General features: G+C 36.5%; 2 protein-coding genes across 4 annotated transcripts; one reads left to right on the forward strand and one right to left on the reverse strand.

Moving 5' to 3' along the window:
* Positions 1 to 1,294: 1,294 nt before the first annotated feature.
* Positions 1,295 to 115,044, reverse strand: LOC119776387 (glutamate receptor ionotropic, delta-1-like; the record flags this gene model as incomplete). The annotated part of the gene is made up of 5 exons (XM_038274781.1): positions 114,764 to 115,044; positions 84,772 to 84,977; positions 37,441 to 37,494; positions 7,277 to 7,450; positions 1,295 to 1,456 (listed from the first exon to the last, which is right to left on the reverse strand). Coding segments are annotated over exons 1-5 (870 nt in total), but the record flags the coding sequence as incomplete, so codon positions are not given.
* On the forward strand, positions 18,434 to 25,432 carry LOC119776370 (apoptotic chromatin condensation inducer in the nucleus-like). 3 transcript variants are annotated; one of them, XM_038274757.1, is made up of 14 exons: positions 18,434 to 18,744; positions 20,500 to 20,642; positions 20,860 to 20,946; positions 21,056 to 21,151; positions 21,314 to 21,379; positions 22,500 to 22,647; positions 22,887 to 22,930; positions 23,087 to 23,140; positions 23,453 to 23,539; positions 23,724 to 23,759; positions 23,985 to 24,129; positions 24,298 to 24,369; positions 24,443 to 24,488; positions 25,255 to 25,432. In XM_038274757.1, exons 1-14 carry the CDS (start codon positions 18,531 to 18,533, stop codon positions 25,310 to 25,312), a joined length of 1,296 nt encoding a protein of 431 aa, XP_038130685.1. In that variant the 5' UTR covers positions 18,434 to 18,530; the 3' UTR covers positions 25,313 to 25,432. The 3 variants fall into 3 exon arrangements, with proteins under 3 accessions (XP_038130685.1, XP_038130690.1, XP_038130696.1); XM_038274762.1 differs by having other exon boundaries at positions 21,059 to 21,151; XM_038274768.1 differs by lacking the exon at positions 24,443 to 24,488 and having other exon boundaries at positions 18,441 to 18,744.
* Positions 115,045 to 144,179: the final 29,135 nt, after the last annotated feature.

The following is a 144,179-nucleotide window of genomic DNA, read 5'->3' on the forward strand; positions in this document are numbered from 1 at the left end:
ACCCTCTTCCTTATACACACTCAATACATTCTGGCATATTGCTCATAGCCATTTGTAATTTTATCACTGCAATGGCTCTGAGCATGCGGGCGGAGCCCGCCATTGGTGATTTCATCACTGCAATGGCTCTTAGAAGGCGGGCGAAGCCCGCCAATGGTGATTTCATCACTGCAATGGCTCTTAGCAGGCGGGCAGAGCCCGCCATTGGTGATTTTTTTCATCGCTGCAAGGGCTCCTAGCAGGCGGGCGGAGCCCGCCAACTGCGCTTTACCCACTGCGGTTCAATATGGACAAACCATATTACCCTTGTGCATCATATGCTGTGCACGTCTATTTCCCAGATTTCAGCACAAGTGGCACACAGCTCTCTTTGCCCATGACCTAGCCCTCTTTCCTTCCCTCAGCAGCCCTCAAAGGCGTAAGCAGTTGGTCTGGGGAGCCCCAACGTCACTTGCCAGGGCCGTACTGGCACAGTTACCCAGACGGGCAGTAGGTGGCCCCCCTCAAAATTTCTTTAGAAATTTTCTAGTTTTGTAATTAGTATTGTTGTTTCTGTGATACCAATTTAAGGTCATTTGATTGTACACTATACAGTAGCATATGTCACTATGTATTGTTTCTTAGTGTTGAGTCTATAAAATACCACAATCTGAGGAGAAATGTATACTTTTTCTTTTTCTCTGCTAACATTATTTCTACATACTGAATCAATCTTCAGTTACTTATTCCTTAAATAACCTTTCATACTTGACACTTTATCCACTTCCTCAATGACCTCTTGTTAATTTTTCTTGAATTAAAATATGTTGAAATGGTGCTACTCTTACCTGTGTATAACTTTTGGTAATTGACCCACCTCTGACTATGGCTCTTGATTCTTCACACATATTAAGGGGATTTGGTTACAGAGTTGTTCCTTTTACTCTGCTGATTTTGCAGGACAAAGTATTTGGAGGTAGATTAATTGCCAGCATAAAGGTAAAAAGATAGGAATGCTTATTATTTGTATGCAAATAACACAAAGCACCTAGAATTAAACCCTGGGGAACACCCTCTTCGTTTGTAGTTAGGGCTGAGGGAGAACCATCTACCTTAATTGGCTGGGTTCTACCAATGAGGTAATTTAAATTCAAGGCTTTAATGATATATTTACCAATATGAGAGGAGAGTCACACTGTTAGATAATATTTAAAATTAACGATATTGCATGAATAAAACTTAATTGGAATAAGTTATTCAGTTCTTACAATACTGCAGGCATTTAGTTTGGTAAGCAAAAATAGCAGACTTTAACCTTTTGAATGGTGTCTAGCATAGACCATCCTCCATTCCATGGCTTTGTAGACTTCCTCATGCAGTTGAGACTAGCCATACTGTGCCATTTTCTGTCCTCCAGTTTCCTATAGAAGGCGTTTGCCAGCATCAAAACACTGTCATACAGGTAGAGATTGGACACCTGTTGGAGAGAGAGAAGCATTCATTTAAAGGAAAGCAACTCCATAGCACACAAAAGATTCAACAAAGACACAAGATTGTATTTTTCTTTTCTGAGCGCCAGGAGACAACCCCTGTGAAGTTCACCCTTCTGAGTGTAGCAAAGTAAGGGAGAGCTCCTGTCCTTCAGTCGGGCTGCAAATTGCAAAGCAGAATTTAATATTTTTCAGGGATGAATAAAAACATGTCTTCTCACTTGAAAGTTTGTGAAGATTTTTCTTCTTTTCACAAAACCAAGCTTTTCTTATTCATGACAGTCCAATATTACTATTTTAAACGTAGTCCCAGGTCAGTCACTAAGGTTTATTTACTGGTCAGGCCCACAAGGTTGCAATGTCCTTGCCAGTAAAAAGTCTTGCATAATAAAATAACAATGTTGTACTGGTGTTGTCTGTGTGATATGGTTAAGTTTACTCATCTTATTGGATTTTTCTACTGCCATTTGTTCGGCATTGGCAGTGGATCCTTCTCTGAATCAGTCAAGGCGTGAATATTGATTTAGCACTGAAGGTATTCTAAATCAAGTCAAAGCCAAATGTTCCACAGAAAATCATCCTTGAGAGGTGTTTGTGCTACTACCCTGGCAGTCAGTTCATGACATTTCATGAGTTCTTTCTCAAAGCCAAGTGGCGACTGACCCATTGGGGGCTCTTTGGCACTGTCCTCTCTGAAAAGAGAGGAGGAAATTGTGGCTCACTGGCTGCGGAATAGCCAATGCACGTTTTTCCTGCATACTTTTTTATGTGATTTAACATGGATGCAGTAAAGAATTGACAGTTCATATGAAAAACTGTGCAAAGCTAGCTGTGGTTCCAAAGATTAGAAGCACAGCTGGATGATGGGTAGCATCCAGGCTATCAGGTAAGTTAGCACCTATGAAGAGTTTTGTCCAAATGTTCATTCTCTTTTGAAAAGACTGTGAAGCCTTTGATGTAATTATAAACCTAGGTAACCTTCAGATTAAACTTAAATCTTTCAATACAGAGAGTTGTAATTTGATACAATGTTAACATATATCTGTTAGCCTATTTTTAATGATAAGATTTAAAGTTAATATATTATTCCTGTATTATAAAAGAAACTGTTCCACTTCACTAGTTGAGGGTCAGGAGTAACGGGGGCCAGGTTTAGGAGCCATCCACAAAGAGACAGAGGGTATTGGTAGAAGATGGACAAAGTATCTGACTCTGGATATAAACACTTACAGCTGCCACCTAGTACAGTGATTCTCTACAACTTGTTTTAAAACATTCTAGAATATTTTCTAAACCCTGAGAGGTATTCTACATTTTACTTCAGGTTTCCACATTCATATATAATATTATTCCTATATTCCTATAAGTACGTTAGGCAACATCATTATTTGCCAAGCAAAATGGAGATTTTCCGTTAGCAGGCACTTGATCAGTGCAACTCTGCTGCAAGGAGACTTCTCACAACAAAACAAGAAGTTCCCAGATTCAACACTAAAGCCTATCCCTCACCAGACAAGGCCAAACTTAAAACAGAGCTGTCCTTGATCTACAGCAATGAAGAGCTGCAGTGGTGCATTCAATATCTTTCAGGTTTTGATGGAGAATAACCCTCAAGACAAAGAGACTGTAAGTCCTCCCAACATTTTCACTACTACACCAATAAGAAAGTGTCAGAGAGCTGCTTCTCAACTCTAAAAACATGGAACATACAGTACTTGATTTTAACGTCTGAGTCATAGAAACATTTGCACCTCTAAAAGACAGATGAGCAAAGTACTGTACAAATAAGAAATATCAACCCCCTCAACTGATTCATCATATTACACTCGCCTTGGAACACAAACATAAACATTTTTCTTTCATTCACTTGCACACTGTTGATTTTTTAGAGATTTGGTTGATAATACCATTCATATTGCTTATTGTATTTAATACCTGTTCTTTCTACCTGGAGCATCATGGTGCATTACACAATTGAAAAATTCTCAATCATCTGTTTTATTGCACATTTTAAGAAGAAGATAAAATAATTTCTCATCAAATGTACTTGTCGTCTCACTGTTGAATCCATTTCTTATTTTGGAATAACAAGAGAAATATATTTTCACATCAGTTCAGCCTAGAATATTTTGCACAAGCTGCATCGGTCCAAGCCACAGGAAATTCCCCAGATCAGCTTCCTTTGCCTTCAGGTCTGTGACTCAGGAGCTGATTCCAGGTGAAACTCAGTTCAGCACACCAAAGGTCACAGCGGCACTATTTGGCTCTAAATGGGGTTTGAACTGCCATATATTTAATTTGCTAAACTATTTAGACTAATGATTATATAGCCCATTCCTGATAGGTTTAACCTCGTTTATATGAATTATTGAAGATCTTGGATACACACATGAGTTTGCCATCTGTGTGGAAACTTACTGGAACATTAACATTTCACTACAGCCATAGGGAAACTACCATTTCTATAGTGATTGCTTGAGTCAAACAAAAATCAAAACAGTTAAGATGGAAAAACAGACCTTTAAGCACCTTATAGAGAACAGTTCAAGACCCATCTTCAGCACAATCTTGCAATTTCTTACAGGACTTTAATGGGATAAGTGTTTGGAACAAGACATTAACCAAATACTTTGCACATTTTGGGAACATCCTGGTTAAAATGGGATGACTGGTAATTATATAAACATAGGAATTTACTTTGCTGCATTAAACGTTGCTTTCCGATTTTTTATTCAACTTGGAGTGTACGGATTATGCTGAATACAACAAATCACTGGATACTAATTATACAAACTTTCAGTGGAAAGAAGAGTAAATTAATGTCTTTAGACTCATAAAACCTCACATTACAGAAGTGAGATGAGGTGGACTTCCTAGCCGAGCTTATGTCAGTACTTAGTTGGCGAATGAGTAAGAAATATTTAATTTAAAAGACAAAAATAAATCTTTTATGAGAGTTTCCTAACTTAATGTTAGTGGCTCTTTCAAGTTTCATGATATACTAATTTTGAGGTGTTTTGGATTTTAACTTTAGTGAAACATTAATTAAAACCTGCTTTCATAGTATAAGATAATAATTTACTTAGTTATGCCAGTAATTCCCAAGAAACATTGCTGCAGTCATTTGTATTCATAGGCATCCATGTCTCTCATAATTATCTTGCCAAGGGAGTTTAATATACATTCAGTTGCATACATAATCAGTTCATATTTGTAATTTTCCGACAGTCAGCAGATGCTCAGTCGCTGAATGCTTGTACTGTATTCAAATAGGAATCAAAGCCTAAAAATATGTACGTAATTAAACCTAAATCATTCAAGAAATAAACTCACTGCTCCTATTTATTGCTGTTTCTACTCACCGTGAAAAAGTTAACAAACCACTAGCATGCTTTGCAAACTTCTCTCTTGAATATAACAATAATAACAACAATATTCTATGTAGAAATTTGTAGGCTATGGTTTTGCTTTGGAAATAAATTGCTTTCAATTATAATAAAAATTGTCATATTATTTTTATGTAATTTAAGGATATTTCTAAATTGGTATTTTCATTTGTTAAAAATTTGACTTTTGCCAGTTTATATATGTTTTTATTTGTTGATGATTATTTTTCATGTTCATGTTTTGGGATAAGAAACTATAAGGTTTTTAGAAATTGCAGGAAGATTAGGCCATGGGGACAGATTAAACAATAGAATTAGTGACAGGGCTTTAGGGTGAAGGAATTTAGAGAATTTGCATGGCGGGCCTAACTGCTTAATTTTCTACCAAACTTGATCTCTTTAATTGAAATAAAAATGGTAATTTTGGGGTATTGAGCCAGAAGGTTTTAAAAACAAGCAGTTATTAAACTGAAATCAGTTATTTTCTGTCAGCTGACGTACTTTCCAATAGCATTTATATCTTAAACATTTGAAAAAAACTTTAAATAGGGCCAAGCCTCAGTGTTTTTAATGTATATGTATGTGATAAAGTTCATAATTCAGGTCGGGAATTAAATAATATATACTGATACATGAATTTTAAATAACTATACCAGAAAAATTGTGATCTACATCTCTACATAGCCCCCATCCCTATGAATTTCTGTAAAATTCAGTGCCATACGGGTAGTGTCTGGCACAGCAGTAGCGCAGGCGCCCCATAGATATAGCTTATGTTCCCTAACACAGCTTTAACATTGCTGACTTTTGACCAGGTTGCAATCTTTCCTCCCCTAATTTCCTCTCTGAATACTCTCAATAAAGGCAACTGACTCCCCCTCAACAACATTTGTGAAGAAAAAACCTGATGAAGTTAATGTATATTTCAATTAAATTCAAACTGAACAACTGAACCCAACTGATGGACTTGGATATAAGCAAAGTTAGGATAACCTAACCCAGGGGTCGGCAACCCGAACTGCTCAAAGAGCCATATTGGACCAAAAAAACACTTAACAAATCTGTCTGGAGCCGCAAAAATGTAAAAGTCTTATATAAGCACGGGCTCTAAGTGTATTTACCCACTATAAAAAAGGATTACATGGGCTTATATATATATTAAGCATTCATATCCTAGAGCAAATGTCACATAGTAGAGATGAGGGAGGAGCAGTGAATGCCCTCAGCGCGTGGAGTTCACTGTGCAAGTCTTCACCGCCCTTCACAACGCGGTTTAGGCTTAGTTGCATTGATGAAACAAGATAAAGAAATCTTTCTATGGTGGACGTGGTTCTGTTGCGAGGAGCTGATTGAGTCATAAGGAAACAAGCAGGAACTGACATCCATTAGAGCGTTATTTTTATATTGAGGATTTGGGTAAAAAATTTAAGAAAGTTCCCATATCTGCAGAAGAAAACTACTTGTTGGATCTGTGGACAGTTTTACATGTTTGCAACAAAACTAGCAGCAGTAGTGGAGTTTGGAGATGCTACCCAAATCTTAAATCTATCTTTGCGTTCCTCTATCCTGAAGTTCTGCAATCGCACATTTTCTCTTCCTCCTAACTTGGTGGTCGGCAGCAAATTTAGCATGCCTTCCCTGAAAATGCCTTTCCAAATTACTCTTTTTATTTTTGACAGCCTTTCATTACAAAGCAAAATTGCAGGCAATCCTTCCGTGTTAATTGATAAATAATTCAAATATTTGTTCCATTGTTATTTAGATAGCAAAAGGTTCCTTAAAGAACACCTTTTACGAAATGAAACAAGGTGAATCTAAAACTTTTCTACTTGAGGAGTTCTGGATAGAGCATACGTGTAGACACACAAAAAAGATTTTCTTTATGTTAAATGCAAAACGTTTATATATCTTTGTACAGTTTCAGTATAATTGACGATTATTTCAATAATCAATTAATCACAATTAATTGTTTAAACCCTAGCCACAACTGAAAGAAAAGACTGCAAAACACTCAACAATTAGGTAAAAGTTTACGTTCCAGCAGGACCCTATGCAAAAAGCTACTGTTACTAAATGAAATAGGACAAAGCATATATTTCTAAATGACCAAGTAATGGTCCATACTTAAATCTGTGGCATACCTAAGAAACTGAATAAGAAATCTGAATAAGATGAAAAAAATTAAGGTCAGAAGATCTGAAAAACTGACACATACTACAAAAAACCTAATTTGCTGTGAAAGGACAGACCCAGATAATCAAAAATACAAAGATCACAAGAACAACACAATGATCTTGTTATTGTGTTATATTTTTTCCAATCTATCAAATAAAAAAACTACATGTACCTGTTTAGTAGTCAGATGCCATAGTCATACGTTTCTAAATTGTACATATCATTTTTATTTCATCTTTAATTTACCTCCAGTGACTGCAGGTAGCCTTCTTGTGGGTCACACAGGAGGGATGAAATACGATGATTGTTCCTCATGCAGCGAACATTGGTGTCCCTCCACTGTGGAAAGACCTGACGAATGATAGTCATCCGCCCCAGCGAGCTGTGAATCAGCTCCATTATGTCTGCATCGCTCACCTCCTGAAAATGGACATGACAGAGATGTTTTATTTTCATTTGCTTTGACTTGAGACAGTAACAGTTTCAGCCAAAAACTATCAGACTGGGATTGTTAGACAGAGAGTGACCATGACCCTTTAGAAGATATTTAAGAACAATGCAGATAATGAAATGAAATAGCACCATCGGCTAACATATCAACTTCACTTTTTTTTTTTTTACATTAAAATATCTTTCATGTTTCTTCATTAAAATTTCTCTCACCAACTAATCTCTATTGAGTTATTTCTTTAATCTAAATTTGTTTAATGCTTTTCCAATAATAGTGACAACAGGTGACTTCCTGTTTCATTTCTTGGTGGTTTAGGGTTGTACTGAGGGTTACATCCATATTCATGAGACACAGCCTGCTGCCTTTGCTTGCTATTCTCCAGAGCAGTCAATGCTGAGGCAGACAGCAAGTCTCATGAGAAACAGGATTCATATACTACCTGGCAATGCTGAGAGGTTACTGTCAGGTCAAAACTCAAGCAGCTTATATTCCTGACCACACATACTTGAAAACATGCCCCCAGTCCTTGTTCGTAGTTGGGTGCTGATCCGTGGGATGACCTGAAGACGGCTGTGGAAAAGAGGCTGGCAACGTTTGGAAGGTACAGTGGAGAGATATTATTAAGTCTTTTTTTTAAATGTTGATTGACTCCTTCCCAAGAAGCTGATACTAAATTTGAATCAAAAGCTGGTTTCATATAGGAGGATATTATAGTAGTAAATTCTTATGCAATCAGACTTTTTTTCATTCATTTTTTTCCCTGTGAATTTATGTTTTTTTTTTGTTGATTTTTACAATGTAAATGTCACAGTAAACATGAAAATGTTTCAAGATTAGTTATCACGGCTTTAACTTTTTACTTGACAAAACCTCAAAACCTGATACTTTAAATTTGATACAGATTTAAATGTTTATTATCCAAATTTGAATTCCAGTCTTTTCTTTTTTTTCTTAAAACTTTGATTCACCTTCTATTCAGTGATTTTTCTCTGTTAGTTGAGAAGGGGCAAAAAAAGTTATGACTTCCTTAGTTTTTCTCATCATTGTCGTCATTGCACAGTATGAGATAAAGACTCCTCAGGAGGTTTTGTTCTCATCTATTTTTTTTCCACTGACTCTTCAAGTCCAGTCAGGTGGAAAGCATGAATATTCATGAGTTTCTGCGACACATTAATCAGACAAATTATGTCGCTTGGCTCACCGAGCTGAACCCCTATGTCCAAGTTAATAACCGATAGTGCCATCCAGTCCAGTGTTCTGTCATAATCCTTGGTGACATTTATATCAGAACTTGACCCAGTAATAAGACTGACCAACAGAATACAGGCCTGAAAACATGCAACATCCATCTTGCATGTAAGAAAAAAACACATTATAGACCTCCTTTGAAAAATGCTCCAGGTATGAGCACCGCTGTAGTACCAGTGTCTGTATTGTTCATTTTAAATTACTCAGTTATTTTAAGGATTCATACATGGTCTACAAGACATGGGGACCACTTTATAGATCATTAAACTTCATATTTTACAGTGCAAAGCTAAACAGCTAATGAGACAAATAACATTATTTTTGACACATGCAGATTAAACACAAGCTGCAGCTGAAAATTACAATTATCACCTAATTGCATCAGTTGAGCAGCTCAGATTGCTGAGAGCACCAATACAGAACAGTCATGTCTCAATGACAGCTGATTACAAAAATACATTAATCAAATCAAGTTTGGCTGACAGACAGGCTAAATTATCCTCCTTTTGCTGCTTATTTCATGCTGTTAATCTTTTATGAGCAATAAAGAAAAGAATACTGGTAATAATGGCAGTCTGTTAATTAAACGCTGTGGTATCTTTTTAAACTGCACACAGCTGAGCTGAGAGGCAGAGGGTTTAAAAAAACAAAATAAAAACACAACAACATTGTGTTTACCCACATGGAAAGAACCTATATGAGGATATATGCGCATATATGAAACCTATATGCGTCATATATGTGCATATATATTATCATGTATGCACATATATGCTGTATATATGCGCATATAGGTTTCATATATGCGCATATATACAGCATATATGTGCATACATGATAATATATATGCACATATATGCTGCATATAGGCTAGATTGAGGTGCATATATGTGCATATATTTGCATATATATGTACATATATGCTGCATATAGGCTAGATTGAGGTGCATATATGCAAATATGATTATATATATATGCATATATATGCTGCATATAGGCTAAATTGAGGGGCATATATCCACATATATGATAATATATATGCATTTATATGCTGGATATGCAAAATTGAGGTGCATATACAGGCCATAGGTCTCCGGTATTGCCTCTTTATATTCACATATAAGCCCTATACAGTATGTGTATGCAAGATGTTGACAGGATCTGGTCATTTTGTAGCTCATATCTCACTTTGGCAACTGTCATACATGATGACTAGCTAATTTACTATAATCAAGGCAAAAATTATGCAAGGACTTATGTATGTGCGAACACATGAAATTGGTATCTCTTGTAATTGGCATGTTATGGAATTTAACAATTGTGAGAAAAGTGAGAGGAAATGGAAAGCTATGATGTCTACATGTTTTCCTGAAACATTTACTAGGTCAATTCTTCTGTAAAGATAGTGGAAAAGAAGAGAATGTATAGCAAAACGGTTTGTCATTTTTTTATTTTGTAAATCAAGGGCCCGCCCCCCCCATTTCAAGTCACTTCCAGATTCACATTACAGCTCACACATATCCACAAATTCACCATTACATCCACCAAATGCAATGCAAAATGAAATGTTTTCTGTATTGTTTTGATGCATTTTATAGATGAATTTTGCAGAAAGGTCATTAGAGTCTAAATGTATGACAAAAAAAGAAAGTACATAGAACATACATTCAAGTAATCATCATCCCACATCTATCTGAGCATTTCACTGTGGTTAATGAATTTGAAGACAATGTCAACATTTCTGTTCACAGTTTTAATGAACAGACACTTTTCTTTTATCTGAGATGCTTGTACAGCAACTAAAGGCCCAATACTTTTTCTTACAAGGATGAAATAACAAGGATTCTTAAATTGACTGCAGATGTCTTGTTTCACTTTTTGGTAGTACTTCCCCACTGCATAACATGTCTCCCCCTGCCCCAGATCACAGACAATAAATGTCTTCACAGAGAAAATACTTTCCTCTTGATCAGAAAGAATTACAGTGTAATTCTCTTCAGGTGGCCATACAGACTGTCTGTGGGTGTGACTCTGAATAGGCACACCCAAAATCCTGTTGGTATTTTTTCTCTCTTTCTCTGAAGCAATTCTTTTGTTGATTTAGATGGACTGTGATTCTGAGAAATTAGGCAACATCTTCAGTTTCAGCTACATTTAGAATTTAACTGTCTATGAAAAACAGTGAGGCCATAAGTAACCAAATACAATACCTAACCAAATACAATAAACTCCATCCATGTTTAAATATAATTTATGAATTTTAATGAGAGAGGGTTATGCTGAACAGCTTTAGGAATTTTTGTTGAACTTTAAGTTGGTTTTCTCAGACCACAACATATTGTTCAAGAAAATAGAGGAGATGGTCGTCACATTAGAGTGCAAGCTTTTCAGAAAACTGTGCAGTCTGTTATCTTCGATGTTCGCTGATTGGTTGTCTCCATGACCAATGGTCTTTTCAGTTATAATTAAAATCCCACCCTGTAACCTCTAATTGTTTTATCCTTCTTCTGTTTGATATTTTTATACCAAAACTTTGCAGAAAAATCCTTTGCAACCTCTGTGTACTATAGTTTTTGTTAAATCATGCAAATCTCAGAAAAATCCTACAGCATCTCTTATCCGTTACTAGAAAATATGAACTTCAACCAGTTTCCAATCAGAAAGAATTACAGTGTATGAGTTTCTCCGAAAAGTCAGCGAGTAGTTTTGTGAATGAACTATTTCAGCATTAACAACTACTCTGCTAAAATACTTCACAGTGACTATATTTTCAAGGTTGCTGATGCTATTCAATGCCAGAAAATCATCATTTCTGATCATACAAATCTTAGGCCTACCCAGAGATGTAACACCATGAGAGCGACTTACTTCCCGCACCATTTTTTTCTCAACTGAAAAAGACTCTAAGAGAGCTAAGTAATCATCAGAAGCTGCCACCATGTTTTTTTGGGAAAATGATGGAAATGCAACCTGTAGCCAAACTGTTTTCATTATCTGCAGAGAAACTCCCTGGCTGCTCTTTATCATATCTAAAAGGATCCCATTGTATGACTCAAACACAAATGCAGACTGTGCCCAGAGGGGACCCCAGTTTCTCACAGTATTGGGCAGATGAAGGCACAAATGTACATTGAAAGTGACATTATTGATCCCATAAAGGGTCTCCATTTCCTGAACAAACTCTGTTAGCAACCCCTCAGATTCTGATAAGTGCAGTGTTGATATATTCTCACCAAGTAGAAGAGAAACCCCCTTTACCAACTTAAACCAGTGCTTCAGATATTTTTCAGGCAAGACCTCTTTCAATGTTGGTATGCTGTAATAAAACAACCACATGCTCCACTCGTGTGCCTTCCAGAACTTTTTCTCTTTCACTGAGCGGGGAACACGGGAAACATTACAGGGGGGTTTAATAGAAGTTAAAATGTCATCAATCTGTTCTGTTGAGCGTCCGATATACCATGGTGATTGGTGGTTTTCAGAATTAAACCACAGAGTGGTGATGCTTCTTGCTACACCCAGCAGCACACTGTGCATATAATCTGGAACACAGCCATCAATGATATTAAAATCAGGTAGGCAAGACAAAATGCTAGGCCCTTTCACTCCCTTAGTGGGGTTTCCAGCAATCGCTTCTTCCACCAGATCATCAGTCTGGGAGGGATTCCTCAAATCTGTTTTTTCATAGAGATATGCCCTTACACGTCCCCTGCGTTTTAACACACTTGTTCCTTTCTGCATACAAAAAGAACATCCAAACTCGCCATTAAACTGTTTAAAGTTCTGAATCAGTGGCCGAGCAACTGAATCTGCCACCATGGTAGTAACAACTACTTTACTTGTTACAACTTCCCCACTTTCCCTTTGCCATATAAGACCATCAGAGTACAACTCTATGCATTCATCGACAAATGGCTTCATGTACGTGTTCATATTTGGTTTGTTTTGACCAAACCACAGGCCACAAAGCATAACATATTTTGCACGTAGTTGTATTGGCAGTTCATTAATAGTACACAAAATTGGCCACAAACTTTTTGTGTTTGATTTGTGCACTGGCACTCCGTCACAGTTGAATGTCAGAGATATGTTGTCTGGGGATGCAAGGTGTGATTGTTTTTTGTATAAATATCCATCGTATATATCTTTGATGGAAGCATCCTTCTTCTCAAAACGGTGTTCCAGGTGTTTCCCTAATTGGTGGTCCTCAAGCAGTTTTTTAATTTGGTATTTTAGTGGCAAGTACAAAAAACACTGGTCTTTTTGTGCATGCACTTTTGGTGTGTCCTGGTCACAGACAGGGCACGTGACATTAAAGGGACCTTCCTGCATGCTTACATTGCAAATCTTGCATACATAATGTACTTCTAATATGTCTTTCACTGAATCAAATGCTTTATAGAAAAGGTACTTTGAGCCACTAACCACTTCCCCACCAGGACCAGCACTAAAGTTGATAAGATGCATGATGTCCTCCAAGGCTCTATTTGTTAATCCGTGTTTGAGTTTTAAAGCAAGCAGCAGGAGTTCCACCTGTTCTTTTGTTGGTTCCTGGTCTAAAGTTTGACTTGTGGGGTCTTCTAGATGTTCCTCTACTGGCTCTCCGGGTAAAGAGCTAGGTCCAGGTATGGGTTGGTTCATCTGTGAATTTAAAACATTGGATTAGCAATACCAAATTTGCACGGACTCATAAAAACATACCATTTCATGTGGTTGGTAACCACCTGCATTTGAAGTTTTGTATATGGCCAATTGAGAGTGATAATGCAGAACAAAGACAAAAACATGGGTATCGCTGCAATAGGGAAAGGACAAAGTAATATGGTATTTTCAATAGGGATGCACGATATTGGATTTTGGCCGATAGTCGATATGTTCAAACTCTTTTTGGCCGATGTCGATATTTACACCTCTTTTTATTTCATTCAAGAGGAAGCCCAGTCTCTCATTTTCTGCTTGTATACTATTACTCATTTGTTGTAGATACATATTAAACAAGCATTCGATTCTAAAAAAATAAATCAATTATTTCACAAATGTAAATATAGCCATTCACCTCTGCAAAATAAGTAAATTATTTATCAGTGTTACATTTAATTTTTATGTAAAACATTTACAACTAAGTTCTACTGTATATATATTTTTTGAGCTGCAAACTGTAACAACAGTGAGTTGTATAATGTAGTCCAGACTGCAGTCCTTAGGATGTGCTTAAAGCATAGACAGGCTGAAAAACCCCAGCTGGTTTGTTTTGTTATATAATGGTAAAGTAGGTGGCGGTAATTAAACATTTTTAATGCAACAAACTCACAAAGAAGAAGAAGAGGAAGAAGAAAAAGAAGTGCCGTGCACGGCCAGCTGCGGTGTGAAAGCCGCTTAGATTTAGCCATGTTACGGGCATTTTCGCGTAAAACGACAAGCACTCGCTCCCATTATTTTCCATCTTCCAAAAAAACTGTGAAACACGGATACAAATGCAGTTGCTGTGTGAGAGCTGTAGCATTCGTGAGAGCAGCTTTTTTAAGAGGGAGGTCTTGACAGGCAAAACAAGACATGACTAATATGAATCTAATATGACTAGCGTCGGAGAGGAGCTTCTCAATGTGATTGGCAACAACACTGGAGTTCAGAAAAGTAGCGCCGAATAGGTAACATTATATCAGTAACATACCATAGCTATAGATACATCATTAGCCTGTGGAAGCTAACGCCTTCCACCTCGCTAAACGGCTAGTTGCCAATAGCAATTCATTCAATGATTTTGTCATTAAGCTCTTTAATTTGTAATACATTTCGGTCATCATGTGCGTACAGTCAACACGTGACCTTATCGGCCAGACTTATCGGGAGAAATGTTCATATCTGCCGATGCCGATGATGGTCATTTTAAGCTTTTATCGGCCGAAACCGATGTCGTTCCAATAATGTCGTGCATCCCTAATTTTCAATTTGTACTCCACTTTAAGCGAGGTGGAAGTTTGTGTTGTGGAATTATCTTATGATGATTTACAGTAACTAGTGTGCATACACAAAAACAAAAACAAACAAAAAAAATACCTAATTTGAATATTTTTGCTATTTTTTGTAACTTACTATGTCATCAGAAGCTGTAGACACCAGGTCATCCTGACTGTCCTCTCGGGTGAGATTCCTAAAATAAAAATACATAAAAATGAAATATGTAAAGTTATGGCTACATGTGTTAGGGGTTGGGGGGAAAAAAGATTATTAGATGCATCGCAATTCGGACATGCAAGATTCTGAATCGATTAAACATCAAGCATCGATTATATAATTTTCTTTCTAACGTAATGCTGACAGAACGCAAAAGACGGAACTCGTAAGTGCGCGACTGCAGAACCCGGACGGTCTGCATGCACACACTCACCACACGAGAGATGGCTCAGCAGGAAGTTCGACCTGCTCCCTCGGGATTAAAAGCAACTGTATGGAAGCACTTTGGATTCTATGAAAACCAAGCGAAGCGTTAGTTGGACAAGAGCTATGCTGTACGCAAGTTGTGTCAAACTACCTCCCGGAAGAAGAAAAAAGCTGCCGGTTGTAACGTTAGCTGCGAACCAGACAACAATGAAGCAAGCGATGTCAAAGCTTCCACCCGGAGGAAGAAAAGGCTAAGAGAATTACACATTCGATTGCAATATTTAGTGCCAGGGATTTGCGTCCTTACTCGGTTGTTGAAAACCAGGGTTTTTATCTGAGCAATTCATATGTTATATATTCTAAAATCAGACGTTATAGACTCTTATTTATTATTGCATATGTGCAATTTATATTATTTATTTAATTTAAGTGCAATTAATAAGTTATTCAGAATGTCACATGCTTGTATGAAAGCAGTACAAAAGCTTTGTATGATTTTTGGCTCAACAAAATTTTATTTTTTATCTGATTTGACTTGCTAAAATGCTTCCAATTGTTGTATAAATAAATATTATTGGGAGTAAATTAATCGTGAATCATTACAAATATTTTGCTTTAAAAGTACAACGCAGTCGCTGATAAAATTCTGTATTGGAAAAAATGTATTCATCAAGATGCATTGATAATCGTCTTATAATCGAATCGCAGTCGTCAGAATCGTAAATGCCCAGAGATTCCCACCCCTAATGTGTGTGCGTGTTTTCTACTTACGGAGTTGTAGAAGAAGAGGCCACAGCTTCTTCATCATCACCAATATCTTCAGAAAAGTGCCTAACAAAAAAGTTGTGTTAATGTTAAAACACTTCATGCATCACTCAATATAATAGGATTCAAATGGCTGATTGATTAAAACTATAAATGTTTTACAATTAATTTGGAAATTATGCCACATACGTTTAAATAGTATAAGAAATGATCTGTAACTTTAGCTGGTAATTAGCTCTTTAACTTAGCAAGCTAGCTTCTAGCACGTTTTGTCAATACTTACTTTCGTTTACGTCTTCTCTCTGTTCTTTCTGGAACAGGTGCTTCGTCGTCAACGAGGTACCTTTTGTAACGTAATGGATCCATATGTACTACTTTTCTTTAAAGGCGTCTTATTTCCTTTACGTTATTTACCGTTATACTTGCAGGCATTTCTACGCTCTGCTGCTACCTTCTTCTTCTTCTTCTTCTTCTTCTTCTTCTTCTGTTGTTTTATGGCGGATTGGCAGGCCAACGTAAAAAGCGCATTTCCGCCACCTACTGATCTGGAGTGTGGAGTGCACAATTTTGGAAGACTGCGCTATACCCAAAAGAAAAAAAGAAAAAAAAAAAGAATCCTATTGTTCCTGTATCTTTTAGATATTTGAATAATATTTCATTAACTCTTGTTTGTCTTATCTCGTTTCCTAACAGTGCTTTTATTGAATTCCCATTAATCCCTATGAACTTCATTCTCTATGCAGTACACTCAAAAATAATATGTTGTACTGTTTCTGGATCTCCACATTTATCACAATTTCCTGTTTCATGTTTCCCTATTTTAAAAAGACTGTAGTTTAATGCTGTGTGACCTATTCTTAGCCTTGATAATTATATCTTTTTTCCTATTTCCATATCTTTTCCTCTCCTTTCCAACTTTTGAATCTGATATAAATGTCTTCATTTTGACTCATTATTCCATATCGTTTGCCATTTCTTTCGAGTTTCAATTGTTATCAATATTTTAATTTCTGATTTACTTAAAAATACATTCATTTCTATTTGCTGATGATTTAATGCTTTCTTTGCAAGCTTGTCCGCTTTCTCATTTCCATCTACACCCACATGTGCTGGCACCTAGAGAAAGTATACTAGTATTCTTAATTGCCGTATTCTAAATAGACTTTGCAATACTTCAAATATTAAATATTGCCTAGTTTCAGATTTTCCACTTAGAAGACTATTTAGCGTAGCCATTGAGTCTGTACATATTACAGTTCTTAGTGGTTGAACTTCTTCGATCCACTGTAGTGCTAATATGATAGCTAATACTTCAGTTGTAAATACTGACACATGATTAGATATTCTTTTTGCAATTTTTATTTTGAATGCCTGATTTTGTATAACTTCTATCTTATTAAGTAAGGTTTTATTCGCAGAGCTATAAACTATACTACCATAATCTATGTTTGACCTAATCACTGCATAATACATTCTCTTCAAAGACTGACAGCTTGCTCCCCAATCAGCTTGCTGCTACCTTCTTGTGCTGCTACCTTCTTCTGATGCTACCTTCTTCTTCTTCTTCTTCTTTACGTTTTATGGCAGTTTGCAACCATAACTTTTGAAGGTGCATACCTATACTATTATATATCCCTATATTTTTCAGGTACTGTACAACTGCTGTCTGCGTATCCTTAAGCCCAGGGCTGTCAAACTCATTTTAGCTCAGGGGCACTACATCTCGACACTGGCATGGCAACCCCCCGGGATCCCCCAGTCAGAGCTGGTTGGTGTGGCTTGGGAAAGGGAAGTTTAAGGTCCCCTGCTGGACCTGCTGCCCCCTGCGATTATGGATAAATGGATGAGAATGGATGGATGGATGGTTATATACAAAATGTTTGTTTTTAAAACATTTAATCAAATAATGTGATATCTTTCATTTTACAGGGGGAAAAAATCCAAACTATATTGATATTATGATCATTACTTCAACCCTGTTATCATTTTCAACCCTGTTATGCTGAGTTCAACCCTGTTATTTGATAGTTTTTAATTAATATTTTTGTTATAAAAAGACAAATTAGATCAATGTTTGTTTTGCTGTGTGTAGAATTTACAGGACAGTTGGAAAAAACATGAAAGCCTGATTAAATCCTAATGGATATTTTTAATTCATATTTTTTGAAAATATATGAAGACCAATGTTAGATACTGTTTTCATGACCTGATTTGGTATTCAAATGGTGGGTATTTAAAAATAAAATTCTACATGCAATAAATTATATCAAACAAGGGACATGTCATTAAAAACCTTCTACATGAATTTACTTGAAAATCTTTTAAATTCATATTCACACAGGGTCCAACTTGTCTGTGACGGGGTTGAACTCAAAAACAATTTTCACTAAGAAAAAACACAAAATAACGATTAGAATTTCATGCCTGAGGTGGGAAAACATATTTTCTAAAAGGTTTGACTAATCCACTATCACATGAAAAGATCAGAAATATAACTATTTGATAAAAAAAAAAAAAAAAAAAGAATGAGGCCCAAAGGGCCCAATTCAGAGAATCGCCCCTATAAAGATTGACCGCTACGGCTTCACGTAGTTTCATGACGTCATCATCCACTTCATCTGATTTTGCGCGGAAAGATAGCGGTTGGGCGCAATAATGGCGATATCAGCAGGGGACCTCCGTTATGTTCTACTAGAATGGACTGAGGGTGAGGACGGAGGGGCGCATAGTATTTTGCCCATCGACTGTGTCCGAAATTTTTCATTTAAAGAATTTCTTAAGAGGAAGGAAAAAACTGAGAAGCTGGTGGAATGGAGAAAAGGCAGCCAACCGTGGCCGGTGCACCGAGCCAGAATTATTGAAGTGGCAAGTAAGTTAAGCTAACTTCATCTGATGTTATGTAGTTAACGTTATATAACGATACAATATTAAATGGCTTTGCTCGCACTTGAAAAAGTGTAAAATGGATCTTGCTATGCCGGCTTGCAAGGCTCATGTGAGCTAACATTAACATTACTTAATTTGCTAATGTTAGCTTAGTCCAGTTGGGAGTTAAAGTACTTCTTGATTCTGAGATCATACAAGTTGCTATATATTAGAAAGTTCATATATCAATATGACCTGAGTAAAAAAAAAATAAAAAATTTCGATGACAAATTGGATTTTTTAGGCTTTTTAGCTCAAGCCTCCTTAAAAAATTTCGCCGCCGTGTCACGTGACCGATGACGTAGTTCGTTGACAAGCGTTGATCTGTTTACATGGCAACACGTTACTTCCTACTTGCAAAACTCCCTTTTCTTAAACAAAAATAGACGAATAAAACATGGTTAAAATTAGGGCTGCAACTAACGATTATTTTAAAAATCGATGAATCGGCCGATTATTTTTTCGATTAATCGATGAATCGGACAAAAAATATTTTTTATATTAACCTCTTTATTCCAAAATAAACATTTTAGACAGAACAAACAAGCACACAAGTACATGTTGCTCATTAACTGTACTGGTGCAATATGAAAAATAAATGTTTGTGTTAAAACTACGCAAACTTACATGAGAAATGTAGCTGTACATCCACAAAATATAGGCTACTTTGTTTCATAAAGCGCAAAAAGAGACATTTTTGTTTTTAAAAGCCCCTAAGGGGTTCAAACAATAGGCCCCCCCATTTCAACGAATGAGTTTTTTTTAGACTAGAAGAGTTCTGCCTTTTAAGACAGGAAAGTATAGCAGTTAAAGTTGCTACTTGAGAAAATACTGAACCATAGAGATGAAAATAGCCCTGTGGTTCAAATTATAAATTGTATTTGGAATAAAAATGAGAGAACTAGGGGTGCTAAAAAACACATCCTCCAAAGACAGATATTTACATGGGAATGTGGCAGATAATTAATTGACATATTACTGATCTTGCTGGATTTTATTCTGCTTTACTTCCATAAATTGCAGGATCTTCTTTATGTTTGCCAGAAGATTTAAACTTTAAAAGCCTTGCCCTCATAATTTGCAAGTTAATTTATTTATAAAGAAAATATAAACGCTGCTTAAGCTAATTCAAATGAAATTAAAAGTAAAATAAGTAGCCAACCTTATCACTGTCTGTAACCTACTAACAAGGTAAGGAAAGCATCAGATGAGCTACCTGAGAAACTGTCTGGCAGAACCACGATTATAAAGCCCGATTCCAGCCCATTTCGTTTAATCTTCTTAAATATGTTTTAGTATTATATAGTCGAATCGTAACAGAAGCTTGCGCTGTATTTCATGTTAAAATCATCACTTTGTGAATCCACATGTGAACTTGTCATTGTGTCCTCCATTGCACTCTATGTAGCTTAGCCGGAGCTAAGTCAACGAACTATGTCATCGTACCACGTGACCTAGATGTGGATTTTCCGCCTAGCGGTCGCCGCGGGGCACGTTTTAGTCCAAAAAAATATCTTCACCAGCGCAATCCCGATCTTAATGCCACATTTTCTGAAAAAAAGGTCACTAATGCATTTTTTTCCAAGTTGGTCGATTTTAGAAAAGTAGTCAAGAAGTACTTTTTAATGTTTGATTTGGTAACGTTAAACTGATTAGACACGTTTGCAGTTCATGAAAACGTTTCTATTCTTTGCACCAGAATTTGAAAAAACTCTCAAAATCAAACTGCGTGAGATCGAGATGGAGAAAGAAGACACACAAGGGCAAACAAAACGTCCTCACATCCCAAATTCTAAGTACAGTGACCAGCAGGGGCTAACTGAGAAGGCTTCAAAGAAAAAGGTAACATAAACTGACTTCACCAATTGGTGCTATGCTTAAAGTTATCTCCCCCTCTCTCTCTTGTTCCTTAATGTGTATGCATGTGTGTAGGTTTGTAATTGTCTTATCTATGATGATTTCATATGCTTTGTTGACAAGATGATCAAGTGCAAGGTCATGTAACATAAGTTAACATAAGAGTTGGGATAAAAGTCAGTCCGTCTCTCTGTCACTCAAGGTTGACAATCAAAAGGGAGGGGCTTCCAAATCAAAGCACCAGGAGGGTGAGAAGCAGGAGGGTCATGACATACTTTCAAAGAACAAGGTACACAACCAGTCTGCATCCTGTGTGTTTTGTTTCATTACAAAACAGCAGCTGTTATAAGGTATGAAAGCAGCACAATAGGGAAATTTTTCCCCTTTGTCCCGAGAAGCAGGAGAAGGTGGCGGAGGAGGAGGAGGAGGAGGAGGAGGAAGAGGAGGAGGGTGTGGAGGAGGAGCCGCTTGATTACAGCTCTTCAAAGAACAAGGTACACTAGCAGTCTGCAACCAGTGTGAGTTATTACATTGCAATACAGTAAAGATAAGTAAGACTTTTATAATAAAGTGCTTTACCAGTAGCTGTACCAGGTATGACATCAGCCCAGTAGGCAACTTTGTCCCCTCTCTCTCTCTTTCTCTTTGCCTACCAGCGGGCCAGCGAAGAGAAAGAGTGTATTTGGGACGAAGAGGACATAATACCACCCTCTAAGAAAAAGGTAGCCTAAATGATGACATCCATTGATAGGTGTATTACATACATACATTACATAAAATACAAGATGTGGAAATTTCAAATTGTGTTTTAAGTAAGGAATAAGCACAAGGAGGCCTGACAACCAGTTACATATAGCCGAGGGGAGAGGTTTATGCCCTAGACTCCTAGACATCCTCCCAGCCAATCAGAACAAACAAGGGCTGCACGATATTGGGAAAATAAATGCATTGCAATATTTTCTCCCCAATGATACATATTGCGATATTGTGAGCCATATCAATTCAGGCTAAAGTCAATAATTACCATTCTGTGATATTAATAATTTAATTAATAAGCAAGCTTCATTACAGTGCAAAAGTAAAACACTGTTGGCCATCATCATAATTGCCGTTTTAGGTGTTCATACATATTGTCAGCGTTTCCCAAAAACTCCAAGCAAAGTAACGTTACCTCTTTTTGGTGAACATCCTCCTTTTTGTAGCCGAAATGGTCCCAAACAATGTTCCTCTAAGCTGCGCGCCTGCGTGCACTGCTCGCACATTCTCAGTGCACAAGTATAACTATGTAGCACATAAAATGTCATTCACCATAGACGCATAAATTAATATTTAATTTAGACCTAGTCTAATCAAAGAAATGACACTAAAAATGTGCTTTTCAGAACCGTTTTTCAACGTAACAGTGAGTGACAGGTGTCCAGCCAATGATACGGTCTATTTATGCTACGTAACTAATCATAGCATTGATAGTACTTGTGTATGTGCCCTTCCCGTACGTGCCGAGCAGGTTAGCTACAGCTAACAACAACACAGCGGAGTTATCCGCCGTTATAGATGTTATAATAGATCATAGAGGTTATAGACACAACCCACACACAAAGCTAAAGTTAAAGATAACAAAGTGTGTGTGTGTGTGTGTGTGTGTGTGTGTGTGTGTGTGTGTGTGTGTGTGTGTGTGTGTGTGTGTGTGTGTGGCGACAGCGTGCACATGTTGCTCGCAGTGGTCCTCAGTTTGCTCTGGGGGCTTGTGAATATCGTTCAGCCCTAGAATCAACCATCCATTTTAGAAATGAAGTTATAGAACAATTAAATTTTGTTCTTTTCTCTGTCTCTTTTCCGTAGACAGCTGCTGAAGTTAGAAAACACCTGGACGAACAGATGTGGGAGAAAAGAAAATTCGACCAAATGCAAAGAAATTTGCAGGAGTTGAGGAATGAACTCCAAACTCTTAAAAAGGAAAATGAACGTCTGAAAGACATTATCATCAATCGTAAGTTTTTCTAATTTTATTATTATTAGCAGGGTTTTTTCAGGAGATGGATTTTTTCGTGGCAGAGAAGTATAAACTTAGAAATTTTATAGGCTGAAACACATGTTTTGAAAAATAAATGCTATGTTGTTAGCTGGTTGAGGTAGTGATCACAAGCAGTGATGGACGGGCCCTCGCACGTGCTGGGTGCTATTTTGATTTGAGGATTGTCATTTATTCTTGGTATAACTTCATTCTAGATATCCCTCAAATTCAGAGTGACCTCTCCATTATTGCTCAAAAGGTAATTTCTTCTGATTGTCATTGTTTTTTTAAAATTGTTTCTCAGGCAGAGCTGTAGAGAATTGTGATGTTGAGCTAATTTATAGTGTTAATTATTTCATGTATTTGCACTTTAATGTATTGAAGTGACTAACTTTATTTTTCTTTTATGGACAAGACTGGAAGGACTCCTGTGGAAGATCTTGATTCCTCCTTGACTTTTGTGCAACCGGTGGGTAACCCCCTCGCATTTTTATTTATTTATTTAGTGTACTGGTTACTTAAACAACTGTATGGATTTGATTATTTTTCGCTGATTACTTTTGCATGTAACTTTAATTTATTGACATGTTTAATGTTTTTCAAGCCCGTAAATAAGAATCTATTGGCTTCCTTGGATGAATAAAAATTGTTGTAGAGTTTTACTACCGTATTTTCCGGACTATAAGTCGCTCCGGGGTACAAGTCGCACCCCCGGCCATACTATGAAAAAAAACTGCAACTTATAGTCTGGAAAATACAGTATGTTTCTTTCTTCTCTAAGATTCCAGAAAGGAGATTGAGCACAGAGGAGACCGAGCCCTTTAAAAAGAGTCATATGGTGACTGAGCTCGTTGGAGAAACATCCCAGGTGTGTGTAACCCTTTTATACCTCAGATTTTTCTGTACTTATTTTACTTAAGGCTCCAACTGAGCTATAAGGATTTTTATGTTGGGATAGTTAGTGGTAATATATAATTTACTTGCCCCACATGCATAAAGTTGTTGAAGTTTTACAATTGTTGAATTTAACAATGTTTTTCTTCTCAAACAAGACTGCATCAAGAGCTGAGACCTCAGCAAAAACACAGGTGAATAACATATTATGTAGTAATACATATTATGTGCTTTGTAGTAGCCAATTAGTGTTATAAGTTTAGGGCAATGATTATTTTGATTCATATCTTTATCATTAATCTGCATTTATAAAACCTAATTACTATTGGGAAACTAAGCATAAGAATCAATATGAAACATCAAAAGGTTTCTAAAAGTTGCCAATAAATGAATATTGTGATTTGAAATTATTTTTTTAGATTGAAGTTATAAAGGGCTCTGGAGTGTTTTGCTGGGCAGAAGCATGGAAAGCAGCCCGCCTTGCCACCTCTGCTACTGCCATGGTGCGGAATCTGCTGCTGGGCACCTTTGACCTGGAGACTTTGCTGAAAAGCAACCTAAATGGTACAAAATAAAATGTTCCTAATCTCTTCTGTCTTGGAAAAAAAGTTAGTCATAGTCTGTGGAATAAATTATTACTGTTATGTTTAATACCTCAAGAAAACGTGATGTGTATATTAAAAAACAAAAACTCTTACTTTCCCCACCTTCATTTTGAAATATTATTTTAAGGTGGGAAGCCAACCAGAGGGGATGGGGAGCAGCTGGTCGCCCTTGACCAAATTAAAAAGGCAGCCATTAATGGTGAGTAAATGCATAATGCGTTGACAAGGGAAAACAAAACTTTAAAGACTTTATTTCACCACTTTAACCATAGCATACTTGTATCAATGTTTATTAGGCATCAACATAGACTGTATAAGGTAAGGCACCCATTATTTTTACTGTACCTGCTTAGCACCTATAATACTAATTCATCGTTTGCTCACTTCTTGATCCTACCTTTTGTCTTCTTAAGCCACATTTCTGGGGTATTGCACTGTAAGGTGTGTTGTCCTCTATTTTGTAGGACATATAGTGTTGCAAATAACTCCATTGCATGTTGTCGTCTGAAGGGTTAATAAAAAATCATATTCACCCCTCCTTCACCCTTAAACCATTCTGTCCTGTGTTTGTGCCTTAGTTTGTCTTTACCGGTAATGGATTTGCTTGATTTTAATGCGTGCCTTATTTCTCTTTGAGTAAACCTATCATGGCAGCTCGCCAGTGGAGTGGGTCAATGGGAGGCCATTGTAAAGTATTTTGGGTACGGTTGGGTGCAGGAAAAATTCTACAAAAGTGCAGTATATTGACAACGATATATGTTTACATGTGTAAAGTTTCTTACATCAGATTAAAAATTTGAGGGATTAGAAACTCTGAATCACTTTACATGTTAACAAATAATCCAAAGTGCATAGGCATCAAGCCTTATTCAGAATAATAGCATGTGATGTTTCCAATCTGAATTCAATTTAAATTTAGAGTCCAATCAGAATCTTTCAATTGACATGTTTACATGACATATTTTTTATCATGGTGAGCCCTTTATCCAAAATATGTGTCCAATTGCAGCAAGCAGTAAGCACTTTGGGTTTGAATGAATTTGATGAAGTGGTATTTTAATATAATTTTTTTGGTCTTCTCTAGATGCTACATTGAAGAAGTGGCCAGCAGTCAGCCGAGGGCAGCTAGGCACATCTATTAATTCAAAGCTCACAGAGCTGAGAAGATCTACAATATAATTTCTTGGGGGGTATTTCTGTTACTTTTTTTGTTCTTGTACTTTGATTGTTCTTAAGTTAATAAATAATGTTAAATTTCTGCATTTTGGGCTATTATTTATGTTGCCTAGTAGCTATGGATTTTTATAATTTTGCTAATACATAGGTAAACAAGTGCATATATGTGTGGATTGATATAGGTAAACGTATCAGCGGATATAGCTACATGTATGCACATGATCTACACATATAGGTACATGTATGCACGTGATCTACACATATAGGTACATGTATGCACGGATATAGGTACACACATATATGTACATATATTTACATATAATATAGGAAAACGGCCAATTTTATATATGTACATATATGTGCTATTTCATATATGCACATATATGTATATATATGTACATATAATATAGGAAAACGGCCAATTTTATATATGTCACATATATTTAAAACCTATATCAAAACCTATATTAAAACATATATGTTTATATAGGTTCTTTGTGACATTAATAATTTGACTTCCTCCTGCCCACATAATTAAGAACTTCACTAGAACCTCTGTAGACTATTTCACAAGAAAAACTCTGTATTAAATGAAGAACATTATAGGCAGAAGACACCCACACAACTGCAGGGTGACTTCAGCCAAAAACTTCTCCAGATCCGCTGCCAGACAGACAACAACAGAATATGCTCCCTTCCTAAAGCTCTCTATATAACAGCTTATAAAAAAATAAATAAGTAAATAGAAAATAACAGTTTACATTTATGTTCCTTTTGGGATTAATAAATGTTTTTTTTTTTTTTTTCCTATTTTGAATTAAACGGAACTAAATTGAATTACTCCCACCTAAACGTCTGCAGAAATAATATATTTTTTTTTTTTTTACAGACAGTATTTTATCACTTTAAGAACTGCATCAGTAGATAACAGTATATGAAAGTTTTCTTGATTCTTTACACATAGTTATAGGCTAGAATCACAAAGGACAATATGTTTAATTTAGTTAGTTTTATGTCTTTTGAAGATACTAAGACAGCAAGCAAGCATTAAACTACCTGCAGTTGCAGGTAGCTTTAAAAACATATAATTAAAATATATTTTAATGGTTATGAAAGATAAGTAATGATTTGGACATATTAAAATTGTGAAATATTTATAGCCTTCCAAAATTTATAAGAAAAATACGTAATGTTAACACAAACTGATGGTGACCTAACTATAAAAAATGGAATCCTATGTAAATGTTCTTTATTATTCCTCATTTGGGGTATTCACATCACATCATTTATTCCTATTTCATTTTGGCTGCTGGATGTCTAATTGATTTGTTTTTTTCAAATCCTCATTGCCTAGTCAGACATCACCTAGAGCAACTTTTTTTGGCCTTCCCATTCTAAAGCAATTACCGTAGAGCTCTGAGGATGAGCCAAGTCCTCTTTCTGTCAGCCTTTATAGGAAACCGTTCACATCTGTGGTTCAGGAGTTGGTTACCATCACTGTTAATATTTCAAATGAATGTTAGTTTTTAGTTTGGTTTGAAAAATAGAATACAGCCTTTTTTTTCCCCCAATTTAACAAGATGCATATGTGTAAATTTCAATACCTCTAATTATCAGAAAGTTAGTGACTGGAATGTTTAAACTGTAGTAGATCTTTCCATGTTCAGTTCCCAGAACATAGCCTATGTGAAATCTTAAAAATATATTTTCTGGCTTTACATTAGATTTTATCTACATAACCACAATATGAAATTAAACCATCACCCCTTTTAATTTAATACATTCAGGGCATGAACAAAACACATTTGTTTAATTTGTATCTGATTGCAAAATTTAAGCAATACATCATTTGAACATAGTTTGTAAATTTGGTCTCTGCAGATTGGCTAGATTCTCCATGAATGTGATTATATCCAATTAGATTGGTTATTGGAAAGAACAATATTTTCAGATTAAATATTGTTCTGAAGATGATGTAATCTTAAGGAATTACATTCAACTGCCATCATGAATCAAAAATGCACTAGGTTTTCAGAGAAAAACAGCATCTTAAATGGTCTGTGACAGCTTATCGGTGTTTAAAAGGGAAACATTTGTTTTTCTTAAACTTGAGAAACAAAATGCAATGTGTGAAAAAAACATTGCATAATTCATACACCTCAGCTGCTCTCTGTTTTTTTCTGATGCTTAATGCAGATGTCATCTCAAACACTTAAGTAGAAGAGAGCAGGAATCTCTTCTAAATTTTTAAGGAGAACTTCAGTGAAGAATTCAGTATGTTTATTTTGGACCAATCACTAATGAGTAGATAAAGGAACTTTTGACGTGCTAAATTAAAATACTCCATATGTGAAATGTGGTGAAACTGCCTAGGGAATGACAGTCTGGAGTTTTATTTTTCTTGTTCTACATAAACAAGAAACACTGTAAGCACCAGCTGCCCATTATAACATGTATATGTGCTTTTGTGAAGTCATATCATATACAGAAATTTCTGCAGAGTCTCTAAGCTTTACTGCAGCGCTCACCAGCAGTATACAGTTGATTTTCCAAATCTTAAACTAATATGTTTACTTTGTTTGGTTTATAAATTACCAAAAGTTATTCATGTTTCCTTTTCAGGATGTCTTTTCCTTTTTTAAAAAACTTCCAAATGCAAAACAAAGTACTTAAAAGTTAATCTATAGCTGCCAGACTGGTCACACAGCCTGAAGAAATGTCAAGATAAAGTCCTCTTTGCAGTACATCAAATTGCTGCTATTAAGTGACTTTTCCCTGGCAGAATGAGGCCCTTTAATAAGACCCTCGTGTGACAGCAATTAATTGAAAAACTCTTTTTTTTTCTCTGTTAACATGTCAACATGACATTTCAATTACAATCTCCTTATACATAGCAACAGCTGAGCAATGAAAGTGGTGTAATTCCCCAGCCCATCCCTAGCTGGAGGTGTGTTCTTTATTTACTAATTTACTTAAATGTGCACACACTTCATGCTTATCAAACTGGAGAGAACGGTTCCCCTAGTTTGTTATAAAACCATCACTGGTTTCAAAAGTCAGCAGCACAAGTAGATAATCTGCAATCTGCCACTGTTGTAGCTGATATCTTTGACTTCTGTGGGTTTTACATTGATCAGCAACCATAATGTTGAGGGAGTACCACATGCACATTAATTTCGACTGGTTTTAGCTATGCTTTGCATGTATCAGGGCTTCCCCATAGACCAGGGTTGTCAAACTGGTTCCAGAAAGGGCAGTGTGGCTGCAGGTTTTCTTTCCAACCAAGCAATGGCACATCAGACTCCAGTCATCTTAATAAGTGAGTCTAATCTGAACATGATGACTTGATGAGATGAATGGAGTCTGATGTGCCATTGCTTGGTTGGAAAGAAAACCTGCAGCCAAATGGTCCTCTCTGGAACCATTCTGACACCCATGCCATAGACAGATTCGATTTTCCTGTCAACAAAACATCAGAGACTAGAATATTTTTAAAAACAAATATACCATGGAACCTATTCCCAAACTGTAACGAAGTTTAACATACTTAATTGAAGTGGTAATGAATAGTAGAAATACATCAACACTTTATTTTCAGCCCTATGCAGAGCTTTAGACTTAGGTACTGGATTATAAACCAAGGATGTGAATCAGGGAGGTTTAAATAAAACCTTGCATTTATCATTAAAACTTTAACTTTCAATTGTTAAAGGAAATAATTGTACAGTTTTTGAGCTGCTACATGACGGACGGCATTAAAAAGACTAAATCACATTACACAATACTGCCATTTTTGTAGCAGAATGTTGGACACTTTGTAAAAATACGCAATTGACAGTTACATACAAATAAGCAGTGTGAGAGAAATATGACTTCTAACCCATTAGCATTTAATGATAACACCTGCCGTGAAGCTTAAAGGGCTGTCATTCATCTTAAGAAATCGGAAACTGCATTTGATCCTCAAGTTCAAAATCTAGAATATTGTCACCAATGAAATCTAACCAGAATTAATTGACACCAAACTGATTTTTTTTGTACACAGTATTGAGACATCTTTTTTTCCTCCCTTTCTTTCTTTTTAAGAACACATTTTAATTAAGCAAGTACCACATTATATGGATCTTTTAAAAGTGGACTGAAATATTTTACAGTGATGAAAGAATCATTTTATTTTGCTTTTTGATTTGCAAAGGATTATATTCTATATTCTTTCTATATTCTTTGTGAAAAACTGTTTTTAATGTTCTAAAACCCATTCAAAACTGTTCAAACTTTCATCTCGTTCTTGTGAACCCAATATAGGGGAAAGTGGAAGTTTCCTTAAAGTAAGCAGCTTTGAACAACAATGGGTTAAACACAGAGTCCAGGCTTCTTAAAGCCTGCCATAATGTTAGGCTGTTCTGATCTCTGTACATCTTTGGGAACAGGCATACATAAAGCAACCAATATGCACAGTACTTTTTCCCATTGCATTTGGATAGTATACATACAGAGTGACCTCCAGAAATGCAGTGAAAAGACCCCAGCTCAAACATTTTAACTTTGTGAATAGCTTGTTGATATGAACAAAAATTCAGCATTCTTTTATTTGAATAAAAATATATGTTTTCAGATTGTTTGGAGGTAAACTCAAACACTATAGTTTGTAGCAGAAATCTATACTTTTCACCAAACAGGTGACTTAGAATAAGATGGCTTACAGTATTATGCAGAGGTGGCAAATTGCATAAAATGAATTCCTTCACAGAATACTTTCAGCCCAGAACAGAATAAGCCAATGATTGATTTATACAGTTATGACAGTAACAAGTGATACTGGAAAAAGGTCAATTGTAAGCACAGCAAAAACCAATATCTATACTTGCACAGCTGCTGAGGATTTCATCATTGTGAACAAGAATGAATAACAGTAAGTCAGCATGTCTCAGTATAATGCTGGGGACATATTAACCTCACTGATAACTGAACATTTAGATAAGATGGTTCATAAAGAGGGTTCAATTTCAAACTCATAATCACCAAACTGAATGTCTCCCACGGTTACCAGTTTTGAGTCAATACATATAAATTCTGACACTTAAATGAGATTTCTGCATGGATGCTCACAGTGGTTAATAACATCAAGCACCTCAAAATCAAACCTAGACGTGATAGCAGTGAATTTATTTAGCTCTTTCCATATATGAGAAAATTGAATGATTCTTCACTTAACAGACACTTTCTTAAGTAATACACCTACTAATCACCAAGAGTGTACAGGCAGAGATAGCATCAGAAAACTAGTTTCCATCTCAGTGGCTCAATAGGCAGTTACCTATCATCAGTCATATCATGACTGTCTCCTTCCACTGTGTCACAGCTGGGACGGGCACCTAATCCATCAAACATTTTCAAGTGTCACTGTCCTGCCTTAAAAAGGGGAAGAAAACAACAACAAATCCTTCCACGATACTCGATCCATCTGAATCAACGAGACGTTGTCAGATGTGGATCGCTGTGTTGGCAGCTGAAGCAGCCTGGTTTTTTTGGCTGGTTTTACTGAGATGCATGTCCGTCTATTATTCCTGTGCTCTTTGGATCTCATCACATTCTGCTGCACTTTATTGGAAACTACTTTAATGCTTTGCACTTTTTTGGCCAGTGTCTCTTTGGGGGAATAGGTTTAGGACTGAAGGTATAAAACGTTGGCCTTCGATTTTACTACTTTGGTTTAAAACCAAGCAGAAGCTACAACTGGATAGAGAAGAATTTGCTGCCTTAAATCAAATACTATACACGTTATATATAAAGGAATCTCAGTGTTAAATAGTTGTCTTACAAATTCACAAGAAAAGGGTTCACATTTATCTTATTTTTCAGGATTTTTTACTCATATTTTCAAGCAAAAATCTAACTTTTCAAAGATTCAACACTGAAAATGTATATTTTTCTGGCTTACGTAAATTAGATATTTTATATGCAATGTTTTAAAGATTGAAACTTCTTTTTAAGTTCACTATGATTTTCTTGATGCAGAGGAGTGAGGCCTGATCATAGAGTCTGGTAAATAGATTTTGCTTGTTGTTGCCTTTTTGCCACATATGTTTACCAATTCTCAGTACATTGCAATATCAGATAAAGTAACTGGTGCAAATAAACAAAGTTTTTTATTTTCTTCAAAAACTGAACCAACATGCCCCTATGTAAAAAGTTAGGCTTACTATACACATGGTTACAGCCAGCATCTAGTGTTTGCAGGAAAAGGTAGTGACTTGTTTCCATTATAGTGCAAGACTTTTGGCTATCATTTTCCAGAAATTATTTTTGGCCTAATTTTCAGACATGGTACCGACCTATTTCTGATAATTTTTTCAGAGGTGGACCTGCTGGTATGCTTTAGCCTTTGAGTGCTTGAGGTTCATGAACTGGTGGTCAGGCATTTTCTTGCTACAGAGGACAATTTATGGTCACATCAATTATGCAAAGTCTTACAGGTCCTGCATCAGCAAAACAGCAACAGTCCATCCCACGTTTATCACCCTGTTGAACTGTCCATATGTTCTTGTTCTGAATTGCTGTTTTAGTTTTATGCCTCATTTATTGGAACCTACACCTGCCAAATTTTTATTTTTGTCACACCGGTTCGGAGGTTATTTTCAAAGGTTTTGTCAGATTAGTGAGCCAGCTCTTTGTGGTCTTCTTATTGCACTTTTATTTTTGTTTAAAAACTTTGAAAGGGCTGGGTTTGGCTCCTTATAGTGCTTTTAGCCAACCAAAAACGATGGTTAATCTTAAATAAGATATAATTTCACAATGAGGCTGGTTTCGAAAACATTTCCCCTTAATAAAAATCATCATGCATAAACCAGATTTTGTATCTACTCGGGGTACAAGTTCATGGCAGCAAGTTCATGGTTTTTACACCAATCCTCAGTATCAACAAACTAATAGTCTGTCTTTGTCAGTAATTATACCCCATGTCTGGTTGATGCTACCAACTCAGCTTGCTCATCTTTGTCTTAGGATATCCAAAAAATTTCAGAAATAACTTAAACTTCCAAGGCTCTTTTAGAGGGTCAAGCATCTGGTGAGGTGAAGAATGTAGATATGCTTGAGCACAAGGAAACAGTTTATTAGCTGATCATTGTGTTTTGGCTTGTGGCCTTCATGTGTGACCCTAAGTTCTTTTGTAGTACTTCAAGCGTTGCAGCAGTCCTCACCTCCCTGTTGTTTGAGTTCAGACCAACAGCCCAATTAAGTGATATAACACCAAGTCTCTAAAAGGTTTAAAGCATAGTATTTAGTTTATAAAGAAGGGGGAAATCTCTTTCGTGGAAGTACTCAATAACTGAAATCCCCCCCCCCCCAAAAAAAAATCCCTATAAATTATGTCCAGAATTTGACTACAGGGGGTCCTTAGGCCAATGGGAGCTCAAGAACCTGATTTACAAAACGAATCAGAATCACTTGGTAACAAGTCTAGTATAACTGTATAATGGCCATGAGTAAAGGAGCAACTGTCACCTGGGACTGAAATAGTTTACAGGAGGATAAAATCATTGGTAAATGTTATTCCCATTCGGGAGCTAAACTGAACCGGGCTTTAAGGATTTTTATATACTATAAACAAGTAGCAGTATCTGTGTTCATTAAATTATGACATAGTACGAAAGGAGTCGTTCCTATAGATGCAGTTTATAAATTGGTTTACAAAGAGTGCTTGCAGCTTTCTCACAAGTTTGAAATAATTAGAAACTACACGCAGAGTCTTTCTTTGCCATAAGCCATATGAGAAAGTTCTTTGATATTTAATCATTGGTTAATGAAAATATATTATCTTTACACCTTCATTTAAGAATCTGTTCCCCTTTGAGATAAGCAGGCATGGTGTATAAATCATTTAGTTTTGTATATCCTTGGATTTAATGTGTTTCATGCTTTAGTAGGAGATGAAAATAGGGACAAATGATCAAAAAAGGCTTCTAAGCACCTTACAGTTTCTATGCTTTTTTTTGCACATGGGAAAAGATCTGAAGGCTAAATGCTGTGAGAAGCACCATTCTCCAAGAGTAGTTATTGAATTTTGTTGTTAATCTCCCCAACATCTCTGTATTATTCTCATTTCAAGGTGTTTGTTTGCTTCATGGCTGGCTCATCTAGGCTGACAAAATGAAAAGCAAGGATAGAGAGGAAGAATAGGGGAGAACAAAGAAAGGTTGTGCAGAAATAAGGCCAACAACATTCAGTTGGGATGGGCAAAGATAATTAGTTCATAAAATGAGTTAAGAAAATAAAGAAAAGGACAAGATAAATTATACCAAGTAATCATATTTCTTATTTGAAACTCTACATTCTAGCTAGAAATGTATCCATAGACATAAAATAAACAGACAAATAATATATTAATAAAAACAAGCAATTATTACAAAGTTTCATTAACTTTACTGCATCCATTAGCCACTCTATTACATTTTTTTTATTTTTAACAAACTATGCCTTTATATTTATATATTTCTACAGTATTTCTTTCTAACAAGGATTTTTTTTTTTCTCTTGTGCTGTATGGCCTAAATTTCCCTACTGTAGTGTTCTATTCTATTCTATAAATTCTGTAGATATGATTACCTGAAATATTTTAAATAAAAGTTTAAATAGTTAGTTAAAAGTCTAAAACTAATCAAATCTATGGTTACTCCCTTTTCAAAGCTAAAGAAAAATCCTTTTAAAAGATGCCAGTGTAAATACTGCAACTGCCTAAATGAGCTGTGATGATTAGCTGACTAAAGGTCTCTATTTTCCTAGCTAACAAGGAGGAGACATATTTTTTTGGAAATATATATCCAGCCTTAATGTATATATATATATATATATATATATATATATATATATATATATATATATATATATATATATATATATATATATATATATATATATATATATATATATATATATATATATATATATATATATATATATATATATATAAAAGAAATTCTATCTCTAGGTAATACAGTTTTAAAAATACAGTGAGCAAGCTATGGTAGGCATCCCCAGCTCTGATAAACAGCAGGATCTATTTCAGTGATTATCCAGTTACTGTCAACTTGTTATATACAGTATGTTACTTTACAAATGGCAGAACTGCAAAAGGACAAATATTCTGTCCATATTTACTTAAGAAATGCAATTAGTTTGTATCTATACTGTTCAAGTATATTTCTCCTCAAGATTCCATATAATAATGATCTTTTATTTATTATAAATAAGTAGCTGATAGGTACACGTTAAATAAAACCATTTCATAAAAAAATTGCTGTTGCTTTTTGACTTAAAGGACATAAATTTTATGCCCCAATTTGTATACATAACCTACCATAAAACTGGCAATTCTATTCAAGTTATAATAGCCCAACAATCTCATAATGGTGATACTATCAGTGCATATATAGCAAATATATTAATTTAGAGTAACCAATATGGTTCTGTTTCTTTTATTCTAATAATCCCAGTGTCCCTTTTGCTCTGATAGAGCTTTTGCACCTCGCTTACTAAGTATGGATCAGCTGTGGGCAAGGAGGGCAAAGAGAGTCTTTCAAAAGTCAGATTAAAGTCATTTTAAAAGACAGGTTTAGTGTAGGCGACCCCTAATCCTTCTCTCCCTTAACATTTTTGTGTGATTTCTTAAAAAAACTTTATGTCAGATAATCTTTTTCTTTTTAAAAGCTGCTTTTTGCCACTTTAGGTTTATTTCAGGTCATATCTCAATGACAAAGGCTAGTTTTTGTGACCCCCTGTCACTTTAAAATGTCTTGTTTGCCTTCAGGTTTTATTAGTGAAACCTTTTGAAAATTTTTGAATTATTGAAGTTATGGACTATTGAAGCAGGGCTTTTCAGATCTTGGCAGATGATGATGATGATTAACTTTACATTTAGTTATTCACTTGCTGTTAGATAAGTTACATTGTAGCCATAGCTGGCCAGAAGAAAACTGACAGAAGTAAGGCTGCCTTACAACCGGTACCACTGGATCCTCTTAGAACCAACAGCAAGCAAGATGCCTTAAATGTTTTACTGAAGGAAACAATGATAGGGCCTGAAACAGAGGATGAACCCCCACCTCCTAAGCAGCTGTTGTACCATTACTGGTAAAGCAAGAAAACAGTAAAGATCTTTAAACAAAGACAATAAAGTAAGCAACTGCGTTTTAAGGGATTATTTAAACGCAGTAAGTGAGCCAGCCTGTCTAATCTACGGTGGCAGATGGGGTCAGCAACTAAAAATGCTTGGTCACTTCTTAGCCTGTTTGACTTCTGGATGGTAAACAGTCACAGATTTCTTGACCAGAGAGAGTGGGATGATTTATAAAGATGTAAAAAAAAAAACACTTTCTCCAGATGGACTAGTAGCTAGCCCACACTGAGATAACAAAACATAACAAGAGTATAGTAATGAAGAAAATGACAGCAGACCCAACAGCTCAGACCAACCAAAGGCAGCATTTAATGCAACATGGCTTCCTGGCTTTAACATCTGAGTAGGGCCACAAATAGGCTGAATCCCAAACCGCCCCCTAACCACTACCCCTTAACTACAGAACGTCACTCCCAATGAAGTCAAACATTCAGCTGTGGAGAGTGCCTCGATTGAAGGTGTTGTGGTAAAAATGAGAAACAGATGGCCACTTCCCTCTAAGGGCAAAGGAAAGCAGTCGTTGCTATGGAAACACAATGAATAAACAAAGGTATATGGTCAAATAAAACTATTTGAGAGGACCTTCCTTTTCGCAATTCATGACATGTTTTTTCTAATACCTAATATGTGATTTTCTGTCAGTGTGACAAAGATACAGCAAACCAGAGGAAATCACATTTGGATTTTACAGGTTTCCCCCACCAATGTACATGTTACACCTGCTGCCAAATTCCAGCAAGCCTGCAATGATGCAGGTTTACTATTTAAGTGCTGAACTGAAATAGTAAGCTACTACCGGCTTTAGGATGGTCCTTAATATGGCGGACCTTCCACAGGAACACGCAAACGAAGGGATAGTGCTTAGGGGCCGGTTTGAGAAGCAGCCATAGATTGCCCGAAACTTCACAGTATGTTAACACATTATTCAGTGCTAAAGAAGCCCCAGTCAAGAATTTAAAGAATACACAGTACAGCACTGACTTTTTAGAGCAAACATGTTGTGTGGAACTGAGCTGTCCCCTCAGCTGTCATTCCAAAACTCATTTACAAAGAAAGAGCAACCTTTTGCAGCAGAACATTCACTTTACTAGGTTAGTAATTGTCATCGAAAATAAATAGAAATTTTAATGGGAGAAGTGTTTAATATATTTTTAGTTAAACTCAAGATGAGTTTGGAATGACATTATCATTTGCTAGTATTTTTCATTTAAAGCTTTGCACAGAACATTAGACATTAGCTATATCCTCAGCCAGCAATAAGCTTTTTTCTTTGCAAGGAAAGTTTCTAAAGGTTGTTCTTAGATGCCCTTTTAAGTCATTTATGGAACATGGTGGAAATCAATCACTGCTTATTGTTCAATGTTTTTTAAGCATCTATAGGATATCCTGAGCTGTTTGCAACCACAGCAACCATAAATAACAGAGGTAATGGTGGAAAAAGGGGGTGTGCTTTTGAAGATATATGACAGATAGTATCTTGTTTTACTCAAAATCATCAAATTGAGGAAATATGTTCTAATTGTACATGCACCCCAGCTCATTACGTCACTCTCTTGTACGTCTTAACATGCCAATCATCATTAATGGCAATTAGTGCCATTTCGAGCTGCATTCAAATTACTGAATGCATTTGCTTCGAGAGACTGATGAATCTGTATATGTTAAAGGGTCTACATCCTGCTAAATTTACTTTTTTGAGATTTTAACTATGCTATAAGGCTATTCACTAATCAAAATGATGCACACTGGTATTTTTACTTGATTCATGCATATTTGAGTAATCCTTAATCTCTCCCTTTCCTGAATATTTATATTTGCCTATACTGTAGTTGACTTTGAAATGTTTAAAAATGATGATATAGCTTTTAAAGTATTATTGGTATCCAAACTCTGCAATGTGTGTGTTTAGGGCCTAACCTCATTTGCGTAGACCCAGTGACTGTCCTTGGATGCAAGGTTGGTTTCCACTGCCTGCAAAAAGAAATAATCGAAGATTAGTAAGAGAAGCAGTGTAATGCGAGCAAATTGTAGCAAGCAAAACTCAACATTAGAACGATAGTATTAATCTAAATATTTAGATGAATTAGTTCATAGTCAAACAACATTCTTTAAGTTAAAGTATTAAAATTGAGGGTTCATGTACTGGTATTCTAATTGAAATCATTACAATAAGTTCAGTGTAAAGCTTATGTCCCGTGTTACTTTTAGCAGAGTATTGGTGTCTCTTTGCAAAAAATATTAACATGAACATCATATTGAATGAGTTTTTTTTTTTTTTTTTCTTGTATAGACTCTTGAATCTCTGAACTATCAAAGGTTGGATGAATATTGCTAAAAGCATGTTCAAGCGCTAACAACAATAAATTTGCATCAGCTGCGAAAATGAAATACACTTGTGAAATTCCACAATACATTGTATCAGAAAATAGTGGAGAGGGACATGGAAAAAAAAAAAAAAAAACGATAATAAAGAACATATCAAACCTCAACCAGCCATTTAAACTATTGGCTTTAATGAGATAAGCCATATTTACCTTTATTTTGAGTATGGAGCCTTAAGTATAGATTCACATTACTTATACACAAAGTCCAGTACTAAAGAACTGCACATATATCTATAATTGGTTAATGATAATTATTAATACCCTTTGCTTGTTGGAGAAAAAAAAACCATTCCTATTCTGTGCAGAATTTTCTTTTAACAGAAGTAATACGGTCAGAGAGTAATGTTCATTTTAACTAGGAGATATTTTTTTCAATGAATTTCTATCTGTGAATTTATCATTGCTTAATATAGACAACTTAGCGTTTAAAGTAACAAATACAAATCCTTTTTAAAAAACTGTATAAATGTTATACACATATTTTCTAAAGAGTCAAAATCTATTTAAGGCACATTGATGCTTTTTTAACCTTGGTAACACTTTCAATGGAAATACCTAAACTCAAAGACACGCACTCTGCAAGTATTAATCTTTCCTTTTATTATCCTGCCACAGTCCTATCAGAATGTTTCCTTTCAGAGGTCAGAAGCCATCTGCCAAACCAAAAGTCTTCTTTTCCAGCTGAATTTTACGTGATAAAATCAGATTTCTCTAATCCCCTTGCTAACATCTATGTAAAGCGTTTAGGAAAGAGAGCAGGCAGTGTGGGGGGCGGGGTGGGGGGGCTGAATGAATGCATACAATAACCTCAAATCCTTTAGACCAGGTGAAGTAATCCCATAAAGAACTTTTAAATCCCAATATATCAATGTTAAGATTGTGTAAAGGTTCCATCTGTCATGTTGAAAGGTCAGAATATGATTGCTGTAGTAATACTTACAATATACTACAAGCACAAGTTCTAACTTTTGGTTTCTGACATTAATCCTGCATGTTTTGAATTGTTTTAAACAATCATATTCTGCCATGTATTTTTATACTAAGGTCATGCCTTTCCATGTTTAAGATTGTGTGGTCAAGTGTGCAACTACTGTATATTTCTTTTACTAAAGGAATATCGATGTCTAGTCTTTACATCCAAACCTGTTTAATGTGCAAATTGACACATCTTTTTAATATAAAACTACTCATCATGCAATTGTGATACATTTCAGTATAATGTACCAAGAAAATATTTATCATCCAGGAAAATAAGCTGAAGGAAAATAATTCCGAAGGTTTTTATGAATATATTAAATAGGTGATCCCATACGGAGGTACTGTTGAAAACTTTCTGCCAGATGCTAACATGTGCAAAATAAATTATCTTCTTCTGAACTCCAATACCTGCTGCTGAATTTGGCTTTTAACATGTCTAGAAATATAAAATAACGCGGCACTCTTTATAAATGTATAGATAAATTTATGAAAAAAATTATGAATTGTGTGAAAAGTGTAAACTGATACAGTGACAAAATAATAAACTGGTTTACATCATCTTGATACCTAAATGTTTTTCACTTGGGGCTTTTTTATTTATAATTAAATGAAAAATGTTAAGACATCCTTAAACAATAATTTGAAAGTAGTGCTGCTTCAACAAAGCTCAAATGTAACATTATAAAACCATAAAACCTATACATGTGAATTAGTATGTCATTGGCAATCTTTTCAAGTAAACAGAAATTTAAATGGTCATCGAAACCTTAATACCAATTAAAGACATTGCAAGAATTTCCATTTTGTAATACAAGATATGGAGAAGGATCTCAATAGAGTTTTAGGATACTAAAGTATTTGATTGAAGACAACTGAGCTGAAATATGGCGTTCACCCACTTGTTAAATTGTAAGCCTGTGTGAATTCCGTGAAGATATAAGGCGAGCAGGACAGAACTCTTGTTATCCATTATAAATTAAAGCCGTTGAAACTTTTTTGATCTCAGAATTAAAAGCAATCGGGATCTTGAATTCAAGAGAAGGAAGAACAAAGACTTTGTGGAAGATCACAATAAAGACAGGTAGTTGTAGCAAACCACAGAGGGAACAGCTGTACATGATATAATTTTTTTTTAAGTAGAGAAAATTGACTTTAATATTCAATCTGTTCTCTTAGTAATAGACATTTGCTGATGTTTAAAGTTACCTTTACACCAATATCTGCTCTCGTTATCTTACATTTTTGCTTATGATTAGCACCAGCCTGTGTGGATTTAGGTGCAACACAGAGTCTTTGATGAAAATAATGTTGTGAAATATACATAACTTGTTATTAAAATCACTGCATTTGTCATTAATATAAAATTTGCCTTTGATGACAACTGTAGAGTTGAGATAAGACATACACAGAGTCAAAATGCTGGTGAGAACTGGAGCAGAGACTGTATTTTGTTGATGCTGCAAGAGTTTTTGTGTTTTTTAATCAAACTGTGCTTTGCAGCCGCATTCATTTACAATTGACAACAATTTCATCCAGAGGGTCTGATTATTTTGAGTCTCAAAGCCAATACTCTTGGACATTTCTCCTGAATTTGTCCTCCTCACCAGCATTATCACCACAAATCTTAATTGTATTTTTTATAGGTTTGAGCTCAAGACGTCACTGCTGTCATTGTTTTTATCTTGGATAGACATTTTGCCTTGCACTGATGCCTTACTGTAGGGTTCAATTACAGTTATAATTCTTTGGTCACTCTAGGATTCTTCAGGTGTGGTGTTGCATCTCTTTGTGCTGTAGAGCACATATAAGAACGTCTACATCTGTGGTGTGGAATGAGCAAAAAGCACCCCTTTAATGTTATTTCCTTTGTGCTCAGTTGCAATGTGTTAAACTTGTTTAACAGTTTTTAATTATCTTTAGACATTTCTTTTTTACTGAATACCAATTAAAACATATAGTACAATATCTCTGGTATTTTGGCAATATTGTTTGATGTCTTAATCCTAACAATATTGCCATGTTTTTGTTTGATTTTTTATCTATAATTGAAGTAAAACAAATGCCTCAGTGGAAAAATAAACCTGTCTCCTTGTATTTATGAAGAACACATAATTGTTCCATTAAGGGCTTAGTCTCTGTTGCAGTCAATTCATTGTGACTTACATAAAAGTAACTAGACAATCGACAATAATTATGACTAAATGTGTGAAATCTGTTTTTAACTTCAAAGGCCGTTCTTTCTTTCTTTCTCTCTCTCTCTCTCTCTCCCTCTCTCAGGCAAACCTTATTTGTACTTTTACAGCAAATTAAAGCACTGAGTGTAAGAGAAGAAGTTTTAGACCCTCTGGTTAAAAAAAAGAGTAAGAGCAAAGGTTAGGCAGCGATAACTGGCAGGCGGAAAATATATACTGTATTTTATGAAAAGGGAAGGTTTGTCTTCAAGCAAATTCATTGTGTATCTAATGTCAAATAAAGAGGAGATATTTCTCACAATTGCAGTGATGAGAACGTATAAGTGAACTCCTTCCATCTGTGAATAATCTGTTCATTCTCCCACATTATGATAACATCTCTCTGTCTCAAATCCAATCTGACATTGGTGACTATTGTCTGCCTAGATGATGAAACTGACATTTCAGAAGAACAACAGTTCCTCGAGGAAAATTAATTCTTCCAGGCAAAATCTGTCAGTTGGCATAATGGTAAAGTCAAGTATAGTGGTTTGAGTTAGTTAATGCAAACAATACCAGCTGGAACTGACACTTTACACTCAAAAGAAAACAATGCTTGAAATGTTCTGCATCATTTCACAGGCCAGCTAAACACTGACAATTTCAGACACTCTGAAAATGAACCATTGTAAAGGAAACAGTGTTTGCATTCTGATGTTCAAATACATATGCTCTGATGCAACAAACATGTAATTGACCTGTCATTTCGGAAGAACTCATTCTTTGCTGCATATTGTTTTCTTAAGTACAATCCTCAAGAGAGAAAAAGCCAAACATGTTTAGAGCAGAAGGGTTGTGAAAATGCAATTAGATATGTGAAGTCTTAAATCGAAATGCAATGACATTACAATTTACAAGACCCTAAGGTTGGCTGTGTGGGAATTTAACTTCTCTGCTAGTCTGCTTAATCTATTCTTTTCTAATTTCAAGTCTGTCAAACTGAGAAAGGATTTTCCTCTTTGACTAGAATGCATTAAATTGAAGTCTAAAATCAATGTTATTAGATAGATCCTATTGGTACCTATAGGTAGAGTACTTAAACTGTGTTATTCTTCAAAATCCGGAGATCAAGTTGTTTTTTTCCCTCATGGAAGCAAGGAAATCATCTGTAGACATATTTGAGAAACTTGCTATACAGCTGATTCATGCAAAGCTTAGCAACAGTTGTTTAATTGATAACAAGCAAAGATATTTTAGAAATAAGTTTGCTAAAATTGACTATAGCATATTTATATCAGTCTATAAGAATTAGAATATAAAACAATATACCAAATATAAGAGAGCAGCCACTGATATTTTATGGTCTTTACCAACTTGTATAAGGAATAATAGTGACAAGGATCCACCATGAATATACCCTAGGGAATGTAAATAATCACCTTCAATTTGAAATTGCCAAAAGACCAATAGTTTAAAATCCAACATGTTCCATGACAATTGGAGACAAGTCAGTTAAGACTGAGCAAGATAACTGTACTGTTTTTAGCCTTATGTTAACTATATCTTGTTCTCGGAACACTGAAGAACTATAGAAATATATTAACATGTGCATCATCATGTATATAGATAGCTTTTTCACATTTGTTTTATCTTCTAGCGAAATCCGAAAATCTTGGCAATACTGTTAGATACTGTAACTAGACCTAAGTAACACCATCCTCAAGTGAGTGTTGTCAATGCTACCTTATAGCCTTTGAAATGTGCATTTACTGACAAAAAAAAAAAAGAATTATTTTAGTCAGGGAACTATTAAGCAGAAAATCAGCTGACTCCAGTAAACATTAAGTTTTTAAAGACCATTGCTACATATATCCTAAAATACCTGACCCATGTTAGAAAATATCATGTGTAATAAGACTAAAATAACATTTGAATGAAAACATTGTTTAATTTCAGCTAAGAATGTATTTCAATCATATCTGCATTTCACTCATTCCACATTTAGACATTCACAATCATGTGGTTGTCCGCCAATGTAATTTAAAAACAACTGTGGTAAGACCAAAGACCATGATTTTTACAATGATATATGATATATATGACCTGAAACTGATACTAATCCACATGAGATAAGAAACTATCTTGAAATTGCAAAAAGAGACCCAGGGCATTGACACAGACTAAATCCCTAAAAGAACAGCAGCAACATCTTCAAGATACAGTTCATGTGCTTATGCTGAACATGTATCTGCTAAATGGAAATACATCTTTCTACTCTAGAGGGATTTGTGCTATTTGAGCCCAAACATAAAATAGCAATGAGACATGGTTTCTTTTGCTTAGTCTGAAGATACTAGATCCCCTAAAAACTTGTAGTTACAGGGTTTTTTTTTTTTAAAGATGGTGATTTCACTTTCTGCAGAGCTTCTCTACAGAGAATTGTGATATTGCAAGAGCTTATTGAAATTATGAATGGTAGCTGTAATAAAAGATGAAGGCAGTCCAAAAATAGTGTTTTTTTGTTTTGTTTTTTTGCTAGTTTCGAGGCATCTCAGTCACTGGGAGTTATTGAGAACTGGACTTATAAACATCTTATTTCAGATGTTCAATTTGCAAAAATGCTGTAAACATCCAGCTCACCTTTCCAGGATAAAATGTTGGCATGTTTGCTGGTTGATAAATCCTGCTTTTGCGCAAATCAGTCTGTAGTTTAAGGGTTAAAATTTCTGCATGCTATAAAATTGGTACATACAAGCTACTGCTTTTGAAAAAGAGGTCCCTAAAAACGATTATTGAATAATTCAAATAAGCTAGTGATTCATTTACACAAATACCTTTGTAAGATTCAAGCATTGCAAAATAATCACATATAAATCACTGCATTCCAGCTGTGTTTTTTTCAACCAGCTTGTTTTCTCATCCACATAAGGAATATAAATTTGTTCAGATCCAAGAAATCTCTTTCTGGTGAACATAACAGTTTTTTTTTATTCTTACTCACCTCCTCTTTTTGCCCCCACCTTATCTTTGAAGTCAGTATCAGCATTTGTTATATTTGAAGCAATTCACTATAATTTTAAGGTCAGATTAGTGCACATAGCAACCAAACTTTTTTGGTAAGTTTTGGAGACTGACTTTCTCTGACTCCTAGCAGTGATTAAAGGAAGAGGGACAATGAAAAGGTCTTAGCAGCAGACACAGCTCTCAATGTTTTCTGTGATCGGGTCTCACAAAGTAACCAGGAAGGAGTAATGAGGTCTGTTATAAAAGATTCACTACAATCTTTTTGACCCCAGCATTACCACCGTTGCTGTGGAAACACACTTTCAGACCACTTACTCTGCTCTATTAAGTAAGCTTTAAACAACAAAAAACAACTAGCCTTGGTTTGTAATGGTGGAGCAATTTAAACAATAAAAAGGGGTTGTACATATAAAATCATCAACATCGCTTACAAATATTTTTTCTTATCCCTTAAGAGATAGGGCCAATGGTAAAATCAATAGACTACTGCAAATCTTGACTGAATTTAATGTATTCACTATTCAAAACTAGACTAGCCCTAAAACAGGATAACACAGGCTTGTCACATTAAAAAACAAATCATAACTCCCTTCTACAATGACCCCCCCACTCCACACACACACACACACACACACACACACACACACACACACCCACACACACACACACACACACACACACACACACACACACACACACACACACACACACACACACACACACACACACACACACACACACACACACACACACACACACACACACACACACTCACCATGGGCTACAGCTCCAAACAGCCTGAATTCAAAGATCTCTGAACCTAATGAGTATTACCCAGCTTACTACACCTGTGAGATCTATTTGGTGGGGTGAAAAGTACTCACTGATGTTTGTTCACCATCAACATCATAGAGCCACATTGTATTAATCAGCAGACAGGTCTGGCAGCCCGAGATAATCTGTTACCCACCGGCCAGATCTAGTTAATGGTTGCTACTGCCCTCACACAAGGGCAACTGTTACTTGGGTTATTAAGATTTTATTGGCCAAAAAGCCCCTAAGGGTGTTGTTTTAAGTTTGGCTACAGGCAACCTTTTAATACCTCCTAATGATTTTATAACCATGCACCAAGTCTATTTTACAACCATTAAAGAAGTTAATATAGTGACTCAATGAATCCAATGTCCACACATTTATATAAAATTACAATGCTATTAGCAGATCTGAAGCAATACAATTAAGCAGATATTAAAATTTAAAATCCAAATATAAATTTGCACTAAACATCCTAACACTGTCTAAGAATGACTACTAAGGAGAGGCATTGGATCATTTCAAGGAGCAGACAGAGCAGTACTGAATATGGAGTCAATGCTGGCAGATGACTCTGAGTGTTGTAGGTGAGTGACTCATTCAATCATTGAAGGTCCTTTTCAGTGTGGTAGAGCTCTGATGTCCTGGGCAGAGTACCAACACAGTGCCAACACAGCTCACTGTTTGCACATCATAATTTACAATATTTCAATATGATTTTATTGGATATAGTTGAGTTGCATGGATGAATGGGTGAAAATAAAGAATCACTGTGTTTTGGTGAAAGGCTATGTACCACACCCAACATAAAACAGACGAAGCAATGACAAGAGATGTCTCAGGAGATTAGAAAGAATATTATCGTTTAATTCAGCCCCAGATATTTTCATTTCAATCCAGTTCAATTAAATTCTGATAAAGAAGAACCATTGTGGACCCTTTTTCACCAAGTGGGAAGTTTTCTAATTCCAGGAGAGGTCAGAGGAACTATGGACTTTTTTTCTGAACACAAGCTCCACCACCTCCTGTTTGCACCTCCTGCACTTGTTTGCAGATTCGAGGTGTTCAGTCCTCTTAAGTCTCCCGTAGTCCACCATGACCTCTTTGATCTCATTGGAGTTCAATCTAAGCCTGTTCTTGATGCATCACCGTGTCAGACTGTGGACCCTTGTCTGTAGTAGGTCTCATTATTGTTAGATATCAGACCCACAACAGTGGCCTCATGCTCAAACTTCACAACTATGTTTGAGAGGTCAGTGGCTGAGCAGTCATGTATGAAGAGAGTTAAGAGGGCAGGGCTGAGAATGCAACCCTGCAGAGTGCAAGGGTTGAGGATCAGTGGGGCACATGTAATATTTTGTCAAGACAGTGGTAAGAGCTGAGATGAAGTTCACAGAAGGAATCCAAAGAAAGATGTTAGGATGCTGTGAAAGTTTTAGAGCTATGTGAAGGGCTGATGAGATGTGAAGTGTCAAAGGAGCATAGAAAGTATGTTTATAGAAGGAAGGAAGGAAGGAAGGAAGGAAGGAAGGAAGGAAGGAAGGAAGGAAGGAAGGAAGGAAGGAAGGAAGGAAGGAAGGAAGGAAGGAAGGAAGGAAGGAAGGAAGGAAGGAAGGAAGGAAGATTCATGAAACACCATTTAAATACCATACTTTTCCAGAGTATTTAGGAAACCATATGGATTAGGATATACACCAGTTGGCACTTTAACCTACTAACATTAACTATAAAACTGTCAGGAGTTGGAATACAGTGTTTGTATTTATTATGTATTCACTATGTAGCCATATATAAAAACTTTTTTTCAGCCAACTTTCAGGTTAAATAGCTTCTGATAATACAGAGTGAGAGATAAAAAGTACCAAAAGCTGAAAGAACAGTGACAATATACTGTGTTTCCCTCAGATTTTTTTAGACGATTACTTCTTATTGCTGGAGTGAGCTGTGAAGTGTCACTGCCACATCGATTTTTGTGTAACCCAGATGCTACTATAATTTCCATGCTGGATATGTGTGAAACAGGAATTTGTTCTTCTTTGACTACCAAGAAACATGTGACTATAAGCAGAGTAGCTGTGATCTGTAATGTAGTAAAGGGTATGTATGTGATTCACTAACAGGATTAAAACTAGTGTGACTTTTGAATATCATAACAAACTGAAGAGCTCTGAAACAGTTTTGAGAATGCTTTTCCAAGGCCTTAACCCCTTGAACCCTACGGACCCACCGGCGGGTCCAGCTGCTACATGACCTCGTAGTTTTACCAAACCCCCAGTATTGATGTAAAAAACATATTTGGCACAGTTTGGTGACATTTATGGATAAATGTGCCAAAATGGCCTCTCCGCCTAAGAAATTTCTCACTAATACCATTCTAAAATAAATATGATTAATCTGATTGAGTCCAACTTTGGTATATTTTTACACAACATTTAGATTTGAAAGTCTGTACTACTTTTTTGTGCTATAAATAATATTTTGGTAGTGTTTTGCAATGTTTATTTCAAAGAAAATTTTGGCGAGGTTCAAAAAATGCAAAATATTTTGTATTTTGTCCCTAATATTTCAGGCAGGGTCAAAGCTACAATGGTGCTGACACCAGAAAACCATTCTATGACATCTTACCTTTACAGACGTACCAAAAGTTTCTTCTTAAATCTAATAGCTTTGAGGCTATAAGTGATTTACTTTTGTGTGTTTTTGTCAGGCAGAAATTTATTTATATACCCTTAGGGTGTAAGAGGTTAAAAGCCATTGGGCTTAGTCTTGTGGGGAAATGATTATACTTGCTAACATTGTAATGTGTGTAGAAGTATTTGGGGAAGTTTTATAATGATGTTGCCAAATGTGCTTCAGTAGAATAGCATTATGTTATTTTCAAACTTTCCTTCAACTAATTTAAAGAAATGTTTGAATTTTCCAATCTAAGCTTTACATTATTTGTCAAAATAAATTAGCTAAGTCACAATATTTTTGGTTCTCTTCCTTATTTAAAACAACACTCTTCATTTTCACTCTTCATTTCAAACAAGCATCTAAATCCAAGTGTCTTAATCTTAAAGATAATTTTTTTTGTAAATCAAAAAACAGAACTACTTCTTAATTGTCTGTGTTGAAAAAAATGACCCAAATTACCTCAAATCTTCAAACTACGGATGGAAGGTGTTTGGTCAACCATCTAACTAATCCTATATAAAATAAATACTTGACTGGTGTCTCACTATGAGTGCAAAGTTCAGTTAGATTTTAAAAAGACAATGTCATTTGCTGCACCATCCTAATGGATTAGCAAAATATAATATTTTTTCACCTGTTGAGAATTCTTTATATAAATTCTTAATATTTTACAATTTCATTTTAATATGAGCATGGGGTGTGAATTTAGACTGGCTAGCCAAATCAATAGCTTGACTTATTAACCGGCTAATATTAGCTGGTATAACCAATAGATAGAAATTTTAATACTACATTTTCCTTAAATGCTGACTTTTAAAAATAAAAATAAATGGAATATCATGATTACTAATAAATATATTAAATTTTTTTTTTTTTTAATTAAATCTAAAGTAAGTCACTAGTTCCTCCAGCAAGATGAGTTCAAAGTCAAAGCATTCATCACTTATTGGTGGAAATGGATCCAGTCAGATGCATTCTGTCTTTTTCTTTGATAAATTTAAGTTAGATTAAAAATCTTCTGAACTGCAGGAAAGTTTATCCCTTTATGGAGATCTGTATTCGATTTACTAAGTAAATCCAGACAATTTGAACCCCATCAGTTTACGCCACAGATTTGTCCTGCTAACTTGAATAAATGTTTGTAAGACTTTATTTGTTGATATTACAATAAACTCTCTTTCCTTTTTGGATTTGTTAGATTTAAACTCATGCACTATTATGTGAATTAATTTCACATCATGTGAACATGTTAGCTTACTTAGATATTGAATCATTTTGTATTTTTAATGCATGGATTTGTGAAGCTTATGATTTATGACCCATTAGGGGACCTAAGTGCTAGGCCCCTCAAGCTGGGGATCTTAAGGCTGACTGTCCTACAGCATTGAGGAGGCCTCAGATATAGGGTATGTTTACAAGGAGTAAATGACACCGAGGAGGGCAGAGAGGATCATAATAATATCCAAGAGCTTTTTAAATTATGAATTAGGATACTGTAATTCAAATAATACTGTTGGGCGGGTTTTTGCCAGTTGGTCTGGAAGCATTATTTCTACAAAGATCTATGTATCAAATAAAGTGCTTGATTTTAACTCTCTGCCCCTATTTTTCTGCTTTACAAAAATTTAAAAAAATAAACAAATAAAAACAAATGTTACACAAGTATCAGCTGAAACAACAACAAAAAATCTTTAACAACAAATCAAGCAAAATATAGCTATTGGAGGGAGTAGCATGGCTGCTAAAGTCAATAATGAATTTGAACTCATGTATGTATCTGCCATTGCCAAGACAAAAGAAGAGAATGCTGATATGGGCCCAAAAATATCAGCCAGCCATTCAGTCATTCTTCCTCAAATTTATAGATATCATAATTGTGCGTAGAGAAAAGTACAAATACATTTTCTGCCTTTCACTGGCTTGTACTGCAGTCAGTCTTTCACTCTAGTCTGCTCTTAACACTGGGCCCAAGCTAGGGATATCTGCTTCCCCTGCTCACCATTTCCCATATCAGTCTAATGACAATAGAAAAGTGCAAATGTTTAATTGACAGCTAACTGACAATATTTATCTTTGTAGGATGTAAGAATAGAAGAGGTCTAATTAGGAGACGAGACTTCTGATTGGCTCTGTCTTATAAAAAAAATACTGAATGACAAATCAATTTTTTGTTTACATATTAATGACACTTTGGAATGCTATTTGAAGGGTCTTGAGAGCTACTGATAGCTTGCAAGCAATGGGGTTGAGACTCTTGGTCTAGGTCATCTTGTATCAGAGTGACAGCTCATTCCGATGCCTCATACTGTCAGTAAAAAAAAGCAACAAAAAGAAACGTTCAGCCTCCTTGTAAATACTCTAATGAAAAAGTAAAATCTCATCCTAAAGGCCGGAAAATGAAGACACAAACAGAACCACATTGTCTGGACAGCCAAAAGGGAAACCCTGTGGTCTACCAAGAACACCCTTCTCCACTAATAATCCTGCCTATAAACACCCCGAAGAGAAATGGTAGCAAGTTCGAAGAATATCTTAAATTAGATGTTACACCATCTCTAGAGCCACATAAAGAACAAAATGTGGACCCGAAAAGAAAAACAAAACAGTCTCTGCAATTCTGAAAAAAAAAAAAAACTTTCTACCCTTTTTAATCTGAAGTTAAACCTCTGTCCAAAACTTCCTTTCAGATACGGTACAATACATTTTTCTAAGGGAGACTTGATAATTTTCATCTCTAGGAACAAGGAATTGACTCTTGAGACTTCTATCAACAGTTCTATTAATGCCTCAAAGAAAGCATGTAATAAATACTACTGTGGTTTAATAAACAGATACAGACCTTGATTGGAATTGTTTCATCCATCTCTGTCTATGTTTACCCTTACAATTCAATTCAGAAAGCTGCCCACAATGCTGGTGAGTGATTGATGGTCTTTGATGTGAGTAAGGTAGGGAGAGTTTTCAGAAGAGAACATTAAAGTACTGTAAGTAATAGAAAATCAAAAACTATGCCAAAACTTATGTTTTGGCTTATGGCTTTCTTTCTTCCAGTATAAAAGTAAGCTCATACTGCCTATGTTCTTTAGAGCAGTAAATAGGAACAGTTTGAAGTGAAAAGCCTGGGTACACAGAATGAGACTACAAAGACCATACAGTGCTACAACAAAGTAGCAAATGCCAAAACAAAATGACAAATATGCATATTAGACAGAGTACATTATGGTGGTGAATTGTTTTCTAAAACCTCCTAAAATACTCTTTTATTTTAATTGAAATATACAGAATGTATCTAATAGATCTACATTCCTGTATTTCTCAAGAAAAATGTAGGTAATATTTTAAGCATTTGAACATTGGATATAAGGAACAAAGTTTCAATGCCCCCAAACGCCCTCAATGATCAAAACTAAGTAGCATAAATGGGCAAGCAAAGTAAACAGACAATAATGTATCAGAACAATTGTAGGAGGTTATCTGGGGCAAAGATCGCCTTGAATCTCAGTCTAATTAATCGAGAACAGTATGAGACACGTCTTCTTATAGCATCGTGGGAAACCGAGAGGTGCAGAAGAGAGTGGGAGTGTGAAAGTTTAAGGTTTTGACATGATGTTGATGCCAGAACACCACCATCATCAAGGGAGGTTTAAAGAGGAGGAAGAAAAGAAGAGGTGGTAATGATGACGCTGCTTCTGATAAGAATGTTCAGATATACTATACTCCTACAAGATCCTGCTGGGGGAAAATGTGTTTTATGTCAAAATGATTTTAAAAGATTGATACAAAATAAAAGGATAAAACATATTCACAAACTTTCTTCAATATGAAACAATTTTCTATTATAATTTTTAGTGAAAGGGATTTCTAGATATGAGAGATGTGTAACTGATCTTTAATGCTAGGCGTAAACACAATGGAGTGATCTAGTTGTGCCAGTACAATTCTGATAATTTAAACGTAAACCTTTTGTGCATAGCTGGACATTTAATTGAACTGCCACATAAAAAAGTGTTACAGCCTCTTTTATAAGGCAGCCCTTCCAAGGATGGCCTTAGAGTTTGGGGTACCTAAGAAGACTATCCTGATGAATCTCAGCAATTGTGGCATTTTTATCTTAAGTTGGGCACTCATGCAATCACCTCGACAGGCTGGTTTCCAAGGATGCTGATGAATGAGAATTGAATTTGACCAAAACAGGCCAAAGCGCAACTGGATGATGCCAGAAACTTTCAGGATGTCAATTTGTGGGTTGGATGAGACTGAAATTGAGTTGTTTGAGCAGAAGGATGTATATTTGGATGGAGGAAATGAGAATCATTCCATTTTGAGAATGCTTTTCCAGGAAATAGGAAAAAAGAGGAATCAGTGGTAATACATCCTTCAACTAGATATTGAAAAATCTTTACAGAATTGGGACAAAATGCCAAATACCCAATAGAAAATTCCAAACAGCTCTTAGAAAATAGATTTCCAGATTTGTTCCTATTTCAGGAAATCAAATCTAACTTGTATGAATCAAATACAAGTGCATCTCACTAAATGAACACTACATACAAACTTTGACTCCTTTTGAATTTATTTGAAACAACAGCCTCTATGCATTCACAGAGGGATCTGTACTCTTTCTGAATATGACTTTATAGTAGTTCAATAGTTTAAATAAAGATAAGCAGAATTTTTTCAATATCACAAAGAACCAATCTAAATATACCCAATAAAGAAATGTTTTTCTATGGCAATGGGTAGCTCACACAATGAAATGGCAGCTGGTTAACAGACGGTGGCTGCATCTTCCAAAACAAGCATGAGCTCTTTAGTCATTGCTGATTAAGTTGCCTTTTGAAGTGCACTATATCACAGTGGGTAAAATGGAAGGAAAACAAAAGGATTTCACAAGTAACATGGAACTAAGGCATTCAGGGAAACTTAATGCAATGCAGGAGCTGCAAAACATATTTAGTACATCCTTAGGATATGTGCTAAAATGTAATATTTCTCGTGTCAAACGACTCTTTAACCAGAGACTTTGTCAGTAGCATCTAACTGAGTAAGAAAGGAAAATACAGAAACTTAGGTCTTTAGTCCAAGTTCTTTTTTTGGGGGGATAAAAGTAAATATTGTATTTTATCTGAACATTAAGAGACTCCATCAACAATCAAAGGTGATTAAGGTCCAGTTTAAAAAATCAGCGATGATAGAGGGGGCCATATCATTTGCAGGTGATGCTTCATTGTGACAAGTCCCAACTCAGAATATTAGTTTACCAGGAATTTCAGAAGACGATGCTTTCCTCTTGGGACAAGCTTTCTAAAAATACTGATTTCAATTTCCAGACGGATTGCTGAAACCACATACACCTGAATTAATTACCAGTAATCACCGCGCTTGACTGACAATCAACTAGGCCAAATCCAAATCCCCTAGACATGCATAAATTGTTCGCAAGAAAAAGATGAGCTAAACTGCACAGTAAATAAAGTATCCAGACCCCCTTGAACACTGTAGCAACAGAAGAATTGTATCACAAAGCAATGTCACAAAGCATTGATGCCGTACTTAAAGCAAAAGTATCCTATAGTAAACAACTGTCAAACTAGACTTAACCTTTAACATGATTTACCATGATGAAATAATGTATCTCCAAAACATGATTTAGAGAACCATGTGCGTGCGTGACGAAACAGAAATAAAACAAAACGTTGTACTAATGTAAATGTATTTAAAGAAAGGTACAAAAAAATATTTTTTAAACAAATACATGGAAGAGAAAGTATGTAACAGAGGACATTGAGAGATAAATCTATAATAAAAAAACGGTTGATTGTTATACTGTCACTAACTTAGTATGTGGTATGTATTGTATATATTTATTTATGGGGATACCTTTTATGATTTCACTTTACAAGGATATATATGCAGAGTATATTCAATTTTGTGATTATATATTCATACGGATACTTCTGTATTTCTATTGTATGTGCAAATAGTTTCACTGTTTTTTCTCTTCTCTTTGTGTATGTATAAATGTTGGAAATAAAATAAATTATATGTCTACTCTGGATTTAGCAGAGCAGTCACAGAACATTTTTACAGTGTTTTCACATACATATCAAAATAGTAGAGATGAGCCAAAAAAACCTTTTGGGTAGGTTCTTATATCTTAGTGAAATCTATAAGTCTGTCTATTAGGGTCTGTCATTATTTTTTGTCCAATCCACACATCATACTGCTTGCTCTTCACGGCCCGGCCATAGCTATAGGCCTATGTCTCCTTTACCGGGCCAATGCCTTCAGAAAAGTAACTGAAAGTAACTGTAAGCCTAAATTATCTTTATAGGCTATTATATCAATATAAGCTGTCCCTTATGTTACCATTCGATCTCCTAAGCTTGCTATTTAGTAATGTAGATAATTACTTCCTTGCCATCAAAAGAGACCTCTGCTTCAACTGATCTTGCTCCTAAGGAAGATAAAATTAAACAATAGAATTTGTATATTATAATATTTAACTATGTTATCTAAGATTAATGGAGAAAAATACATTTCTATTATATTTAGCAACCCATGTATTTTAGGGTTAATGTCTGATTAAGATTATTCCTAAGAGTATGTCAAACAAAAACAAAAAAACTTTTTAACATGATTTTGTCAAATCAAGGTAAATAAAGTGTAAGTTTTCAACTCCTGTCACACTCATTCAGGTTTTGCCTGGCCTGGTCCTGCATAGAGGGATTGATTGATTGATTGTCTTTATTGATCTCACAGTGGAGAAATGTACTTGTTACATCAGCTAAAATAGTCAAAGAGAAGAAGAAGGTGCCAAAGGAAGAAAAGGTGCCAACGTAACAGGCTGCTGCTTGCGCAGCGCCATTTTTTATATTTTTTCCAGTCGCTTGCCGATAATTTCTAACCCCAGGCCTGGCTCTAGGGTGATGTCTCGGCTCTGCCATATGGAGTGACATTGCGTGCCTCAGTATTTTAGTTGCATAGGGCAGAACACCTCTTTCTGTGACACATGAACTAGAGCCTGTTTGCCTTGGGTGACCCTCCCAGGGGCATTGAAGCCCCTGACAATGTATCATATGAGAAGTGAAACCCCTCCATCAGCATAAGGTGGGGTTTTAAGGATGGATGATAAAATTAATATAGTGCAATATTCTTTTCATGGGTTTCAATTTTTGGAACAATGACATATTCAAAGCATTACTAGTTCAATAAGCTTTGCCTGTTTTATGGGCACTTTCAGCGCAATTTGCTTTAATACATGTACAGGAGTTGCAAATCGCAAATTCCCTTCATTTTTTTCCCCCTTGTTCACATACTCCTGATAAAACACAGTCTTAGGCTATTATTAGACACACAGTACTGTAGGTAACACCTGAAAAAAGGAAACAAATCCAATTTAGAGCAATTAAAATGGTAACGAGCACACAAGCCACCTAAAAGGAGAGCATGTTTTCCTGGGTAGTTGTTTGGCCTCCGATGGTAAAGAATAAAATTTCTGTCAGTGCTCTGGTAGCAACCTCAATAATGTCTATCCTGCTTTATAGCAGGCACAAGCTTTTCATTACACCTGGGGTGCAATTTAATTTAATCAGGCTCATCAGGATCAATAAATGTGTCTGAACTGTGACTTTCTGGGGCATACCGTCTGTTAATAGGCCACAATGATTTTAGACTGACCATTTCCAAAGCTTATATATTTAGTTTAACTATCTGCTATATCAGGAAATAGTTTTAAGCTAGATAAGCCACAGCTTACCCTAGCATGTACAAGTATAGCTCTTGCGCCTCATCAGATCTATCAAAGAAAAAACATAGTTTGTGATTCCCTTCTTCATTCTTCCTTCTCCTTTCCATACATTATAAAGTAAACAGCAGAGGGAGGACTTTGAGACAAAGACAAAAAGGGAGGAAGGGAGGAGATGGGATCCTAAAGCTGAGCGGGCGGAGTTGTTGGAAAGAAGAGGGGGGTGCATGATCAAAGCCTATATTTTGAAATCACTTACTTCTCCATTAGTTTGATTAATGGGGCCAACTTCACAGGCAGACAGAAGCAAGGGGCTTGAAAAATGATGCAATTACTGTTTTTTGAATAGGAGGCTGAAAAGGCCTGTTTGAAAGAAGGATCTGGAGGAGATTCTACAGGGCATCCTGGACAGAAGACCTTCTCCATTTTATTCATCCATCTCTGTGCTGTGCCACACACCCTGAAGCCTCGTGGCACTACTATAACCCTTGCTCTCTAAGACGTCTCTCATCAGGCTCAACTGCATGCTTCACTGGTCACCTCTGGGTGAATGTATTGGGATATAAATTGTGATTAATATGCATCTACAAAGTCTACTAATGTTAGTCACATTACATTTCCTATCTAGATGATACCCTTAAGGCATTGTCCATTACATTCGATAGCAACATGTTGAGACAAATTTACAGCAATACTGTTCAAACACTCAGTTTAATTCATAAAACTGATATTATGTGAGCCCTTAGTGATCTACCATAATGTAAAAGGCATAAGTGCTACTTGAGATACTTTATTTAGACATTTCAAAAACAGTATGATAATGTAACAGGTTTGATCACACTGGGTTTAAGTTACTATGTATCAGTTTTGAGTTTTTTTACTTTTTAATACTTTATTTTAAAAGACATTTATGTAAATGTTTAAGAATGATTATAACAAAATCTTTTTTTAACAATTTTTTTAAGCTCTATATTTGTTTCACCAATCAACAAACCAATTCTACCTGATCATTTTTTTTTATTTATTTATTTTTTGGCTAAGTCGCTTAACTGTATTAAAACCTTCCCTTGATTAACAAAATTACTATATGTTTCAATAGATGGCAAAATAATGAAAACCATAGTAGTAAATATCTAAAGCCCCTACTTTGAATTTAATGCACACAGATTTTGTGAATTAATGCAATTTTGCAACTACTAAAAAGGGTCGGAAGTAAATGTTTTTGGCCAACTGCCACAGAGGTTTTTAACCAGCAAAAATTTTTTTTAGGCCTATAATAAAGGTGAGCAACTCAGAAAATGCTTTAGAATAGTTCTGGAACTTGTACAGAATACACATTAAAGTGCTGTTGGCTTATTAAACAACTTAATCTCATTTATGACTAGACCTACATAATTACAACTGTATTTGACCTGACGTGACTAGCATTTAAAATTGAAAATTACAGAGTTAAAAATCAGGCAATCATCTCACTGATGGTCTCATTTATTTAGTTAACGCCAAGCTGCAAATCTAATTAACTGTATTAATGTTTCTTTGTTGAATATGGATACTGTTTGTATCCATATTCAACTCTTTTTTAAGATTTTACAATACATGAAAATTTTCATTTTACCTTTACAAGTCTAATGTTTTAATAAAATGTTTAGATAAACAACAACAATCATTATAACAATAAGGTAAGTAACAGAATCTAAATCATTTTTCAATGTAATGTGAAGGTCAGGAAAATATAAAAAAATACAAATATAAAAATAGACTAAGGGCACTGAGTCCTGAACAGAGTAGGAAGAGAGGAAACTCTGAAGACACTCTGCTTCCTCCAACACTGCAAAAGCTGCTGAACTTTCCACAAGGTCTAATCTCAGCTTCTCCCAGTCATACATACAGTGTACAGCAATTCCAACATTCAATCTCCTTTATTGTGCCACCAGCCATCCCTTCCCACTTCGTATTACAAAGTCTTTTTTAACCGTTTTTGAATCGTCCCCCTACTTATCTTTCTCTTGGTCAAATACAGGCTGCTGCCTCTTCAAACCAGATACACTATATTGCCAAAAGTATTTGCTCACCTGCCTTGACTCACATATGAGCTTAAGTGACATCCCGTTCCTAATCCATAGGGTTCAATATGACGTCGGTCCACCCTTTGCAGCTAGAACAGCTTCAACTCTTCTGGGAAGGCTGTCCACAAGGTTTAGGAGTGTGTTTATGGGAATTTTTGACCATTCTTCCAGAAGCGCATTTGTGAGGTCGCACACTGATGTTGGACGAGAAGGCCTGGCTCTCAGTCTCCGCTCTAATTCATCCCAAAGGTGTTCTATCGGGTTGAGGTCAGGACTCTGTGCAGGCCAGTCAAGTTCATCCACACCAGACTCTGTCATCCATGTCTTTATGGACCTTGCTTTGTGCACTGGTGCACAGTCATGTTGGAAGAGGAAGGGGCCAGCTCCAAACTGTTCCCACAAAGTTGGGAGCATGGAATTGTCCAAAATGTCTTGGTATGCTGAAGCATTCAGAGTTCCTTTCACTGGAACTAAGGGGCCAAGCCCAGCTCCTGAAAAACAACCCCACACCATAATCCCCCCTCCACCAAACTTTACACTTGGCACAATGCAGTCAGACAAGTACCGTTCTCCTGGCAACCGCCAAACCCAGACCCGTCCATCAGATTGCCAGATGGAGAAGCGCGATTCGTCACTCCAGAGAACGCGTCTCCACTGCTCTAGAGTCCAGTGGCGGCGTGCTTTACACCACCGCATCCGACGCTTTGCATTGCACTTGGTGATGTATGGCTTGGATGCAGCTGCTCGACCATGGAAACCCATTCCGTGAAGCTCTCTGCGCACTGTTCTTGAGCTAATCTGAAGGCCACATGAAGTTTGGAGGTCTGTAGTGATTGACTCTGCAGAAAGTTGGCGACCTCTTCGCACTATGCGCGTCAGCATCCGCTGACCCCGCTCCGTCAGTTTACGTGGCCTACCACTTCGTGGCTGAGTTGCTGTCGTTCCCAAACACTTCCATTTTCTTATAATACAGCTGACAGTTGACTGTGGAATATTTAGGAGCGAGGAAATTTCACGACTGGATTTGTTGCACAGGTGGCATCCTATCACAGTTCCACGCTGGAATTCACTGAGCTCCTGAGAGCGACCCATTCTTTCACAAATGTTTGTAAAAACAGTCTGCATGCCTAGGTGCTTGAATTTATACACCTGTGGCCATGGAAGTGATTGGAACACCTGATTCCAATAATTTGGATGGGTGAGCAAATACTTTTGGCAATATAGTGTATATGTCACCACATTTTGTTTAAAATTATGAACAAAAAAAGAACTGGGCTTGTGTTACACACAATAGACTATATGTGATTGATCAACAACTGCTTAGTTATTCTGAAAAGTTTTCATAAATTGGAGGCAGACATAAAACAGACTTTACTACCAAAACAAAATTAATCAGCCATGATATTAAAAGGGAAATTGTGAATATCATTTAATCATCTTTGGGTAAACTTTCAATATTCCTTATGGCCCAAATTCATCTACTTTAACATTTATATGTGTTGCTGCTGGCAAATTGGCTGGTTTGTTTATATTCAGCTCTGCTCCTGGGATCATTATTACTCATTCTCCTCATGTTCTCTACAGCTTAACCCCTTCTCATCAGTGCTCATGCTTACCACCTGCTTTCCTGTCTATTTAAGAGACCTCAAATCATTTACTGTTGTCAACTTATTTGACAGCCTTACAGTGTGTAGATGTCTAGTGTTCCACGCCTTATTGTGACCTTACTCTTGCCTCATGAATAACAAGCCTTTGCCTTATCCTCAACGAAATATTCAGAGTTTTCTGATTTGTGGAAACTGACCAGGTTTTTAACCTCTGATCACCTATTCTCACCTTCCCCTAAAATACTGATTCAAACCTCTTCAACTTGTTGATATCTGGTTGAATATTGGGTCCTCTTTCTGATTCATTACATTATATGCATAAGCACTACTAGAACATGAAGTCACCAAAGTGTTTTGGAAGCAGTCCAGTTCTGTGTCTCTGAGGTGAATGGGTTTTGGACAACATGTTCATATCAGCATAAGAATAAAAGAAAATAACAATGTGAAGATTCTAGTTAAAGGTGGAAAGAGGGTTTAATAAGATAAAATAGGCCTCTGCTAATTGTCCGAGGTGTATTCACTTAGAAGAGTTTTATGCCAGAACACTGTAAAACAAACTTCAGCTCCCAGCATGCCTTTCAGGTCTGACAGAATACCAGAGATCATTTAAGGACAACAACCACCATCTGTCCCTATGTCGTTGCTTTGGAGAGGAAGAAACATAGCTATTTTCCAACACGTTGGTGAACCTTCGCCGGCTGAATCCCTCAGACCACTTCTCTTATTCCCTTTGAAGACAGAGCTTGTAAGCTTAGAGCCAAAATAGAACATCATCAGAGTCTCGATTGCCGCCTCGGTCAAGCGTGCCAAGAAGAACCACCTCTGTTATCAGACTAAAGGGGAAGCCCCAGGATAAATACTTTGAGTAGAAGAAAGTCTTTAGAGTTAAAATTTAATTGAATTTGCTTTTACCAAGCAAAACAAAAAAAACAAGCTGTCACTTCCTCCATCACAGAAACATAATCACCACATCTCATCGAGCTGATAGCTATGGATCAAAGGAAAGCTAGGAAAAATGGTTCTTATGCAAGAAGTGTTCCTACAAACAAATTGTTTAAGTCATCTGTTTGTGTGATTAGGAGAAAATGGCGCATTTACAATTTTTCTCATATTTCTAATCTCAGATATTAACAAATTTTATGAACAGTCAGTTGTAATCAAAACTTAGTTTTTAACTAAATGGCTACATTTGTTATTATAGTACTTAGAGGCAATTGTTCATTTTATTTGTCTAAATGAATATCTATTATGCTACTCTAGAATTATAAATTACATTTCTATTCAGTTTTTATCACTTCACTAACAGCTGGCATGTCGGTATCCAGGGGACACTGATTTGATTTGTTGTTTCATTAAAAGAAAGAACAGTCGGTGAGCTCTAAGCCAGATCAAGCTACCATTTAAATAACATCTTGAACAGAAATAGGATAGAAAGTTCAGCAAATACCTGTATTTCAGCACCATTCTGCAGCTTGAAACAGTATAACATGCATTCAGTTCACTTCTGGTTGCCACCTTGGGTTTGTTATATCACAAAATGTGGAATTTTTGAGTTTTGGTCTGTTTGAATTCGTCCAATCAGAGTTTTGACATTAACATGTTTATGCTTATTATTTTATTAGTAATATAAAAGAGATAAAGAGTATAAAGAAAGGATGACAGACATGGTTTGAAGATATACAGTGCATGTTTATGTGTGCATTAAAGGAGATTTTGCAGAATGTTGTGTCGTGTTAATGACGAACCTCTTGCTTCCAGCTGTAGTTTTCACTGACGGTCCTGCTTTTGCTAGAAATGTTTTTGACATAATTTTTGGATCAAATAATTCTTAGTTTTGTTTCTGTAACAGAGCAACCACGGCATTTAAGCTCTAGTGAATTAATCCTGGGTGCTTGGCTTTTCCTAATCCTTTAATTCTGCAGCTCAACTTTCAGTCAAGAGAACTTCGATATCCAGACTGTTAAAGCCTCTCTTCTTTGGTCTTCAATGCCATTTTTGTGAATGAATACTGTCTGTCAAGCGCTGAAAGTTGTAGCCTTATATGGGATTATTAGGGAAGTAATTAAGCAGATTTGAAACTCTCATGCTAGTGAGGTAGAATACGCACAGGTGGAATGCATCGCATTTGTGAGGATCGTTTGGCATTGTTTTCTGAAGTGAGGAACACTCACTGACTCGTAGGAGCCCATGGTCTGAGAAGGTAAGAGAAATGTTGCATGAGGCCCAATGCTCAATTCGATTCAATTGTGACCCCTCATTCTCTTTAACTGCAAACTATAGAGAGTGGTAGCCTCTGCTCAAACCCTTTCATTGCACCAAGCAGAGACCCAGCTGTTGTGAGAAGTGCCTGTGCAGTCTGCCCTTCCCTTGAGCTTCAAGCCACTGAGAGCTGAGCTGCCATCAGAAGTCCTGTTTGGTTCCCTGTTGGAGAGAATCTTAATGCAGCCTGCACTTCCCTGCTGCGAACAGACTGAAAGCCAGGCAACCTTGCTCCCCTTTCTCCCCAAACCGTAGCAGCCATGGACTGTTGCTCTCCCTCTCTGCTACAACCATCATCAAGGCTTAAAGGACGGCACCGGCTCCTGGATAACTCCAACCACTTTACAGATAAGGCTGTACTTTTCTTTATTTGTGTCTGGGCAGTGGCTCAGTTAAATGTTGGTTTAATGTTTTACTTGCCCCATGAGGAGTTTGTTTTAGCTTTCTGTTGGATTTAGATCTGTTCTTTGTTGTTTCCTACTTTTTACTGAGTGTCATTAGCTTGTTTTCTTGGATTTTAAGAGTTTTTAGGAAATGTGTGCAAACTGTGGAATTTAAAGAAGAAAAAAGTTTTCATTTTTTGTAAGTTGAAGCAATGTTGGTCCAATTGAATTACACAGGGAAGGATCTGTTTTTTTTTTCTTTTGTTTTGTCAGACAAGGAGGAAAAAGCAAAAACAAAAAAGAAATGTTGTTATTTTCATAGAGCATCTTTAAATAAAAAAAAAAAAAAATTTCGTTTGGATCGAACTGCATGTTTTGGATGATAAAGTAAAGTGGTACTGTGGGACAATAAAATGGTTTGAGAGAACTCACTAGCACCAAACCTCAAAGCCTCCTTAATTACCTAATGTATGAAAAAAAAAAAAAAAAAAAAAAAAAAAAAAAAAAATATATATATATATATATATATATATATATATATATATATATATATATATATATAAACTTTGGCAACCTTTATTCCCTAAGGTGGTATGCATATATATATATAATTTAACAAAATTAATAATATAAACATAACCACGAGGTTAATGACAGTGTCACTTGTTGGGGAGGACTGGCAGTCGTAAGCCTCCTCTATCAGCTTTGAAAACCAGTATCAGAGCTGACCACCATTTCTGGAACATGGTCTCCTGAAGAGACAACGAAAGTAAAATCTTTTGGTCACAGTGCAAGTTTATTGCCGATGTCTGACATTATAAAATTATATGAAAAGAATCTTCCATTCTAAAATAGAATGGAAGGAATTAAAAATAAAAGGTGTTGCAATTTCCAAACCGAAATGCTAAGAGTCAACCTGATTTATATTTACAGGATAAAAGAACAATGAGTGAGCCATGGTTCAAAATATCCTGTCTTTTCACAAGCATGAAAAGTGTGCATATAAAAATGCTGATTTTGGCAACCTCTACTTGTTTTTTTTTTTTTTTTATAATACCTAGGTCATGTGGGGCTATTGATTTATAAAACTGTTGTAATTACACATTTTTACAAAAAGAAGGAAAATGAGAACAGTTCAGAGTAAAGAAAACATAACAAAATAATAAATCCAACTGTTTGCATGTCAAAATGAACTGATCATTGTTATTTTTACTGATAAGACTGAAAGATAAAATGATTAAACACTAAAGTTGCTCTGAACTACACATCAATCACTGTTTACTAGTTAAAGAACCTACCTCAAAAAATAAAAAGAATACAAGGATAACTTGTCAGATTCACAATATTAAACTTTTCACGCATTAAAACAATCTAACTTAACTGAAAAGAATAAAATAAAAATTGCTTTCATTGCATAAAGGATATGAAGCCTTTAGCTGAAACAGTTTTTTCAAACTGTTGGTGCGGTTAAAAATAATCAAAATAACAAGACAGAGCTACTCCCCTGTTAACTTTATTTGGGATCTTTTGCAACATGCAGGAAGAAAATGAATGGATGCACATTCTGAAAATTGGTCACTGGCTGCAGCCTTGGGCTCTGTAAGGAAGGACTAGAGAAGGAAAGTAAACATAATGGAGAGTAATGAAATCCTAACATCTGTAACTTGGAGGAAGGAATGTCTTTAAAATGTTATACATCTAAACTACTCTGGAAAGAAAACATGACAGGCATTTAATTATGATTTTTGTTTTTTGCATAATTCTGTCAAACTCTGCAGCTGAAGTAAAATCTGTCCCTTAAATCAGGACACATTCACTCAGTAATTCTCATCAAAACGCTCCATGGATTTGAACCGAATTCAGGGTTCTAACAGATCACGCAGTTTCACTCAGTTCTCAAAATCAAAAATAAATGTGCTAATCCAAATGCAGGAGCACTCACAGCCCTAGAAATCTCCCACTGGCTTGCTGGCAAAGCTCTTCTCTGAACAACAGGTTTATCCAGTGAGGTACTGATGACTTGTAGAAATAACAGCTTCATTGAATAACTGAGGCAGTAGCCATAATTAACATGAATACGATACACTGGTACTTGAGTGTGCACATTTTTTTTAAATACACTTCACAAAGAGGTATTTTTATAAGCTTTTTATGGAAAGAATAGCCTATCAAACAACAACAAAAAAACAATGTTAGCAAAAAATTTACAAGCCCTATTTTTTCATTATCAGAAATATATTTGCTCAACAATGCATTTTCTATTCCATCAGTATGATGCATCAATTTACGGGTACTTTTGAACAATAGAAGGCTTCTCAAGCTCTTTGCAGGGGGTTACCAAACTTTTCTTCCTGGGCTAAACATAATTAAAATATTTTTTTCAGTCTTGTTAAGAGCTTCAGGAAGTCTCCATGGCCAACTGATTGAAGAAACACTGCAAGTTATTCAACAATGTCTTTAAAATTATTGTGAGCTTTATTCCCTCTTTACAACGACCTTAGGAATCTACAAGAGTGGAACTGTTACTATTTATGTTCATCTCTTATCAGCAAAGCATGTCCGCACACAATGCAAGTACTATAATAAAGCTTATAGAACTTCAAGAGGCAAACTAGCAGTAGGTTGATAACTACTTTTTTAATGTTTGATAACAGGTTTGATAATGTACAGCTTTAAATAATAATGAAAAAACAACAATAATGACCCCTTTTTCATCATTCTGCTTCATTCTATTTGTATTCTCCCACTGTGCGGAATCTGTTAGTTCAATTTCTAACGTTATGCTTTCTGGTTTTTGTCACAGTAGCTTCACCTGGTCTGTTCCTGTTTGGCTGTGAAACCATCCTGGAGAGAAAATCAGCTCTGCTGCTGTCATCAACACCTTTTTTTTTTATAGATGTTGGAGATCGGCCTGTTTTTCAGTGTAGTCCTGTCTCTCTGACTGTGAAGTGCTCTCTTCATCCTCTGGCATGGGAGCTGGTTCGGAGCTCATCTGCCTGGCTGTGTGTTTCCTGGACGGGGCCGCCTTTTACTGCTGCCTTTTGTATCTCTGCTTCTGTCTCCTTGAACCCCAGTCGGGCCTCACCAGATGGCCGCTCACCAGAGATGGGAAGTAACGAAGTACAAATACTTCGTCACTGTACTCAAGTAGATTTTTCTGATATTTTTACTTTACTTTACTACTTATTTTTATAGCGACTTTTTACTTCTACTCCTTACATTTTACACAAGTATCTGTACTTTCTACTCCTTACATTTTAAAAAATTGGCTCGTTACTTTAGTTTTGAATCATTTCAATGGAGTTACCATTATTATTTTTCACGTCATCAATACCAAATTCAATCTAATTGGATGGGAAACTATGTTGCATTTGACGCACCACTACAAGATGAATCGACAGATCCGGCGGTATTCATTTGCAGCAAATCATTGCAGCTTGGTAGCGGTGGCGTTAGCATAGTAGTATGGACGACGAGATGATTGAAAATTAACACAATGGAGATCTAGTCCTATTGGCAGACATCCATTTAAAATGTAGGCAACGGCATGAAAAAAGTGGTTTCTACTTTTACTTTTATACTTTAAGTAAATTTACAAGCCTGTACTTTGTTACTTTTACTTGAGTAAAGAAGTTTAATCAGTACTTCCACTTTTACCAGAGTATTTTTTAACACAAGTATCTGTACTTTTACTCAAGTACTGAAAGTGAGTACTTTTGCCATCTCTGCCGCTCACACAGAGCCTGGTTCTGTTGGAGGTTTCTTCCTGTTAAAAGGGAGTTTTTCCTCTCCACTGTCCCTACAAGCATGCTTAGTGTGAGGGATTGCCTTCGAGTCGATGCAATCAAGTGATTTTCCTTAGATGGAAAACTTTTAATCAATTTGACTGTATGATCTGGTTGAACCGTAAAGTTCCTTAAAGGAGAAGTTCGTTTTTTTACACTTTTAGCCCATTTTCTGTAGTGTCCAGGATGAAATCGAATGATCGACACCAAAAGTTTGACAATTGCTCCTGTCTCTGCTTTTTGGCTCATTTAGAATCACCCCCTGGCTGCTTCAGAATGGCTTGCATAGAGCATGTCCGATAATGTCCTTAAAACAACCTTAAACGTTCTTTTTTTAAAATACGCTACTCACCGGGTCGTCAGCGCTGTTCAATGACGTTCCAAAAAAAGTTTAGTAAAGAAAAAACGTTCCTGTAGTGTTTTATTTAGCATTTTGTAAATCCCATTGAGTTCTGTAGGAATAGTCAATATTCTGCTGCCACCGGAAACGGAAATGGGGCCTGTTTACACAGTTGTAGTCTTTTCGCTTCACTCTGTGTACTCTGACGTCGAGGTGCTAACGTCTCTGTTAAACACTTAAAAAAACTCTGAAAATGGAATACGAAAGGTGGATTCTTGATTCTCGACGTCATAGTACACAGAGTGAAGCGAAAAGACTACAACTGTGTAAACAGGCCCCATTTCCGTTTCCGGTGGCAGGGGAATATTTAATATTCCTACAGAACTCAATGGGATTTACAAAATGCTAAATAAAACACTACAGGAACGTTTTTTCTTCACGAAACTTTTTTTGGAACGTCATTGAACAGCGCTGACGACACGGTGAGTAGCATATTTTAAAAAAAGAACGTTTAAGGTTGTTTTAAGGACATTATCGGACATGCTCTATGCAAGCCATTCTAAAGCAGCCAGGGGGTGATTCTGCATGAGCCAAAAAGCAGAGACAGGAGCAATTGTCAAACTTTTGGTGTCGATCATTCGATTTCATCCTGGACACTACAGAAAATGGGCTTAAAGTGTAAAAAACCGAACTTCTCCTTTAACATGACATGTGGTGTGAATTGATACTATACTGTATAAATAAACTGAATTGAAATGAATTGAACCCTGAGCTGTAGTTAGTGTTCTGTTTATCATGGCTGTCTTAGAACCAACCAATCTGAATTGAAAAAAAAAAAAAAAGTTGGTGGGCTGCAACATGTATTTATTCTGTAGTGTATGCCAGCTTTTTTTTTAACAGAGCAGCAGTAAAACGTAATTGAACTACATTCAATGGGTGAAGGTATACAGTACAGTACCTACTGCAACAGCTAATTACTATTAAGACCAAACTCTAAGAAGTTATTAAGATACATGATTGGTGCCGCTTGATGTTGGACCCCTGAACATTAAAAGAACACACTTAATCCATCAAGCAATTTAATTTTAATTTTATTGGGTATTTATTGGGCCGTATTGTAGTAAAGTTGTTGGTACTTATGCATTGCAACAAAATGGTACTTAATTCTAGGGTACTCACATTTAATGATGTCAACAGCAATGAACTACTCCAGAAACCTTTGAGAAGTACTTCAAATAAAAATTGTTGCAACTCTTCAGTGAATCATGTTATTTGTGTTTCTTATTTATGCATACGATTAAACACACTACAGGAACATACAGTATTTCAAGTGTGGGAATGTATAACACCGCTGAAAATGAGTCACTAAAGATATTCATGAATATGCATGTGCACATGTTGGACACTTAGATATTTATGTAAAGGCAACCAGTAAATGGAAAAAAAGTGAGCAAATAGACCACATTAGAAAAGTGACTTCAGGAGCCAATCTTTATATTTATATGCTTTTCACCAGGCAATACTTTAATTGAACATTTTCTCCAGAGCTTTTGGAGTGATAGAGGATGTGTGCTGGGTACCAATGCAGTACTTGTTTTCCAAGTGGTTGGCTTTGCAATTACCGTTATAGCTTATACTATATTTTGAGTGTTGCACTTGAGAATTTTGCAATAATTCTAAGCCCACAGCTAGAATTTTACAGAGACTAATTCCTGTAGCAATGTTAATGTACTTTTGTAAAATCGAATCTAATACAATGGTACAGCACAACAAATATAAAGAGCAGTTAGGCCATAATGCAAATAAAATTGCTATCTATCTATCTATCTATCTATCTATCTATCTATCTATCTATCTATCTATCTATCTATCTATCTATCTATCTATCTATCTATCTATCTATCTATCTATCTATCTATCTATCTATCTATCTATCTATCTATCTATCTATCTATCTATCTATCTATCTATCTATCTATCTATCTATCTATCTAATTGGGTTTTGATCTGACTTTTGGTTTCTTTTCCAGGCACCCTAAAATGAAAAACTAAGCCCTGCATGAGAAAATTTTCCTATTTACTCCTGACACTTACGTAAAACTCCAGAGGTCATCAGATAAATGACTGGATGCCTTTTACAAGATTAACTGTTCTCTCTACTGAGCAAGTAGAAATTGCCCAAGAGGTGTACTGTTTCAATAAGGCTAACCATAATTTATAATCACAAACATTATTCAAACTGGTTCACCCTCTGTCACTTCAAGGGATTTTGCTCAGAACACCTGACTGCATAAAATGTCTCTGCTTTTGTTAAATAAAAAAACCTAAAGGACAACCTGTATTGCACTATAAGTGAAAAAGACATTATCAACAATTTTTTTTTTTGTTTTCTCAAGACATCCACTTCAAGACATCCATCACAAGTATTAGTATGCACCAATGGTCTATTTTATGTCCAAAAACAAGCCCAAATATTTTTTCTTTATCAACTGACATTAATTTACGTACAGTAGAGGGTTAACGGAGGACATTACATTATTATGGTGAATGAGCTTTATTGTGCTTTATTGTTTTAAGAGCTTTATTTATTATTTTTTCAAGAAACTAAAATACTGTGCTTTGTAAGGGTGTTTGACGAGGGTGTACAGTTTGATCAATCACTTAGAAAAAAATAATTTTGGTTCCACATGCTTATGCTCCAGATACCATGTTTGAACTAACATTTTTTTCTAAACCCTATTTAGTTATTCTTGTCTGTTAGAAAATAAAATGTAAAACCTTAAAAACCTTTGCCTGACTTTGTTAAGCTTCTTATTAAGTCACTGAAATGTATTTAATGATGATGAAACCTACTTGACTGAAGGTATACCTTAAAGAGATAAAAACCTGGATGACTAAACTTTCTGCTTTTCTGCCGGTTAGCCATTGAAAAAGAAGACGATTAGTCAGATAGTTCATTATTATAGGAACAAATTAGTCTCAGTGAATAATGTTTAAAAAAAAATATATATATATATTTTCATCCTTACTTGTCATTTAAATCCCATATGAAACAGGTTTCCTGAACTTCCTCTTTTCATCTTAGGAATATTACAAAAATTAGAAATGTCATGTCTAGTGGTGATGCTAAGAAACTAGTCCATGTGTTTGTTACTTCAATGCTGGGCTACTGTTTTTCCTTACTACCAAAAGGTCCACAAACTATAGTTAAGAGCCTTCAGCTGATCCAAAATGCTGCAGCCAGAGTTCTGATGAAAATGTATCTTCCCTCCACCGGCTTCCTGTTAAATCCACAATCATTCTCACATGTAAAGCCCGAAATAACCAACTTCCATCTTATATCAGAGATCTGAGAGCACTTGTCTCTTAATCTGCAGGTTTACTAGTGGTTCCTAGAGTTTCTAAAACTAGAATGGTAGGCAGATCTTTAAGTTATCAGGTTCCTCACCTGTGAAATCAACTACCAGTTTTAGTGTGATGGGAGACTAAGAAATCCAGTCCTCTTTTGATTAGCCTTAAAACATTATTTTTCATAAAGCTTATCGCCGGAGTGGGTAAGGTTATCCTAAGCCATCTCTATTGAAATGCTGCAACAGGCTTAGGCTGCTGGAGGAAATAGGGACAACTTCTCATTATTCTATTTTCACCCATTCTGCAGTATTTGTTACTTCAAACTTTATGAGTTCTAACTTTATGTTCCCTCTGATTTTTCTCATCATGGTAGCTTCATCTGTTATGTTCTTGTTAGGCTGTGACATCATCCTGGAGAGAAATATTAGCTGGACTGCTCCCATCAACACCTTCCATTATAGATCATAGATTTGAGCCTGTTTTTTAGTGTTTAGTCGTATTTCTCACCTAGACATAACTATGGGCTCAGCCTTTACCGTGACAAACTGAAGGTCCTCACTGTCATCCCTTTAACATAAAATAAGTCTCATTGCAAGTATGCTTATTAAAGCTACAGTGTGTAATTTTCAGTGACATCTAACGTTCAGACTGCAGACCGCAGCAACATGAACATCTCCCCCCCACCTCTTCTCCCCCCCAACAGTACGGCGAGCGTTACGGGACAAAATGTCTTCCACGACGTCCGCATCACCTACCTTCTCAAGTGATGAGGTTTGTTTACATAGATAATTTTAATACTGCCATCTATTGTTCAGTACCGTCTCAGTTCATCTCTCTCAACTTGCCGTAGTTACTTTCGAGCGTAATGGGCGATCTCGCAATCGCTAGTTTGTTGGCTCTGCGCTGCCTTAGCGCAAAGATGTCTGCCTCCATGGCTGCGAGACCCGCTCCTATGTAATTATAAATAAAGAATTCTAAGGCAACGCAAATATTTAGGTTAAGAGGCTGAGCTCGTAGATGATGATAAATAACATAGTTATGTATAATATATTACATTTCTGACTGTATATCCCTGTAAATATTACACACTGTAGCTTTAATACTTAGTTTTAATATTTGAACTTTTATTGATCTAACATTGGAGGAATTTACGTTTGCATTTAACCGATCCCCTTGGGGAGCAGTGAGCTGACATCGTGGGGTGCTTTTATGCTCAGAATTGTTGTAGAATCAATGAAAAAAACATCATAGATCTATTGTTGCCACATGCTCATCCAGGAGGAACGTGTCCTGCCAGTCAATGACTCAATGTAATCAGCTGGTTTTCTTTTGATAATAAACTTTTTAACCAATCTAACAGTATGACCTGATTTAATTGTCTGCATAAGTGCCTTTGTAGGAGATGTGATGAATGGTTGTTCTATTTCATTTAGGGTCAATTGCTATCTTTTATCTCTATAATAATTGTGTGATAATGTTTTATTTATGGCCTACTGAGGGATTAAAAGTGAACGCTTATATTTTGCATCAGCAACAATGCATGCTTACACACTGCCTCTATTATATTCCCAATTAAAATACCCCAAATAAGGATGTGAAATTCCATTAAGATGCATCAAAGGAAAGACAAATAAAGACAGATAAAACTATACCGGGCAATAAGAGTGCAGGCTAAAGAAGACAGTAAGGGGAGGGGGAACAAGGGCACAAAGATAAAGTGCCCCATGTAGACAGAAATGTGAGACCATTAAAATCAGAAAAATACAAAGAAGAAAAGATGGGATGTCCTGTAAACCAGACAGATGGTGAAAAAGAGGCAAAAAGGGAAGAGCAGGGAATGGAGGGCAGCAGAGGATGAGCTGTAGGACAATCATAGATCATTTTCTGGCAGCCTCGATTTGTCATGCGGTTATTGGGAGGAAAATGGAATTGAGGGGCAGCAGCAAGGGTCAGAGGGAGATGACTGGGGTCCAGGGGTGGGAGCATTAAGCCAGGAGGGACCAGTGATAGCAGACAGAAAGCGTGATAAACTCCACACTCCACATCACCTCAGTCTTTACATTGAAAGAGATGATCGCAAATTTCCAAATGTTTTCTTTCCGTATTTTGCTCATAGATTCCTTTTTCTAGACAACTTAATCATCTTCAGCTAGCTTAAAACAGCATTTTCTTGACCATATAGATACATGTAGAGCAATATATATAAATGCAAAAATAAAACAGAGAAAATACTTTAATTTAAAGGCCCTGTTGTGTTTGCTCATATCTCGTCAGTCAGGCATTGTGTACACCGTTCCTTCATCCTTGACACTCCAGGATGCCAACAAGTCTTTAAGCCTTTGAGCTATGAAGACCCCTGGGAAGTTGGATTTCTGCAGGCAGATGCTGTTTAGTCCTCCTCAACAAAGTAAACAGCCTGGCTCATTTCAGGCTTCATAGTTCTGCTGGTCCATGAGATTTGTTGCTAGAGAGTGAAAACGTCTTTGCAGCAGCACTACAATCTCCTCCTCTGCTTAATTGTACAAACAGGGTAGGGTAAGCTCTGAAATATATTTGCAGCCAGGTGGTTCATAGTTGTTTGCAGAATTCCAACAAACCCATGTGTCTTGCCTGTTTAATTGGATACATGTCTTCCCCAAAGCAAGCTGCCAGGGTTCAATTTATTTTTTTCTTGCTACCAGTGGCTTGTTTTATTAGTGTTACACTAAAAATAAGACCAGATAAGTCCCTCTGCCTTTTAGCTGTTTTTATTTTATTTTTCGACAAGCTGAGAGCATTAGTCTACAGCGCCAGACCTGACAGATTAGTTGGAAACATACGTTAGAATCTAAATTTGGATTATTATCGAAAATGTAATGTAATTCTTTAATAAAAATTAAAAAGTGAAACTTGCATTCCTTACACACGGCTGGATGTTTTAAAGCATGTCAATTTATCAATTTCTATTATAGTTACAGCCGGCCAAAATCTCAAAACTTAGTTTAGTGAGAAATTCGACTATTACATTATCTCAATAAAGATAAAATCCATGTCTATAAACAGCATTACATTGTATTGTTTTAGTATGAATCCCTTAATTGAAGCATTGTGACATGGAGGCTTAGTGTATGATTAGTTGTAGGTTTAGTCAAGGTTTGCAGCCTTAACTTATCTAATGAAGATCTTCTACGAGATAAAGGATGGGCGAGTTTGGTGGCCAATCAAACATTGAGAACAGTTATTAAAACATGTAACATTAATCCATATGAACACAAAAACAGGAGGTCTGAGTTAATTGTATTTGTTTACTGTAAACAAACACAGAGGTGTCAAGTAACCAACTATAAATATAATACTGTACATCGCCAGTTTTTAACGCTATCTACGTGTTTGTTTGTTTTTAAGGGCTTTTTATGTGTTACTCTTTACAATTAAACACATATATATGCACTTTCTACTTCTTACTTTCTCAAAATTGGCTCATTACTCCTGTACATTTTGATAGGGACATGTCGTAGCTGCAGCAAAATGGAGGGAATCAAAAGTGTGAAGAAAATCTTTCTAGTTGCAGTTTGTTCATAGAAAATCCCTAATAGTGACATGGATAAAGACAGAGGGAAGGAAACTTTGCAGATGATAGAACCAAATCTTAGCTGTAAGACATTCCCCATGTGTTTTTTGCTTATTAATTTTAATTGTACTGTATTAACTTGAAATGTAATTTCAATGTTGTTTCCAACTTTAAATCTGTGATTACAGCACGCTAAAAAGTTTCAGCTGTTTATGGAGGACTTAAGATTAGTTCAGTCCACTATATACAGTAAATATCCTGCCTGAAAATGTAATATAGAGCAAACTAGACTGACTCAGAGTTCTTTTTTTTCTTCTCTCTACCAATGCCATTAGCAAAATGCTCTATACATATACCTCTTAAAAAAAAAAAAAAAAAGCCCAGAGATTTCAAAAAATATTTGTATCATGTAACAAATTTCTATTTTACGTTTGTCTTTAGTATAATGTAGAACCTCTACATATCATTTTTTACTTAGAGGCATACTGGTGGATTTTCACAAATTTTTGAAAAGACCCGCCCTCTCGTCTTTAAACAAAAATGCACATGCACAACCCTGTATCTGCTCCCGAGAGGGAACACCCATTAAACGCGTGCGAGAGCGCATGCACAAGCCCATTTCTCCTTGTGCACCCTCTGTATAAATGTTGCTGTTTGCATCGCTCATACAAACTTACTTTCCAAAAAAACATTTGCAGTTAGGACGGCCTTACGTAAACATATCACCAGAATGATTGACAATTAGGAGGACCACTTATTTTGATGATCAACCCGGAAAAAGAACATCCTCCATTATACCTTTCAGTAAAGAAGTTTAACCAGTACTTTAACCAGTCTTTTTGTTTACATGGATATCTGTAGTTTTACTTAAATAAAGAATGTAAATACTTTTTACACCTCTAATAATATATAATTTCCTTACTAAAAGAATTAAGGTTAGCCTGATTTCAAAAAGAGCCATATATGAATCATAGGCCTTTTCTAAGAACTGCATGGTTCCATGAGATCTGGTCTCCACATTCCAGACCTAGACATAAAATGACCCTCCCTGATTGCTCCACCTCACATGTGAGAGAAGCGCATCTAACCTGTGATGTACTCTCATTTTGTAGCACCTTAAAACTCCTCCAGCAATATAAACAAAATTATACCAGTTTAGCCACTCACACTTTTGCCTTCATTTGTATTCTAGGCCAGAAGAAAATCCAATGTTCTGGTTGGCTGCAAGTGTTTTCTTCTGTTCAGCATGACTGAAAAAAGGGAACAGCACTTTGTGTTCTTTTTTGCTGGCCTCCCTCATTAGCACGAAGGGAAAAGTGTACACAGCGCAGCCTGTGATAAATCAGAGCAAGGCACGAGGGGAGAGATACGGAAGGTGTGCACATGTCTGGACATCCTTCTGTGTGCAGTATATGCCGTTTGTGCCAGCACTACGCTTCCCTGCACCAACACCATGCTCTCTGTGTCTGGTTAATGATTCATGCTGGGATAAACACTTCCAGGTCATGGCCAGCCTTATTCCATCTGAGAGATGGGTTGAGTTCAGGTGCCAAGGCACAACTGTGCAACATGCTGGAATATGTTAATGTATCGGGAGATAACCCTCTCCTGGCTCAGAGTATTTTGCAAAAGCATGATTGTTTAAGATGATTGTTTGCCTTCAGGAAAGACAACTAGATTGCTTGATCAAAGAGTTGTTTATTTTAGCATACAGTATGCATTCATCTGTAACACACGCACATTTGCAACTTCTTGTCTAACTATCTCAGTCAGAATATTTTTGCTATCTGATCCCCCAGATTTTCCCTTTCATCTGTCTAAGAAAGGACAGAATTCCAGTCCAGCATATCCATGTTTTTTTTCCAACCTTCATGTTTTGGATTTTCTTCTTTTACATTACTTTTCAATTCATCCAAATCCACGTTCATTGTTTTTCTTAAGTTTATACATTTTTCCATGTAAAAAGCTTACACATAATTTGCAAATAAAACTAAATAATTCAACCAGAGCATGCTAAGTATAAGCTAATAATATTGTAAATACACCCCTGGTCAGCTTTGCATTTGAAAGGAGGTTTGAAAACTTGTATTATTGTATTACTTTACCATTGTATTATTTTCCCATCAGCTAAGAATAATTTGTCTTTTTGTCATGTTTCTTCACAGATATCCTTAACACAACCAGATGATTTAAAAGTGAGAGACATTTCCCAAGGCATGAATGCTATGCAGTACACTGTACACATTTTCTGTGAAACCAATATGTGCACTTCTGTGTCTGCTTTTAAAGTGGATGAAATTGTTCTCAATTTCTCCAGAGTTTGATAACCTACTTTGTCTGGTATTTTATCTAAATCTAAAGAATAATGTCTAAAACTTCAGACTCACCTAACGCTGCTGTATTTCTTAATAGAATGTGTTGATTTCTTTAGATGTCCTATGTAAACATTTAAGAATTTGTTTTGTTTTGTTTTATGTGGGTTATTTTTCAATATGTGATATTGGCTTCGACAAAACAACTAAGGGACACAAAATGGTACTGACAGCTTAGTGTCATAAGACATATGGTCTTGCCCTCAGAAAGCTGTGGGTGAAATGTGTGCAACACTTGCATGCATGTGCTGGACGTATGTGTGCGCGTTGTGTCCTGTGAGTTGACATGTCAACATCAATATATTTCCAGAGCAAGAAAAGCCAACATGGCTATCTCTATCATATTCCATTATAGCATGTCAGCCAGACGGCTTTTAAATCTTCATCCACAAACACTGGTGTCACAAAGATGGAAGAAATCCTGGGATAAAAACACATTTCATAGCAAGGGGGAGATGTTTATTACATTTCATGCTCAGTGTCTTAAAGGTCCTTTCTTTAGTGAACAACTCATGGGCCTCAATGTTGAAACATGAATCTATTCCTTGACCTCATCTGACAAACTGCACCAGGGAACTCATGTAATTAAAGCTCTTTTAAAGCCCATTTTTTCAGTTGGTCATATATATATATATATATATATATATATATATATATATATATATATATATATATATATATATATATATATATATATATATATATATATATATATATATATATATATATATATATATATATGAACTGTAAACTGACAGTTGACATCTGGATGAAAAAACACAAACCAATAACAGCTTTTACACCTGTTTTGCTTTGTTGCAAAGTCCTTGAGAGAGAAAATACAATATATCTTCCATGACAGAATGCTTTATTTTTTAATCCTTTCCGGTGGCAGAGGTTGCCAATGAAACAACAGTGAGAAGTCAAAACCTGAAAGTGGAAATCTCTTAAAATTCACCCTCATGAGTCGAATATGAAGGTCACTTACTGTTTGTCTGGAATTAGTTGTCAAGACACTTGAGAGCACTAGAGAACCCATTTGCTCACATGTTGGATGCATCTTTAATTTAAAGTGGAAAACCAGTGGGAGCTTAAAAGAAACCTACGAGAGCCTGCCTTATTATCTGACTCTTTTGAAAAAAGCGGATTATCAACCCATTCCCTTTAAAGACAGGGAGATGTAGAGAATAGTGGTTTGCAAATAATAAAATAACTTTGTGATGCAGTAACTGATATTAGCACTCATATAATTCAAACCTTTTCAAATATTGTCACATTGCAGCCACAAATATCAGTGTAGGTTAATAGAGATTTGTGCTGGACATTTTACCAGACGATCATCCTTATATGACACATGGCATAACACAACTGCAGACCTACCAATGCAATTGTTTTTGCCACCTGCAGCATTTTACCTTTGCATGAGTTTAGTGTGTCAGCATCATTTACTGTATGTTTTTGAACAAGTTTTTTGTTTGCAAAATGTTTGCACTTTGCTGCATCAAATTATTTAGGATTGCTTAATATCTCTTTTACAATATTTTTCCTTTGCAGACGTTTTTTTTTTTTTTTGTATTTGTGCCCTAATTTTTATATTTAGTTGTCTTAGTTTTGTGTGTTTGCAAGTCTAATTTTTTTTCTCAGCAGAAAGTTTTGGACTGTGTTTCTGTGAAGTATTAATAATCACAAAAATGACCCTAAATTGTAAGGTAACCTTATTTTTGCTCATGTGCTGTGCTCAGATGTTTGAACACATATCCAGACATTTTTTAATCAATTTTGTTGTATTTAATTGGAAACTGTAATTGTAGAGTTGATGTATTTAACCAGCACAGAGGTCCATCCTCCTAAGCATATTCCAAGCCACCCCTTGTTCAGCTAGATTTTTTTGATTTTGTTATTGGTTATTTGAATGATGACGGGAGTGTTAATGTAATTCCTCACAATGTAATCCTGAAATGAGTCCAATGGCTGAATTATAAATTATTGGAATATAAAAAAAAAAATTAAAAAAAAATCTGCCTCCTCTGTTCAGTGATGTAATTTTTTTTCTGTTTTAACAGAGATGGATTTCTTCACTCCCCATCTGTCACCATCTGTCCTCTCTGTCCAAAATGTGCACATGTTGGTCATCAAAGCTGTGTTCTTGTGGTGCAAATATACAGCTGGATCTTGCCCAGATGTACTAACTCTCCTATGCTGTACCATGTATTTATGAAGTTGTTGTTTGGTTTCTCCAATATAGGAGGCTGTATAGTCCTCTCTGCATTGGATCGCTTAAACAGCACTGCTCAGCTTTGGTTTGGGTGTTCTGTCTTTGGAATAAACTAGCTTTTGTCTGAGGGGGTTGTAAATTCAATGGTATCACGTGTTTAGAGAAAGTCCTGGGTTTCTCAGAAATTCCTGACACATATGGAATAACAATGTTTTTGTATCTCCCTGTTTTCTCCTCTGTGTTAGATGTAGCGTTGTTCTTCCTGCTAGTATTTTTTTTTTTTTCTGACTTTACACCCAGTTTGGATAACCACATGGTGCCCTTTGGGGCACCAGTGATTGAAAAAACAAAACTTATATGGTCTGCATCTGTTTGTTTATAACCAAGTGTTTAATTAGGGGATCATATAAGTCTAGGCACATCTATTACAGCTTTATATATTGCTGCCTCACATAAATCACCTGCTGCTTTAATGCCTCCTGTCCTCATTAGGTGACGTCTCTGCATTTATCTACTCTGTCTTCCTCCTCTGCCATCTTTTCTGTTAATTTCATTCGTTACTATTTCATACAGGGTGCTTTATAATGTTGAAGTACCCCCCTGTAGCTCCACATTTCTTTCTCATTGTTGACCTTTCCTCTTTACATCCATCTCCTCTGATCCTTTTTTTTATCCCTCTCGTTGCACCCCTCTTGTCTGTGCTGTCACTCTCTCTGTGTTCCTGTCTTCCCATCTTAACCCTACTGCCATCCTGAACAGCATCTCTGTCTCCCCTCACGTCACTTGGTAGCAGGCACGAGTGCTTGTTACTGATGTAGGCTGGCTTAGCTGCCACAGAGGAGGCAGACCTCACCCAGCTTCTGCACAACATCCATCACCCGCCCTGCAGAGCTAGCACACAATCTGACACCACCTATTTTGTTTTTCTTCATAACACCTTCAGATGGCTGCCATGGTGTCCGAGTAGCAAGGAGAAATGTTTCAGAGACCAAATATTTCACTTCTGCCAAAACTGAGTGTAAAAACACTTACCATGTCTTAAGATAGAAGACATGAAAAGCAAAAAAAAAAAAAAGCTTTCTTGCCATTTAATACTACATGAGCCATCATAATGTTAGGGTTTAGTGCTACCGTGAAATGTGCAACAGGTTCTAGTCATAGCAGGGCGGACAATGAATAATGGACAATAATACAGATATATACATAATCCTTACGGTCATTTGCACTTAAGTAGTAACTTTTTAACATTTATATACAGTGTATTGTTTTGTCTATATTCTTATAAAATGTTTACTGTAGCTACTGTACTGTTTAATCTGATAGTGACTTTTAATTAAATTTTTAATGTTATAATTGATTTATTTCTGTCCATCCATCCATCCATCCATCCATCCATCCATCCATCCATCCATCCATCCATCCATCCATCCATCCATCCATCCATCCATCCATCCATCCATCCATCCATCCATCCATCCATCTAGCCATCCAGCCAGCCAGCCAGCCAGCCAGCCAGCCAGCCAGCCAGCTTTGGAGGATACCATAAAATTACTACTTTCTGATCAAACAACAGTAACAGGAAAACATAGGTCCCCCTGTGGTCCTGTTTTAATCGTTATGGTCTATTTTTCTAATATTCAGCAAAGACATTGTGTTCTCTTTCTATCGATTTGTGGTTATTATACAATACTTAGGAGTCATCCCCAGTTTCTTTTCAGCCTGCTTGCATCTTTTTGATGTTTGGCCTGTTTAGTAATGCAACCATGGGTACTGAAAATGAATAGGTATTAAGTATAGAACAACAGAGCAGAGGCAAAATAGGAAACAATCCAGCTCAACAAATACTGAGAGATGAATTATGCGAGCAGAACAGAAGAAAGCAGAAAACAAATTAGGTTTTATAAAATAAATTGCTCCTACTTTGCATAAAGTGACCAAGAACATATATTTAACTTAAGTACCTTATAGCACCAAAACGCTTTTTCTGTATAATCCCTATAAATCTATCAGCATATTTATATCCCAAGCATGTCTGATGCAAAAAGGGTATAGCCTTTTAAGACAGCCAATACGGTATGGATTAAACGTAAGATTTACAAATTACTGCATATAAAATATAAAAAGATATTCACAGGAGCGTTCATGCAGTGTGCTGAATTTGAAGCTGTGCTTATTTGTTGGTCTCTAGATAACTTGTGTTAATTGTATACATGATTTTAGCGAAGCATAATTGTCTGGATTAAATGCAAACCTAAGAGACAAGAGGATGTCTGCAGGCGACATGGTGTGTGAGCACCAAAACCAAACTCCCAGAAACTAAGGAAAATATCAAAGCAATATGTCATTAATGAGACCTAAAAGCCTTGATGTATTCACAACCTGTGGACTAATTTATTTGTCAGCAAGTACTTAACTTTAGATTTATGGCGCAGCATCCACAAGGAGTTAATTGGACTGCAAGCGATGTTTTTGACCTACTGTTGGTCAAAGCTTTTTTTTTCATGTTTGCTCACATGAGACAGAACAATTACAAGAGTCAGTGCAGGGAATTGGCCAAAAGCAAAAAAATTACTGGATGAAGTGAATTTTTTTTTTAGTTTGCAGTCCAATACACAAGCATAAATATACCTCTTTGAGTTCCACACCTCAAGGATTTTAAGGTATTTGGGTTTTATGTACAAACTTACAATACCAAATATTTACAGTTTTTATGGAAAATAGTCTATAGTGTTTGCATATACAGAATGAAGCTAATATGCTCCTTTAGGTATGAGCGCAGGGCCACATCTTAAAAACACCTTTAATCACTCAGCAGTCTGTCCACACCCAGTTAATCCATCCGTCACAGTCCATCGACTCCAGCCTCACTTAAACCCTACCAGATCTATCCTCATCTGCCTTACTTGACTCTATCTTTTCACTCTCATATTTTTTCCTGTTTCCCAGTCTCTTCTTTTCTTCTGTCCACTTCTCTTTGTTCTAGGTAACATATGGGGCTCGGCGGAGATTGGGATCTTAAGTTGGTTCATGAAAAAACATTTTTGAGTAGAGTCCTCCAAGCCCTCACCAACAAGTCTCCACCGATGATCCATATTAGAACCTAGTCCATCCTCCCCGTTCACCCCTTGCTTCAGCATTATTGAACTAACAGCTTGATAATGACCAGGGGATACAATCTTTATTAAGCTAAAGCTGGAGAACCAGTCAGGATGTGGGCTATAGGAGAGAACATTCCAAACTTTGTTTCAAAGTGCAATCTACTGTTTATACAGTCAGGTAACGGTTTTTTTCTGCCAAATCCTAACTGCCATAAACCTGGTAGCACTAACACTAGGCTTTCAAATTTGGTTTAAAGATAAAGGCATTTGAAGCCTACAGTGAAGTATATTGGGGAAATGTACAGTATATATGGTGAATGTGAACCTGTTGTTGCTTTATTGGATTTCATGCTCAAAAATATTTTTTAAATATGCATGTACTCCAAAGAAGTCACATGATCAGATCCAAAATCTTCAACACCTCAGAAAAGACTGGGGTAGTTGTCTTAAACTTACCTATCTTCTCTGTCTGATCCCTAATACTGGGTTTGACTTCCTCTATAATCCGTAAGAAGGGTTGTTTTTTTATTTTTTTATTTTACGTAAAAAGGGGTTTTAACTTATTTAAAATGGTATACCAGATCACTGTAAAGCAGTTTCTCCAGCTCCCAGCATGCCTTGCAGCTCTAACTTCACCCAAGATGTTATATAACGACATGACCACTACGTCACAGTCTGCCTTCATTGGGAGACCAATACCTCAGCTGAGTTCTGTAACTAGAACCACTCAGATAACTGTGCCGGAACTGCATTTCACTGGTCAAAACCTGTTGCCAAGCATGCCGAGAACAACCACTTCTTTTGTTGGATCAATAGGGAGGTTTCCAAGAGAAATGGAGCTGCTGAAGTCTTCCTTGTTGACTACCTGCTCAATATTTTTGTCACGTAACCAAAAGGACAACAAGCACCCAGGCTCATCTGCTACTGAGATAGATGAAAAGGGGAGCCAGACACTGCTCCCTCCCCCTTAAAAGTTTCAAACCTCAATAAGTGAAGCCTTCATCACCGGCAGAAATCCCAGAGTAGCCGGCCTTTCTTTAAATGCCCCTTTGCTGCAATGCCTCATTCAGCCATGACCCACCGAGTTTCGGAGAACCCCTGCTCCCCTTCCCTACTCCTACAGTAATAAGCTGTAAGCCATCTCTATTGCTTCCCTTTCCTCCAGAACTGCATTTCTGAGTTTTGCTTTACAGACAAGAAACATTTGTTCTTAGCTACATTTTGGGAGATTACAAGTTTTTAATGCTTTTCGTTTGTTCAAAAGGGAATTTGCTTGAGCTTGGATTGAATGTTACCATGTGGTTTGATTCTTGTTTTGTTTAAATAGTTCATAGACAGCCCAATACCACATAATTCCATCTCTCTCTTCAGTTTTCCTTCTCTTTATGTCTCACACTGTTTTTTTTCTGGTATCCAATTTATTTGGATTCCTTGTGTAAGCTACTAAAACCATCTGCCACTAGCCTTGTTAGCTCATTGTTGGGGATCCCTCTTCTCTCTCCTCTTGGTCCGACTAGTGTGCAGAAAGTAACCAGATCACTTATTCTACAGAGATCCATTAGGGCCAAATCAAAAATAATTTTTAACACTATGCACCTTATATTTGTCTGTTTAATGGGTGATGATATATCCATGCACCTTTTTCTTCCTTTGGCACATTCTTCTTCTCCTTTGACTATTTGAGCTGATTTAACAAGTAAATTTCCCTACTGTGAGATCAATAAAGACAATCCATTAATCAATCAATTATTTGTGAATAGCATTAATTATTTGTGAATTATTTGTGAATATTTCCAAAATACTACTTCCAATTTCCTAAATAGTAATAACTAATACTATTACCTCTAAGATTTCTGCTGTTTTTTCCTTACTTGTTTTTATTTCTTTGTTGTAGTTTTGTGTGTTCTTGTAGAACTATTAAAAAGAATACCTGCTTGTAACAGGGACTTTGCATTAAAGTCGTAGTTCTCTGTGGTTATTTTATATCTGTTATCTATGGTCTCTTAGAGTCAAAAATACCCCTCTTGAGGTCACAGCTTAAACTATACAGGGAGAATTCTTGTAGTTTGGTTAATGATATGAATCTCAATAATAAATTTAGAAATTATTTTAAATTCTTAACATTTGCAAGTGGTTAATTCATATCCAGGTTTGCAGCTGGTTTAAATATCCATTTTTTCTTGCAAACTAAGTTAATAATTTTTAAATGTAACCATTAAAAATAATTTTGTTATGATTTAACTTTGATTAGAATAATAAAACATGAATCATAATCAAAAATATGATTATTATTAACATTCCTAATCAAACATATAATTGAGCAGCAGAAAAGTAATACTTGAGGTCTGCAAAACTCTTTCTGTATCAATGCCATCAGTATAATTTAACCAGCGCTTTGCAAGCTGCAAAAAGACAAGAGCTCTTTTCAAGGAAACAGTTATCTCGAGTAGGCTTTGACATTGTTATATGCTACTTTGACTGCAATTTCTTATGTGCATCCAGTGCCTTTGCCATTTCAACAAGCTATAGACCATTACCCCTTTAGATCTTATAACTTGGGAACTTTAAATCTCAATCTTTCTATCCATCCATCCATCCATCCATCCATCCATCCATCCATCCATCCATCCATCCATCCATCCATCCATCCATCCATCCATCCATCCATCCATCCATCCATCCATCCATCCATCCATCCATCCTGAATGTTTACCAGCTTCTGAAGTCCAAAAATTCAATTATATCAATATGTGTATATGTGAATATGGCTACTTTATTCTTGTGGTGGACTTTAATGTTCATGTGGACAACCCTGAAGACAGAGGTGCAAAAGAACTATAACATACTACACTTAACTTGACTCAACATGTCAAACTGCCAACTCACAAACAAGGATGTACTTTAAACTTGGCTCTTCAGCATGGGTCTAATTTAAGCTAATGTTTTTGTAACAGATGTTGCCCTGTCTGGCCATTTTTCTGTTTCATTTGAAATGATCTTCCCCACTGACTTAATTACCAAAAGAGATGTTATAAGAAAGAATGAAAAGAAAACGTGTTGTCATTGACAGTACAATCGAAAGCTTTACCTGAATTTTTCCCTCTGCCATTTACCCTGGAACAAAACTGTTATATTGTGACAGCTATTTCAGCTATATACCACAGTCCTATGCACTCTTAAACAAAGCCTTTGTATAGCTTTTGACATCAGTAACTACTCTTAAATTTTGACTGAAAAGCATTTTATTTTGTGACTTGTTTAAGCATATATGATCTTCAGCTTCCAAATGTTTCCAAATCCCACTCTAAAGTAGGCAAAGCCCAACCTTTTAAACATTTATAATCTTTATTTTACAAAGTGTGAACTGCAAAATCTAATCTCATGTAAAGGGTAGAAAGAAAGGTTTCTTTTTTTTTCTTACTGATTAATAGGCTGTGTAATTGCCACGCTTTCATATTTACAGCAACAAATAAACTCATTTATGGCTGGTTTTGACATCTAAGTGTTTTTTTTGGGGGGGTTGGATAAATTGTTGATGCTTCACTGTCCTTGCCAGATGGGCAGAAGAATTAAGTGTCCGACAGCAATGTGTTTGCAGAGCTGAACAAACCACTCAGATCATTTTCACACCAATATATTTTTCACTGCTTTCAACACCACCTGTGCTATGTAAGAGATTTTCCGCAGTCTAGGAAAACACCACAGCCCTTAATACAACTGGGTTTGCCCAAGGAATCATTACAGAAAAAAATCTGCCAAACTACTAGAAATACGTTCTGGATGATGAGAAAAAACACAACTTATTCAATGCACAAGTTAATCATGTCTAAACTGTTTTGTTTTTTTAAAGGGTTTGACATAACGTATTCTAAACCTCTAGAGAAAAACATAAGATTTATGGAGTTTTATGATAATCTAAGCTGAAAACAAATCAGTGTATTTAACATTATTTTAAATACCTTTTAGATTGTGTCATCAGTTATATCCATAACTCTTTCCTGAAATTATATTAATAAAGTAATAAATGCTTAATAGAAAAAATTGCTTTGGTTCATAGTAGTTTACAATTCAGTGCAGACATTTTATTTTACAAGGTCAACTCAATCAAAGGCGGTCTTACGTCTGCCATTTCTCTCTGGGATTTGTCTGAGGTTGAAGCTGGCAAGCAGGATATTGGATCAATAGTAGTTGAACATGCCCAATAAAACTGAGGTAATTTATCCTTTACTCAATCCTCATCTACTTCTATTGGCTAATGTTGTGACAGGTCTAAAATTAGACCTCAGGTCACCCACAAGATTTCATAAAATGTTTTTATGCATGGATAATTTATCTTTATTTTACAAAATGTTGTTCTCTTTCTTGATATTTGTCTTTTCATCTGTGCTTCAAAACCCATTATGAATAGACGGTACAGAGTAAAACTGACCTGGTGGATGAAGACTTGGGCTCCTCGAGGACTCATGAGGAGCACGGCCCGTCGTAGGGTGTCCCGGTACCGGTTCAGCTCCTCTGTGTGCATTGTGTTAAAGAGATCGGTAAATACTCGACTGACATTGCGGTCCACCCGCTGCAGGGAGACATCCAGACCAAGCCGAGACGCCTGGTCCATGAAGGTTTGTAGTCCCCGGATATCTGAGGAAAGACCGACATGGTAAGAAACACAAGCAAAAAGTGAAAAACCTCTTCATGCAAGTATTACTTTAGGCCTGGAGCATAAAAATCACAAATCTTTTGAGCACCCTCTGTCTTCAACACTTATACATGCAAACAATTTGTCAAGGCTTTGTTCAAAGTGCTTAAAGGTATTTTTTTTCTTTGGTTGTGATCCAATGTATGACGGAACATGACAATAATTTGTCTCTTTCAGCTTCCCAGGGTTTACAGAATATGAACCTTCAGTCATGTTTTGCAGTCCCCACAGATCTTTGTGCATATGTCGAGTTGCAGTACACAAGAGACCATTCCAAAGAATTCCTGAACTACACAAGTCAAAAGTGATATGAAGTAGAGGGCTTACGGTAAGCAGAGCAATCCCAGCAGTCACAGAGGGAAATGCCTGCCCAGCTTGTGCCAAGTCATGCTGCATTGTTAATGAGAGCTTAGAAAGGCCTTACTTTTTGCATCCACTAAAGAGTGCGTGCATAATAATAATTCACAGAAGACTTTAGATCTTAAAACAGAGCTTTGAGAAGAGAAAAACATAAACTTGAAGCAAACAAACCATATGTGCAGAATCCAAGTTCATGAATGAACTGCTACTGCTTCACAGAGCACATAGTAAATGAACCATTTCTGAGTGGAAGCCTATAAAACAATAGTAAAAGCTCCAGAATCCTATCTTTCTTACTAGAGAAGAAACATATTACTGATTTGTAATTATTTTTGTGTGTGTTTTTTGTTAGTACCTTTGACAAACAAAAAAGAGCAACGTGATAAAGAGCCATCTGAAATAAATCATAAGAATTAGCTGCATTGTTTGATTTTTCTAACAATTGATATATTTCCCTTTATCTTTCAGATAACAAAAACACTAACAGTTGCTGTTCGGTTCTCCTCAGATTACAAATGCTCAAAGAAAAGAACAAAATGTGAAATTAAATCATTCATCATTTTGAAGTGTCAAACTCCTCCAGCAACATTCTTTGAAAACTAAGAAATGCATACACACACAATACTGACAATAGCCTAAATTGAAATTGTACACAAAGATGATGTGCTTTGAATAAGAAAAGAAAAATAAGCCCTACCACAGAGTGATGCTGCTTTTGTTTGGCTCCATATCCATTGTGTATTCAGTATTTCCATTCAGTAAAGTTCTACCCCCCTTGTCATTTCAAATATTGACCTTTAAAATAATTTTCTGGTTGACTTCAACATTTACGTCACGTAAAATGGGGATGCTCACAAAAAAATTCACTTGCCTTTATTCTACTCTTTGTCACCATTGAGCGATCACTTTCATTAGAGAGGAACAAACACAGTCCTCTTCAAAAATTAATTTTTTAGTTTTTTCTTAATCAACACCGACATCACTAAGATCTCTGATGGCAGTGCAGGAGCAATCTATGAGATATATCTATAGATGCAGGTGAGTAAAACTGGCAGGTATGTTAAACTTTAAGATCAGGGACTCAGCACACCCTCATCTCCAGTCCATTTTACTACTGGCCACTCCCTGACTAACAGAGTGGTTAATGTTCTCCTTCAAAAGTGATCAACTTGATCAGCTGATAATAACTACTTGTAGCTCACCTTGCTGAAACAGTGTCCGTGATGGTAGACTTCTGAAGAAGACTGCCTCAACTCCCCATTCTCAACAGAACAGTGTCTACTAAGCTTTCTGAGAACTTCAGATTGAATGTCAATAATATGCTCATTCGCACCGATACAAAAAAGTTTTCCATCATAATTTTGATAGTTACTAGTTAATATCAAATCAGATCAGCTGACATTAAAATAACACCAAATGTTTGGAGGTAAGCTCTTACTTTGCCCTGATTTCCTGCCAAACTCAGATGATTAAGCCACAAACAAGAAGTGACAGGCAACTGTGCAATTGTACTCTCCCTCAGCGTGAACCATCTGTGTTATAGAAAGCCTTGGGGCGAATAATAAAATAACCACAAAACTAAGAGTAAACCGCAGTACAGTTAGCTAATTACTGACTGTTTGTTCTGAAGGCTTTGAGATATGAATTGACTTTAAGTTTATAATGGAAAAATACTAATGTTTAATTATTTTGCAATCTTTAATGTTAATAGGATGAAAGATGACTTGATACAATGTGACACGTATATTCCCTACATGCTGAATAATCAAGTTCTTTCAGTTACTGTGGATTACCAACTCTAACAATTCATTCATTTTGCTTTATGTGGAAAGCTTAAGAAATTATTCTTTTTTGTTAGAGTCTGTCATACCAATGAAAACACAGGCTTATTTCAATATTGATTCTTGCTTTTTAAAGTAGTACAACAATTTATGGGGAATTGTAGTAGTTAAATCTTAAAAAATTAAGATTACACCCTAAAATCTTCAAATAAACAAAAAAATAAATAAATAAAAAAGGAACAGTAATGGTTTTATGATACTAAAGGGACTAAAATATAAATATATATATCTATATTGATATATCTATATATATATATATATATATATATATATATATATATATATATATATATATATATATATATATATATATGAAGTCATATAATTAATAAAATATATTAAGTAACTTTATGCCCCACTCGGCTTTGGACAAAAAACTCAACAGTAGTACTTGAGTAAAAGTCAAACCTTACTCAACGACAAGTAAAAGTTTGGTCAAATATTTATTGACATTAAAGTATTGTACTCACTTTTTGAAATCACTTAAGTTATCAAAAGTGAAAGTTAAATATTCTATTATCAGTACATTTCTGTATAATTGTCATAATGATTTTAAGAACCTACGTGATGTATTGATGAATGGAAGGATTTAGCAACAAATTCTACACCATCTCTAAAAAACTTCAGTATAAAAATTCCTCAAAAAAAACAAGGACAGCAATGTTGATTATTATTTGCTTTTTAAAAGCAAACCAAAAAGAAGAATTGTAGTCACAAGGGCTGGTGTCTTGCATGTTGAAATTGCATTTCAAGGCAGAAAAACAAAACAAAAGGTGAGCCAAAAGAAGCAGGTAACTAGCAACTTCCTCAAAATGTAGTAAATATTTGACTTTGTAATTTAGTGGAGTAAGAGTTACAGAGTAAGAGATAGACCATTTTGGATAAACATATCAAGAAATAATGTTACTTGTAAAGACAAGGCAACACTCCTTCCTCTAGATTAAATCCTGCATTAAAGAACCAATAAATATGCCAGATCAGATAAGAGTCATCTGTTTTGTTGCCTCACCAAAACTCCAAGCTTACTTATCTCTGCAGTTCAAGAGGAGCTCAGACTACTTGGTCACAACTCATTCGCTGACAGATCCAACCCCCTCAAGTTACACAGGCAAGGTCTAAGCGCAAAGGCTAATGTTAACACAGCATAAATCAAAGCAAGCCAATAACAGGGTGACTAGATGTCCTGATTTGTGTGAGACTATGCAACATTTTTCACTTCTGTCCTCTTGTCCAACAAATTCAAACAATATCCGACATTTACATTTCTAATTCTGAAAGTCAAAACAAAATTCAGCAAGCACTTTTCTTAGATGTGAAGAGAACAGAGGAACACAGCACATGACCAACCTGTGGACGATACTCTTAGAGTAAAACAGGACTATGTTTAAAGAAAAAAAATGCAGTCACAACAACTGTGGTGAGTTTGTAACTGGAGGAGGTCAGAAAGCTATTTGGGGAGTTTACCAAAGATATTTTTTTAAATTAACAGGAAGGACAGAGCGCTGTAGAAGTTAGTCACACAACAACTCACAGCTGTTAAAACTTAATAAATCCTTTATTGTTCCTCATAAGCATCCTTGTCCCAAATTTGTTTTTGTTTAGTTTTTAAGATCTTGTCACCCTAATATGTAATGTTTTTTGTCTTCTGGTTTGCTATGTTTTATATTCCTCTCCATTACTTTTGTGTCAATAGTTCAAAATTAGCAGACAAAAGGAAATTATGTTCTATTCTGACCCCTAGAGAAAGATGAAACCTGTAAGGCAGAAGCTGAGACAGAGCTGACAGTGAGGTGTCAGAAGGCTGAGAGAGTCACAGAAAGAGAGCTAGTGAACTTAGGAGTGATTGACACTAACACCACAAAGCAGAAACAAGAGAAAAATGAAGACCGTAATAATAAAGAAGAGCCTGGAGACATGCAAGCAGAGTTTAAGACTCAGACATGTGCTTCCCCAAGCACTACATCATCATCTTCGTGCTTAGATTGTGTGTTTGTGTGTGTGAGGAAGAGCAGCTTTAGGAAATGTGCACTTTGATACATTTCTTCTGAGTGTCTGTGTCTTCATAGAATATAAAAGTATTAACATGATTTCTTTCCTCTTGGCTTGACTATCTAAAAAATTGAGACTCTTAATATTTTAACGAAAGCAGACATTTCAGTTCTCTTTAAGGTATAGTGGAAGATTTTCATGAATTTCTGAAAAGACTCACCCTCTCCACTTGGTGGAAATGCACATGCACAAGCCTGCACCCGCTTCTGAGAGGCAACGCATATTGAACGCGTGTGAGAACATGCAAGAGCCCATCTCTATTTGTGCATGTTGTTTAAAAGTTGCTGTTTGCACCGCTCATAAAAGCTTTGCCATTTTTCGACTATGTCAGACTCACCACCAGTGAGTGAAAATGGGGATGAGCTCGTAGGATGGCCTTACGTAAACATATCACCAGAATGATTGACAATTAGGAGGACCACTTATTTTGATGATCCAACCGGAAAATGAACATCCTCCACTATAGCTTTAGCAGTCCACAATCACCATCTGGAAGCAACGGTTGAAAGAAAGCACATATAAATTGTGTGTGTTTATTTTTTTTAGTACACTGTAGGGCCCATTTTCTGGAGAAAAAAAAAGCATGTTTTGGCTCCTGATGGCTGGACCCAATGAGGGATATTGCTGTTTTATGGTGAGGGGTCACGTTTAGGATTAAGGGTTAGGTATGGTTAGGTTAGGTTGGTTAGGTTAAGTGTAAGGATCAAAGTTAGGCTGTAAAGATTAACAGAGGTCAGGGGAAAGGCACCACAAAGATAGTTAGACAGGTTTGTGTTGCCATAAGGTTCCGCTTAGTAGTTATTTAAGAAACTTTATTGAAAAAGATTCAAGGAATAAGATAAGAGAACAGAGAGTCCTTCAAAACAATGCCGCTTGTGTCAGTTCGTTATTAGTTCAATTGGTTTAATAAAACAAACCTTGGAAAATAAGCTAAATGGCCCATAATTCCAGTTCCTTCAGAAACAAATCACAGAATGTTAGGAATTTATTATCTAAATTGTTATTGATCTCTGATTAATCACAAATTAAATGTAAATTTACCTCTTGGATTTGCATCGTGTTTAAACAAGTTTAAACAAGAGTGAAATTTAAATTGACCTTATTCATAACTTATCAACATAAACCATGCTTTCCAAACATAACATTCATGACAAACTGTAAAGTGATTTTATTGATAGTTTTCAACCACTTCAATGTTCGGATGTGTACTTAGTAGGTAAAAAGTTAAGTTTTACTAAAATTAGTCCGATTCCAGAGAGCAACCGAAACTTATCGGACTAAGTTTTGGTTGCTCTCTGGAAGTCACCTAGTTACCACTCAAAGCTGTGTATCCTGTGAAACGGCAGGGATTGAATAAAAAACGAAAATATAGGACTAATTTTACAGCAGAATATATTAAAGTATATCCACGTATATACTGCTTTGACAAAACCCTTAGCCCCAGCCAGACACCCACATGCCCTAGTCAAGTTAGTCTATAACCAGCACTGTATGAGGCAATACCAATATGTTCAAACTGCTGCTTGACTCCAGAAAAAAGACAATCTATTTGTGGTATTTTCGTTCGGCAATTAGTTTGACAAATAGCATTATGATTCCGTTTTGCAACAGCTTTTGGCCAGCAGGCTTACTTTCAAAGTTAAAAAGCAATACACTATCCAGAGACTTTTGCAACCAAGTAGGATTTTTTACTTCAGAGGTTATCCTTTTATGATAAACCGCTCTTGGACTTTATTATAAATGTTGGTATGCAGCCCTGAGTCTTTGACAGGCATGCAGAAAAAAGATGAGTGTGGAATTGAAAGTCTGATTTCTCATGTGTATACAAGTGTCATTCTGAAATACTGCCACTGAGAATCTTCAACTTTAAAGCTCACCCCTTTTCTTTTAGATCTCACATCAGCATCTAGTTACCATTTATACATATATAATTTTATTTATTTTTGTATCCCCAAAGAAATACATCAGTTTTTGAAATTTGAACAAAAAAATTAATAAAAAAATATGATGATACCCCAAACTTGGCTTTGAGGGCTCCATGGTGAGAGTAAAGCAACGTATAACAAAATAAGAAAAGATTTACATCAAACAGTTACAACAGTCGCAGGTATTCTTGCAACAACAGCATCTGTTAAATTATTTTCATCATTGATTTTGATGCGTATCTGAAATCTAGCAGGTACAAAAACTGATCAGAACACTCAGAGTGGACAACTTACTTCTTCAGCTTTAATTGCTCATTAATACGATTCATGTCATTAAACCTTTTTTTTAATTAAGTATAGTTTGTTCTATAAACAGATGAAGCTCAAAATATATCTTACTTCATGGAAATGAGATTCATTAATCATATCCACATGGCAGCCAATCTTTTAATCAGGATTTCTGCTTACTGTAAAGCATTCACCCAGAAAGCCTGTATCTGATATACCTTATGACCACAGATATTAGCAACAAGAAATAGATTTAGATATGTTAGTCCTAAAAAAATATGCAATTTTCTCAGGTTGTGGGCCCAAACAGCATACACATGCAGGCTATACAGCAGAAAAGAGTTTAGCAAAAGAAAGTAATGAGAGAAATCTTTAACACAGTGCACCAACTTAAGAAATAAATACTAAATGAATCATCCCATAATACTGTTACAGTAACCTATTCAGTTATTTGGGATAAAGGGATATTTACACTAGAAAAATCAATGGGTCTTTTGCAGGAAGCGTTCATACAAACAAATTCATTCCTACTTTAAATCGTTCTTACAAGTAATTTTGGAGAAAATGTTGCATTCACATTTTCTCTCCTATTTCTATTATTCTCTTATGTACAATAAAATTTAATGAGTACCCCAGAATTGATGTAGGAGTCTTGCACTTCAGTCAATTGTTATCAAAAACCTCTTCCATTTACAGTGAGAAAAATAAATCATGAAGGGTTCTGAAATTGTAATCGTAGGTGCATATCCCTTGTGTGAGACATAATCTAAATATAATAATAATCCAGAAATTACAATATATAATTTTATAACTATTCATTTGTAAGATAAAGCTGGAAATAAGTATTGGAACCAATGAGAAAATCAATTTTAATACTTGGTCCAGTAGCCTTTGTTTGCAATTAAAGCAAACGTCAAACGTTCCCTGTAGTTTTACACCAGGTCTGCTCATACTGCAGGAGAGATTGTGGCCCACTCCTCCACACAGATCTTCTCTAGATTAGTCAGGTTTCTGGGCTGTTGCTGAGAAACATGGAGTTTGAACTCCCTCCAAATATTCTCTATTGGGTTTAGGTCTGGAGACTGGCTAGGCCATATCAGAACCTTGATATGCTTCTTCCAGAGCCACTCGTTGGTTATCCTGGCTGTATGCTTCAGGCTTACATTTAAAGAACATTTCAGATGAAAGGGAATATAATAAACATTTGCTAATAGGATTAATTTAGCTAAAGTTGGCAATTTCATCATAGCAGGAGATTAGATATCACCTATTCCTATTAATGCTATTTCAAATGCTAGAAAAAGTGGAAGATGTTTAGTCTCCATGTGTGATCTCTTTTTGAGTGTTAAGCACAGTTTTTGGGGGCATATTTGTGAAATGAATTAATAGTGCAGACCTTTTAAATAACGGGCATTTTCCAGCTTGACATTCTGTGTATAATCAAGTGTTTTCAATTAAACGGGTTCGACCCAATTCAAGTTTCATGTCACTGATGTAAAGGTCTGATATAGGTCATTGTCTCAGAATTTTTTCAAGTGGGGTTTAAAATACTGCAATTCACGACTGAAATCTGATTCGGGTCCAAGTCATTTGACTCGAATCCCCACCTCTTATATCTTTGATTCCTTAAATGTGCCATCTTTATAGTATTTGTAGTCTTATAATTAATTATTCCAGACAGGAAAACCATTGACATAAAATCAAAAGATTAATTAAATTGATTTATTTAATCAGCTGCTTAACAGGAAATTGGTGGAGTTGGAAGGGAGGAATGACATAAAGCAAAATTCTTCAGGTTATGAGTCAAATGAGGAAGGCTGCTCTTTAAATAACCAAATATCTCTACCTGAGCCTGCAGTAGTTTTGTTTCCATTCAAACTGAAATGTGAATTTTATGCAAACTTATACAAGTTTGAAAAAAAAAAGGAAATTTCAATTTCAATTTGGTTTGAAGCTGATTAACCAAGCACTGCAAAATATCATACGTCATTGTCCACATTATGTTATCATGCATGGCTGTAGTAAACAGGACCTAGAGCCTGCTGTCTAGCACAGAGCACAGATCGGTATTCAGCAAAGTTTTAATGAATGTGTTGCTATCAGGGAAGTTTTTTACATTAACATGTAAGTGATGGTGATTCTAATATTGGAACATTAGTGAAGACAACCACCGCAAAAACTGCTGATCAGTCATGTGAGGTAAAAGTTTGCTACATTAGTGCTGATATGTAAAACATATTTTCATCTCCTGCTTTGAGCATAAACCTTTTTTTTTGCAAAAGCAAAAACTATCTCAAGTGAGAGTAAAAACGTTTTTGCATAATTAAGGAAGTTCTTTTCAAGTTTGCTTTTAAATATAGCTTTTCTGAAGAAATGCTTCAAAATGTGAATTAGAAAACATTGATGGAAACACACCTACTGCAACCTGGCTGCAGACTGATATTTCTTCTCTTAACCTGTCTCTAGCAAAAAACAAAAACAAAAAAAATTCTTAATAGCCATATCCTTTGTTTCATCGTCAAAATATGTTAAATATGCAGCTGCAAATCTTTTTTTGTATAGCTCTTTTTGAAATATATAGTGCATTGACAAAAGGATTTCAGACAAAAACACACACATTTCCCTCTAAAGAGGTGTTCAATATAAAGCTGATACAAAATGCCCCTCAATTTCTATTCCAAAAACTTATTCTAAAAAAAAGTGTACAATAGATATTTAAAAACTTAAATCAACCTCTTAAATTTTAAGTTTTTCAATAATTCAACATAAAACTGTTATAAAAAATATAAATACCACATTACAGAAGGACATCTACCATAAAAACCAGCCTAGTTTCAATTTTTAAAAGAGTAGGTTTATAGTTCAAGCAAAGTCAAAGGACAGGAAATTTTATCTCTCAAAGGCAGAAGTCATCTAGTACGAGAAAAAAAAAAAAAACAAACAAAAGAAAATTATATAGTCCTACAAAAAAGTCTAATTTTAGTATTAGTTTTTTCCTTTCAATTTAATAGATCAACAACCTTTATTAACAAGGACATATTATTTATGAGCAATACATATTCAAACAGTTGGATAACTTAAATAGGTTTGGCTAAAAAAATAACAACAAAAAACACTGATGACAGATTTTTACACTGACCCACATCATAATCCATATTCTTGATTTCCACATTGCCTTTAGGAGACTTACTACATTCTCAGTTTGAAATACCCTTTATGTTTGTTTAATCTCAGTGTCTGGCTGTTATAATAAATGCATGTTTTACATCAGGAACCACCTCCTACTTGGGACTAAAAGCAGCTTAATCAATCTTAAACCTATTACCAGCCTAATTCTCTCCTCCGCTAAGAAATAGGCAGTCACCACAGGGAGGACAGAGACAGATGTTATGCAGCTGCTCTACAGGCATTGTCTAGCAAAGAGTTACTTGACCAACTTGCCAAGAAGCCTGCTGATATTCAAGAAAATTAAGCTGTGTTTCAGATTTATTATGGTTGTCATTTGATGTATTTTTGTTCATTTTGGTGTAATAAAAATGCAATGCAATTTTATCTATTGCTTTTATTGTTTTCACAAACACCACATAAAATCAATTGCTAGCTTATTTTATTATTATCTGTTGATAAGTATACAGCATAAAAAAGACCTTAACCAAATCCCTGTATTTGTGTGAACCCTATTGGTCCTGTGCAGGACCTCTTGGACTCAATAACCTGGATTTTTACAATAGATCGTTTTCTTTTAGTGAATCATGTATTTTGTTGTCACTCTTCTTGCTGAAAATTATTCAGTAGAGAAAACTTCAATTAAAAACAGTTTGATCAGGACACCTTTTGCAATACGACAACACAATCTTCCATGACATTTCACAAGGTTGGAGATAACAGAGGCAGGGATCGTTAACCATTTCTGTCTGGGCAATATCTCAAAAATGTCCAGAATTAATTTATTATGCTTCTCCTCTTGCTAAGACTATATTTTTTCCAAAGAAGTGCACAATCACATAACCTGTATGTTTAAGGAATTTCACTACTACAATACACCTGAGCTAAACACATAGGTGTTTAACAGGCTTCTATAAGATTTAACTGAATCCTAAGGAGGTAATTAAAATAATTTTAATTGCATTTAATTGAAAATGTCTCATTAATAATAGAAAAAACTTACTGAAATTAAATAATAACATAATTTAGGTAGCCTTTATGTGCTGTAGTTTTCATACAATGAGCATTAGAAAATTCTCCATCCCCTTTACCTACCTACCTACTGTGCAGTGTCAAGGTGAATATCATTTCTACCCTAGTAGCCAGTGGCTAAAATAAACAATCCCCTGTGTCATGTCATATTCTGTACAACAGGGAAACATGGATGGATGAATTACCATTTAGTAATTTATAGATACTTGGATTGCATTTTCAAAGGAGTTTAAGAGACATTAATTTTTAGTGTTTGTTAGTGATGGAAATATTGTACCACTTCTGAACTTGATTTAAAATATATATTTTTTGTTTGTTTGTTTTGTTTTTTTAGTATTGTGGGAAATCTAACGCAATGACAACATGTACAGAAACAAAAGATTGGATTTTATTACATTTTAGTGGGAGATTTCCTGTCCAATTAAGATTATTTTGCAATTTTTTCTAACATTTTTTTAAACATGAGTTCCAATAAAAGTGTTCTGCACAATTGATCTACATGAAAATCAGTCCTAGGCTCATAATCTGTAAGTGGTGACTCAATTTAAAAACTTTTCTCTTTTACGGTTCTATTGCTAAGGATGATTAATTTAAATATTCAAAAAACCAATACGGCACTAAAATTAGGAAACAATTTTAAGCTAATACCTAGCTTGCAATATAAATGTTATGGCACACTGTTCAAACACTGTGACTATGTTTGATTAAAGAAGGAACAGTAAAGAAAGTAGATCTGGCATTTATGGATTCTCTCACCATCTGGAGCTGGATTCAAATCCCAATATGATTGGATTTAAAAAGATGCGGCACACTGGAGATGATCTGATTTGTCATAACAAATTTGATGGTATTGAACAAGCGGTAACACACACTGGTTTTTGCACCTATTGGCAGATGGTGGTAGACGCATAACAAAGATGTCTATGAATGTTTGAGGACAGACGCAGAAATATATGCCCTGCTATCAAAAACAACATGGACAGCAAATCAATATACTAAGACTAGAGTACATGCATTGCTTAGACATACCGACACAATCCCTTTTGAAAGGTTTAATTTAGGGGTCACCAACCTTTAATCCTCAGTAGGCTACTGTTACACTATGGAAGATTGTGCATAATGATATAAAACAAATAACTCTTGCACTCTGAAAGTTGAAACATATTTTAAAAATTACAATGTTGAAAACTTTTATAATATGACCTTTTTTGAATTTTTATCAGATCATATCACTTATCATATGACATTTTTTTTTTTTTTTTGTAGAGAGCCTTTTAGTCATGCAGGTGTTTAAAGTGCTCTGTGAATACAGCTAGTATGTTACATTATGGTATGGGGGATGATACAATGGTTTGTAAGCTTATGAAAACCGAATCAGGACATCTGGCTGTAGCTGATGGCCATTCAATTCAATATGATATCAGTAGTACAGTAGTAGCCATTCAAAATTTCAGCCACTTCCCTTGATGGGCCCTTGGCTGGTCCCCTACAATTCCTTTTTAAACATCAATACTTGTACTAAAATATTCTGTCATGATTTATGAACATTAAGATCTAAAGAGAAGCATCATCTCCAGGTCAGACCCTGTAATTCAGTGAAAAGGTGGAGTCAGAGTAAAAAAAATATGCAAGAAGGGGTCAACCTAGTGGCTTGAAGTTGGAAGTTGGGATTTCCATTCGGCTGGCATTTGACTGGGAAGAGCCATTTTCAATGGCTGCTAATGTACATCAGCAACTGCACACAAAATCTTTATATCATTCCTATGTTCCCAGAATAAAGATCTCATTACAGTGAACACAACCTTTTTAATTACATATCCATCAGTTAGTTTTTTACACTAAGTCAGAATGTATGCATAAATTATGCCTTAGTTTATGTGATGGGTTTTATTCGCAAAGATTGTTGTTTCCATAGCGCTCTCTCCATGGTTTTTATCTTCACTTTACTAAGCAGGCTTCCCCTCAGAAAAGTTGCCTCTAGTTGTCTTACAGATGCAAGGCTTGCCGCACATATCAGACTCACACACTTATTGTTCACACTTGTGAGACAAAAATCTAATTGCCACTGCATGGAAAAAAAAAATGTTTTGCCTTATTCTTACTTGATTTAACTGTGCTGCTGTCATTCTTGTTTACTATTGTCTGCACCTAACACTGCACACAAGTGAGGAAGAGTTGCCTCCTCCTCAAACCCCCCTCATATTCATCTAATCACAAGCAGCAATGGCAGAAACGTTAAATTGACCAACTAATGACAATAATATGCAATCCCTGTAGTGGGCAGGAAATCTGGAGACAGGCGGCTTCCAATTGGCTGAATCTTATAAAGTTTTCTTTAACTGACGAATCAGATTTCTGTTTAAATATTACTGGCCCTTTGGAGTGCTAGGGACTCGAGAGCTACTGATAGCTCAACAGCGACAGGTTGGAGACACCTGGTCTAATTTATTATGATACAAGTTAGGTATTACTAGTTTCTCTTACAGGTTATGCCAGAAGCTTGCCAATGTGTCAACAGTTTAGCATTTTTTTAAGTAAAAATAAAAGGACTCTGCCAGCCACTGAATTGCTTATGTGTGTATAAAAGGATATGGGGAGTTGGGATGCTACCACCAGCAGACAAAAGTGTGAGCTCTATTGCAGAATTAATAAGACAAGCCATAAGGCCACGCTAAGCTAAGTTGTAAGTAAAATGGAAACTGGAGAAAGACTAAAAAACATAATTAACCTATAAACCTCAAAGTAAAAGTTAAACTTTGGATTTTGAGTTTGGGTAAAAGTTAATGTTCAGCCTGTGGTGTGTCGCTACAGATCAGTGTGGTGTTTTTGACATCGGCAGCAGATAGCAAAAGTGTCATGACCAGTTTTTGTTAAAAAGAGATAATAATCTTATAACCCGTCTTTTAACAAACTCATAAGGTGAGAAAGAAAACAAAAAAAGAAGTAAAAAACTTGAAAATATTATTGTTTGATCAAATGAGGCTGTTGCTCACACTGATTTTGAACAGAATTTACTCTGAGTAACAAACAGCCCCCCATGTTTTTGTTTTTTTTCTAAGCCAAGAGTACTTCTGCCTGCTGTGGCTAAGACATCAACTGCTCATTAGTACATCATTAAACAAAATGTTACTTAAACAGCTTTCAGCAAGATTATGATGTTCATACAAATATTTACATGGTCAATTAAAACCCATTCTACAGTTTGAGTGCAGAGGCACTTGCAAGGGAACTGTGAGTGTCTGCAATCAAGTGAGTATTTACATTACCAGACTTGTTTGAAATTGGGTGATGGCTCTTTTAGTTCAAAGTTGCATGATAAATGTCAAACATTCAGCATATGACCATCCACAGTATTAGGGAAGTACCCACACCTCCCATTTCAACCCCATAGACTGGCCTCTGATACTGCTTGCTTAGAGTGTACGTTAAGCTGTTCCATCAAAATACATACAGTAAGACTTGGTGTGCATAGAGGCCGCAGGTATAGCTGGCAGCAGGTTGTGATCATAGTTTGCTAGTGCTTTGATGGAGCAGTTTTGAACAGCGATTTGTAGTTATAATTAGGACAACCCCACTAGCTACAGTTAAAAGGGTGCGCTTTTTCTAATTTTGATATGACTGATGTGACCACCAGGTGTGTCTACAATCAGGATTAGGTGCACCACTGAAGGTGAATCAACAGACAATTTTAAGACACGCATAGGCATTTTAATACCTTATGCTTTAAACTACAGTAGTGCAATAAAAAAAGTTCCTGTGGGGAAAAAAAAACATAACTAATTGGTTAAATCATACATCAAAATTTGATTTTGATGTGTGATTTCCATGAGATTTACCTATTAACATCATTAACTGAGTGATACAATAAATATTTTAAAACATATAGGGGGAAAACAAGGGTGTAAAAAAGCAGGAGACAGAATGTCCTTAACTCAGTAGAATATCTATAATTTAAGTGGGTGAGGGCCCACCTTATAAAAATAATGATAACATTATTTATAAAGGGCTTTTAATCAAAGTTCCGTGCATGCAGGTAAAACAGACAAAAGAATATAACCAGATAAATGAAAAACCTCTCAAAGCACGTTAAATCAGCTAACAAAACATAAAGAGAAAACAAGAGGTCTTTGTGTCACGGTGTGAGGCAGTAAAAGGGTTAGATTTGATGAAAAGACTGATAGAAGCAATTAAAGAGCAGCACTGAGAAACAAAAATAAAATACAATTAGGTGAAAAAAAGACTGAAGAGGTTCAGCTTTCAAAAACAATTATGAGCTTAAAAACAACATACATCCAAAAGCTATGACGTAATCATCTAGCTCATTGATCTACAGTAGTAACCATTCAAAATTTCCCATCTTTCATTGGCTTGTCTTCGGCTAGTCCCCTACAATTCCTTTTTAAACATCAATCTTTGTACTAAAATATTTTTTCTGTCATGATTTGTTAACATTTAGATCTAAAGAGAAGTATCTTCTCCCACTCTGTAATTCGTCGAAAGGGTGGAGCTAGAGCAAAAAAATATGCACGCCCAGGAGAAGGAGGGGGTCACTCCAGTGGCTGGAAGTTGGAGGGGATTTTACTGAGAGTTGCAGGTAAGTTGGCTGCAATTCGGCTTGTGTATGACTTGGAAGGGCCATTTTGAATGACTGCTACTGTAGTAGTATGGGCTCTTGAATTCCACTACAGAAATAAAGCAATAACACATTTCTTTTATAAAGTGCTTGAAGATCTAAAAATACTTCAGTAAGGCGAAAACCAACCACTTTGGTTGTTGATGCTGCTTGAAATATCATCAAACCTGTGGTTAATTGGTTTTCTAGAAATGCTTGTTTACAAAACCAATAGTTTGTATCAAACGCCGACTATGGCACTACTTTAGGGGTCTGAAGCTTATTTCTTCTGGAACCTCATGTTGTTAGACCAAGACGTTGTTATATTTTGTGATATTATTAGAAAAAAAAAAAAAATTATTCTAATAATATAAATATTTGTTTGCATGTTTAAAATACAATCTGTTGACTCAGTAAAAAGGTGCGTCCCAGAGATTTTTAGTTTTTTTTAATTGCAAAAACAAAATCTCTCTTTAAATTATTCACTGCTTTGTGATGGTTAAATGAAGAAAAGTAAACAAATATTAAATACTGACCACTTTTGCAAGTCAACTCAAAAATGCTCTTTTTCCCTTATATAGTTTAAATGTAACCTCCTGAGAAACCTTTTTGATCCTAACAACAAAAAGATTTGCAGTCAAAACAGAAAACAAAGAATTAGTTTTTTGTAAGTTGCTTTTACAGAAGAAAAAAAACAGTTAAGCAGTAGCAATAAACTACTATGAGGTGCCCCCAGGGACACAAATCAGAATTAACTTGCATATACACATATTAAATTACACTCCTCCATATAATATACTGAAAACCTCACACAAACACTAGTAAAAAGCTCTCACATAAACTAGTGAAAACATTGACCTCTTATATAATCTACTCAAAAGCTCTCATACAAAGTAGTGAGAACTGTTCATATAAACTGGTGAAAAGCTTTACCTTTCATGCACACTACTAGAAAGCTTTCATATACACTATTAGAAAGCTCTCGTATACACTATTAGAAAGCTCTCATATACACTACTAGAAAGCTCTCATATACACTATTAGAACGCTCTCATATACACTATTAGAACGCTCTCATATACACTATTAGAAAGCTCTCATATACACTACTAGAATGCTCTCATATACACTATTAGAACGCTCTCATATACACTATTAGAAAGCTCTCATATACACTATTAGAAAGCTCTCATATACACTATTAGAACGCTCTCATATACACTATTAGAAAGCTCTCATATACACTACTAGAATGCTCTCATATACACTATTAGAACGCTCTCATATACACTATTAGAAAGCTCTCATATACACTATTAGAACGCTCTCATATACACTATTAGAACGCTCTCATACACACTACTAGAAAGCTCTCATATACACTATTAGAACGCTCTCATATACACTATTAGAAAGCTCTCATATACACTATTAGAACGCTCTCATATACACTATTAGAACGCTCTCATACACACTATTAGAAAGCTAAAATATATGGTCCCCCTCCTTTAATTTAGGCAAACATTGCTCAAATATCACCGAATCCAGATGGTTTGTTGTTGATGAAGAGAGGAATAAACACAGTTTAAGATTTGCAGCTAAATTAATTTGTTTCTATATTATGGAACTGCTATCAGGCACTTCCCATCATCTTATATCAGTAATAAAAAATTATAAATACAAATTTGGTATTTGGTGACTTGACTTTTATTTCTGTCAGGCTGAAGTGAAAAAACTTGGAAAGAGACTGATTGTCTTGGCGTTTAAAATAACAACACAAAACAGCATAAGAAAACCGCATTTATTTTTTTTATTTTACAATTTTGTAAACAACAGCGGCTGATTAAACTAAATGTCTCAACCTTGTATAATTTTACGACTTTTTATTTAACCAAGAAATGATCCGAAAGGCCTGGGAAATGATCAGATCCGCTTATCTGGCTGCAATGCGCGGCGCGCTCCCGACACAGGTGGAACAGATTTTCACATGGGAACAGAATTTCGCACAACACCGGAAAAGGATCTCTGTTGAAGCAAAAACATAAAAAATAAAGTCGAGTAATGCCCATGCTTCTGTGAGTTGTTTAGCGGATAGCTGAGCATGAATCAATAATTTTATTTGATACAATTTCGGCCGGAGATAGCACAAAATGTACGGAGCTAGCCAGAATGACCTCCGTTTAAAACAACTTCCGGTGTAATGACGGTCCTTCCTGTTTCACTGAAACACCTTCCGTTTCAACTGAAATCCGCTAATAGCTTTTCAGTAGTGTGTATGAGAGCTTTCTAGTAGCGTGTATGAGAGCGTTCTAATAGTGTTTATGAGAGCGTTCTAATAGTGTATATGAGAGCGTTCTAATAGTGTTTATGAGAGCGTTCTAGTAGTGTATATTAGAGCTTTCTAATAGTGTATATGAGAGCTTTCTAGTAGTGTATATGAGAGCGTTCTAATAGTGTTTATGAGAGCTTTCTAATAGTGTATATGAGAGCGTTCTAATAGTGTATATGAGAGCATTCTAATAGTGTATATGAGAGCGTTCTAATAGTGTATATGAGAGCGTTCTAATAGTGTTTATGAGAGCGTTCTAATAGTGTTTATGAGAGCGTTCTAATAGTGTATATGAGAGCTTTCTAATAGTGTATATGAGAGCTTTCTAATAGTGTATATGAGAGCATTCTAATAGTGTATATGAGAGCGTTCTAATAGTGTTTATGAGAGCGTTCTAATAGTGTATATGAGAGCGTTCTAATAGTGTATATGAGAGCGTTCTAGTAGTGTATATGAGAGCTTTTTAATAGTGTATATGAAAGCTTTCTAGTAGTGTGTATGAAAGGTAAAGCTTTTCACCAGTTTATATGAACAGTTCTCACTACTTTGTATGAGAGCTTTTGAGTAGATTATATAAGAGGTCAATGTTTTCACTAGTTTATGTGAGAGCTTTTTACTAGTGTTTGTGTGAGGTTTTCAGTATATTATATGGAAGAGTGTAATTTAATATGTGTATATGCAAGTTAATTCTGATTTATGTCCCTGGGGGCACCTCATACTACCCTCCAGCAGCTGAAAATGCTATGTTTAATTCCACACAAGTAGAACTCATGGAGGCATAAAACAGTAAAAACTATCAAAAGAGAAAAAAACAATGAGACCAGAAAAAAAAAACTCTTAAAAACCGAATAAAAGTAAAAATATAACTGAAAAAAGCTGTGATTCCTTTAGTCAGTGGCTTGTTTAGGATTATTACGCTTTTTACCATCCTATTTCCCTGAATTTATAAAGTACAGAATTGCAAAAGGATATTTTGCGTTTAAGATAAAGAACTGTCCCATTTCCTCAGGACCAGAAGTAGCAGGATAATAAGTTTGCATTTGTTCCTTTAGGGATGTAATTATGCATTATCCTCTCACAAAGAAGAATCAAAATGTGAGATGAAAACGTACAATGATAACACTTTATATTCCCCATACTGGAATGATTTTGCTCCCACGGCATCCTCTATTACACCAAGCTACAGTTTGCATATGAGGGTAAGAAAGCCTTTTTTACAGCTTTAAAAATATATTACACTAACAGTGTGGATCACTGTTCTGCTGGTGCAATAAAAATGCATTAAAAGTAAAGTTGTGATTTGAAAGTTGTGATCTTCTAAGTCTGATATGCAGTAGTCAATCTTTAATGCCAAGACTTTACTCCAAAGGTGCTTAGCAATTGCTGCTGCTACTGCTTTTTTTTCTCAAATATTTTAGGATTACCAAAATTGATTTGGTAAAATTCGTTGACAGAGCTGAAAAATGATGCATGTTAGATGTTGTTAGAAATGAAAAGGTACTTATATGTTTGATCCAAGTCTCATTTTAAGAGGTACTGTACTTCTACTAAATACCAAAGAAAAGTATTAAAATATCCATGCTGGGCATAGAGAAAGACATTTCTTAGCAGAATATAGCATAAATGTATTCTAACAGCAATGTATCTGTTAAATTGAAGCCTCCACATGAGCATCTACATCCTTATAGACCTACTCTAAAACTAAGTGGACGTTCAGAGAGGACTGCGCTTTGGCTTTTGCAGCTTCAATGCTTTGGAATGACCTGGCTCAGCACATCAGACAGGCCTCTTCTCTGACTGTTTTTAGACCTCTTGTCAAAACCCACCTCCTGGCTTTGGTTTTTAACATCTAGCAAGACAGTGGGCTTAATTTTATTTTATCCTTGTATTCCTTTTATCTTTTACCCAATTTGTTAATTTGATTGTGTGAATGTTATTTTTACCAATGTTTTAGCTGTTTTTCTTTTTTGTTTTTTTTGTCTGTACTGAATTTTGGTCAGCTGTTGTTGTTTTTAAGTGCCTAACGAATAAAATTGGATTGGATTAAACAATTATGTTAAAGTAATTAAAGATAATTAAGTAGCTGCCAAAAACGGCTGTTTTTTTTAAAGAATATTTTGTTTTGAACATCTATCAAACTCTTCAAGTTATAGTTAGATTTTCCTATCACTTCATTGTTACCTGGACTAAACAAGAGTGAGATTGTTTTCACTATTTTGTTTGAAATATTTGCATACTCAGCTATACCGTATTTAGTGATCAGCTATGCATGCTTTACAGTCCTAACTTTTTCATTAGAACAAAAGACTCTATCTATTAGTCCATAGATATTTCTCATGTAAACCAGTGTTAATCACTCTATTAATGGAATCGACCATTAAAGAACTTTTAAGTAAAACACGATCAGAAAAGTGAGGAGAAAGCAGCAGAGAACTTGATTACATCCTGTTTTTTGTGTTAGTAGAAGCCATTGAATTACTGAGATTTGTGACCTCACATAATTCATTTATAATAAAAATGTAATATATTTAGGTATAAAGTTTTAGCACTTCTTGATTAAGAGAAAAATACCTATTCATCTGTCATTTAACATAAAAATGTAAACATATAATTTATATTTAATTTTAATATAAAAAAAAAAGCTTGATTCTGATACAGATATTTTTTTATTCACCATTTTAAGGTTTCTCAGTTATATAGACAAGGGAGGTTTCAATAGGAAAGAAGGAAAGTTTTGTTTATACAAAGTGGTCCAAACTATTATTGTCATAAATATGGTGTGTGGCCCCATCTGTCTTCAACTCTACATCTCAGCTCTAGCATATGAGTGTTTTGGTTTGATGTCAATGCTTCTTTTTTTAAAAGAAAAGTTAATATCAATCTTTGATATTGTTTATCAAAACACACTGTAGGTTACAAAAACATTTCAAGTTGGTTTTAAGTATTATGTGTCTTATATTTTATTTAAAAAAAACAACAAAACAAAATGAAGGAAAGCTTGCAGTGGTCCTCTCTCAGCATTTCCATGGAGAACCTTAGTCCTTTGATGTATTTTTATGGAATACATTCTATACAGCTGACAGCATAATTTAATAAACCATCAATTATTTTCAGACATAGTGGCTTTTTACATGTAAATACATAATCAAAAGTATAGAGGACAATCTTTATTTTCCGGGTGGATCATCTAAATAAGTGCTCCTTCTAATTGTCAATCATTCTGGTGATATGTTAATGTAAGGCCATCCTATGTGCACGTCCTGGTAGCTATCTTTTTCTGTGCATCTGCACTTTCAGCCGCCTATGTGTGGTGAGCTACAGTGTCAGACAGTCAGAGAAAGCTCCCCTTTCTCACCGTGGTTCTTTGAAAATGGCCAAGGGTCGTAAGAGAAAAAGCGTCTATGAAGTGTATGAGAAGAAAATTATGGCCTCAGAAGAAGCAGATATATCCCAGAATGTTTTGCATGGAGAGCTCTCCTCACAAAGCATTATGGGATTTGTTGTCACAGTGGTCTGCTGTCACCATAGTCTGTCGCTAACCGACAGCGGTGACTAATAACAAAGATGGCGCAGGCACCACATGGTGGAGGCGGAGTTACATGACCAAAGGAGCAAAAAACAGTGATCATCTGCCTGAACAGTCAGTTAACTGATTTGTTATAAAGTTCACAAAACAATCCCCGCTTTATGTGGACACAGTAAGCCTGTATGAGATACGAGAACAGCACAATTTAAACAGGGTGTGCACGCACATTTTTTTTTTCTCCCCAGTCTCATTTTCATGCACAATAGTGAAAGAAACTGGAATGCCCTCGAATTTGTAATGATTACTTTTTCAGGCATTAAAAAACTGCCTTTGTTTGTGTGTACAAGGGGCTCTGGATTGTGTGTGAGAGATAATGAAATAAATTCTTATGAACAATCAACTTGTTCATGTTTTAAAATATTTTTTACATTGAAAATTAACTTTTAAAAGGATAGACCATGACAGTTTTTTTATATTAAATCTAGTTTAAATAGACTGGTTTTAGATGTATGACACATAGTTTCATGTGTTTTAGTGCCAACCTACACTGCTCAGTGCCTGTAATAACACCTGTAGGGGGGGGAGGGAACGTGTCTTTTTAAAAATGCTGCTGACATTGCCTTAGCATTTGGCATGGTTAGCATGGAGGCTCCTACCCAGCATGAAATGGCCGTTGATGATCTGTTTCTGACTCTTAGTGACAAAACACTTGAGCCCAATGCTGCAAAGACAAATGAATTATCCTGTGTGGACAGAGACAGCAGCAACTACTTCTCAGCTTTTTAACCATTGTCACCATTAACTGAGAGCTGGTTGAATGGATGGAGGGTTTTAATATCTCAGGACACAGACACCTGTTTGTCCTTCCAAATATGCTCTGGCACAATTTATTATAAGGCCATCCAAACACCATCTTTTCAGGAAGCTGAGGTATTTGAACAACAGCAAAACTATTAACTTTACTGGTCACAAGTCAAATCCATTATCACCTTCAGTTTAACATCCTGGTAAAACAACATCACCAGCAAACAGAATATAAAGCAAAGAATAAATCAGGCTAGAAAAATGATTAGAGAATCACAAATGTCACTGCCCTATCAGGAGTGAAGCCAAGCTGATCATAAAGGAACTATCTGAATCTCCATCACTCATTCAAACTCCTTATGCAGTTATGCTTGACGCTGCCGCATGTATGTCCTACATGGCACACAGCTTTGATACTCTGCTCGGCATTTCTACCTGTACCCTAATAATCAGGCCACAAATGGCCAGCTTTCAATACTATGAGGATGAAGAAAACACAGCTGTTCCCAACTTTTTTAAAGTTGTCTTTGTGTCATCAAAGAGTGACAGGAAATTATTACTGAGACTTTTCACAATCTTGTAGTGAGTATTGCTAATTATGGGCTTAATCACTTGATGTCTCTGGAAAACCCATCTCCAGTAGGAGCTGTTGCTCGTCCACCATGTTTTTCTGTGCTGAGTAGTTCCGATAGCTGTGGTGAGGAAAATCTGAGGGAGGAGCTTGGAAATTAAAATTAAATAATTTGGCTGCGCAGACCTCGCAGGGGTATCAACCAAAAATCAAGCTTAAATTCCATTGGCCTGGAAAAAAAAAAAAATTACAGTAAAAATATCTTTAATTTCAAACACATTTACAACCTTCTGTCATGGTTTTGGTTATATTGTCCTTACTTTGCTCTATGTTTCCTAGTTTTATTGGTTTAATTCCTTTTTTGTTGTAATTTCTAGATGTATGTTAGTTCTCATATTTTTCTGTTGTCCTCTGTTGCCCTTGTGTGTGTGTGTGTTCCTTTCCCCTTGGCTCCCTCGTTGTCTCATCTCACACCTGCTCCTTGTCAGCTCGTTAGCCCTCCCTTTGTCTCTGTCAGCTATATATGCTCTCCCTCTGCTCTCACTCTTTGTTGGTTCCTTGTTGTTGCTGGTCCTGTTGTCGCCGTTGTCCTCTCACCTTGTCTCTCTCTGGCTCCTTGTGCACGTTTCCCTTGATGTCTCCGTGGTTCTGGTCTGAGTTACATTTTAGTTGGATTTTGGGATTTTGCCTCTGTTATTAGTGTTTTAATTAAACTACAAGAATTCACCTCAGCCTCTCTGCCTCTGCATTTTAGGTCCTCTAAACCTCAACCAAACCCTGACACCTTCAACACCAGAACGATTTCATTAATTAAACAACTTGTTTTTTGAATCAATATGTCTATTTTAATAGTTATTGGTGTATTTTGCATTTTATGTATCTATGATGATGTGGAGTCCTGTTAAAAACAATTTTCTTTCATACTTGTCAAATAAAGTCTTAAGTCTTGTATTATTATGCTACAGCATATAACTGTTTTGTAAAAGGATAAAAAAAATCAGCATGTGAACATGTCATTTTAATGTTTACAGCATCCTGCATTATAACTACATCTTTGTTGCTTGTAACAAAACATACTGTGTGAAAATCAAGTAAAATTTGGGGTGGTATGAGGATTTCAGTTGACCATACAGCTTCCTCTGTATTGAATAAAAGCATAGGGTGGGGCATGTGAGAGATCCATCACAGATGAAGGCCATGTTGAAACCTTATCAGCCTTAATAGGAAGTGCCAGTCCCTGAGGAATCTATGTATATATTGTCTATGGGTATGACTTTGACACTACAATTACTTCAAAGGTGGTCTGCTATGTGTGAAAATGTATGCTTTCTGCATTTGGGTCGGACTGAGGCCAACTTGTACCAATACTTGAAGCTATCTGGACCACCTCAGCAGAGTGGGATCTCAGTCCGGTTATTTGAACCGGACCCCATTTACTGGTCTTTACCTGCATACATTTTCAGAATCAGAATCAGAGAGGGAAACAAACTCTGGTCCATTTAAAGTGGACAAAATGTTGCAGTTGTGAATTAAACTTACACTGTGTCTGCAGAAGGTAATAATAGGATGTGTTTGCAAATTTGTATCTAATCTGGTCAAACAAAAAACACTTAAATTAGAAGGAGCCTGACTTTTGCTCCATTTTTCTGAAAAAGGTTTGACACCTGTCCTGGATTCTTTGTTAACTCTGTCAGCTCCCACTTGAGCAATCTGTAAATGGAGTGCTAATGATTTTAAGCTCCATGGCGATCCATCCGCATTCCAAGTCAGCTGCATCTCAATGACCAACCTGTTGTTGCTTTTGTTGTATACGCTATGTGTAAGGCTTTATCCTTCATAATGTGTATGCTTATGTGATTTCTTTGCAATGAGCTCAATTGACTGATAAAATTATATAGTGCTTAACAAAGCTGAGGTGACTAAAGCACTTTTTAGTGAAAATACAAAAAAGAAATGAACGAGCTGCAACTGTTTGGTAGCTGAAACCACCCTCTTTAATGATGGCTTTTACCACAAAATGGCTTCCTTCACCCCTCTTTCATGTGTAATATAGTTGTCCGATTTCTCCAAAATAGGAATCAGAACAGTCCTCCCTGCACTGGTTTACTGTTTTTATTGTTTATTAATAAGACTTTCCGTACACTGATTCTGATATTGAATATTACTTAATTATTACTACAGGGACATTTTATTTTTACTGCCTTCTTCTTTTAAGAATAATTGAACACAGTTGCAGTTCCTGATACAGGTAGTGGTCTGGAATGTCTCTATAATCAGGTGCAAGAACCAGACAAAAGAATACTACTTATCTTTTAATTGCGTCCCTATCAGTTTCTATAGCTTTTTTGCATGTTGAATTTGTGTAGGTCCACACTTCTTGCTATTAAGAAAGGGGACTCTAATTGACATGCTTTATGTGTGACATCAAATTTTAACTTGCCTAGAAATTTGAGTCATTTCCTACATGACTGGTTGGGTGGCTGCAGAGGGAGAGGCTCACTCAGAGTGCTATTTAAACAAAATACCCCTAATGAGGTCTAATATTTTAACAAGACTTCAGTTATTATGCATAAAAAAAAAACATAACCAATTGGTCTATAGACATACAACAACACACACACACACACATATATGTGTATATATATATATATATATATATATATATATATATATATATATATATATATATATATATATATATATATATATATATGTGTATATATATATATATATATATATATATATATATATATATATATATATATATATATATATATATATATATATATATATATATATATATATATATAGAAGTGTTTAAAACAGGTGTGAACTCAAAACTCAAGTGCTGCCTACCTACCTAACGACCTACCATGCTTATGAAAAAGAACTTCATTATCTTTGCTATTTTCTAAGCCTAACATTATAGTGCTTTAGATGAGAACACAACCCAGAGTGAGCTGAGTAACTAAATTAATAAATATAATTACATGTAGCAATTAAATGCAACATGGTAAACTTGTATAAATTTAAGATTACTTGGCTTATACTATTAATTTAAAAGAATAAAGATATTAAAAAACAAACCACATCCACACAATAACTCAGGTTAAGCTTTATAAGGTGTATGTGTGTGTATATATATATATATATATATATATATATATATATATATATATATATATATATATATATATATATATATACATATATATTTTTTTATAAGTTGTATATATATTTTTTTTTCTTTTTATAAGGCCTATATATAATTTATAAGGTATATATATGTGAATATATAAAAACTAACTTTAAACAGTGCTGTAGAGTTGAACTGTACCACTATGCTAATCAGTGTTGGACACTATATACTTGTTAACATTATAAAGTAGTAAAAGATTATTTTTCAGCTGGTACTATGGCAACAATATTTATTTCTGTCCATTCCTGGGCAGCAAAAAAAAAAAAAAAAAAAACGTCTAATGTGAAGCCTTCATGTAATTGTTCCACAGTAAGCTTTTAAAAAAGGTTGTTAGAATCATATACGTGGAAATTTGAAATGAACTTTTTACAGTTTCATGAAAAAAGAGAAGTTGTTCAGCACAGCTAGCTAAGTAGGTTAAATTTTTTAAAAGGAAATGAAACCATTTGGGTCCTTTTGGATTTACAGAACTGTTGAGAGGTTTTAACTATTTTAACACAGAGGCATTGGATTCAGACACTGTATGATTGGAATTTTCTCTTTTTTCTATTTAAGTCTATCTGGAGCTTTAGAGAAAATCTTATAAGAAACAGTAGCACGAAAATGAAAAAAAATATCATTGTTGGAGCCTATTAAGAATTGGATTCATTTATTTTTTGCAAAATTATTAATGTTAAAGATCTAAGGTTGTGTGAATGGCAGAGCTATTGTTTATTTGTCTATGTATTGGTTTGGCTTTGACCCTCCTCCTTGTCAGTCCGCCTCCTGCTGAGATTAACAAGTAGAAGCAGCTGATGAGGTGGATCTGATTGTTTGTTTGAAGGAGTGAGGAGTGCAACAGTTTTTTCACACACATCACTTAACTTTATATTTGAATTTTTTGTAAGTCAACTCTGAGAATATTTCTGTTATTTTTTATAAGTAAAGAAAACACCCCTTTTTTGAAACAAGAAAATTCTCCACGAGTGCTTTTTGTTTTTTGAGTCGAAAAAACTCCTCCTAAGACTACTCTGGCAATTTTTGATTTTTTTGGAAACTTTTTTGATGCAAGAGTAGCCGTAACAATCATGAAGCGTCAAACAGTACATTTTCTGGGAAAGATGTGCAGCGTGACTGCTGCAGGAGAATGATTGTCGACCTGTTAAAAATGTGTAGATTGTCTCAATATTTACATGTGCACATCACATGTTTAGCACAGAGCAGGAGAAGGGGGTGAAATCAGTGCTAATGAGAAAGTTAAATATTGTGTAGAGAGGATTACCTGTTAAATGAATAATTGTTGTAGTTTACATCTTTGAATATTCTGAGGTGTCAGAGTACTTTCCCTCTTTGTGAAAAAAACTAATACTAATTATGCCTCATGACTGAAGAAGAATAAACCAAGGTGATAGCAGCTGTAAATCTATGTAGGACTGCGGAGTTGGATATTCTAAGGCTACGTTCACACTGCAGGCATTAAAGCTCAATTCGGATTTTTTGTGTGAAATCTGATATTTTGCGTGGTTGTTCACATTTCCAACTATTTGCGACTTATATGTGATCTTCTATGTAAACTGCACTCATACAACTTAAGGACGCAATCAGGTCACAAGCGAGCGTGCTCTGTATTTATGGAAGGAAGCATGGATTTTAGAGCTAAATAACATCTTGCAGTCTTGCATTTCTTTCTGAACCTCAGTCTGTGATTTAACAACACAATCTTTTCAGGAACGTTCATTATCGCCTGCCACGGTTGTTTTTCTTCCTTCCTCTGCGTAGTAAGACACAAAACATTGACCTGGGTGAAGTATTAATGGGGTTCAGGTCGGATGAAAGCAACTTGGCTGCTGAGACACAGGTCGCATTTGGAAAGATCAGATATGTATCGGATTCAGGACCACAAAGCCTGGGTTACATGGAAAAAAATTGGATATGTGTTGTTAGACTGTCATGAAAAGATCAGATATAGGTTGCAAATCAAATTTGGGTCACTTCAGGCTGCTGTCTGAACATAGCCTTAGACTGAAGTACTGCAGCTTACCAGGCGTTATCGCTCTGTAACACTGAAGACAAGACAAAAAATTTGTTAGTTTAACTTTAGCTGAGCAGATATTTTCTAATCCCATTCAATTATTACCATGCATTTTATATGGATAGTTACCAACCAGCTCCACATGCAACAAGGGGATATCTGGTTCTATAAGCAGCCACTGTTGGTAGACAAGAAGTGGTTCTAAGTGCCAGAGCAAGCAAACAGAAGTTAGGTATTCGGTTCTACTGAGGAAGAGTAGGATTAAGGAGTGAACCTAAGTATTTAACAGAAATATGAAAATAGAAAAATAAATATTACTGTATGTCTATAGTAGAAGGCACTTCCAATAGCAATCTAAAAGCTCCACAGTTTGAGTAGCTTCTACGTCAAATTGCTCTTTACCAACCAGCTTTTTTTTTCTCATTGAGAGACGGAGTGCCTGAATTTCTTAAACTTAACCTTGTTATGTATTCATATGCTTGACTGTTTGAATTTTTTTTCAGTTTAACTGTAAATAAAACCATGTATTTCAGTACAGCAGTGTGGCTTGTTTGCCTCTCAAGAGCACATGCTGTAACATTAAAATCCAAAAAGGCCTGCATTTTTACACACGTCTCCTTCTGCTAAACCATATCTACTTTGCATTCAAAACAAAACTGTGCTTGCACAGGCAACTAGGTTTTATTCATTATTTGGCTGAACCTCTGTCTCTTTGAAGCAATGCTACAGGGTACTTCTACCAATGACATGATCTCTTCAAAGATTGTATAACGCCAATTGCATGTATTCATTTCTTAACTCTAATAACAGCTTAACATATTTTTCTTTTTACTGTTTTATATCTGAGATCAACAGGGCAATTGTTTCACAATGAATGCAGACAGATCCACTGGTCTGCAGATGGATACACAAACAGCTCACTGGTGGGACAGACGAGCAACTAATTAGCCACAGAGACTCATAAAAAAAAGGGTGTTAGAAAAACATGCCAGACTTAAGTTATCAAAAGAGGGTAACAAGATAGCTCCTCACAGGCTGACAGTCAGACAATTATAAGGAAAAGCTATAGCAAAAACAGATGCTTATAAACATGTTAACCCGACTTGTATGACAGATGCAAAAGAAGCCCCCACGTTAGTTAGCAAGAGGAACTATAGAGATGAACAGATCTCCCTACAGACCTACACTTTCTACACAGTGGGAAATTAATTTTTTTGGTTATTCTTCAAATGTTGGGAGCACACTTCATGGAACCACGAGAAATAAAAACAAGACATAGAGTGTAAAACTACATATCTACATTACATTTAAACTCAGCCCTCTCTTTATAAGTTACATTATTTCATTTTCTTGTTGATTCACACAGCAAATCAATCAGTCAAATAAATTAAACACATGTAGAGGGACTTACTAAAAGTTTAAACAAAACATTAGAATGGAGGAAGAAAGAATATGACATAGTTACTAGTGCTAGAAAGCTTGGTCTGTATATTTTTTAAACTGCTGAAATACTGAAATTATTCTCAGCCATTTCTCAGGTTTAAAAGAAATAAAAAACAAAAAAGAACACAACCACTACACAGCAATTGTGTGGATAAAAGGGTATTTTTAGTGTAAAAAGAAAATTGACAGATGGGTTGGAGATGATAAAAAGGCAACCGCAACTCGAATAAGCATCCATTTAGGCTAAAGTATGCAGAAAACAGCTTCTAATTGCAAAGAACAAATCTTGAAGGTAAGAGCGTGTAGATGCAAAAGACCACTCTGGTTATCACTCATATCAGCCAACAACAGGAAACGTTTTCCACACAGGCTCACACATTTGAAGCACAGTGCCTGTTTGTTTGTTTTTCCTATTGGGCATACTCTTTCAGCTTGTCATTCTAGAAATTCAATCTCTCCAGGAAATAAAGATGGTTGTGGATCATTTACATTTACAAAGCTACTGAGGGTACATAGAATTCATGCTTATAATATATATTAAGTAATAGGCTTAATTGTTGTATTTTTGCTTACCGTAGTCACTCTCGTAAAAGATGATAAACTTTTGCCAGTGAAACTCTGAGACGAGGGTCAGCAGGACGTCATTGATGCGAACAGGTGGACGGGCAGCCAGAGTGTAGCTCTCTCCATCTGGGCTGGGGTTAAGTTGGCAGGCAGTGCGAGGTCCACCATCACCATTTCTTTGGATGAAGAGGTGTGGGATGTGCATTGCATCAGTAAGAGATTGCAAGGCGCTTGCGGCTGCGCAACCCGTAGATGTAACCAGAGCAAGAATCCCCTGGTTCATTAATTCACATGCTGCAGAGAAGAAAATAAACTACAGTTAGAAGCACAGGATACATAAAACAAGGGGCATCAACTATGTATCAATTACCAGAATTATAATGCACAAGATTTTAAATGGCATTTTAAAATGTCCTTCATGTGTTTCCAGATGAAAAACCAGGTTGACCAGTGTTTTTCAATTTTCAGCAATACGACTATAACTGATGGTTTTGTCACAGCAATTAAAAGAAAAGATTAGAGGCATCTGTTAAATTTCTTGTCTTCAGCTTCAGGTAACTTCAGATGTTTAAACAGATCAACCATATGCCTGAAGTCCTTGATATTTGGAACCGTCACAAATTATAAAAGGATTTCAAGGAATTAATGCAAACGTTGGTGTCCTACTGATGTAAGGAGAGGAGAAGTAAGAGATCAGCATTGGTCTCTAAGGGATGAATAATTTTACAGTGCTTACTCTGTAAAACTTACATAAAATTATTTAAATTTTAAAGGAGATTTTTAACACCCGCATATATTAAGGGGTTAAAACCTAAGAGATGTCTCTTCAGTGAATCTACACAACAGAATTAAACTTACTCTTTCTAGTTTTGTCTAACTAAACAAACAATTAAAAATCTTGTTAGAATATAGCAATACATAGGAAGGAATTACACCACAGTGCCAAAAACGAAATTAATTCTTCTTAAGTTAACAGAAAACAGAGTATAAACTGTAGTCTACTCTGTATGGATATGACTAATTTATAATGGAGGGAAAAAATATGTACAATTTCAAAACTTCTAGCACTCTCCCTCCCAAAAACTCAATACAAAAGTTCCTGGTTAATGGAAAAAGTTAAAGCTCCCTACCAGTTCTAGAATAGAGTTCTAGCTTGGTAATTTTGTTTTCACCATTGTAGATGCAGTGGAAACACATAGAGCTCCTAATGGTCCCAGAAAACAACCCTAGTTTCTGTGGATGGTTTCTGCAGGTGGCTGGCTATTTTTACAACAGCTGGCTAGGTATAGGTGTTAGGTCTATTAAATTGAATTGTTACAAGGAATTATTAAAATGATTGTTTGTAGTTCTTAAGCTAAGGCTGTTACAGTTTTAATTTAAATGAAGCACATTCAATTGATAAATTAGATGCAACATTATGCCTGAATGGATATTGTAGTCATTAGAAAGACAGTTCAAATATCTGTGGCTGTTTCTACACAAACCTTTGAGATGGAGATTGCTTTTACTACAATCTTTTCTCAGCAAAGAATATGAATCAACATGTGGCAAGCACTTTTAGTCACATTTACAATATTTACTGAAGCACAAAATAAGAAACGACGGTGGCCTAGGATGCAGGAGTTCTTCCTACAGTACAACTGCAGGGTTCCTGGTTACACCACATTGCAACCAGCATTGAGGTGCTACAGCAAGACACTACCTGCATTGCTGACCGACAGTGATCAGAGGGGGCCAGTGGGCCCAGTATACATCAGCCTAGCGTATGTCAATGTGCTCTAAGGCTGGTGTGTCAAAATATATCATTTCAAACTATGTTGAACCTGTGGGCTGTGGAGCTATCAGGACTAGCTCACTAAGATAAACTACTACAAAACAAGTAACTAAGGCACCAGTCTTCCTCCCCAGCTTCCTTGCAGCTAACAAAAAATTTGTAAATGCTCCTGTTTATTAGTAAAATGAACGCAGTATTATCCATAGAAAGACTTTTTAAACCTTAAAATACCTAGGTTATTAAATATAATAGACAGGTATACTTCCCCATTATTTACAAATGGTTTTTCCTATTGGAGGTGGGGTAACTTTCCTGCAATATCAAGACAAGGTACAGTGTTTCTCGCAAAAGAAACACTGTAAAAAATGAAAATGTGCTCTTGGCCATAAGTTGGCCTGAGAGAACTGAACTGGTTGTCCACCCATGTTGGCAGGCATGACACAGAGTATAATATATAAATTCTATTTTTCATTTAATCTCCCTCAAGAATCAAATTAGTTGAAGCAAGATATCAATTTTTCCAAGATAGAAGTAATCATTTTCTTTGCTAAGTCACAAGGTAGAGGGAAAAGAAAAGTAAGATACTGGGAAGCCTATATAGATATAATATTCTTTAAATATAATAATAATACAGTTCAACTTAAGTTCCAGGTTTGATAAAGGGGAAATGTCTGTGGCTTTGTACCTGAGGCAGTGTAGAGCAAGCATGCCATGATAAATGTAGGGATTGGACTTTTTTTTATATTTTATTTTTTTGGACATTAAATAATAACATACTTTATTAGGCAGACACCAACTTGGTGTGACACATACAGCAGTTTATAGATATCACTGTTGTATATGAATACATCGGAAATGTAATTCGTAGCTCATTTTGACTTCTCTGACTCTGACAACATCAGCTCATTATTATAAAATTCTATTCTTATTCTGCTAAAGTAGGAATTATGTTAAGTGATGTTTAAAAATGAAGTGTTGGTTAAGAGCTGTTTACTAAGAACAAGTGTTAAGAGAGTGATCACTCCAGGCAAAAGAACCAGGAATTAGCCTAGTGGTGTAAGCATCTTCACGGGACAATATCCTAAAATAAATGCCTCAATTAGGCTACTTCTTTCATAAAACAGGTAAAAATGCTTAAATCTGATTAATTCTGAATAATTTTTTTTTTGTATGTGGCCATTCTCATTACTTTTTACATGTTCCCTACATCTGCGAGTCCACACTGTTTCAAATGTGCATCAATACGAGCATTATCACATGCAGCATAAACAGTAAACACAGGATATTGTTTTGGTTTTAGTACACAACAGAACCATATATTGCATCAGGAGGTGCTGTGTTGCATATCAAAAATTTTACATTTTGCAAAACTGCATTGTATCCCCTTTACTAAAAATATTAGAAATTGTACTTTGGGATGACCTAATTTTCCCCAGGAAACTTAGTTTAAATGTTCAAGCTTTGCCGATCCTGTCTTCACTGGACTGGTCTCCCCTTCTAGTCTTGTGTTATTTCCTGCTAAGCTCACAAATTGCAAGAATCACATCCTATTGTCATACGTCGGTGTGACGCAGTACAAATGGACACCGTTATTGGTGGAATATCTAATGTCACTACAGACAACTTCTTTGCGTGAAAATGCACACTTCACTGTTTGCAATCGGATAAGCTTGAAAAGTTTCCAAAACCTCATTGAATGCCTGATAAACATAGAATAGATTTTTTTTTTTTTGTTTGTTTGTTTATTGTGTGGCACAATACTCTCTGAATATTTGGGGGGAAAAAACAGCTAATGTTTAGGGCAACTGGGAAGGGGGGGGGGGGGGGGTCGCAATCTGTACTAAATTTGTAGCAAATATCAAACTGATGCCTCATAATAGTAATAATAATTGAAGTTTTCATTTCCAAAAGATCCATAAATGGATGTTATTTGTGGACAACAGAGCGGTAATTTTGCCCTTTGGACATTAACAGTTGTTATTTACTTGAACTGAAATTAACTGTTTTGGAGATAAAACAGCATGTTTTATCTCTAAAGCAATACATCTTTTTTTAAGATAACTGATAAGGAGTTTGCAAACAACTTTGTGAGAGACCAATTTCCAGAGCAATCAGGTAAGAAATGTGACTTGCATTAAATATTGTGTTAAAAATTAACATTGAATTATCACTGGTTTCAACCTGGAATTGCTGGGAATGTCTTGCAATATTAGCTTAAAGTAAGGTATCAATTTAGCGCTCTTATTTTCCTATTGTTCTTTAAAAACAGAGTAGATACTATTTCTTTTGTGTGTTTGAAAGAATTTTATTCCAACTCTGACAGTTAACAATTACAAGATCTATTTGAGCCCTGCAAAAGACTGGCGACCTGTCCAGGGTGTACCCCGCCTCTCGCCCATTGACTGCTGGAGATAGTCACCAGCACCCCTCGCGACCCCACTCGGGACAAGCGTGTCAGATAATGGATGGATGGATGGATGGATGAAGATCCATTTAAATTAACCGATAAAACATAGTATTGTACCTTAAAATGATCTCATGTCTTCTTTATAAAATGTCCACCTCTAGTGAAGCATACATACTTCCCATAATCAGGACAAAAGTAGTGTTGTAACAAAGACAAAAGCTGCATTCCACCTCAAAATGCAAGACATACATGAGCCTGAGCTGTGCAAAGTCTAAATACGGTATTTGATATACCAGGGTGTACAACCTATGGAATTTTCCTAGCTAAAAGCCTCCCCATCAGATAATGTTTACTTAGTATTTGCAGTCATATTCATCCATAGTCATATTACAATTATATCACAGATCATTCAGGTTTGATAACATTGTTACTGTCTTAGCATATGAAAGATTAGAATCACTTTATCCCATTTAATTTATCAGTAAATAACATATGGTTAGGTTCTTTATTTATACAACAACAAAGAGGCCATGCATTAATTAAAGAATTAACTTTCCCTTTTTCCCCCCTTATTGACCTGATCACCTGACCCACCAAAATATATCTGTCTTCTGCCACATTGGTCTGCAGTGGGAAGAGGAAAAAAACTTAGAACATCACCTGTTTGATGTCTACATATTAGACAAAAAAATAATAATTTCAAGACAGTTAGTAAGTTATAAAGGCAATATCCAGTTGGTAATAAAACTGAAGGAAAGCAGAACACAAAATGATATTAACCCAACAGAAGCAAAAAAGCACCACAGATGTAATTGATTGACACACATGAAGTTTAATTCTGGAAATAATGTATAAAACACAAAGTTAGCACAAATGTTTGATTCCAATTTTTATTATTTGAAGAGGGTGGAGTGGGGACAATTTTGGTAAGGTTAGGCTTAGATAGGCAACCTGGGTTATTGTATAAAAGCTTGTTTTTTTTAAACCAGGTATTGTATGTTTAATGTCAAAATGTTATTTTCTTTTTACAATGAGTCGTAATTTTAGAATATAACCACAGTTATTTCTTTTATAGAAGGTTACATAACATGATACTCCTAACAGTCCATGTTTAGTAGTGAAGTAAAATAAATTAAACAAAGCTTAAACCTGCCTTTAGATTTACTGTAGGACACAGTGTTAAATAAGAACATTAAACCAAAATTGGTTATTAGTGAACCCATCTATGTAATTCAGGATTATATTAAAGCCTCAGCATGTGGGAGACAAAGTCACAGAATATAAATGAACTGTACATGCTTCCTAATATAATACAGTTTGAGCAGAGTAAGGATTCTGGTTGGGTTGTATGCGTGTGTGTCTGTGTGTGTGGCGGGTGGGTGGGGTGTGTATTTGGGGTGGCATCATCTAATCTTTGTCTACAAACGCAAAAAGGTAGAACTGCATGATAGCTGCAAGACTCCAGATATTAGCAAAGACTGAATGGAGCATGATTAGTGCGAGGATTTAAATAAAGATCCAGAAATATTTTGGGGATAAAAAGGCTTAGATGACCAGGAGACACCATGCGGGAGTTTAAACTAAATGTTTTCTCTATGACCTTCCCCCTCTCTCCCACTTTCATGTATGGTGATTGTAAAACTGTGTAAACAGAAGAAGATTAAAACTGCAGACATATGCTTGCAACGTCTGGGGGTATCTGGGGATTCATAAATTTGGATTTGTTAATCTCTTTTAAGCATGTCAAAATGTCTGGTATAATACAAAATGCCAGTTACTTTTCAAAGATGAAAACTGGAGTCCAACATGGACCTCTGTACAGTGCAGAATAAGTGAGTAAATACAGTCAGTTACTTTATAGGTCAAGATGCAAAGAAATAAACATTATATATTCAAATATTTTTTTTCTAAATTACATCTTATTGTTTGATCACTCAGTTCTTAATTTGGGGGAATGTTTATCCCGGTCATGTTTAACAAAATCATTGATATAAGCATAAATAACAGAAAATCATCTAACTTTTGGGTTGCCTGACCACTGCTCTATTACTAGAAAAACCATCTAGAAATAAGTAAACATTTATTAAATTATGTGTTTACCCTAATTTGAGTAGGTTAATTAGATGATTTGAGTATTTTTACTCTTAAAATAACATATTTAGATGCACTTGAAATAGGAAAACTCAATTGTGTTTTTTTATTTTAAATGTAAATTGTCTTGTTCCATTGGCAAAATGTCTCTTTTACTTTCTCAATTGAAAAAAAATCACTTCTTTAAAAAATTACTTATCTAGATTTTGATCGTTTCCAGTGTAATAAAATATATAATGCACAGCTACACCTTGTTGGACTGTTAACTGAGTTTCCCAGAGTCTAACAGTTGCACAAATTATCAAAATAAAGCAACAGAAGACAATGGATAGAAATTATTTGGCCAACATAGTTTCCAAAAACAGTTAATAAGGAATTTCATAGGTCATAACATGTCTAAAAAAGATCATCAAAACAGAAAACAGTGAAATTTTACTCTAAAAGCTTCCAGGTGGAGCACATCTATACAAAGAGTAGGAACATAAAACAGAAATAAAAAAAAGAAATTAACCTTTAAAAATATCAAAAAAGAACTTTGTAGATAAGATGAGATGAGATATGATACTTGGTGCTGAAAATGACATCAAACTGTGAGACAGTTGAGATTGAATGAATTATTATGTAGACGAAATAACTGTTGATTTCTGTGACTGTAAACAGCAGTGATGAGCAGTAGCACCGCTACATGTAGCGAAGCTATTAGTTTAACTACATGTTCCAGTAGCTTGACCGTAGAGTCGCTGCTTTATTTATCAAGTAACTTTCCAGTAGTGACGTTATTATTTTTATCAAGTAGCGACGTAGCGTCCACAAACGCTACAAAATTCAGGGCATAACTAAGAAATGAAAGCAGCTTTTCTATTTTGAAACAACAATCGGAGTTATTCGTTGGACATTCTCGCATGAGCCTCTATTCTGCCTCTCCTGTCTGTGTCTACGAAACATGCGCATGCGCACTGCAGTGGAACTCAAAGAATGACACCCGCAGACACACACAGCCACACACACAGGATGGAGGAGGAGACAGGAGCAGAGCGCCTTATCTTCAGAGATTTTGAAACTTGTTGATCCTCTGATAAAAAGTACGTGTTCAAATTTTGGTTCTTGGCCATAGAGAGCTCATGTGGCCAAGACTAGCCATTTGTTGTACATAGCCAAACACTCATTAAAACAGTCAACTGCAGTCAAAAATCAGCTTTAACTTTATTGGCGCCTTTAATTTCCAGATAGTTAAATCTGATGAGTGCCACTAAGATATTCTAATTAGAGAGCAGTAGCCAAACTTAGATATTGTATTTTCATGGCCTAATTTACCAGCCAGGATGTTTACATAAATCTGTTTTAAGGCTTATTTGCAGAGATAACATTTTTTAGGTATGGAGGAACAGCTCTCCCATATATAAAAATAGATACATAAATAAATACATGCTCAATAAATAAATAAGCATTCAATTAATTACCCCCCAAAATACAATGAATAAATATGTAGGTAGAAATTTAATTATACAGTGAGACATAAATGTATATATATCTCTTAATTAGCTTCTTTATTTTTTCACCTTTTTTGTAAACAGTTTTATTTGTTACTTGAATCGACCCTAAAGACCCTAAAGAAATAAGATGCCTTTTGTAGGGTTTTGTTTTCCCTTGAGATGTCCATTGAATGCAAACTCATAGCCATGTCTCAATGTGTAGAACACTACACCGTACCTTTAATTTGGTTCTAATAACAGCAGATTGTTTACTGGTTTGTCTACTAGTAATTACTTCAGTTTTTTTTATTATGCTGATCATAAAGCAATTTTTACACTGTGTTATGTCATTGGCTGATCTTTAATAAATGTTTTAACCAGTGTATCAGACTCATTTTGAATTGATATTAGGTTGGTACAACATTAAGTAGCTTCTGATGTAGTTAAGCTACTGTTAACACATTAGTGTAACTTAGCTTGCTATAATTTTTTAGGTGGTAGCTTTTGTGTAGTGAAGCTTAATTTATTGTTGTGTAACTGATAGCTTAGCTCACTACACTGGACAGGTAGCTTGCCCAACACTGGTAAACAAAAAGTCTACTTTAAAACAATATGAATCATTAGGCCAAAAGCAGTGGTAAACTACAGTGGTCTAAATATGGCTATGTACACACAGCGAGTTTTTTTGCTGTAAATGTGAATTTCTTGAGGGTTGTTCATACTAATATTCATATGCCACTGTCATCGGACCTTAGTCTGAATGGTTCACTGCTCCAAAGCAACCCACAAGCACAGATGGAGAATGCTTATGTCAAACAGCACGCACACACTTTGGAGACGGAGTAATGATGCTGGCCTCCCAGTATTATCAAATTTTTGATGGTGGACTCTGAAACTATTGTGAACACATCATAACGATATTTAGAAAGGTAAGAAAATAACGGATCACAACTATTTGGAATTGCCTTCCCAGGAGCGGTTACCACTAAAGTTGTACAGAGGTCTGTGTATATTTGTAGTCAGAGCCAGGGCAAGTATTTAAAATCTAAACAAATTTTTATGACCATATAGAAAGTAGACAAACTAACAACTAGGGCTGAACGATTTTACTAAAAATCAAAATACCAATATGGCATTTGAAAAAGTATTTTGTTTTCTATTGCACAAACCACATGCATGTAGATCTTTCTCTCCAGTGTTTCACCTGTTTCATGACCTTGAAAGCTTGCTTGTGTATTACCTCAGTTACTTCCTTGAATCGATCTGCATGCTAGTTGCAACCTTCTCTTCTGTTTGTTGGCAAACCCACTTTAAGTGTATTACCACCACCTAAAGCAAATCATGAAATCCTGCTTTCAAATGTGAGTGTTATAATCAGGTTTATTGTACTTGGTGCCACTGCAGTTTCAAATTTGTGTTTTGTTACATTGTGACTAAAGTGCAAATGCAATTAACTACTAAAAACTATTGAATATGTATTTGCTTTAGTACCATATGGAAATGCCACAAAAAAGCCAGATGTGCATTGCATATGGGCAAAAAACATGATTTAATGTGATTACTTGGAAAAAAACATTTTTTTTTCTCTCTTATACATGACAGTATCTTTCTGATTATGTAAAAAAGACAAATCATACAGTCATACATCAACACAAATTTCTGCAAAGGAGAATTTGGCAGGTTCTCAGAATGCAGGATTTAGTTGATTAATTATCTAGGAAGTCTTATGATTGACAGTAGTACAATTGTAGCGGACGCAATATTTCTGATGCAATGGCTAAATTCATCAGTTGTCAATGATAACATATTCACACCAAAAACAGAATGTTCCCTGAAGCATCTGTTTACTTACATTCACCCACTCAAACTTCTTGTACTGGATCAGGACATGTTTTTTTTTTTCCTTTCACCAAAGTATCCTGTCTAAAATCCTTTTTAAATGTATACTTTATTGTATATAAGTTTGGTTTTAACTTTATAAACTAGACTTAATGTGAGATTCAATGTGTGATTTAGTCTGGCCCCAATGAATGAGACATCGGAAGATTGTTAATGAGAATAACCCGTTGTTTTTCAAACCATGTCTGTGCCTATTGAACAAAGCTCACCAATGACCAGTGAGCGCAACTAACTGTGACTTAGTAAGTGCGACATAAAGCTGGTGGGGGAGTGTAAACAAACAGCCTGTCAGTTAAATGGCGAATACATCCTCCTTAAAATTAATGTGCATAGAGCTTCTTCTTGCTCACGTTTAAACAAAAAAAAAAACCCTAGTCTAATCCTTGATGCCATAATGTTCAATAGTTGTTGACATCTTCCTTGTTGTGCTTTCTCCAGCGTCAAACAGCTTTGTCGTCACGCCCTTAAAACCCCGCCCATTTTGCGTCCAGAAATTCAAAACACATCTCTGCGTTGTGATTGGCCCGCCATTTCTAGGGCCTGGAGCATTGATTGAGGCTGGACCACTCGCAGGGAAAATTGATTTTGGCTGGTGGGGCTAGTTTGGTTTGGTTATCTGACTTATATAAAAAAAAAAATAATACATATATATATATATATATATATATATATATATATATATATATATATATATATATATATATATATATATATATACACACAAATATGACCTGCTAGTTATGTTTCTCGCAGTTATGGTTCTGTGAGAGTTTGAATAGAATATTTTCAGTTCCTGACCTATTAATCACCAAAGAAATTACTTTATCTACATCATAGCTATTAGAATAGACAATGCAGAAAAAAGGGAAAAGATTAAGTCTTTCACTAATTTAAATGCCAGGTTGTTTTTTTTATTATTATGGTCTATGCTGACACATTTATTTTATCACTGATTTGCTGCGTCTAATTCATGCTTTAGACTCATAGGTTCATGAAGAAAACACTGGCTAAATTTGGGAAATCCTAAACAAGATGATAATAAGGATTACATAACATGTAAATGCAATGAATCTTTAAATTTCAAATGAATTGACTTTCATCACAGATGATTTTCAGACACATGCACAATGTTGTGATGGGACTGAGGGCAGCTTGGATCTTCAAACAGCTCTCCCTCTAATGACAGTCTGTATTTGTGTATCTCATTTTGACATAGAGCTATTTTTTTTCTCAGAATATACTTTTAGCATCTCTTAAGGGTGGCCAACTGAGAAAATATTAAAGTGAATAAGTAAAAACAAGTCAATGACCTGGAATAAAAACAAGGAAAAAAAACAACAAAAAAAACAAAGAGAGCAAATAAAAAAAAGAACAACCATAAATTGAAGTCTGAATGTATGATATGTTTACAGGCATAGACTACTGCACTCACTGATGTCATGATGTCACATTAGATAAAGCTAGCGATTACAATGTGAAGTTTGAATTCTACGTATATCTGAGATAAAGTTCTTGGAATTAAAATGGTTAACTGATGCTTGCTGTAAAAAAGAAAAACTACTACGAATCAATTTTGATAGTTGCACCCTTTATGCTTTCATCTCAATGCTTCTGTAGCAGACGGTGGCTAAAGTGCATTTGCAGTTACTTTGGCTTCATTGACACACCAGGCCCATTAGATCAACAATACCCCACTGATAAGTGGGATACTTTCTCCGCAGTCAGTGGCAAGATAATAATAGAGGAATTATGATTGTTAGACCCAAAGTGGACAAAGACTATTATTCATTCACTGCCAGGTATCTGACATCTAATGTAAGCATTTAAAAGCATTTTCTTTATGCACACCTCTAAAAAGACTCTCCCGTTTGACAAAGTATTCTAGAGTTATGTTTTCACTTATTGAAACTATACTTAAACCTACTTGCATGACATCAAAGGGCAGATGGGATTTCAAAAGAGGCTACAAGGAAAGAAGTCACTAAAAACTGGAGAGTTCATTGAAATTAGATATTTCCTTTTTAGCCGAACATGAAAAGGCAGTATTTCTTTTATCAATTTGTCAGTGGCTGGAGAATTTAACAAGCACCTTAATTTGAGAACATTTATTGCAGACATTTGTTTAAAACATTAACAGAGTTGTTGCGACTTTAAATTGCAGGAGCTTCTGAAATAATCCCCACTTTTTATAACAAGATGTGGTTCATTAACCAATATGAGTTAGACTAGTTGGTGAAAAGCTACATAAATAAAGCTGAGCTAAACTGACAGATGAGGAAAAGCTATGCAGGGACTCTAAGCTGAAAAGGTTTTAAAGCATGTTTTCCTATGAAATTTAAATGCCACCAGTGTCTTGCTCTCAGTTTACCAGTGTAACAGGAATGATAGGAACAAACCACTAAACAACAGCTGTAGTGAATATTTCATAAATTGGGGTTTTGCTGAGATTTCTCAGTCTAGATAAAGCTGTCTTAGGCCATGTTGACATTGATGGCAAATGCATAACAAATCTTTTTTTTTTTGCATTTACTCCTATCGGACTTTTTAAAGGCGGTAAGAATTGCTGAAATCTGATCTTTTTACCTCCAATGAGATCTGGATTGTGCCCCATCCCCATGTGATTTTTAAAGTGTCTGTGGTTTTAACAGTATTGTCATATTAAATAGATAAATTTAAAGAAAATCAGATTTTTTAACAACCTACATGAACCCGATATCAAGGCACCTTGTGCATTTAAAATGGAGATGACTACTAGCGAGTGTTTGAGAGTAAGCTACTTTTCTAGTAGTTGAAGAAAACGTCTGAGCAACTCTTCTAATTTGCAAAGAAGAAATCTTCATAAAATAAAGAACATTATGGAAAGTCCCATGCATTCTCTTCATTAGACTGCTCAACAACAGAGCATCTTTAATTCAATGTATCTCCATATCCACTACAGGAGATTATTAAAGAAAACCATATAATATGAAGTACAACCACCACCAACTGGACTGGATGTGTAATGTAGTTTTCTTAACATCCTAATGGTGATTAGGTTGAATTAAATACATTTTCTGCAGCCATTCAAAGCACTGGAATAGTTGACAGAAAGAAAACAATTTACTTAGGAATAATTTTAGATATTTTAATCTTTAATTTTAGTGGAAAAGGGGCTATTATGACAGATTTAGTGATACTATTTCACCTTTTTACTGCTTTTTGTCCAATCTATGTCCAACAGATGATCAAATTCTTAAGTTCAGTGTCTAAGGAAATCATGCGAAGTTGATCCTCGAGGGCCACCATCCTGCATGTTTTAGAGGTTTCTCTTCTTCAGCACTGCTGATTTCCATTGACAGCTTATCAGCAAGCTTTTGCTCAACTGGAGTCATGAGAATCAGGAATTAATATCTTGTCAGAAAGTTAAATAATGAAAAATTATGGCATCATACCGTACACAAGTAATTTAAAAAATTAGCCTGTAGTCTCTCTCTCCTTGTCACCAAGACCATCATGGAAGATGTCATCTCTGATTATTCATAGACACAAATCATAGACACAAATCAGGAAAACATAACATTAATTGTATTACTATGTGCCTTTGCGTAGTACTTGACCATCAGCTAATCAACATCTATTTTGAACCACTGTCTAAGATGTCCAAAAAACAACAAACATTAAGCAGCTTCTTTGGCGTTCTGCCACCTATAAAGAAACGCCAAACTGGGCCGGAGCTGAAGAAAAGACTTTTTCAGAAAAATGTGCTTCAATATTTGCCGCTCACATCCAAACCTAGCAGACAAAACAGGTGCGTTCTATAAAGGCTCAAAGAATTTCAACCATCCGGTGAGTAGGCGATTTCTCCCCTCCTCACTGTTTTTAAAAGACTAATTGCTTGTGGATGATTGTGGACATTTATGAATGTGAGTTGCCTGACGAACTATGCGCACACACACACCTGCTCAATCGCTCTGCACAGTTTGCCCTGAGTGTGCAGCGGGACACGCGCTGCCCTCTTACGAACAGAGACAATTGTTTACCTGTCGCAGTTTACTGATTGAAACCCCAGCACTGAAGTTAGCGCTGGCTGCGCTAACTGTAGCAAACCAGTCCCCACAGTTTCCCCTGAAACATCTCCTGCATGCGGGTGAGGTACCCACTCGTAATGTAGCACTACACACACCATCACCGTTCCTAGCACTGATTCATTCATTACAAACAAAACGCCATACTTACCTCGTGTCCTTCACCTTGAGTCTCCACTTCCAAACGGAAGCATGCGCCGTTTGGATTGTTTACAATGCCATCGTGACTTTGGGTTTGGGGAATGTGAGTGTAAGGGTGGGGGGGGGGGGGGGGGGGGGGGGTATGGAAGGATGCTTTGTTTTACCGTATGTCAAGGGAATGTGGAATGTGCTATGTGCTTTACAGGTAGCATGGTTAAGATGAGTGGGATGTTTATAATTCTTGTTGTTGTTTGGGTGGTGTGTTTGATAACTTAAACCATATTTGTATGCATGTGGGATAATGGTATGGCCCAATTATCCATAATCTTGTTAGCCAATCGCGTTTGTTTCAAGCTTAGTAAGAGGAGGATAAAAACCCTGCTCATTGTGAGTTTGGTTGCTTGGGTGTAGAGCTGGTTACCGGGGAGAGCTCTAAAAGTAAGTGTTCATGTTTAATTGCGGCCTAGTGAAATCTGAAACCTTATTTTTGATTAAGTGCCTAATTCTTGCCTTTTTTCTGTTTTTGGATTATTTTTGGACTTTTGTTATATTTTGTCATTTTGGAGGATTTTGCTTATTTTTTTATTATGATGGAGAACAAACTTTTGGCACTGGTGAATAAATAAACTGGCAATTTTTGAAATCTATTTTTGCATTCCTGATCCCTTTTTATCCTTGTTTCCTTGACTCCAACCGCAACGCTGTCCTGGCGAGTGCGGTGACCACCCCGGTCACCCACATTTGGTGTCAGAAGTGGGATCGACGCTGACAGAAATTGGAGTCATAAGGAAAGTGGTAATTGGCTTGAGATGGCGTATCGTAGGCTGAAGAAGGATGACAAAGCTGCAGAACCAGCAGAGGACCAGGAGGACGCTCGAGGAGAAGATGGGGACCACACTCAAGGGTCTGAGCTGGCGGCACTGCGTAAGCTCCTGGAGAGGTCACTGGAGAGCCAGCAGAAGGAGGCCATGAAACAGGAACAGCGCTGGAGGGGCATCCAGGTCCAGCTGAATCAGCTCCGCGACGACTTCGAGGGAGAGAAGCAGACGGTGTCCACGGCAATGGCAGCGGCGGTCCAGGCAGCATCAGCGGCGACAGGGGGCCAACCTGCAGCGGCGGCGACAGGGGGCCAACCTGCGGCGGCGGCGACAGGGGGCCAACCTGCGGCGGCGGCGACAGGGGGCCAACCTGCAACGGCAGCAGCAGCAGCACCACCACCACCACCAGTAGCAGCAGCACCACCACCACCACCCCCACCATCAGTAGCAGCAACACCACTAGCAATGCCCATGGAGTGGTCCAGACGCGCCATCCCAAAACTGGAGGAAGGAGAGGACATCGAGCAGTATCTCATGACGTTCGAGCGGCTAGCTACAGCAAACTACTGGCCAAAGGAGAACTGGGCGGTGATCCTCGTCCCACACCTCACAGGGAAAGCGCGCGCAGCATATGTGGCAATGGATCCGAGCCCCACCATGGACTATGACCGCGTAAGAGAAGCCATCTTGCAAAAGTTCGAGATCAATGAGGAGACTTACAGGCGGCGATTCCGTGAGCCAGACGTCAAGCCCGGTGAGACACCCAGAGAATTGTACACCCGGCTTAAAGATCTCTTTCACAAGTGGATTAGACCGACAATTAAGTCGGTTGAGGAAATCTGTGAGACCCTGATACTGGAGCAGTACCTGAGGACCTTGGCTCCAGACGTCCGAGTATGGGTTAAGGAGCGGCACCCACAGAGTGGTCAGAGAGCAGCAGAACTGGTCGAAGACTACGTTGCAGCACGGCAGAGGCACACCAGCTTTCACTTGAACCAAGACAACAGGCCAGCAGCCAGAGGTAGGTCTGATGGTTTTGGTCAGGGTGGTGGTCAACAGCCTAGCAATCGTCCTAGAGATAATACTTTCCCCAGTAAGCATAGCTTTCAGCCTAGAGATGGTACAGTTCCCTTTAGGCCCAAACATCCTGCAATGCCCAGAACGTCCACATCCATCGTGTGTCACAATTGCGGTAAAGAAGGCCATATAATGCGTGATTGTCCTAACCGTAAGCCCAAGGGAGCCGGATACAGTTGCCTACCGAGACCAGAGGGGGAGGCAGTGGGTTTCCTGGGGAGGTTGCAGACAGTGCAGGTATCTGTTAATGGGAAGCAAGCCATTGCAGTGTTGGACACGGGGAGCAACCAGACACTAGTGCAGCCACACTTGGTGGAGGAGCGAGACCTGTTACCCGGTAGAAAGGTCTCAATTATGTGTGTTAATGGAGATGCACATGACTACCCAGCCGCAGAAGTCTATATTAATGTTAATGGCCAGGTTTATCAGCTAATTGTTGGTGTGGTGGAGAAGTTAAGCCACCCGGTGTTATTCGGCCAGGACATCCTAGTTTTGCCAGAGCTTTTGCAGTCCAGCAAAGTGGTGAACATGGTGGTTACCAGATCCCAGGGCAGCAAGCCAGCAAACACAAAAGAGCAGGCCAACGTTGAGTTATTGAATGAGTTACCCTATGCTAGCAGTGATGTGGAGGGTGTTAGTAGGGGTAGTCAGAAAGTCCAAACGACAAAGAAGACGAGACAAGTTGGAAGGCACGGTTGAAAGGGCCACAGAAGTTCCAGTAGTTCAGCCAGATGGAGACTGGGAGGAGCTTGAAACTGATATAAAACAAATGCAGCGGGAGGATAGGTCATTGAAGAAGGCGTTTGAGAAGATTGTTGAGCAAGATGGGGTCAGGACAGGGTTCCCACTTACTCTAGCTGGGGAGGGATATGTCCTTAGAGGGGGGATCCTCTACTATCAGCCAGATGGGGGCAGAGAGGAGCAGCTGGTAGTACCCACACAGCTACGTAGCAGGGTGATGGCTATGGGGCATAGCATTCCCTGGGCGGGTCACTTGGGGCTCCCGAAAACCTATGCTCGCATTTCAGCTCGATTTTTCTGGCCAATCATGTATAAGGATGTGCACGACTTTTGTAAAGCATGCAAAGAGTGTCAGCTTACCAGTAAGCACAGAGCTAGCCCATACCCCCTACAGCCACTTCCATGCATTGATGTTCCATTCTCACGCATAGCAATGGATATTGTAGGCCCACTAGAACGAACGCAGACTGGATTCAAGTACATTCTAGTGATATGTGACTACGCTACTAGATATCCTGAGGCGTTTCCACTGCGAAAGATATCTGCCAGACCCATTGCACAGGCGTTACTCCAGTTATTCTCCCGAGTAGGCATACCAAGAGAGATAATCACAGATCAGGGCACAGCATTCCTCTCTAAGAGTTTGAAGCAGGTTTATGGCGTACTAGGTATAAAGGGCATTAAGACCACCCCCTATCATCCTCAGACCGATGGCCTAGTTCAGCGTTTTAACCAAACTCTGAAAAGTATGCTGAGGAAGTTTGTGGCTGAAAATGGAAAGGACTGGGACCGTTGGCTGCCCTACCTTCTTTTTGCATACCGGGAGGTACCCCAAGTGTCCACTGGGTTTGCGCCATTTGAACTGCTCTTTGGCTGGCCAGTGAGGGGACCCCTGGATGTGCTTAAGGAGGCCTGGGAGGGTCCGCAGACCGCAGAGACTCAATCCATCCTGGCACATGTTCTCAAGGTGAGGGAGAAGATGGAGAAAATGACTGAACTGGTGCGTGCAAACATGGAGAAGTCACAAATCAGACAGAAGACCTGGTACAACCAGAAGGCCAGGCAGAGAACTCTGGTGCCGGGGCAGGAAGTGCTGCTCCTGTTGCCCACATCAGAGAGCAAGTTGCTGGCCAAATGGCAGGGGCCATACAAAGTCATCCGTCAGATGGGCCCAGCAACGTACGAGATTGAGATGCCGGGCAGGAGAAAGCCGAGGCAGACTTTTCATGTGAACCTGCTGAAAGAGTGGCACACTGCGACTCCAGCGCTCAGGGTGCAGGCAGCGGCAGTGGAGGAGGAAGATCAACCGGAGCAGTTCTTCCCGGCCAGCCAACCAGCAACCACCCTGGACGTGTCACACTTGACCCCACAGCAGCAGGCAGAGCTGCATCACATCATCCCAACCGACCTGTTCTAGGAGGCACCAGGTTTCACCACAGTGGTGGAGCACTCAGTCACGCTGACCGACTCGACTCCAGTGCGTCAGCGTATGTATCGTGTGCCTCAGCGTCTGCTGCCTTCACTCAAGGCAGAGGTGGAGGACATGCTGGCACTGGGAGTCATCGAGAGATCAACGAGTGACTGGTGCAACCCTGTGGTGCTGGTCCCTAAGAAAGACGGGACACTGAGATTCTGTGTGGACTTTCGGAGGGTCAATGCCCAATCAAAATTTGATGCGTACCCCATGCCTCGCTTGGAAGACTTGATAGAGAGGCTGGGGAAAGCTGTCTATATAACAACACTGGACTTATGTAAGGGCTATTGGCAAGTCCCATTGACCGAGGATACCAAGCCCTACACAGCATTCCGCACTCCCCAGGGCCTGTACCACTTCAATGTCATGCCGTTCGGAATGCAGGGGGCACCGGCCACTTTCCAGCGGATGATGGACATTGTGCTCGCTGGAACTGAGTCGTTTGCAGCGGCTTATTTGGATGACATTGTGGTATACAGCGCCACCTGGGGGGAGCACTTGGAACACCTGGAGGAGGTGCTCCGGAAGATCAAGCAGGCCGGCCTCACCATCCATCCCCAGAAGTGCGCCATTGCCCAGGAGGAGGTGCGTTACCTGGGGCATGTGCTGGGGAGGGGAGTCATCCGGCCACAACAGGACAAAGTGGAGGCGGTGCAGAACTGCCAAAGGCCTCAGACCAAGAAAGCAGTCAGGTCATTCCTTGGCCTGGTGGGCTGGTACCGGAAATTCATTCCGGATTTTGCCAGCCGAGCAGCACCTCTCACTGACCTCACCCGAAAGGATGCCAATCCTAAGGTTCAGTGGGGGGAGGAGCAGGAGAGGGCCTTTGCGGACCTGAAAGGGGCCCTTTGCAAGGGGCCTGTGATTCAGAGTCCTGACTTCACAAAACCATTCACTGTGCATACTGACGCCTCGGGTGTTGGTATTGGTGCAGTTCTCCTTCAAGGTGAGGGGGGAGACCAACGACCAGTGGCTTTCATTAGCCGCAAATTGTTTCCCCGTGAAACCAGGTACGCAGCAGTGGAGCTAGAGTGCCTGGCAGTGAAGTTTGCTCTTGACTCCTTTAAGTACTATTTGCTGGGCGGTCACTTCACGCTCGAGACTGACCATCGCGCCTTGCAATGGCTTGGGCGCATGAAGGACACGAATGCCAGGATTACTCGCTGGTTCTTGACATTGCAGCCATACAGGTTCACAGTCCGGTACCGGGCCGGTAAAGTGAACACAGTGGCTGACTTCTTGTCTCGTCACCCGAGTGACTGAGACTGCAGAGGTGGCGGGAAATGTGAGTAGGCGATTTCTCCCCTCCTCACTGTTTTTAAAAGACTAATTGCTTGTGGATGATTGTGGACATTTATGAATGTGAGTTGCCTGACGAACTATGCGCACACACACACCTGCTCAATCGCTCTGCACAGTTTGCCCTGAGTGTGCAGCGGGACACGCGCTGCCCTCTTACGAACAGAGACAATTGTTTACCTGTCGCAGTTTACTGATTGAAACCCCAGCACTGAAGTTAGCGCTGGCTGCGCTAACTGTAGCAAACCAGTCCCCACAGTTTCCCCTGAAACATCTCCTGCATGCGGGTGAGGTACCCACTCGTAATGTAGCACTACACACACCATCACCGTTCCTAGCACTGATTCATTCATTACAAACAAAACGCCATACTTACCTCGTGTCCTTCACCTTGAGTCTCCACTTCCAAACGGAAGCATGCGCCGTTTGGATTGTTTACAATGCCATCGTGACTTTGGGTTTGGGGAATGTGAGTGTAATGGTGGGGGGGGGGGGTATGGAAGGATGCTTTGTTTTACCGTATGTCAAGGGAATGTGGAATGTGCTATGTGCTTTACAGGTAGCATGGTTAAGATGAGTGGGATGTTTATAATTCTTGTTGTTGTTTGGGTGGTGTGTTTGGTAACTTAAACCATATTTGTATGCATGTGGGATAATGGTATGGCCCAATTATCCATAATCTTGTTAGCCAATCCCGTTTGTTTCAAGCTTAGTAAGAGGAGGATAAAAACCCTGCTCATTGTGAGTTTGGTTGCTTGGGTGTAGAGCTGGTTACCGGGGAGAGCTCTAAAAGTAAGTGTTCATGTTTAATTGCGGCCTAGTGAAATCTGAAACCTTATTTTTGATTAAGTGCCTAATTCTTGCCTTTTTTCTGTTTTTGGATTATTTTTGGACTTTTGTTATATTTTGTCATTTTGGAGGATTTTGCTTATTTTTTTATTATGATGGAGAACTAACTTTTGGCACTGGTGAATAAATAAACTGGCAATTTTTGAAATCTATTTTTGCATTCCTGATCCCTTTTTATCCTTGTTTCCTTGACTCCAACCGCAACGCTGTCCTGGCGAGTGCGGTGACCACCCCGGTCACCCACACATCCTTTATTTGACAAGCATGAAAAGAGCAAGGAGAACATTAATGTGGTGCAAGCCATTGATAATAAACAAGCTAATCGAGAAGAAATGTCCATTGTGAAGAAAAGCGGCAAGCTCTTCGAGCGACGGAGACTTTACCTTAGACTTTAACGGACTGTTTGAACTGGGTGCCAACAGAATCGCGCAGGCTATAACAGACGGAGTTGTGAGAATTTTCCAGGACACAGGCTTGGATAACTCGACAACAAAGTTGGTCATGGTGTGCACAGGGCTGCTGTCAATGTCAGTATGTACAATCAAGGGCATAGCTTTGATTTCCACTTTGATAGGGACACTATTGGTCCAAAGTTTCTTTAATGTCATTTGACCTATGCAAAAATATGCATGCTTTTTTATGCTTGACGTAAACATCAGGGTGCATTTCGTTCAAAGAGAAAAGCAGCATTTGTTGCTACATTTATACCAATTTTAAAAGCACACACTAGATGTTGTTTATCAGATATATTCTATAAGATATAGAATTGTGCAAAGGTAAACAGATGAAACACACTCTTATTTTTAAATGCTCTCTCTATCATGAAACATTGCAAAATAACACATTCAAGGAACGGCAACTACTTTAGTGGCATCATCTACAAAACACAACACTGAGAATGGGACTAAATTTATTCCAATATAAAATCACTTATAACAATTATTAAAAGAAAATATAACACAATCTTGTCTGTAATGTAATAATATCCAAAATGAACAGCCGGATTCAAGCATTTTTACCAAACACTAATGTTTGTACTAATTAACTTATGGACTGTGTGGACTTCTATGTAAGATAAAACCAATGTAAATAGTGTTCCTCTGTTATTGTCTTTATTCTATTTTTTAAAATAATTAGTCAAAGAAATAGCAACATTATGTTGAACCATAATTATGCTTTCTAAACAAAAATAGCAGATGTTTAGGCGCCATCTTGTGTTGTTATACTTTATAAATGAAATAACACCTGCTATTTGTCCCTGAACTGCCTCAAAGGGTCGTCATAAAATGAAAACAGTAATTGCAATGAAGTATTGTTAAAAGGGAAACCCTCACATTTTCTTTTTCAGTCGGCTGCGGCTAAGAATCAGCAATCAGCAGCTTTCACCTGTTTTAGTGTAGATAGAATTAAGCTTTCTTTCATAGGACTAGTTTAGTAGCCTAATATTAATTTAAGTAATTAGCGTGAATAAAATTCTTATTTAATGCTCCAAGCACGCACACACACGTACGGACTAGAAAACAGCCAATCAGGAAGAGAGAAGGCGGAACTTGAGGCAGAATAACCAAAAACCAGAGTGGGTAGCACTCAGACGGAGCGGAGCTGTGAGAGAAACAGAATTGGCTGTGATCACACACAGTGGCTGTGTGTGATCCACCACGCTGAATGGTAAATTATAAAAATTTTATATAAACATGTTATTCAAATCAAATTATTGGTAGGGACAAATAGATTGGTCCAAAATTTTGGTAGGGACATGTCCCTATGGTCCCTATGCAAACCTACGCCCATGTGTACAATGGCATTGTGCCAAAGCTCAGGCAAGTTGCTGCAGTTGGAGAGTCCCTTGTGCACATTTTGTGCACCACGCACACAGTGGAGAATTGTGTAAAATCGACCGTTCCTTACTGTAAGACATTTAATTGCACTGTGGTTAGGATGCTGCAGTTTTACTTACAAAAAGGTGGTGCGAAAAAAAAAAAAATCTGCACCGAAGAAGCTGTGTGACGAAAATGGGACCTCCTTTGTGTAACTGGGTAAGTTTCATAATATCAGATGGTCTGCATGGAGATATGAAACACTTAAAAATATCAAGACTAACAAGAATGATGACAGTGACTTGCAGCAAATCTGCACACAGTGTTTTCAGTGCTTTCTGTCAAACATGCTTGACATTGGCAACATTTTTAAGACCACACCCATCAAATTGGTGACTGTTTTGGACCATTTTCATTGTATATTTGTTTTTATATTCATCTTGTGTCTTCCAGTTCATCTCGGTTATCACTTAACTTATCTGAATTTAAAGCGATTTAATATTGAAACATAGTTTGCTGTTCTTACTGTAGTCATTTTAAACAAATAAATCCTGGTCCACAAACAACCTTATACACATACTCACTTAAATTATCCCATTTCATGTTCACATTCATCGATTGCATCTTTAGATATTAAACATATTTTCAGTTTGAACAAAGAAATAAAATAATACATTATAGCAAACAATGGCTTCATTCGTAGTATAGGTCATCAAATCAGTGTCAGAATAGTCTTTCAAAGAGGCTGCCTGTAGTGCTTTTAAATGTCCAGCAGGTGTCAGTATTTGGTGACACAGTATCGGCACAGTATCAATAGTTTGCCAATGTGTCAAAATGCTTCATGACATCTCATGAACAAAAAAAAAAAAACTTACTTTAAGTCAAAGTACCTAGTGTAATTGAAAACCCAAAGAGAAACCATCCATTATCTGACACACTTGTCCCGAGTGGGGTCACGAGGGGTGCTGGTGCCTATCTCCAGCAGTCAATGGGCGAGAGGCGGTGTAAACCCTGGACAGGTTGCCAGTCCATAGCAGGGTTGCAGTCAATCACTGTCTGAAATTTTAACTCAGTTGTTGGTCACTGCATGATTTTCGGTTTACTTATATAAATATGTGTATGATTTTTGTGATCTGCAACTAAAGGAAATGTTTTGTGATTTTAGATTAAGCTATGCATTGCTTTTAATAATCGGTTTTGCACTCTTTTTAACCTATTTTCTAAAGCATCATCCATTACATAGAGAAAAGCAATATGGATATTGAACAAAATGAAGTAGCTGGACCAATGTTTTCTTCAACATAGATAAAATACATATCCTTATCATCCTCCTTCCTTCAGGAAGTTACAATAATCTCTGCATCCTCTTTCTTTGGAGATGATAAAGATCTATTGCTCTTTCCTTGAAACAGCTCTTCTGCTGTCAGGCACCGATAAGAGTTAGGGAACATATTCAAGTCAATACTGTTGATAGTAAGACTGCCTATGACATCTCAACTGGAATACAGGTTTTCACTGTAGTAAATTTTACCCCCAGGACATCAGTAGAAGAGATTAACTTAGTCCAGCACATATAGATTTATATTCAAGGGCTGGATATGATGAAAGCTTTTCTTGCATGTCTGCTACTACACTTAAAATTAGAAGTGTCAAAATTGAAATTATGCTAACCGTCAGTTTCTTTTATCCAGAATGTAATCCTATTCGACTCATTGCAACCTGAGATACACAATAGTCTTAAATATTGTTATCATTGTGATGATGACTGTTTTTGAAACGGTCAATTCTGCTTTTAGTAAGTTCTGTTATTTTTGCTATGGTAACCAAAGTGACTGCAGTGCAATACATAACTTGTACTGATCAGGCTGTGTCAATACCAATTTTTGATTTTCTTTGATGCCTGACCTGCTTACTCCCTTCTAACATTGGTCTGCACCTTTTAGAACCCAAAGAGCACTTTTTCCCCTGACTTCAGTAAAAAGAAAAAAATACCTACTTTGCTAGTGAAGTGGCTGCATTCAACTCTACCAAGAAGCCTTGAGCTAAAAAAACACAGCTTTATCTGTTGCTGGTACTGCCCGTTGTTTTTAAGAGAGGAGGGGACTGCAATCTCCGCCTGTCAATCAACCAAAATAGCACTTGGCTCTGTCGGGGCCAGATCTCTTCTCCGAGGTGCTGTTCTGCCTGCTGCTGAGCCGGTTCTAATTCCTAAACTTTCAACCGAGCAGATGATATGCCCCTCTCTACCGAGCAGATGACATGCCCCTCTCTGAACCAATGCTGTGACAACCTGAATTTACCTTAAAGGATCAATAAGTGACAAAAGTTAAGATTCTACAATCTGTGTGCTGGACTGAATCGGGGTTCTTCTTAGTAGTTGTGATGGATTGAGGGGTAGACACCAGATTGAGATCTTCCTGGTACTCCTACCTGAAGTACTAAACAAGACCTCATGTTCTTTCCAAAGCCATTGCAACAAAACAGTAAATAATTCCTTCAAATCTTTAGATAAAGGATATTTTTGACCGTGTGAGGATAATAATTAATCAAATACAGTGTTTGGTTATGTAATTGAGAGATGTGACAAATATTCAATTCACTTGTTCTTAATGTTAAAGCTATATCTTCCTGTGTGTTTATCTTTTCTCCCTTCTGCTCCCTTCTGCTTTTCACCCTTTTATTCTTCGCAAGTCAGTTAAAGTGGTTCAATTGTACACACAAGTCTGTTGGTCAGCCATCTTGTTCAGGGCAGCTAGTTTATGACTCAAGGGAATATTCCCCCCCAAGAAAGATATAGGACCGGGTCACTGATAAGCATGAATGTCTACGTAGAAATCAACAAATACACCTGCCATTTTCAATGAGAACACTTTGAGCTCAGGTATAAGCTGTAATTTAAAAAGTGCCCGTGACTAGAGGCATGTCAAGGAAATGCAACTGACCTACTTATAATGACTGTTCTTTTTTTTTTTTTTGTACGGCACTAGTGACAGTAGGCTGACAGGAATGGGGGTATGAGAGAGGGGGCGAGACATGCAGCAAAGGACCACAGATCGGATTCGAACCCGGGTCGGCTGCGTCAAGGACTTCAGGCCAATATATGCTTCTGACGCATACCCTCTACAACCATCAAATCTGTCTCTGTGCGCGACCACACCCCCTGTGCAGAAGTTCTGCAACCAGCGTCACGCACCTCAAAAAACTCCTGACTACGCCTCGGATAGTCGCAAACACGCGCAGACCTCAAGTGGAAGTGCGCAGACAAAAAGCAGCTGTGATTGGTCCTTGGTATGCCTTTCCAGTCATCTGCGTTGTCGTCCTTCTCGATTCAGTGCCAGGGCGCGCCATTTTTAAAAACCGAGGAACAACTACAATGGACAACTACAAGGTTAATCTGTCTTTTTGCCAACTCCAATAACACAACCTGTTTCTTTTCGATGTCTAGCATCTCTAGATCCATCTCCGTGACTGTGATATCTTGCAGACGGGCCATTGTTATTTTGGAGGAACACTCCCGGTGGCACAGCTGAAGTTCTCGAATAGGCCCCCCCTTATGCTTTGGCGGGAAACGGCTGTGCGTCCCTAGAAATTCCAGACCAACGGTGCAGAAGGATACCAGCCAAACTGGTTCGCGACCAGACCTAAGCGACATTTGATGTGTGCGGTTGCAGAAGTACAGTATAATCTGTCCTGAAGGCCTCTGTACTTGGGTCGTGCGCACTAACCACTGCGCCACCTGCATGCCCCTATCTATTATTAATTTATTAAATAAATCACTTTTGGCAGCCCCGACAGTTTTTAGACAAGCTTTGCATTTTGTGTTGTTTTGTCACCATCTATGGCGTGATTTTGGTGCTACCGAACTGAGCATGCAGTGAGAAAAATGTGCATCATTTAAACTTGCACACCCTCACTCAAAACCTATCTGCCGCATGCTCAACTCTGACAACACGCTTTTGACCTCTTCTCTGCACGTTAAGCTTCATCTCTGCTCTCGCCTGACTCTACAGAATTAACTGATGTAATTTTGTTTACAGCTGTGTTAGATGCTTCTTTACTGGTGTCATCCGCCATTCTCTTTGTTTACGTTTCTGACTGGATCGGTGGAATCACGTGATTACACCCAAGCTGCAGTGTCTTAAATGGGAAGTAGTAACAGCCACCCTAACACAGGAAAAACATTATACAGAATTAAGTTTAGTTGTTTTACCAACATGGGAAAATTGTCCCTGGTTATACTGAATGATGGTGGCGGTAAAAATACGGTTTATTGCCCAGCCCTATGTGCCCAGCCCTACATATGTGTCATAGTAACTATCTAACTGATAAATCCCATTCAGGACTGATGCCCTTTGACACCAAGCAGAACCATCCTCCACCTTTCTTGAATGACTGCACCAGCTAGTGAAGCTCCCCAGTCTGTTCTCCAAAAACAAAGCAACATGTTGAAATATCGTTTAGGTATACCTTCACATGGAACAATATTTGTCCTTTACCAATCAACTCTTACAAAAAAAGTTGAAATAATTGTCCCGGGACTCAGCATTACGATCACCTTACGCTCAAAATTAGTTCTGCACACCAACAATAATCTCTAATTTAAAAAGTACAGTTTTGCTTAAATGTTTACATACCCTGCCTTTAAAATATAATCAAATATAAACTGACAAAAGTATGAACAAATAAAATAGGTGAAAAATGGAAATTATGACATTGATTTTTGAATATGTACATACACACATACATACATATTATCAATAAAACAAGCCTGATGGAGCTCCTGAACTAAAATGTTGTTTAGCAACACTTTGAGGCAATCAGTAAATTTAGGTGTTTCCTGTAATGTTCACAAAATGTTTAGTCAGATTTCTGCACCTGTTGACATGAATGTTGCTTCACAGTTTATAATCAACGTACATTAATATGTCTCGGACAGTTTTTTCTAGATTTTTTTTTCTTTATAGAAATTAAAATTCAATATCTTATTTTGCAAACTTCTACTTAAGTAATGTTTTCATTTATTATTACATTTCTTAGTTTTGTGTTTTTTACTAGTGTAAATTCATAATTGTCTTAGAAAAATGGGTTTGTAAACTTTGGAGCACAATTGTGTTTCTTAATTAGTGTTAATAAATAGTTTTTAAAATATTTGGTATAACTTACAATTATGATTAAAATTCTCTTGCAAATCAGATATTAGAGTGAACACTTTGTAATTGTAATTTATTTTAATGGTGATATAAGGACAAGTGAGTAAAGGGATACGTAGTTGATGAGACTTGTAAGTAATTTTTGTCCTTTGATAAAAAAAAATGCAGACATTTCAAAAAAAGTCATAATATTTAATCTAGATGAAAGCTGGTTATCTGATTATGTAAAGCCAACATTTTTATAGAACAAATAAAGAACAGCCTTGGATAGGATAACTAATGCAACCACTGTTGTGTGGGTTTTTCTTCACTTAATTGTAGTAGGCGTTAATTAAATATGCTTTGACTGATCGAATAAGGTGCTGTCCTTATTTGAGCTTAGTGTGTAAGCTGTTGAGAATAAAGCCTTGTTTTGATAAGACAAGCATGCGTTTGGGTTTTGTGATAGCTGTTTTTATCAACTGAGACTGGCTTATCTTCTCAGATAATAATCAAGACCTATTCACATACGAAAAACATGAACTCAATGGAAAAAGGAGCCGTGTCAGTCTCTTTGTAATGTGTTGTTTCCTCTGATATAGTCACATTATATTAATAATTTTGTGCTTTGTATTTTTTTCCCATTGTTTACTTATATTACTTCCATCTCTCTTTGTCATCTGATTCATCTGTTCAGTTGCTCTCATATATCCCTGATTAGGCAATATCCTAAACATGCACTCAAAATATTGAACCTCCAGACTCTGGTTTTAAAGAGCAGGCTTTAGTCTAAATAAAGACTAGATATCCTGAGTTAACTTATTTGAATTTTTTAATATTCAGGATATTCCGTTTAAGAACAGATGATATCAACAAGGTGAGTCAGCTTGGAGGGTGAGCACAAGCATATTAGGAAGCAGACAAATAACACAATCCACTGTGGCGACGAGAGGAAATAAGAAGCCTCAAAGTTTGGATTTATTAGGATTATCAAAACATATGTAACACGAGTAATTCTAGTAATGTCAGAGACCTACCAATATGTGAGCTGAATTTGATCAAAAAATTAAAATCTTATCCTCAATGCTATATTTATCTTAAAATAAATTAATAGTGTGTAAAATGCAATGTTAGATGCTTTTCTCATGCCAGGTCTCAGTAAGATCAATAAAGCATGCTACTGACCAGAGTTAGTTCACAGAGTGACTTTCTGCATTAAATTGACTTGGAATAACTGCAATTGGGTTTACTTAAACCAAAACTCCAGGATAAGCTTCTTACATATCCTTCTTTTTAAATCTGGACCCATTATCTCATTCAGTGGATGCACTCTGTGGTTTAGTTGCACTATTTCAAATCCGCACAAACTAGACCAGTGGTTCCCAAACTGGGTAACATGTCCTTCTACAATTAGTGAGGAAGGGCATAGTACAAATAAACTGATGAAATAATATATATTTTTTCTTTTTTTAAATGTATTTACTGAGAGGAATGTTTAATACTATAAAAAAGATTATACTTTAAACTTGGTCTTTTTGTGATTTTTTGGAGATTGTAGCTTAATTTATTGCAATATTTGATTTTACTCTTGTTAACCGTTAAGTTTTGAACAAATATTAGAATATCTGGTAGCTCTACAGTTTACATGATTTATGTGCTAAAACCTAAGTTTTCACAAGGACCTAATGAGCATAAACTCTTCTTTCTATGAAACTTATGGCCAAATGGGAACTGTAATATCAGAGTTTAATATGAGCTTCATTGGATTGGGAGTCCACCACTACACCTTGAAGTAACTCTTTCAAGACCTTTCACACAAGCTCAGATGCTCCCTTTAAAATTTGGCTCAGTCGGTCCACAGCAGCTACTGTTCCTGCAGTTTTAGTGCACCACTAAGAGCTGCTACACAGAGAGCAGAGCTCTTTTTAATCACACAAGGTGCATAGACACTAGTAAAGGGATTGAATAGAGTTCTGTGTTGTATTTTGGCGTTATGTTGAAAAATTAACAAACTTTATTATAAATGTAGTCCAGCCAGCCATAACTTTATTAACATCTTCTCAGTATGAAAAACTCTCCACCTAGACTTGCAAAACTTCCTGAAGTAGCAGTTAATACCTGTATATTTGCAACAGTGATACCTTACATAGGGTGACCATATTTTCATTTGGTGAAAACCAGGACACCTTGGAGCGGGGGGGGATTGATTGAAAGAACAAATGTCTCATCATCGGGATTTGCTCCGTGATCAGAGGAAATGTTACTTGGCTCAGAACAGTGGTGAAAATTGGAAGTTCAGTTTAATATAATACCACTCTGTAAATAGTTCCGTCTGAAATGAATGAAAATAGTTGTTTTAATGGTTATTGAGTC

This window comes from Cyprinodon tularosa, unplaced genomic scaffold (genome assembly GCF_016077235.1).
Source record: "Cyprinodon tularosa strain WSP-4 unplaced genomic scaffold, ASM1607723v1 ctg1205, whole genome shotgun sequence".
Classification (NCBI taxonomy): Eukaryota; Metazoa; Chordata; class Actinopteri; order Cyprinodontiformes; family Cyprinodontidae; genus Cyprinodon; species Cyprinodon tularosa.

Excerpts from the sequence above, each read along its gene's own strand:
- LOC119776370 (XM_038274757.1), top strand. The coding sequence starts at position 18,531 with ATGGCGATATCAGCAGGGGACCTCCGTTATGTTCTACTAGAATGGACT. Across the intron at positions 23,141-23,452 it reads CCTTGACTTTTGTGCAACCG|ATTCCAGAAAGGAGATTGAG; the intron begins GTGGGTAACCCC and ends TTCTTCTCTAAG. Across the intron at positions 23,540-23,723 it reads TCGTTGGAGAAACATCCCAG|ACTGCATCAAGAGCTGAGAC; the intron begins GTGTGTGTAACC and ends TTCTCAAACAAG.